Genomic DNA, 105,900 nt, shown 5'->3' on the forward strand with positions numbered 1-105,900 from the left:
TTTATGATGGTAGGTCATATTCCTAACCACCAATAAATATTGTAAAGTACTTTCGCTGCAGCCGTGCTAACCCGGGGCATCTGTCATTCCGGTTGCTGCTATTAGGAATTATTGGACTGAACCACTGGTGGAGACAGCACAGGGGGGTGAGTATGGCGGTTGTGACGCTCTCTGCCCTTTTGTGTGTTTTGCATTAAAAAACCCCAATCATGCGGCATATTAATTATGATTCAGCGTGGGCAAACGCAGGCACCCTCTGTTGGCTGATGCTTGGGGCAGGAGAGAGGGTCTCTGCCGGCCTGGGCACCTCTCACTTCCCAAGTCAGCAGATCCATCTTTCTGATGCTATACTGTAAATTTATTTCACCTCGGAGAGTAAACAGATATATTGGAGCCCCAAGGGTTCATGGGTAGCGTATTTACAAAGGAGCCTCTCCGCCAGCCCGTGCCACCGCTGCTAATGAGAGCGGTCATTAAGTAAATGAGACGTCGCCTTTAGCTGGCTTAGGAGTCGCACACTAAAGGGAGAAGATATTTAATTGAAACCCGCACACAGGCTTCCCCACATGTGACCGCGGTGAGGGAGGCAGCTGCCTCCCCTCCCCCGTCCACCCTGCACCCCCCATGTAAATTTCATGATTGCTTTCCGTGATGTCATTTTGAAGGAGGACAGACAATAGCTGTGGGGAAAGGTAAGTCCGTGTTCTGCTCTCTCGCTGACAAAGGCAGATCTCCAAGTGCTTCCCCTTGGACCGAGGCAGGGAGAGGGCGCGCGAGCAGAGTGCATTTCTAAGATGAAGGCTTTCTTTGCAGGAAAAGCAGGTCGGGGGATGGCTTTTTAAAGCTGCTCTGTTGGACCGAGGCTGCCTCCTCCTGCCGGGTCTGCCCGTGGCTGTTTTCCTTCTCTTTTTCTGTCCCTCCCCGGCTTGTTCACGCGCCCGGCCTCTCTGAGAGCCCAGTAGACAGGTAGTGCGTCTGACGGAAAAGACATTGGGGGGACCCTGTACCCGGGCACGAAACTTTATGTGCATTTCTGGAAGAGGAACACGGACACCGCTGCGGCCGCGGGACCCCGCAGCGATGTGGGGGGGAGGACACCGCCTCCTTAAGTGGAAGACCGCCCTGGAGCGGGGATCTCAGAGTCAGTGCCGCGCGTGAGCCCCCCGTCCAAGACACGGAGGAGAGATGGTCATGTGAGCATTTTGTCTTTGCGTGGCACGTATTTCTAAACTTAAGGAGCAGCATTTAGGGTGCATGTGTCTGTGGGATAGGCGCGCAGAACTAGACGCCGGCTGCCGCTCTCAGCTGCTTTTCCTGCTGTGATGGGGTCACAAGCGTGGGGGTTTATAATATTAGTGTAACTGCGTTTGTGTATTTGAAACTAAAAATCAGGCCGGCCGGGAACATGGCATGAGCCTTGCACAACACAATGCCGCTGCCTGCGGGGCGATGCGTTCTGGGGCCGGGGACTTTGTTCCGTCCTGTGGATTCACTTCCTTCTTTGTGAATCAGGAAATAAATAAGCCTGCGGTGGCCCTCGCGTTGTGCTGGTGGGTCCTCGCCGCGAGGGTCCGACTTACTGTCTCTGAGTCGCTGAGGGCTGCTCTGGTCTCAGGGCCAGCTTTGCGTCAGCGGACATCATTCCCGGTCCGGCTGGGTATGTAATTTCTGAAACAAAACAACAGAGAGGTGTGTCTGGCCGTGTCACACTGTGTCACTCTCACGGTGCTAATGACAGTGATGATGATTATTATTATCCTTTTGGGAGAGGGAAGTGAGGAATTTCGCCCCAGTGGTCTAAACAACCACAACCAGACATTACAGAAACCCGGGGACATCTCTGCGGCTCGTGGCTGAGCGAACAAAAGGCAGGAGGAGTGTTGGGACAAACCTGGGCGAGGTGAGCCTCGGTCTTGGCGAGAGGCTGGACCCTGCCCCTTCGATGATGCCGGCAGGGCCTGTCCTGGCCTCACCCCAGCCCGGGGAGAGGGGTGTCCTCGCCTGGGGCTGGGCGGGCGCTGGGGAGAGGCCCAGGCTCCCGGCCACCGGGGCTCCCTTCCCATTGGTCCTGGCTGTGATTATCACCTCCTTCCATATGGCCCTTTAATTAATGGTAAACAAAAGAGTGGGAGAGCGGAGATTGGAGTTTGTGGTGCCAGCGGGGAGGGTGTCACCAACAGGCAGGACTCAGCCTGTCTCCCCAGAGTCGTTCGCCCTGCGGAGGGGGCCGGTCGGGGTTTAGAGGCAGGCGGCTCCGTCCTGACCCCTTGTGTGCCCTGGAGCTGGAGACTGAGGCCTCTGTAAGTGCCCCCGCCCCCCGCCCCTGGGTACTCCCCCACCGCACAGGCGCTTACGGACCCCGGGGGGGGGGGGGGCTCAGCAGGGACTGTGAAGAGTCTGACACGGAGGCCTTTCCATCCTGGAAGCACCTGGGCTCTGGCGTCCTTGGGCCTGGGAGCTCACCACCTCAGGGGAGCTGCTCGTCCAACATGCAGCCCAGGGGGCCTGCGTGACCCCCAGGCACCGTCCGCAGGTTGGGCAGCCCCAGTGTTCAGAGCCGATTCTCTGGGCGCTCTTGGAAGACTCTGGTAAGGGCAGCTGTCACACGTCGGCCGGAGTGCTCCAAGGAGAAGCTGCGGGCAGAGCCCTCGGGGCTGCAAAGTTGCTCTGCCCTCTGGCTGAGAGCACTTGCTGGGCATCAGACCTGCCCGGGAGCAGGGACGGGCAGCTGAGCAACAGCAGGGCAGGTTCTCGCTGGAGGTTGGCCTGTTGCCTGGCCCTGGCCGTGGGGGACACTCCCGCTGGTGCTGCCTAGAGCCCAGGCCCCTCCTCTCTGGGTCCCATGTCCTCTGGCCTGGGGTCACCGAAGGGGTCCTGGAGGACATGGGTGGCTCTGTGTGAGCAGGGGGGGAGGCAGGGAGGACCTGTGCTAACTCTGGTTGGGGAATGGAGCTGGGCCAACCACCCGCCTGGGCAATGACAGCAGGACAAGGTTCCTCAGACTGACAACGTGCCCCCTGATGGCTGGTGGGGGGAGGGGGCTGGGGGCGCTGAGCTCCTCCTGGATGGACTCCCTGAAAGAGGCATGTCTGCTGGGTGAAGAGTGAGCAAGGCCTGGGAGCCGCCCGGACACCTTGGCCAGCCCGGGCCTGGAGCGCACTGGGAGGCAGGGCCGAGGTGTGTCTGCTAGGCAGGCGGGGATGTCGTTGTCACCTGATCCGGGGCAGGCAGGACACTGGGCAGCCAGTCAGACTTGCACGTTACTCCGGCATATTGGAAAGACAAGCCCCGTGCCTGCGTTGGCCTGGAAGGCTCATCCCAGATCCCGCTGCGGTTGGCTTCAGACGGGGGCCTGGCTCGGGCCCCTCCCTCCACCCCCCAGCTTCTAGACCCTCCCTCTCTGCTCTTTCCTTGCAAACTCACTCATGAATAAACCAGAATTTGGATGTAATTTTAACGGGAATTCTGTGATGTTGAGTTTACAGGAAAACCAGCTTTGGGAGATTAGTCAGCCGGAAAAGTGCTGCTTCCCAGGAGGGCTGAGCAGAGCCCCGGGTCCTGCCCCCCGGAGGGCTTGTGCCTCCCGGAGACCCCAGGGCCCGTCCTCTCCCCGCCGCACCTCAGCCCCAGGTCTTTTATGAACGGCTGGATTCTCCCGAATGTCCCTGAAGAAAACACTCCAAACAGAACGAGAGGGATGTTTTCCACCTGACTTGAAATGCTTTTTAAGTCTCAGACTTCCATCGAGCTCACTTCACAGAGAAGAGACTGATCCTTGCAATTGGTGTCCTTTTTATCAAGTTTCACGCCTTTCCCGTCACTGGCTCACGCAGTCGGGAGCAAAGGCGCTTTCCTTGCAAGAGTAGGGGCTTCACCCATTGTTTCATCCCTCTTTCCTTTCAAAATTCGCACTTAAAAAAAATGCAGTGTTATTTCAATCAAACGGAATGAAAAGAACTCAGTTCCAATCCTCGGTCGTTGGCCCAGGGCTTGGAGAGGTCGCCAAGCAGTGACGGGTGTCCCAGGCCCTCCGGTCGCCTTCAGAGGAGCCCTGGGAATGGGAAGGGGGCGGTTTGCCGCTGGGGTCGCTTGGAGTTGGTGACCCGGGGGTCGTGGCCGGGAGCAGGGCCAGCGCGGCGGGTGTGCACGGCGCAGGCCCTCCAAGGGCTGGCTGCCCGGTCTTCCCGGGTCCCTCAGGGTGGTGGGCAAGGTGCGAAAGTGTGCGTGTGATCTGGATGGTGGGAGGAAACGCGGACGTGCCATATGGTCGGAGTTGCTGACAGATTAGCCTGCCGGGCTCCCACCTCGCCCTCACGCCTGGCTTCACACCTTGATCATGTTCGACATCGGTCTGAGGGCGCCGCCAGAAGCCATCTGCGGCCTCTCCCTTTTTCCCATTTTGTTGCCTAAAAACTACACATTAGGGGGTTAGCACCAGGGAGAGGGTCCCCGGAGCGCGGGGGCCGCTCTGCGCCTGCCTGGGAGGGAGCGGATCTCGGGAGGGCCCCGGACGCCTCTGGTGCCTCTTCGGAGGGTCCTACGGGCGTTGGCGGGGCGCCCAGTCCCGGACTGGCAGCAGCTGACGCCTGGGTGTCAGGCCCTGGGTCGCGGTGCCCGAGACCCGCAGCTCTGCGGCCTGCCGGGGTGCACCCCTGATGTCCGGACGCTTCCGTCTCTGCACCCGCGGGGCTTGCTGCGTTCTGACCGTGCCGTGCCTTCGGCCGTCGACCCGCGTGAGCCCAGGTGAGGCCGCCCGTTCTCCACGGGCCTTCCGTCAACCCAGAGCGTCGCCTGGGACGTAAACAGGAGCTTGGGGACGCGGGTCCTCGTGGCCCTGGGCTTCCTGGGGCAGGGACCGCCCTAGGATCTCCCAGGCTGGGTGGTTCAAAGCCACCCGCTCAGTCACGGGAACTGCTAACTGAACAGTTAATTGGCGTGTTACTCATTGTTTTGCACGTGGAGCTGTGCACAGTCAGGCTGGTATCCAAACTAAAGAGTGCCTCTTGCTGGTTCTTCTTTAATGGTCTGACTTTGTTCTGGCGAGATGGCTTAGGTTTCCGTGTGATCTAGTTTATGGATGTGAAGCCCAGGCCCCAACTCCAGCCTCTGGGGCTGCTTGGGCCTCTCGTGCACCGAAGCAGGTTAACGGGGAGGGTTCTCCTCCCCACAGCACACACCCGCCGGCTATTTCCACCATCCATGAAGGGCCGTCCGCCTGACGTGTTCTCTCGTCCAGCGGTTCTGAGGCCGCTGGAGGCCCCGAGGTACCGAAGTCAACTCAGCCCAAAGGGAGAAGAAAGGTGGATTTGTTACTGGAACTGCACCTGGACAAGCTTTGCAAGCCTCGGGAGGGGCCCCGGCTTTGCCCGCCTGGCCGCTAATCACAGGTTTGGCTCCGGGTTCGGGACCTGCTGCTGTGTGGCCCTCCCGTCACGGCCCGCGTCTGGGCTCCCGCGCTTGGCTTGCAGGCTGCGCCTCCGGGCTCTGGAGCACCCCAAACGACCCTGGGGATGCGGGGTGCGTCCTGGAGCACACTCGGATGAGCTGCGTGTTGGCCCGGGGGCTGGCGCTTCCCACCCCCAAGTGCTCTGTGCCCTCCCTGCGATGGTCTCCTCTTGCCCGAGTCACTTGCAGGCCACACTGGTGCCTGCAGGAGGCATTTGTTTCCTCCAGGGCCTGTTGAGCGCCGGGCTCCGTGCACCGAGCGCCGTACACCCGGGCTGGGAAATCAGCACGCGCAGCACCCCAGTATTTCTAAGCTAAGGCCGGGGCGGGGGGTGGTGGCTGTTGCTGGGCAGCGCTGCGAGGATGACAGCGGGCTCCCCCCACACCCGAAAATTGGGGGCGACTCTGAGCCCTGGAGCTGGGGCTACAATTAAACTCACCAGGGAACAGCTGCCTCCCGTCAGCCGCCTGGGGCTCGCCCATCTCCCCCTAAACAGGGATGCTTCCATTTCCTGCAGGGGGACCGGGTGGGATGTCAGAACCGTCCCCGCCCCCAGGGCCGGAGCCCCAGAGCTGCCTGGGCCCCGCAGGGCGTCCTTCGCCTGCTCTCCTGCCTGGTTCCCAGGGTGGAGGCCTGAGCGCCTGCTCCCTCCTGGGCGTGTGGACAGACCCTGGAGGGCCCTTTAAGCAGATTAGTTCCATTCTGTTTGTGCAAGAGAGCCCATTCCAGGGGGTCACCCTCAAGAGCCGGGTAAGCGTGGCTGCAGAGGAGATGGAAGTGGTCCCTTCTCCTCTCCCCGGGCTGGACAGTTCTTGCTTTCTTTTCTTTTCTTTTAAAGATTTATTTATTTATTTATGATAGACAGAGAGAGAGAGAGAGAGAGAGAGAGAGAGAGGCAGAGACACAGGCAGAGGGAGAAGCAGGCTCCATGCACCGGGAGCCCGACGTGGGACTCGATCCCGGGTCTCCAGGATCAGGCCCTGCGCTGAAGGCGGTGCTAAACCCCTGAGCCACCTGGGCTGCCCCCCTCTTGTTTTCTTTTAAAGATTTTATTTCTTGGAGCGAGCAAGGAGAGAGAAAGAGAGAGAGAGAGAGCCTGTGCATGAGTGAGGGGAGGAGCAGACACAGAGCAGACTCCCCGCGGGGAGCCCGATGGGGACCTGACCCCAGGACCCCGAGACCATGACCTGAGCCCCAGGCAGATGCTTCACGCCAGGTGCCCATGGGCAGGACAGTTCTGACTCAGAAGGGAGTTTCGAGACTCAGGGACGATAGGATTCCAGAGAAGGCCCCTCCCGACCTGGGGAGACCCCAGAGCCTACAAGGAGGGGCCCGGAGACTGGCCCCCTGGTTCCCAGCCTGCTGACTGAGGCCCGAGCCGTCCGGTCCCTCCCACCACCCTCGTTTTTCTCTGCGTGCTCCTTGCGCCCAGGAGTGAGGCAGGCCGTCCGGGTGCAGCTGGTCTGAAGGTGTCTGTGCTTCTGGCTCAGAGGCAGGCCATCGGGTCAGACCCACACCCTCCTTTCCTGAGCTCTGGGCCTCGGAGAGCAGCAGGTGTGGATGCGGCGATGGGTGCTGGGGTCCTGCGGTGGGGACCGCAGGCGCCTGGGAGCCGTGAGTGGTGTGGGTGGTAAAGTGGGCCCCTGCCCCCGCGCCTCCCCTGGCCCGCAGCCCGCGTGGTCAGTGGGTGGTTCAGGGCGGACACGGGAGCTCCACCCATTTCCCCGGGTGCCCTCTGTGCTTCTCCTAGCCTCCTGCTATCTCTGCTTTGCTCAGTCGTTCCTGGTGGCCTGTCCTCCTGGGGGGGCACCTGCAGGCCCCTGGAAGCCCTTGGCTCCTCTGGGGACAGAGCCTGTGAGCCCAGCCTCTGGGGCCTGGGTTTGTTGTCCGTCTTGCCAGCCCGGACGGAGGCGGGGGCTGAGGTCCCTGTTGAACCCCACTTGGGGCGGAAGCTTCGTGATAGGATCCTGTGAGCACCCGCGTGCCGCAACCCGGTGCCTCGTTCCTGGCTCCCGCCTGGGTGCCACCTATTGTGCCTCTCCCGGGACACCCGGCCCCCCCGGGGCTGAGATCCTTGCCTCCTGGCAGGCTCACTGACAGGCCGCCCGGAGAGCCGTCCTGTGATTTGGCTTGGAAAGTCATTATTACCGCCGAGCAGTTTAGCTGTTGTTTTTACAGTGTTGGTAAGGTTAAAAGAAATAATAATAATAATATAAGAAAGACTCAGCCACAGTTACTGCCTGCAACATGCTATTTGCATTTTTAAGGAAACACTTCTTTGAGACAGCCTGGGTGAAAGGTCACTATTTGCATATAAATGGAAAAGAAAGTGTATGAAGCTGGAAGTTACATCTGTATTATTTTCTCAGCAGTGAGCTGCTGTTGGAGAGATTAAGGGACATGGCTTGGATTTGGCTTTTATAGAATAGAGAAAGTACCAGCGAGGCTGATTTAGAAGCAAAATAATGAGAGAAATGTGCAAAGCTATAGAATTGCCAACCCCCCTGCCCCCACCTCTCCCTTCTCTCATTTTCACCTAAACTCAGCAAAAGCAGGTCTGCTTTGCTCCACTCAGCAAGTCTCCATTTTAGTTCTCTTTGAATTCCAGCTAAACAAAAAAAAAAAAAAAAAAAAAGAAAGAAAAAGAGGAAAACTTGCTCCCATTTCCCCTGGGCCCTGGTGACGTTCCCTGCAGAAGGTGGCCGGGTGGGTGGGATGCCGATGGTGCAGGGAGACTCCCCAGACCCAGGACGCAAACTGCCAGCCAGAGGGGCCCCCGGGGCACGTGTCTCGCCCCTGAGAGGTGGGGGCTGAGGAGAGGTGCTCAGGTCTGGGAGCTTCCGGGGGCTGAGGGGGTCTCGAGGGTGCCCCACCTTTCCTGCAGCCCCTCCCTGACGTGTTATGGGCACAGGTGCCACTTCCTTTTGGATTTTCAGGGCTGTCGGAGTCTCCTGAGGGCCCGTCCTGCCCCACTGTCCCCAGGCTCTGCAGGCGGAAGCCAGGCAGGCCGGGGCCTTGGCCCAGGACATTTCAGCCACTGCAGGGTTCGAGGAGCAGGGCCGGCCGTTGCTGGAGGGACCTGAGCCCCCCCCCCCCCCCCCGCCCTGGGTCCTGGCTCCAGCCCCTCCTCACAGAGGCCTCCACTGACCACCTGTTCCCTGAAATCACACCCCACACCCCATTACTTTAAAAATATATTTTGGCACTCGAGACTACGTTGGCCAAGTCCACGCCCACTGCCCAGAACCCTGGTCCGGGCGTTTCCAACAAAGAGGAGCTTCTGCAGAATCTTTGTCACCTGAGCGGACATGCGGTCCCCAGACTCCTCCAGCCGTCCCAGAGGATGGGCTCCGCGTCACGCTGTGTGTTTGGTCTTCATTCCGCCATTCACGCTTTGGAAGAAGCTCATCGGCTTTTTAAAGAACATCCCTCAGTTTGGGTCTGTTGGCTGTTTCCCGTGGCGGGACTTGGCCTCGGTGCAGACGCGCAGGAGCAAGGCTCACCTGCCTGCGTGTCCTGGCGCTGATACTTGGGTCACGGCTCAGACGATGTTGTGCGCCATCTGTTGTGCAACCACACTCTCTTTCCCTTGGCAATTAACGAATATTGGGGAAGGTGCTTGGAAGCCAGGGAAACACCTCATTCCTCATCAAACTGCCAATTCACTTATTTTTATCGATACCCGTGTTAACTCATGATTTATAATGGTTATCTCGATGCTTGCCCCTGCGGGCCCGTGAGGCCATCCAGTAGGGGTTTACGCCCTGACGCATCCCCAGTGCATCTTGCATGCATCCTTGCTCACCCGGGCTCCTGGCTGGAGCCTCGCGTGCACCCGCCTCCCAGCGGACCCGTGCGTCCGCACACACGCAGTCACACGCATGCCCACTTGCACCTGGTCCGTATTTATTTCTCCATTTCCTCTGGATATAGGCAGCCACAGGTGGCACAGGTACCTGCAATACCCGTCCCCCAGGGCGCGCGTGCTAGGCCTCTGCCTTTCTCCGTGTGCGCCCCTTCCCCGCAGCGGGAGGCTTGGTTTCCATCACCCCCCAGAGGCACAGTGGGTGGCTGGAGCCCCCCGCGCCCCCGCCGGGTGCTGCCCCAGGCCCGAGCGCCCCCCTCACCCCCTGCTCCTGGCACAGCCCCGCAGGGCACTTCAGGCCTTCGCCCCTGCTTGGCCCCGCGTGCCCAGGACTGGGGCTCCGTGCGCGGGCTCCAGGGCCAGCCTGGCGTGATGAGAGCCATGGGACCGGGCTCTTCTGCCGCCGTCCCTCGGAGCAGCCTCCTCATGTCGCACGGGGTCTTTATTCACTTGTTTCACCACTGGGCCAAGCGGTGTGTGCAGATCATTTCTCATACCAGTTTTTGTCTTTCTTGTAGGTAATCATCCCACCCCACTGCCCCAGCTACTCGGTCCAGGGGGTGGCATGGCCCGCTCCGGGGGCTGCGTGGCTCTGGGGGTGTTTTCATTCTGCCGCTTCCCTTGCTTGAGACGGTGCCTGGGCCCAGACAGCACACAGGCCGATTTTCAACCTTATAGTTTTGAAGTTCTTGCTTCGCTGTCGAGAAACCCGATGCCATCCCGATGATATCTTTTGCTTGTGACCTTTCCCCAGTGGAAGCCCGGAGGATCCTCTTGGTACTCCTGGTATTTTAGAATTTTATTGTGCTCAGCTTGGTTGGAGCAGGTCTTTGTTTTGTTAGGTACGTAATGGGTCTTTTAATCTAGAAATATAATTTCCTTTAGTTCTGGGAAATCATTTTTTTATTAATTAATTCATACTTTTCCCTCCCATTTTTTGGTTCTCCTTTTCTAGAACTCTGGAGGTGGGTGTTCGGTCTCACCTGGCTCCTTCCTTACTCCCATCTCCTTGCTAACCTTTCCAGCACACACCTTCCACTCTACCTTCCAGACCTTGTGCTGGATTCTTCATGCGGATTTTACATTTTATTTCCAAATTGGGAAAGACGGACACAGCGGTGCAGAGCCTCCCCAAAAAACTCCCACATGAGTCTTCAGCTCCCACCTCTGGTGGGCTAGGCCGTGTCTGCTCCGTCTGGCTGCCCTGGGTTCCGGCCCAGCTCCTGCCCTGTTGTCCACCCCGTGGAGGAGAGAGCTTCCTCACACGTGGACTTGTTCATCTGGCACAGGCTCCGAGGTGCATATCCGCCCCGAGGTTCTAGATGCAGGGAAGGCCCTGGGAACAGGAATCTGGGATGGGGATCTTACTGGGAATTTGGTGAGGTGCTAGACTGCCTTCTGCAGGCCCTGGGAGCCATGTGACGTGGGTCTTCATGCCCCCGAGGACCTCGACTTCTTGTCTCTGGAGGCACAGTCTGGACCTGGGCTCTGGGTTCAGAGATTCTCTGGGTCTAGAGGGTGAAATTCTGGGCTGTGATCCCCCCAGGTACCTACTGTGACAGGTGGTTAGTGTGTGCACCTTAAATTATTTCTACACTTTTTAAAAAGATTTATTTATTTATTTATTATAGACACACACAGAGAGAGGCAGAGACACAGGCAGAGGGAGAAGCAGGCTCCATGCTGGGAGCCCGATGTGGGACTCGATCCTGGGTCTCCAGGATCGTGCCCTGGCCAAAGGCAGGCGCCAAACCGCTGAGCCACCCAGGGATCCCCTATTTCTACATTTTTATTCCAACTGTTTTGTTCTTGACTTTCTGGGCTTTGCTTTAAGTCTGAGTGACAGGGAGAAGGCGTGGGAGCTGAGGGGATGGATGAAGATTGAGATAAAAAAACAGAAAAGAAATGTTTTTCCTTTTATTTATTTTTATTTTTTTAAAGATTTATTTATTTATTCATGAGAGACACAGAAAGAGAGAGAGAGGCAGAGACACAGGCAGAGGGAGAAGCAGGCTCCATGCTGGGAGCCTGATATGGGACTCGATCCTTGGTCTCCAGGATCAGGCCCTGGGTTGAAGGCGGCGCTAAACTGCTGAGCCACCCGGGCTACCCTGTTTTTCCTTTTAAATGGCAAAATGTGTTTGTACTCAATGCCAGGGCCCAGCTTTCTAATGGAGAGACTCAGTTCACGGCTTTGAGGTGATGTGGGATGGGTGGGAGCAGGACCAGGCACTGCCAAAGCTTCCCTGTGCACAAGGACGCAGGGAGGCTGAGGATACCCGCCCTCTGCGCTGAGGATACCCGGCCCCAGGCAGGGGTGGCTGGAGCTGGCCACTCGCTCGGTGGCCCCGGTGACACACAGGAAGCTGCAGTTGGTTAGTCGCGGTCGGGGCAGGGGGGAGAGCGACGGAGCCATACAGCTGCCCCTGCATCCTGCTGTATCTGCTCCCTGGCTCACGATGCCTCCTGGCTGCACTGAGGTGCCCGTGGTGTTGGCAGAGCTGCTGTGGGGTGCATCTCGTGCATCACCGGCCAGGACACAGGCTCACAGAGCCCAGGCTGGGAGAGTCAAAGACAAGAGTAAGAGTCACTGACCGGCCACGGCTCCAGGCCAGTGGCTCACGCGTCACAGGGGGAGGCAATTCAACTCTTGTAGGGCAGCTCCTGTCAGGAAATTATTTTCTGAGCTGAGCACCCACTTGATGGTCCTCCTCAAGCTAACCCAGAACACACGGAGTCCTGTGTGCACGGCCCGCACTGTGCGAGGCAGCCCTCACCCTCTTGAGCCTCAGTTTCCTCCAGGACCCAGTGCTGGGCAGGAGCATGCGCTCTCCCTTGACATCCTCCGGGCTCACCGCCTGGGGCTGAGCAGGGCGCTGCAGAGGGCACCTGACCTGTGCGGGGGTCTCCCCTCCGTAGACTTGGTCGTCGTAGGCCGGCGGTGAGCCCTGGGCCTGCGAGACGCCCAGTGAGGCTCCTTCGTGTAAGCGTTATTGAGATACAATTTGCACGCCGTGTAACCCACGTTTACAGGTGCACAGTTCAGGGGGCGTAGCATATGGGCAGCTGCGCACCCGTCACCGCAGCTGGTTCCAGGACGTTGTCGTTAGCCCAGAACGAAACCCTGCGGCCTTCACAGCCTCTCTCCGCCTGCACCCCTCCCCTGCCCAGCCGTCCCGGGATCTCCTAACCTGCTCTTGGCCTCTGTGGATTTCCCGTTTCTGGGAATTCTGCAAATTCCACTCCGTAAATATGAAATTGTACAATACGTGGTCCTTGTGTCTGACTTGAGGTTTGCTACACTGTACAACGTACGAGAACTTGGACCCTTTTTGTTGCCAAATGCTAGTCAGTGGCATTTTGTGTCATCTCTTCAGCAGGTGATGGGCACGTGTGGGCTTTTTCCACTTTTGGGAAAAATATGAATAAAGCTACAGCAAAGAGCTGTGTACAGACTCGGTGTGAACGTACATTTTCATTTCTCTTGGCTCCGTACCTCGGAGTCATATGCTGGGTTACACGGTAACTCTGTTTAATATTTTGCCAGACTGTTTTCCAAAGTAGTTGTGCTGCTTTATGCTCCCACTGGCAATGTAGAAGGGTTTCAGTTTCTCCATATTCTCTTCAGCACTTGTTATTGTCTGTTTTCTTTTTTTCTTTAATTACAGCCATTTCAGTGGGCGTGAAGTAGTATCTCATTGTGGTTTTGATTAGCATTTCCCTAATGACTACATGTTGAGGAGCATCTTTTCATGTGCATATTGGCCATTTATATGTTGTGTTTGGAGAAATGTATATTCAAATATTTTATCCATTTTTAAAGTGGGTTATTTGTCTTATTATGAAGTTTTAAGAGTTCTTTATGTATTTGGAATGAAGTCTCTTATTAGATATATGATTTGCAAATACTTTCTCCCAGTCTATGGGTTATATTTTCACTTTATCAATGACGTTGTTTGTCATGCAAAAGTTTTAAACTTTGATGAAATCCAATTTATCCATTTGTTCTTTTATTGCTTATGCTTTTGGCATTGCACCTAAGAAACCACTGCCTAACCCAAAGTCAGGAAGATTTACTCCAATGTTACATATGAGTTTTAGCTTTTATGTTTAGATTTGGGACTCATTGTGTGTTAATTTTTGTGCATGGTGTGAGGGGTCCAACTTCATTGTTTTGGTTATTCTAAGTTCCTTTAATTGCCAAATGGATTTTAGAGTCAGTGTGTCAATCTCTGAAAACAAAACAACAGCTGGAGAGGACAGAAGTGGTCAGATTCTGGTAAGATGCAGCAAATAGCAATGGCAGGATTTGGGACCCAAGGCAGTCCCCATTGTTGATGCTTGAGGAACTGACTGATGGCTGAGCCTGGGGAAGGAAAAGCTTGAGTCCTGTGAGAAGCTGGTGTTATGAGCAGAGATGGAGCTCCTCCGTGGAAGAGGAGGCCGTGGGATGGCAGATGGGAGAAGGAGTGGAGCAGAAAGAGCCTGCATGGTGTCGGAGGAGAGGCTCGGGTGCAGGGGGACGTAGGGAGCATCCACCAGACAAGGAGGGAGTGAGTGTGCAGTGGTGCACAATGACGATGTGACATAGACGTTAGTGGTGATCTTCCACCCCCTGTTTTGGTGGAGGGCTCTAGTGGAGACAATTGGAGTGGGGCGTAAGGAATAAAGTCAAATAAATCTGAGTTCCTTAAGAAGCTTGGATATGCAGGGGGTGGAGATGGAATAGTAGCAGGTGTGGAGTCCAGATGGGTTGTGTTCTTTAAACACGGAGTCCTCAAGCTTGTTGAAGAGTTGAAAAGCCCCAGGAAGGTTCAGTGTAGAAGGAGTGATCAAATATTCTAGAAGAATATGGTTGATACTCTAGGTGCCTTTTAATCAGTAGTGGGAAGAGGGAGATACCAAGCCCAGATGGAGAAGTCAGCTCAGCTGGGATGCAAGATCTCCCTCCCTTATTGGGGACAGAACAGGGACAGAGGAGGGCTGGGGCTGATGGGCTGACATTTCCTACCAAGTGATGAGAACCTCTGACAGGTGTGTGTCGGTGCGGGGCAGCCCACTTTGGGCTCTCTCTGCGTGAAGACCATTTCTCCTTTGCATGCTGGGCGAGGGGCAGGTGGTAACTGCCTCTGGCTCCAAAGGCAGCCCATGGTCACCAGAGACACAAAACCTAGTGAAGACTCTGAGAACATTTTGACCTTTTGCAATCACCACCTGACCCCTTGCTCAGGCTTCTTGTCATCTTATTGTTGGGAGGGGGAGGGAGGTTTCGAACTGAGGAAGGTGTTGGACTGTCAGTGCTGAGGCAGGGCTGGAGGGACAGTGGTCTAGCAACCTGCTAGGAGGACGTATCACTCTGTGTGGGGCTCTCCAGAAGCCTGTGGCGTTGGACCTGGGCATGAACACCAGTGTCTGGAAGGAGAAATGGATGTCACCTGTGGTCCAAGGGTTCCCAGATGGGGCACCTCGGGGTCCCCCCGGGCATGGGAAGGAGAAAGTGCTCCAGTCCTAGGGCTTTATGCTGCCTTCTCAGGGGCCTGGCTGGGCTGGCTGCAGGTCTGCAGGGTTCTGGGTTGGGGTGGGTGTTGGCATTAGGACAGATCTGGCTCTAGCCTGGGTCATGGCTCTGACCCCAGTGGAGGGAGATGCTAATTGATCTCTCAGGAGATTCTCCTCGCCGAGGACCCGTATGTATCTGCTAACAACCCTTGGTTGCCTTTCTGACCTTATCTGTCCACTGGCGTCCTGTAAAAGTGAGTTTGGGGCTTCTGTGGGGACAGACCCTGGGCAGTATGGAACAGGCAGGGTGCACAGTGCCTGGTCCCAAAGAGAGATCATGGCTTGTTTGCTGTTTGTGTCTATGAGCAGGGTTTCAGAAGAACTCATTGGAGACTAAGAACCCAAAGAAGGCAGCCTGTCTTGAGGAAAACATCCTCCTCACTTGCAAGTCCTGATGATAAAGGAGGTGATATTCTCGTGCATTCGCTATGCACTAGGCACAGAGGCCACTTGCCACACATGCTCTAAATCCCCAAAAGGTTCTTTTTTTCCCACTTTATGTGTGGATGAAGAAGATGACTTGCAGGTCAGGTGTGGGACCCAGAGCGAGACCTACATTCCCCCCTGCATCCCTGCCCCCCTCCGGGTGTTGGCTGGCAGCACGACTTCTAGAAGGGGCATCTTGATGGCATCTCTGCACAGGGCCTTCCTCAGGCCTGGGGACTCTGCAGTGTCCATGAGCTGCCTCTGTGCTCAGTTCATTCAGACAGGAGGGGTCTTGCCTGTGGCGGAGCCTGGCCACGTGCACTCCCCAGAGGGGGAGACAAAGAGGACCCCAAGGTGCTTTCCCAGCAAAAAGAAGCATGGCCACACTTTGCTGGGTTTCTAGTAGTGACTGTACTTTGCTGCCAAAAATTTCCCAGGAAAAGGAAAGAGTTGCATCAAGGTAGAGCTGGGTCATCATAAATGAGGTTCTGACCTGGGGAGGGGGGTGCTTTGTTTACCTTGGCTCCCGTCCCCGGGGCATGGCAACAAACGCATCACTACGGTGCTGTTCAGCATCTTTGCCCAGAGGAGGCAGGAGCAGCTCTTTAGAGTTGGCGGTGCTGGAGCAGAGGTTCCGAAGGCTCCAGTGCTTTGCAGGAGCTGATGCAGGGCTACGGGCATCCCACGGGCTCTCCTTCCAGACCCCCCAGGCAGGTGAGAGTATCACACAGAAAACCAGAGGCCCCTTCACAGAGGCGGCTCACAGCGCTTGGCTTCCCTGGGAAGCGCAGGGAGGAGAGCAGGAAGGGCCTGTGCACCCTGCTGGGTGTGAGGACGGGACAGTCCCGCTCCTGCCAGATCCGAGGGGCTCCGTGCTCCCCTCCAGCTGTCAGGGGGACGTACTCCAGTTCCCTCGTGTGTTCACGTTCATTGCCGTGACAGACGCGGCCTGGGCCTTGCGGATCCGCGCTGCGTGTGGGATGTGCAAGGTCTCCTCTCCCGGGAGCTGTGTGTAGAAAGTGCCCCCCATGTACTTTGTGGCCTGGGGCCTCCCAGCTTCTACTGTCACCAGAGTTGCAAGGGGATCTCCCATCCCCCGTCAAGTGTGTGACAGGTGATCCTTGCTGACGCACCTCCTGAATTTCCTCCCTTCCATCCCCCTGGGCTGCTTCCTCGTCCAGCCTCGTGCCATTTGCAGCATTCTCCTTGTTAGTTCAGGGCGATCCCTCACATTCGCAGTGGAGGTTGGGGAATGTGAATACCCGCTGGGTAGCCTGGCCCCATGTGACTGCTGGGCACCTTCCTGGCTCCAGGAAGAGCCACACGGCTCACACTTCCCTGGCGGAGGCTGGTCCTCACAGGGTCCCCTGAAGGTGACCCTTAGCTCAGTGAGAGGGAGGCGCACAGTAGGTGTACACAGTAGGTGTCAAGTCCCAGTGGTTTTACTCATTCCTTTGAAGACCTTGCATTAGGCCATCTCCTTGACAACCACTCTGCTTCCCTGTGTTGTGCTCCTTGAGGTCACAGGAGGCGCTTTAATGGGATGGAGACATTTTCAGACAAGAGGATGCTCTGGCCGGAGCCATGGGCCGCCTGGGGCAGGAGTGCTGGAATTTTAGAAAAATAGCGTTTGGAGTACATGTCAGGAGCATGAGGGGAAGAAAGATAATGGGTATGACAGCCCTGTGCTGACCTGCCTTCAGCTGAATCGAAGCTCACTTCTAAAGGGAAGCGGAGAGCAGAATGCAGGAATACTCATTTCCTGTTTTTATTGTTGGTTACTTAATGACCTTCCTTTGAAACGCTGCAGTTGTAGAAAGCTCGTTGTCATGGAAACAGGGAGTGCCACGCAGGGAATAGGCATTTCTTTGTCATGTCCAGCTGATGCCTTCAGCCTGTGCTTAGACATGTGAATTTATGTGAGGAATTAAATATTTACTGGCGACATTGCCCTGGAGAGAGGCAGCAACGGGGAGAGGAATGATGGCGGGACCCAGGGCCGAGGGGACGCAAAGGGTCCCACCCCCCGGCCTACTGGACTTGCACTAGCCCCCTGGTAGGAGCTGGTGGTAGTGGAAACCGCACCCACCTGGAGGCAGGTGAAGATGGTGCATGGGTGCAGGGTGCTGGGAGCACCCCAGTCACAGGCTGTTTTCCTGAGAAAGCTCCTATCCCTCATCCCTGGGACAGCCACAGGGCCTCGACTTTGCCCATCGTTCTGGTGGATTCCAGAAAGGAGGGATTGCATCAACACTGTGGAAAAGAGCCGTCCAAGTTTCTCCGTTTCCCCCCTTGAGCTGCCTTCATTAGGTTTTCTTTCTCTGACCCCCAGAAAATGAGTTCCGGGGTGAGCTGCTGAGTCAGAGGTGGACACAAGGAGACAAAGCCAGCAACTGCAGGACCTCGAGGCTCCTCCTGGGCCGACGCGGCAAGGTGAGGCGCTTGGAGGGCAGCCCCTTCCCTGCCACCTGCCCCCCGCCCTGGGTCTGGGCAGGGCTCCTTCTCACTTCCAAGCATGGGGCACGGAGGTGACTTTTGTCTGGTCACCACGAGTCTAGGGTAGACAGAGGGTTACATGGGGGCTAGGACCATCAGTGATCTGGTCACTGTGAACCTTAAGGAAGAAAAATGACTCTGAATAGAGTGAAACTAAAATATGACAGCAGGGTGTTGCCTGGGCCAGGTGGGGGCTCTGGGTCTGGTCACACGGGGCTGTCCCCGTAGCTGCTCCCCAGGCAGGCCGAATGCTTGGTAGACTTTGCTGCGGGAGCTCACGGCATCCGTTGACCTTGTTTCTTTCCATCTTCCCAAGTGGGGGCAGATGGCACATGCCCTGCTCATGTCTGCCTGGAACTCACTGATTGGGTTGACTCATGCTCCCTGCCTAAGCATAGATGCTCCCAAACCCAGGGCATACCATGTGCTTACAGCCACACCAACTCTAGAACTTTCCATGATGCACTCTGGGTGAAGCCGGCTTCCCAGGGTCTGATGACCCTCAGCGATGGAAGTGGAAGGGACAACAGGCCTGTGGGCATTCCTTCCCAGACCTCAGGCTCCAGGTCTCTCAGTTTCTTCACAGGGTGATGATCTCCATCAAGGATCCAAGCCATGATGCACGGCATGGCCCAGGGTGCAGACGGGAAGGGCTAGAAAATTTTAGGCAACAAGTTCACTTCATGGTACTTGTACTTTACTCTCAAAACCTAACATCTTTCCTTTGAACCTGGTGACTAGAATATAGTCTTTAATGGGTCTCTTAGCATCCTGTTAAGCACCTCCACTCCCACTTAGATTCCTGTAGGCTTGTCGGTGCTCTGTCATGTTGGAGCTGGAGGCAAAGGGAAAGTCAGTAGTACCGATCCTGTATTATTTATTTATTTATTTAAAAATTTTTTTGATCCTATATTTAAATTTACATTTTATTCATCAAGGATTCTTGACATTAATTTCGATGTTTTAAAATGTTGCATTAAACTATTATCTTGATCACTAAGTTTTTGTTTCCTACCCTAAATTTGCACCTGGGCAAATGCCTCACTCATCTCTTGATGCTCAGTGTTGAGCATTCAAGCAGATTTTGTGACTGAAAGAGTTATTTGGTCTGAGGTCAGGGGCTCTGGACATGAATCGATAGCTGTTGGAGGTGTGTAAGGACACACAGAAGGCCTCTGTCTCCCTATGGCTCGGGTTGACAAGCTCAGAGGGTGCAAGAACCACTGTGAGCAGCCTGGTGGCCTATGCTCAGGCTTTCTTGGCAACATTGGCTCTTTCACAACCGCTCCATTAGTCTTTCCTCTAGTTTGGGCAAATAGGGCCCGAGTTACTGTTCTGAGCAGAGGAGCTAAGATGCCAGACAAGAGAGAGGATGTGCCTTTGACAGGATGGATTTCCAGAAGGACTGCAGGGCCGGCCCAGGTGGTAAGTGCTGACTGAGCAGGCTAGGGGAGGCTGAAGCAGGGGGCAGTGGTGGCCACGGGAGAGCAGCGCATCACCCAGCAAGGGTGGACGGACTTCCCATGCAGGTGGGTGAGGTGGACCTCAGTGCCTGGAGGGCGGTGGGAGCAGAGCCCGGTGTGGAGGGGAGCGGGAGGGGCCCCCCCTGCCGTGCACCTCTGGGTTCAGCACCGGGCGTGTGGACAGCTCAGCGAGGGGCCGAAGGGGCTGTTAGAGCTAGGGTCCGGGGTGGTGTGTTTGGGGAAAGTACTGGACACTGAGCTTTTTATTTTTATTTTTTCAACTTAAGGAGAATAGGAGTAGGTAGGCATTGACTGTAGGTCCTTAAACCACTGCGTGACCTTAAGAATGAAACATTGGAGGGGCGCCTGGGTGGTTCAGTCGGTGGAGCGTCTGCCTTTGACTCAGGTCATGATCCCAGGGCCTTGGGATCTAGTCCTGCGTCTGGCTCCCTGCTCAGAGAGGAGCCTGCTTCTCCCTTCTCCTCTGCCTCTACACCTGCTTGTGTTCTCTCTTTCTCTCAAATAAATAAATAAAAGCTAAAAAAAAAAAAAAGAATGAAACTTTTGGGCCTCAATCACATAATACCCAATGGAGGATTCTGGATATGAATCCAGGAGAAGGTTGATTGCATAGAGGTTTAGCCGTCCTTCCTGAAAGGGAGGGGGTACCACTGAGCCTGATCTTTTGACTCACTGGATGTGGCTAGATTTCTACCCTGAGGTAGATGGAAATTCTACTTATGTTGGAGTTTTAAACAGGCGGACCCATACGTAGCTGCTTCACTAGGGTGTCTACTGTACAGCTATAATTTATTTATTTGAAGGAAAGAGAGAGGGAGAGAGAGGGAGAGGGTGTACGTGAGCAGGGGGTGGGTCGGAGGGAGAGGGAGCAAAGGAATCCTCAAGCAGGCTCCCTGCTGAGCGTCAGGCCCAACTCAGGGCTCCATCCCAGGACACCGAGATCATGACCTGAGCTGAAACCAGGAGTCGGATGCTTAACAGACTGCAGCACCCAGGTACCCCTATAGCCATAATTTAAATTAACTAATTAATTATTAATTAATTAATTTTAAATTTCCAGTACCATTAACATACAGCGTTATATTAGTTTCAGATGTACAATAAATGATCCAACAGTGCTATGCATGATTTGGTGCCCATCACCTGTCTCACCCATCCTGCCACCTCTTCCCCTCTGGCAACCACCAGTTCTCTCTAGTTAAGATGCTGGGTTCTTTTGTTTGTTTGTTTGTCTCCATATAACTATAATTTTTAATTTGGGGGTTGGAGTGAGCCACAGTCCTCTGCTCAGAGATGTTAGGAGGATCCCTCCTAAGACATGTGTTAAGTAATGCTCCATGGGGTGTCCTTTTTACAAAGCAAGGAAAAGCCTGTCGCATTCAGCTGCCAGTAGGTCGAACAATGAATGGGTGGAATGTCAGGAGAGTTTCAGAGACACAGTGGGAAGCCCCCAAAGGGGGGACAGAACTATCATTTCAAGGAACCAGGGGTGCTGGGAGGGCCATGGTGAGGGAGGAGGTCAGGGCTGTGGGCATATGGTTTAGCCTCACAGGTCGGAGAGTGGAAAGCTGAATGTGTGCAGAGGGCTCCTGAGGTAGTAGGACTTGTACATCTTTGAAGAAGAAGCTGCTCTGCAGGCTGACCCTTGATCCGGCATGCAGGTACGTGCTCAGAAGAACGGGAAGCCAGGAGGGTTGTGCAGGCAGGCAGCAGCCTATGGGTCTGGGGATGGGGGGCTCTGAAGGATTCCATTGGAGTGCTTGGTGGGAAGGAGCACGGAACTCACTTCAATGCTGTTCCTAAATCCTTCAGTGAAGCTTCGTCCCAGGGGCGGGAACATGGATCTGCTGGAAGGGCTTCATGGTGGTGATGTGCGAGTTGGCTGTACACAAGCAAGAGAATGAAACAAGCCCAGATTGCTACCCCTCCCCACTCTTCCCTCCCCTGGAGAAAGGGGACACTGGCAGATGCAGTTGCAGCCAATAGGGTGGGTGACTGCCAGGTCCCGGCCACCTCCTGTTATGTTTCTCTGCCCTCCTCACCCTTTCCATGTCACCCCTTCCTTCTAGGCAGCTTTGTCTGTGGTCTCCTGAGGGTCAGTAGATGCCCCCTGCTCTTTGTCTAGTTCTTCCAGGAGGGAAAACACTGAAACCCTCCCACGGGGACACTATAATCCATATAATCTTGTGGATTTAAAAAATTGTGCTAAGTCCATTCTAATTTTCCAGCTTTGCTAGCTGTTGGAACACATTCTACATAAAATGGAACCGTAACCTGTCTCCTCCTCCCGCCCCAGGTGGGGATGAGTGCCCCCATGGCCTCAGGGGGTCTGGAACCCCCGCCTGCCTTCAGGCTCCGACTGCTCCTGCCCATATTCCCCGGTTCTAGGATCTCAGAGACATTCCCAACTCTTGGCCATTTGTCTATTTGTCTGCCTGTCGGCCCTTACATAATATGTGCCGAGCAGGGAATGAAGCCATGGCACCTCACTCTCTGTAGGAGAGGAAATGACCTTGAAAACACGAGTGAGTGAGCTTATTTCAGAGCAAGATGAGGACCATGAGGGGAATGAGCAGGCACAGAACAGAGAGAGTGGGAAAAGGAGGCACAGGCCTGACTTTTGAGAGGCCACCCAGGTGTGTTTCCTGCTTCCCAGGACTGGAGCATCTCTTACCCCAAGGCCACCCTCCCTAAGACCCTCGGGTCATCACTGCTTCACTGAGCCTCATCCCTCCCACCCAGGCTCCCAAGTCTGAGCAGCCCCCTCCACCCTGAGCTCTTTCCTGGAGTGAGGACCCTACCACCTGGGGCTGAGGCTGGCTCTCACTCCTCCTGCCAGGACACCTGCAGGGACTGGGGAGGCAGGACAGCCTCAGCATGAGTTCTGTTCTTTGTCCCACCCTTAGCCGTCCTTGTAAAAGAGCAGGGATGTGGCACAGCATGGAGAGGAGGGAAGCTCTTGGGCTGGAAGCCCTGGGAAGAGCCAAGAAGAAAGGAGAGAGTGGGGAGGGAGAGGGAGAATGTGAGTAAGAGAGAGAAGGGGGGGAGGAGGACCCCTCCAGAGACCGCGAAGGATGCCCCTGAACTTGGGGAGGGTGGGGGGTGCAGGGGGCAGACCTGGCCTCTGAGGGTAAAGGCGAAGCTTGGCACAAAGTCTGCTGGGCCTCGTTGCTCACCTCGTGAAAAATCTGTGACTGGACATTCAATGGACACTGAGGGCCTACGCTCTCTGCCTTCCTGCCGGCTCTGTGTCTGGGTTCCGACAATCACAGCCCAAGAGTCCGGACAAATCTATGGGTTTCGAGGCAGCATAATGACTGCATTTGCTTTGTTGGTCCCAAGTTTGTGAATGTCCAACTTAGGAGACTCCGTTTTGGCAAGGGTGCTGTGCAGATGGGTCTGAAACGGGGCTGGTCTCTGCAGCCTGACGCGGTAAGAACCATTTGTATTTAAAAAGAGCTTACGTGATTAATCTTGACTTTACAAAAAAAAAAAAAAGTACAAAACAGAACAAAATAGTAACACCTTCTTGAGTGCGACCCATTATATGGCACTAACAAAGCAAGTTAAAGGGAAGGATGAAGAGACAATTCTCTCTGGTTAATGGATGTGGCAAAACAGGATGTCTCTGCATTTATAAATTCTCTTCTGCACCGTTTCCTCTTGAAAACAGAACTGTTGAAATATTAATTAGAGCGGAGTGATGGTTTAAGGAGTGGAGGGAAGCTGTAAGACAGGCTCCTGGTGGCAGAAAGACGTTGGCCCACAGAAACAGAGCGCGACGCTGCTCTTGAGAGAGATCACCGCGCCCCATGGCGGGTGGGGACGGGGTCTGCCCGGCGCGAAAGGGGCCTTTTCGCCCTCGGGTGAGAGGCCATTCAGTAATCCCTGGGCCGGACAGAAATAGAGACTTGATTGGCCTGTGCTTGGAACAAGTGAAGGGTTCTTAAAAATAAATCAATGAAACATTGGAAAGTGTCTCATTGTCTCTGCGCCCGCGAGTGGCCTGTCTTTGTGGAGTGAGGGACAGAAGGCCCTTGGGGGCTGCCAGGAAGCCAAGCAGCCCGAGTCCAGGTGCTGTATGGGCGCCGGCTCTCCATCCATGACAAGCAGTGAGGCCGGCAGAGAACCCGCCCCTGGAGAACCTTCGGGTCTCGGGGAAGGAAGCAACGTAGGTGCCCGGAGGAGCTGGCTTCATCGCAGCTCTGCCCAGAGGCTTCCCAGGCGGCCGCCACCGCTCCTTTCAAACAGCTCAGGAATCAGGGAATCAAAGTCCCCTGCTTGGTCGTTGCTGTGCCACGTCACAGCTCTCCCGGCTTCATTCTCATATTAAAGAGCTAACTCGTTTTTCCTCCTGTGGCTGGAGTTTTCTTTCTTTCTTTCTTTTTTCTCTTTTAAAATCAAAGCTACATGCACTGAAGAGAACTTCTCACTTATTGACCATTTGATGCAGATAAATTGCAAATGGAAAGGTGCTCGGCAAACTGAATGTCACAGCTGTTAGCTTCATCAATGGGAGCTCGTAGTTTGCAAGCAGCGCCCATTACGCATCCCTGCAACTCTCTCTATTCTCTGCTCTTTGAATAATTTATCTGCAGGAAATCCAAATTGCCAAGGCACGCTTTAACCTAGCAGAATGATTGCCAATTTCCTTGGGAAAACTGACAAAAAAAAAAAAAAAAAAAAAAAAGCTGTAGATTGCATTTCAGCTGAAAGCAGGCGCCCGGCAATCAGACGCATTAGCTCCATTGTGCGGCCTACGTCGGAAGGCCCTGCGCTTGGGCTCAGTGCAGATGACATTTGAAGGCTCATAAATGTAATGAAGTCCCTTTGACACCTGCTCCTCTCTTCACTTTAAATGTGAGTCATTGGTCCACGGGGAACCTCTGCTTTAAAAATAGAGATTATAGTAATTGTCTTCCGTGCTATTGGAAGGCTGTAATAAACGCACAGCTCGTGACACTGTGGCTCTGCAGCCCGGGGTCGACAGGTTGCATAAATTACCCCAGGTTTTGATTTTTCTTCCTTAACAAATCACATAAATCACTGTAGGTTAGCGCGGCCCGTGTGGGAGGTTCACTCTGCAAATTCTGTCTTACTAATGGGGGGTGCCCTTCCTTTCCTCTGCGGGTCGGGGTGTCAGCTCAGACCGCAGACCCTTGTCTCTTGCGGGCCGTGGCCCTTGCTGTGGCCCTTCCTTCCTTTCTCTGCTCCTTCTTTCCTACTGTGTGGCTTTGGGCTACAGCCTGGGACGGCCAGAGTAGCTCCCTCCCCTTCCCGACCATAGGATGGGTGGCGAGCCTCGTGGGCCCTGGCTCTCCTGAGGCCTCCTAGGGCTCATGGGATGCATGGGTCAGACCTCACCCGGCCTTGGAGACAAGGAACGGCTCGGGGTCCCTCCTACCTTGTACCTCTTCATCACCTACCTGCCCAGATTTGACACACGCCCACGGTTCTATGCGGCAGCCTGCAGGCCCCGGGGACACCTCCACCCCGGGCTGTCTGCGACCCTTGTGCCCAGGCTTCACCCTCCTGAGGGCCCTCCCTTGACTCCCTACAGGACTGTATGGACAGTGTTCCCCATGGAAGTTGGTCAGAGGCAGGGAACGTGGGGGTTCCCTGATGGGCTCAGGTGGGGTGATCAGGGGATGAGAGGTGTCTGCACGGTGTGAGGTGCTCTGTCCCTCAAGAGGCCCCTCTCATCCTTTCCTTTGAGAAGCGACATCCCTGAGGGGTGGCCTGTGCGTCCCGTCCAGAAGGCCCCTTGGCCTGCATTCTTGCCCTCAGGGGGCTTTCACTTGACCCTGCTTCCCGCCTCTAGAAGCTCGCGGTATGGCATGCGGCCGCGGGCACCCGGCATGTGGCCAGCCAAACCCAGATGTGCTGAGAGTCCACGACCCATGCAGGCTTTTGAAGAGTTAGCCCGGAACAGAGTCCCGTCCACAATTTCTTATATCGATTACTGTCGAAGTCACAGTGTGTCGAGTAGATCGGGCTAAGCAAGGCCGTAGTATTAAAATCCATTTCACGTTTCCTTTTGCGCTTATTTTTAAATTTTTTTTAAAGATCTTATTTATTTATTCATGAGAGACACAGAAAGAGAGAGGCAGAGACACAGGCAGAGGGAGAAGCAGGCTCCATGCAGGGAGCCTGACGTGGGACTCCACCCTGGGTCTCCAGGATCACGCCCTGGGCTGAAGGCAGACGCTTAACTGCTGAGCCACCCGGGCAACCCTCCTTTTGCGTTTATAATGTGGCTACCAGCACACTTGAGGCCCGTCCCTGACCTACTCTCTATTTCTCGGGGTGGTAGGGCTCTGGAGGTCCCTAACTGCGAGGGACGCATGCTCCCCGGGCTCTCTCCGGGACGGCGCATGTAGAAATCGGAGGCGCTTGCTCTCTGGGCGCTCTGTGGCGGCCCAGTCCGTTCCCCTCCATCTGTTTCTAAGAGGATGATCCTGGCGTGTGAGGCACTTACTTGAATGGGAAGCCGGCTCTGGGGCCCTGTGGGTGACCTGCCGTGAGGCCTGAGCAGCTGGCACCCCCACGTGAGCAGTGGGTGGTGCTCCTCAGCCACACCAGGAGACCACGTGCCAGAAACCCTACCACCCCTGAGGATGGAGGGGGCGGGACGGGGCTCCTGCCTGGGTTCCTCGCCAGGTGGGAGGGCTGGGAGCAGGCGGCGGGAACACACGGGGCTGGGGGTCTCTGCTCTGGGCCTCAGGCCTTCCCCTCCGGGAGCCCACTCCCTGCGTCTCTGTCGCAGACTCACTGTCCCCAGCAGAGCTGGAGCCAGACAGTGGCTGGAGGTCCGGCGCAGCCCTGGAGGGGTGGCTCTGTGCTGGGTCTCCGTGAACATCGCAGTTGTTTTTGCTTGCAGATGAGCTTGGACAATGAGGATAAGCGGGCTCGCACGCGCTCCAAGGCCGTCAGAGGTGAGTGCCCCCTCCGTTGGCTCTGGCCCGGGGTCCCAGGCCTTAAAGCAGTCCACGCTACTTTGCTCAGGAGAACAGAACCGCTGATGAGCAGGCTGGGACGCTCCTCCCCGTGCGCTGGGCACTTGGGGTCCGTGGTGTCTGGTGGCCTCGGGCCTCTTCAGCCTCAGGTGCCTGAGGCGTCTGCTTTGGGGTCCCGACAAGCCTGCCTGGGGTGGCAACAGGAGACAGACGGCTCCACCGAGTGGGGAAGGCAAAGCTCAGTCGGGAGATCTTTCTATTTGGAGTCGGAATGCTGCGAGCCCTCTGCCCCCAGCCTCCTGCCCTCCCAGCACGCCGGTTGCAGTGGGGTGGGAGGCCAGGGAGCCAAGGCCCCCTGACCGCTTGGCCAGCCTCACCCCCTGGACCCCATGAACACATGCGGGACCGCAAGCCCTGAGCTTCTCAGCTGAGCTGCCCAGTCGGACCCCAGGGCATTGTGCCCCGTCACTAGGGCCCAGCTGAGTGGCCCATCTGTTCTCTCCTTCCAGCCTTATCTGCTGGGCTGAGTTTCCTGTTAGAAGCTGACTTCCAGCTGCAGTTAGAGAAGCAGATACTGTCCTGGCCCCGAAGCCCGGACAGCTCATATTAGTGGGCATGGGGCCCACTCTGCAGAACCACCAGCCTCTCACGGGGGCCTCTGGGGAACCCTGCAGGACATTCTAGGAGGCGGGGTTCAGTTTGCACTGGGATTGCCTCCACTTTTTATTCCATTTGTGCCGTGAGGGCAACGTGGCTTTTCTGTTCGGACTCCCACATGTGTTTCCCTGTTTCTCTTTCTCTCACTCAGTGCCCCCAGAGCCCACAGGTGCCGACCTCAGGTAAGAAAGGCTTTCTGCTAGCACCCGGCGTTGCGCATGCCTGAGACCCTGAGCACCCCCAGCGTCCCACACGGGGCGTTCCCGCTCTCCCGAGCTCTTGCCTCGAGCCCGGCGGTGTTCACCTGGCCTCTGCCCTCTCCCGTCTCTGCCCCGGCCGCACCGCGCAGCCAGCCTCGATCAGGGCCACAGGCGTTCTCGCGCCTGGTCACCACCAGGACCTGACTGTGTGCACGGTCCCCGGCCAGCCACGCGGTGCCGTGGAGTGGGCTCCCACAGAGGTTTGAGTCTGCTGGTTGGAGGCCCCATGTGGCCAGAGACGAGGGAACAGGCTGCCCAGGTCCCACGTCTCCCACTGACTCCAGACGCAGACAGAGGTTTGTGTGTTGGGGATCTTCAGTGGCTGAGCTCTAGATTCTGGGTCACAACTCGCCTGCCTCACCAGGACACGAGCATCCTGGGGAGGAAGGGAGGACAGCCCACCGCGGGGTTTGCCGGGTCAAGGCAGGAGGGGCCGGGCTCTTGTCCCCAGAGGTGCACTTGCCGTCACCTGCCGGCTTTTGTCCTGGGATTGGCCCCTGGGGTTGCAGCCGGGGGACGGCCCAGTGTCTGTGTGTCAGGGTCCCAGCACCACCCACACGACCTTTGCACTTCATACTCTGTGGGCCTGGGCCCTTCTGGTGCCAGGCTTGGTGCTTAGTGCTGATGACGCCCAGTAGCCGGCAAAGAAAACCGCCCCCCGGTCCCCCACCTGTGGGTCGAAGGGCTATGCCAATGTGTTCTGGCTCCAGCTTGAAAGGACAAAGGGAAGTGGTGCTCGTTGAGGGACCTGGCGAGTCAGGTGGGCCTCAGGGGCACCCTTTGATTTTCACCAACTCCCCACGAGAGGAAGCCAGGCTTGGCTGCAGCTGCGGTAACCTGCTGGGGACTTGTCCTTGGGGGACAGAAGGGCTCCAAGCCCACCGTCGTTCCCATAGCAGCTCTGGGGCTGAGCACAGCATTGAGCCCTCTGCCCCCCAGCCCCTGGCCCCCGGCAGCAAGGGTGACGACGACTCCCGGGGGCCTTCTGTGAGCTTCCAGACCCCCAGCTGGGATCTAACAGATCATTCAAGTTTCTGAGGTCAGTGCAGTTCCCTCCCTGCTCCGTCTGCCCCAGGCCTGGGCAGCCCTTCTCACATCGCTGTGCACATCCAGGGCTTCAGGGCTTCCTAATTCTCTGGAGGAAAGATTCTCACTAAACTGGACAGGTCTGGGGCCAGCACTGGAGTTATTGATGGGTGGCTTTTGCCAATCAGGAAAATGAGAGGACCCCAAAGTGTCCCCGTGTCCCTCTAACCTTTGAGGCTGTACATTGGGGACAAAGGGATGGGGCACAGAGGAGGCCAGATTCCCAGTCTTGTAGAAGGGCTTGGCAGTGGCTGCACAGCATGGTTTCGCTCTCAGGAGGCGCTGCCTGGTGCTGTTATTACCCCGTGTGTGAAGTGGGGAAACTGAGTCTCAGAGGGTTCACGTTTGACCAAGGAGCTGGGTCACACACTGTACTGCTCAGAGCCCAGCCTAAATCACAGGGTGCAGGGCAGCCAAACCAGGCCAGTGGAAGGCCCCCCAACAGGCTCCCTGGAGGGGAGGTGGCCGCTGACGCCAGCGGGCGCCCTCTGACCGGTGGACCAGTAGGTGCTCAAAGGGCCAGGGGCTTCCAGGAGGAGGTGCTTCTTCCCCTGGGCCACGTGTTCAGCAGGGAGGCGTCTTCAGGACAGTGGAGGGAGGGGCTGGGCGACAGGTGAAGCCACCCAGGAGCTTGCAGAGACAGATCCGAAGAGCGAGCTTCTCTCTTGTAATTTTGAAACAGCAGAAGCCAAAATGCCTCTGCAGACAGAACTGGTTTGGAGCAGTCTGCGGGGTCTGGGCTGCGGGGATTGCGTGCGCGCCTTTGTCCGCCGCGTGGTCTCAATCTGCGTACTTGGGAATAGACTGTTACGGTTTTTAAGGGGAAACTAGGGACAGACGCATCGATGTCTAATGTTTTAGCAACTATGTCTTCAGCCTTCCTCGTGTTTTGGGGAACGGCAGCTTGGCGTAAAGCGGAGAAGTCTACGCTCTGCCCGGATGGTCACTCCCGTGGCCACAGCCGCTTGCTGACCGTGAGCGACAGCGGAGACGTGGGCTGCGGCGCGCTGGCAGCTCTCGCCCTTCCTCCCTGTGCGTGTCAGCTGCAGCAGGTGCCGCGGGCCGGGCTCCTTCCCCACCCCAGCGCTGGGCTGCGGTCAGACGAGCAGCCGAGACCCCGGTCCCGGGGGGCTGATGGCCTGGGTGCCAGCACAGGGGACACATGCTGTGACCTGGTACAGCAACGTCCTGGCGTGAGTCGCCGGCAGGGAGGGCCGAGCTAGGGTGCAGCCCTCCTGGGGGGACCCGCTCCGTGGATGGGGGCCGATGCCTCGGGGTCCCGGAGTCAGGTGTGGCCCCCGCCTCGGGCGGCCTCCAGGAGGCTGTGCGCCCTCGGGGCAGTGGCACGGCCTCGGGCTGAGCTGAGCAGCAGGCCGACCAGGAGCAGGCCGGGCTCCCTTCCCTCTCCCCTCTGCAGACCACTTTGCCTCTCGGGCCCTGGATTTCTCTCGAAGCGCCCGCCAGAAAGCGAAGGGACCTGGCACTGTTTCCTTCGCATGAGGAAGAGCGGGTGGGCACCGCCATTTGTCCCTTACTCCATGCCACCTGCCGTCGTGCAGCCTTGCAGCGGCTCTGTCGGACGAGCAGGCTGGCGGGAAGGCGGGGCACCCGACCCCTGCCCCGGATGTCGGCTGCCCGACCCCTTCCTGCATCGTCGGGCTGCCCCTAAGTTTGAACAGTGTTGCCCGTGCAGGGCGCCTGCATCGGGCTCCCTCCCAGCCACGTGGCCTCAGCGGAGCGTCCCCTCTGCACCGGTGGCTCAGTGGCTGGCTCCTGCCTCGGGGACAGGACCCGGTGGGGGGGGAGGTTAGGGTTTGCTGGGCACGGGGCTTCCGCTGGGGATTTGGCCCCTCCTGGCCTCGGCCTGGACTTCCCTTCACGCCCGCTGTTTGTGCCTGGACCTGAGTGGTCCCCGGCTCCCAGCGACGCTGAGTGCGAGCAGGCCCTCGGCAAGCCGCCCTCCTGTTGGCCTGTCCCTGCCACACTCCGGGAGCCCCTGGGGAGTCCAGGGAGGGGTTTGGCCGAATGTGCCTCATCCGAGCGGGGAGAGGCTCCCGGGCCCGGAGCTGGTGCTGGTTCTGGCCCCGAGCCCCCGGGGGCACCAGGGCTGCCGCACTGGGGGGACTTGTAGGGGACACTGGGCCGTGAGGCAAGGGCTGCTGGTCGTGTGGCCGCCAGGCCTTGGCCAGGTCTCACGGGCCCTCCGTCGGACGTCCCCCCACTGCTGTGTGCAGAGCAGGGGTGCGGAGGTTCCGGCTTCTCCCAGAGGGGCCCTCACCTGCTCCTCGCCCGTGGGCTCCCAGCCTGTCCTGCTGCCCTCTGGGCTGGAGGCCAGAGCTCTTCTGAACTGGTGGGTGGAGGTGTGGCTTGGGGCTGGTGACGTGTTCCGGGGCAGTGCCAGTGGCCTACAGGACTCCACAGCAGCTGTCACATAATTGCCTGATTAACTCAGTGATTAATCGGCTAATTGGGACCTCGGCTTCAAATCCCCAGTAACAAGGACCTTTTGTGAAAAGTCTCAAAGCTAGCTCTTAAGAGAGAGAAAGCAAGCGTGGGGCAGAGATTTCAAAATAGACAGGCCGGGGGCAGCGGTAAGTCCTGTCTGTCTGGAAAGGAAACCCACAATAAAATGGGCACGTCTTCCCTCCCGCTCCTCCGTCCTCTCTCCCTCCTCGTCCTTTCCTCTCTTCCTCTTAAACACGTGGACACCAACCCTGAGATCGGCCTCGGTGGCCCAGCTGGGAGGGCTCCACGGAGGCCGCCGCTCCCCCGCAAGCCCCGCAAGCCGCCGTTGAGCTCGGGGTGGGTGGGGCTCTGCGTCCACAGACTACCCTGCTTCTCCCTGACGCGTCCGTGGGTGTGACCTGCGGGGCCAGATGAGCCCCTCAGTGCATTGCAGTCAGGCCCGTGATCAATCAACTTAGAGACCATCCGGCGTGTCTAGACAGAGGTCGGGGGCCATGCCCTTTCTGGGGCCTACCCTGTTCTTCCCTCACAGGATCTGGGAACACCCCAGCTGAAGTGGGGAGCTCAGGCTCCGCGACACCAAGCCTGTGAAAACCAAGGTCTTCCCATCTTGGGCACTGGGCATGGCTCTTCCGAGGAGGAGCTCAAGCATGGCCTCTGGGCGACCGCCCATGTGTTCTCCATCTCTCTGGGTGTCAGTTTGCCGCTCTGGAAATGAGGTGGTGTCCGCTTCTAGGGTCTGTGGTCTGTGAACGTGCTCAGCGGCCCCCAAGACCCTTGCCTCACATGGAGCTGACTCTAGGAGAAGTGGGTTGGGTGGCATGCCCTGTGCCCAAGATCAGAAGTTTCTAGAGTTTTCTGTGGTTTGGTTCGATGGGGAGACGGGTGATGGTGGAGGGTGAGGAATTCCCCGGGGCCTCACCTTCATCCCCTGGGCACTTGCTGGCTCCCAGGCTGTGTGAGGCCCAGCAGCACCTCCGCCCTTTTTAGGGGTAGCCCCTGGGTCCTCGGCCCTCCCGGCCTCACCTCCGTGCACCAGGGTGCAGGTTCTGCAGGAGGGTTGCAGCGGGGGCCTACAGCTTGGGCCAGGCCTGCATGTGTACTCGGAGCCGCTCCTGCCTGGATGCGCCTGGCAGGGCCCGAGAGCCTCAGAGCACAGCGACGGCCGTGAGAAGCCCAGGTTTCTGCTTTGCCCTTGGGCCAGCCTCAGGAGCTGGTTCTGGGGGCTCCACAGAGGGTCCTGTTTCCCAGCAGCTTGGAAGCCTGGTGGCAGTTTGCCTGCAGTGGGAAAGACTTATCCACAGAAAAAAGAAGCCGTCTAGGAGCCGCTGATGTTGGAAGTCTTGATCTCATACATACAGATCTTTAATTAAACACACTCATAAAATTGTAATGAGCCATTCGTTTATTTAAATGGGGTGAGTTATTTCATTAATTTTTAGCAAACTGCAAGCAGCCATTCTGAGATGCACTGTTTGGAGACAATCTCCTGCTCCCCAGGGTGAGGGTCTGGGGTGGGCGGGTCCTTCTCCCGAGTGACCCCTGCTGCTTGTCTCCCCCCCCAGCTGCCCCACCCCAGGGTGCACCGGCTCAGGACACATTCGGGGCAAGTACTCCAGGCACCGCAGGTAAGGAGGTTCCTGGGAGGGAGGCTGGGCTGCGGGGTGTTGGAGACCCTCTCCTTCTCCGGGCCCTACTGTAGCTCTAGAACCTTCCATCTCTGCCTGTGGCTGCTGAAGCTAACATGGCCCTGGCGTGTCATGCCGCGGTCTCTCTATTGGGGGCTTGAAGGCTGGATGAGTCCGTGGGGAGAGCTTAGAGCAGACCTGCCACACGTTGAGGTGACCCAGATGAGCTGCCACCTGGCTGTCACTGCTGTCATCCTGGGCGGGGGGCGGCCAGCTTGAGTGCAGGTGTGTGAGGGTGTGCAGGGCCTGGAGGTGCAGGAGGGAGGGCCGGGGCACACTGATGACCTGCTTGGCGGAGGCCGCAGGCTGCGGCTGACCCAGGGCCAGTCCCATCCTCTTCCCGACGGGGGAGCGTGTGGACAGGGCCACTGAGGTTGGGTCTTACGAGAGAGGAAGGAAATGCAATTTAAAGCACATCGCAAGTTTTTAATATGGACAATTCATGTAAAATTGTCACCACCTCGACCTGCCCCATGTGAGCTTGGGGCATCTAGTGCAGGGATGGTGGTGGGTGTACAGGCAAACTTTCAGAACCGGGTACTGGCTGCAGAGGGTGAAGAGTGGGCGGAGGCCCCCAGGGGGTGTTGACAGGGTGGCCCTGGCCCCCTTCCTCCCAGTTTGCAGAGCTGCCCTCTGGCCAAGAAGAGGAAGCTGGAGGGTGCCCAGGCCGAGCACCTGGTGTCCAAGCGGAAGTCCCACCCCCTGAAGCTGGCTCTGGACGAGGGCTACAGCGTGGACACCGACGGCAGCGAGGATGCCGAGGTGAAGGACGCCTCTGTTTCAGATGAATCGGAAGGAACTCTGGAGGAGGACGAGGCTGAAATGTCAGGACAGGAGGAGATTCATCGTCCTGAGCCAGCTGAAGGTGCTTTGTGGCTCTTTCTCCCCCGAAATAAAGGGTGCTTAGTGCGGCCCTGGAGAATTGCAGCCTGTGAGCGGGAGGGCCGCCCCAGTCAGTGAAAGGGCCGCGAGGAAGCCCTTCCCGAGAACAAGCGAGGGCTTGTCCTGACGCTCGGCGGTGCTTCCTGGAGAGGGGCCGGAGCGGGGCGCCTGAGGGCCTGGGGCCCCTCACTGTGCGCACAGAGACGCCGGACAGACGGACAGACGGCCGAGGGCTATGCATGTGCGCGGGGCCGGGCCTCAGCAGGCCCTGGGGGAGCTGGGGCAGGATGGGGCTGCAGGGTGCCTGGGACCCCGGCTTCCCTGTGGGGCACCCAGACGTTGGCAGAGGGAAGCGTGCATGTCCCCAAGCCTGGCAGATCGTGGAGCCCTGGGGGTGGTGCTGAGACCGAGGCCCGACCCCATGTGCCGTGTCCAAGCCAGGGGTGCCTTCTATGGTGGAGCCAATCCTCAGGGAGAGTCCTGACACTGGGCTCCCTCCTGGGGAGGTGGTGCTCGAAGGGCTGCGCGGTCCCTCGGGCTCTAGGTAGAAAGGACCAGCTTGCCTGCTTTCCTCCAGAGGAGGCAGTTTGGGGTTCGGGGTGCGGCCCTGGCTGGCCCTCTCCTGGAATGGGCGGCCGGCAGGGCTGGCTCCCGCCCCCTGGCCGTCCTTGTCCCCCATCCCACAGGGCCTGTGGGTCCTCAGCACCCGCAACGCCGTAGTCATGGCAGTTAAGAGCTCTACATGTGTGTCTTTTAAAAACACAAATTCGTGTTTTTAAACCCCCTTTGTATTTGCGAAACAGTCTTAAAAATCTGTCGTATTCTTTAAGTTCCATTTTGTGATTTGAGAAAGTAGACATAAGGGTAAGATGCTGACAAAAAATAGCAGAGTATTTCCCAGCTACAAAACCAGAAGCGACTAGTCCTGCTCTCTCCTAAAATGAGCTCACGGTGCGCCCATGTCCAGGCAGGGCACGGGCACCACCGGCCACGGTCCACTTCCGGGGCTTGCGTGTCCTCAGGCTGTGCGGGGTGTGGCCCCCCTGCGCCGCTCCCACATGTTTTTGATTTTGTGCAGGAAGGAGCCCTGTCAAGTCCCACTTTGCATCCAAGCCCATCGGCAGCTCCGCGGGCCCCGCCAAGGGCAGCTACAGCAGCTACCAGGAGATCATTGCCACTTCTCTCCTAAACTTGGGCCAGATCGCCGTAGAGACCCTCGTTGGGGAGGACCTGGGCCAGGTGGCCAAGCCCGGCCCCGCTGTGGTGCACCTGCTTCAGGAAGAGGCTGAGGAAGAGGCCACCAGTGACGAGGGGGAGAAGGACGTGTTCATCCGTCCAGACGACACAGAGGACGTCGTGGAAGTCAGCAGGGAGTGCTCCCAGGAGCCGGGTCCCCAGTCTGTGGAGGGTGTGGCCAGGGAGGAGTCCAGCAAGATGAAAGTCACCCTGGGTAATGAGGAGGAAGAAGAAGAGGAGGAGGAGGAGGAGGAGGAGGAAGAGGAGGAAGAGGAGGAGGAGGAGGAGGAAGAGGAGGAGGAGGAGGAGGAAGAGGAGGAGGAGGAAGAAGAGGAGGAAGAGGAGGAGGAGGAGGAGGTCCCTGCTCCTGACGTCATCTGCCAGGAGGATGCCCCCCATGCCCCCACCCAGAAGGCCCCTGAACTCCGGCACCCAGCGTCTCCCAGCCCCAAGCCCGAGTACTCCGTCATAGTAGAGGTGCGTTCTGACGACGGCAAGGACGAAGACTCACACTCCCAGAAGTCTGCGGTCACGGACGAGTCGGAGATGTATGACATGATGACGCGGGGGAACCTGGGTCTCCTAGAGCAGGCCATCGCCCTGAAGGCCGAGCAGGTGCAAGCCGTCTGTGAGCCGGGCTGCCCACCCACCGAGCAGGGCCAGCTGGGCCCTGGAGAAGCAGGGAAGGCGGCCAGGCCCCTGGATGCCTCACGGAAGAACTATTGCAGCAAAGGTAGGGCTGGTGGCCTGGCCCTGCGCACGGGCCCTCCTCCCCGCATCCTCCCTGCGCACCTGCCCCTCCTCCCCGCATCGGGTAGTGCCCCCCGCCCCCCAGGTATGGAGATGCAGGCTGCGGGAGAGGCGGGCCAGAGGCCCTCACAGGCTGGGGGGGGGCCAACAGGTGCAGAAAAGGACAGACACATAATCACAGGCTGGTTGTTGATACCGAGGAGAAGGACTGACGCTGTCCCCATAGGGTGGTCTAGAGAGAGGCACAGAGCTCCGGGTGGGAGGAGGAGGCCCTGAGGCTACGGTGAGCAGGCTCCAGCAGCTCGGCCACAGCCTGGGAGCCTGCCTTGGTCGTGGAGAGACGCACCTGGGGCATGGGGAGCCCCGGTGAGCTCTGGGGAAGCCCAGGTGGTAGGTAGGTAGGGACGCAGGGCACAGATTTTCTGTGAATACTCACATGAGTCAGGCTTGGGGCAGATACCGAGGGACACAGCCGAGGGGACACAGATGAGGACATTGTTTCAACCCGGAGGATAGCGACTAAGGGCACACACGTGGGGGACAGCGGCCTGAGAGCTCAGATTCAGACCAGCAAGGTCTTGAGGGGACGTGGACGCAAGCAGACCAGGCAAAGGTGACACAAATCTATGGACAGGTGTTGGGGCCTCTGTGGGGTGTCACTCTGGGGCTCCCAGATCAGGGCAGACGGTGGTGGGAGACTGTTGAGCGCACGGCTGGAGGACTCAGACCCGTGGAAATGGACATTGCGGGGCCCAGATGCAGGGTATCCTGCCTCCAGGGACAGAGTCGAGGGCATGGACCCAGGGGACAGAGCCTCGGGGTGAGGCAGTGGGAGAGGCTGGGCTGACACTGGGGCGCTGAGCCGGTGTGAGCCCCGGGGAGAGCCCGTGTGCGGCGGGCGGCGGGCGCTCAGGAAGGGGGGGCTCACGATGGCCAAAGTCCAGCTTCCTACCCCTTTGAACTTGGAGAGGCGGAGCCAGCGTCCTGCCCTTGGAGTCCCTAGGGGCTTACCTGGGGTGGGAGTGCAGAGTGTGGCCGGGGCCTCCACACTCTCCCAGAGGCCATGACCCCATCTAGGACTTTCTGTGGGACATCGGCCATGCTTTGGGGATCGTCACCCACACTCAGTGGCCCTCCTGGCCCACAGAAGCTACATGAGATCAGCAGCTGACATTTGAGTTTACATTCCTGCCCGTGCTTTTCATAGTCGTGCGGCTTCGGGCAAGTTAGCATCCGTTTTTGTCCTTGTTTTGTCAAATCCAAAGGACACGTCCCGGCAAGGAACGTGTCACATCTCTCACCTCTCTATGCAGAGGCTGGACCTCAAGGCATGGGGGCTCTCGGAGGCACGGTCCCCCCCGACGGAGCCAGTGAGACTCACACAATCTCCGCGGGAGCGGGGTGCGCGGGTGCCGGCTGCCCCCCAGGGCGTCTTCTTTAAAATGCTGCACATCCTGCCAGGGGGACACTTTGGACAGCCTCGGCTTCCATGAGGACCGCTGCCCAGAACTATCCAGCCCCCAGGCCCCCTCGGGCTCTTGGGCGGTCTGGCCATCTCCTCTCCGGACGCCTGGAGCGGAGGATCACGGCTGTCCCGATCTCCCCCCTCGGCCCCCGCCGTGCGGCCCTTGGCTCCTCTCTAAGCGATGCATCTTGTGTATTTAGATCCCTCAAGAGCCGAGAAGCGTGAGATCAAGTGTCCAACGCCAGGCTGTGACGGCACCGGCCACGTTACAGGGCTGTACCCTCACCACCGCAGCCTGTCTGGGTGCCCCCACAAGGACAGGATCCCCCCCGAGAGTGAGTAGCTGTGCACAGCGCAGCTGTCCCTGGGCTCGGCGGATGTTCACGCGGACACGTGGTCACTCAGGGTCCTGTCCCCTTGCACTGGCACAGTCCAGATGCCCAAGCTTGAGGCCTACCAGGCGGGGGACATGGTGTGTGTCCAGTTACGCACCCTGAGACAGCAGCCCACGCCGGGACCCAGGAGGCCTGCCACACACGCAGGCTCACAGAGGGGGAGGTCGGGGTCAGCAGGCTGGGGAGACCAGCCATCGGAGCCCTCAAGGCCGCGAGGAGACCTGTCCTCACTTCTGGGCTGGAGGCAGTAATTGCAGCACCAACTTCAAAGGGCGAATCCCGGGGCAAGCCGAGGGGTTTAAGCTAAGTTGGCTTCTGCCCGGGAGGCAGGGCTGCGGTGGGGGGACGTGACTTGGCGGGGCTGAGGCCTGCGGCTGTGCTCACCGTCACCGTCCCGCTGGTTCTCTTCCAGTCTTGGCCATGCACGAGAACGTGCTGAAGTGCCCTACTCCGGGCTGTACGGGCCAAGGCCACGTGAACAGCAACCGCAACACGCACAGAAGGTACCCTTGGGCGGAGCCGGGGTGGCAGGGGCTGTGGTGGGCGGGGCCTGGTGCCAGGTCAAGGCCTCCTGGTGGGGGTCAGGACGGTGCCCAGATGTGGTCACTGTGGTGGGGGTCCCGAGAGACCAGGGGGTGGCCCGAAGGATGGGTATGTGCCCTTCAGAGAGGCCTACTGCCCACGGGAACGCCGGGGGGAGGCTGAGCATCCTGCCGGTGTTGGGAAGCGTCTGCGCTGGCTCTTGCCCACGCTGGGCCTCTGCTGGCCAGGACCAAGGTCTGGGCGGTCCTGCGGGGGGCCATGGTCCAGGTAGAAGCGACACTGTCAGGGTGCACCCACCGTTTAGCGGCCTGCCGTCTTCCGCAGCAAGAGGCGACTGTATTTCCACGCTTGCCCCAAGCACCTCGGGGAGTGTGGCAGTGAAGGAATGTGGCCTCGCCAAGGCTGCTAGGGCTGCTGAGGTCACTTCATTGAGAAGAGGCCAAACTCCCGAGACTCCCGACCCTGTGACTGGTCACCTCCCCGGCAGCCAGGCAGCTTAATCCTGACAGACGGAGGTGCTCCTGGGATGTCTTAGGGGGGGTGCTTCCTGGGCAGGGCCTGGGCCTCCGCGTGCCCTGGTAGAGGCCACATGCCCAGCGTCAGCACCCAGGTTGTGTGGCCTGTGGGACCCCGGGCTTCCCCAAGTCGGCTGACGGAGCATGAGCTAGAGACAGGTCCCGAGTGTAGCCTGGTCGGCCGGGAGGGGCGGGCCGTGGCCCAGACCTGCCCAGCGGACGTGCCTTTGCCCAGGGCCGGGAGGGCACTGAGGATACACTTCGGCTTTGTGTCATTGCTTAGAGTTTCCCCAGACAGAAACGGATGGGGCCGCTGCTACTCTCGGGCTGGAGGCGAGCGAGAGAGCCGGGGTCTGCGGGGTTCCCGGCCTGGACTGCAATTATTGTCTGGGGGCACTGCTTAGCTGTCCTCTTTGCCTTCTCTCTAGTTTGTCTGGGTGTCCCATTGCTGCTGCTGAAAAATTAGCCAAATCTCATGAGAAGCAACAGCCGCAAACGGGAGATCCTTCCAAGAATAGCTCCAATTCAGATCGGATCCTCAGGTGAGCGAAAGGAGCCAGAGAACCAAAGGGGCCCGCCTCCCCAAATGCCTCTGGGGCTGCGTGTGCACGCGGGTGTGTGAGTGTTTGTGCATGCGTGTGCTCGTGTCCTGAGTGGGGGCCTCCCAGGGGCAGAGCCGGGAGGTCGTTTTTGGGCATGCAGGACAGAGTCTGATGTGTGCTGCTGTCACCAGCGCTCTGGCCGGGCTGCAGACACCCACAGGCTGCCCCTGCCTTGTCCTCCCCAAAGGCATCTGGCCCCACCCTTTGGGATTGCTCAGAGATTTGTCTGAGAGGTGCTGAGGGCTGCTGCTGCCCAAAAGCACCAGCAGCGGCTCCTTCCCAGCCGTCCTTGCCTACACCTCACCCCAAGAAGGGGCCCTAAACCAGGGGAGAAGAGTGGGTACGTGTGGTGCCCCTCAGAGCGTTGCCTGCTTGTGGCCCCAGCGGTCCCGAGGCAGCAGGAGGCACGCGTGTGCTTAGGTGCCGGTGCACGCGTCGTGTGTAGCCGTGTGTCAGCAGCAGAAGGGCTTCTGAACGGCCGTCCAGCACACATCTGCTTGGCACTGCCACCACCCGTATGACCTGTGAAGCGGGTGCCACAACTGAGGCCAGACCTCAGAACTCGCCTGGGGCCAGCCCGGCTTCAGAGTTTTCGTCTTGACCAGTGGGGTGATTCCCACCCATCGTCCCCGCTCAGTGGACCCTCTGCTTCCTGTTTCTCTGAGGGACTAGGGTTCATACCATCTTCCCCGTCCGCAGTTCCACGTCTGCCTCCCGCGGGGGAATGCGGGAGCCCGGGACCCTTGCTCCCTGCAGAGGCCTAGTGCTGGGCAGTGGCGTGGGTCCTGGGCTGGAGAGAGGCCCACCTCCTTTCAGGGCTCACCCAAGCCCACGCCCCTTCCCTGGAGTGTGCCCGCCGAGGCCCAACCAGAGGAACTTGCCCGCTCACCCGGCCCTGCTCTGCGGTGCCACGCGAGGGGTCTCTGGGCAGGCCTGGGGCTGGGACCTCACCCCTCTGCACTCCCGTCCAACGGGTGTCTTCAGCCTCACGTCCACTTGGCTTCTCCCCACCTGCTGGCTCTTAGGATGGCTGGAGGTTGCTCTTCCTGCCCTATAACTGTTCTCCCAGCTTCCTGCCAGTTAACTGCTCCTCTAGTTTTCTTCTTGCCTGGATAGAAGTCACTGGTAAAATGTCAAACCCGCAGGCAGGGTGAGGCCCAGCGAGCTCATGTTTCCGGGCGTCACACGCTGGGGTGTGGGGAGAACCTTTGTGCACTTCTGCTGGCGTCACAGGCACTAAGTCTGTGCTGCGGGACGGAGCCCTGGCCGAGGAAGCCAACCGAACATGGTTCCCATGTTAAGCTTAGGGTCCTTTTCTCCCCTGGGAACCAAGCACTCTCCAGAAACGTCTTCCAATGCTGCTAGGCCCTCCAGGCCTCCTTGGGGAAGGAGCATGTGCCCATGTTTGGGGGGATCTGCTTCTCCAAGATCCAGGCTCAGAGCTGATCTCCTCATGGTTGCAGGGTCTTTCTGTCACCGGGCTCCTGTTTTGGGGCCACACGCGAGATCTTATAGCACTCAGCACCTTGGAGACCTCACTGCCGACCCCTTCTTAATTCCAGGGACCCATTCTTTTTAGATTTCAGTCATTGCTGGGCTCAGAGTCAAGAGCAAGCAGAGCTGGGGTGCAGAGGGGCCTCCCAGCCTCTCTTTTCCCCTTCTCTCTGAGCTGACCAGCACACCTTGTGCGGCGGCCATTCCCCACCTGGCTGGTCTTCCTGCCCTGGCTCCTGTGCTGCCTGGGCTGCTGTCCTTCCGCTACCCTCTTGCGCATTTAAAACATGGAGCTCTTCTAAGGGCTTCCGCGACAGCGAACTGAATGCCTGTAGTGCCTTCAACCGTTTCGGCCCCTCCAGGGCTCCTCTCAATTGACCTCAAGCCGAGAAGAGCAGAGGGCTGAACCCCTGGCCAGGGAAGAGCTGAGTCGGGTCCTCCCGGAACCTGGTTCTCAGAAGCACACCCGTGTCCTCTCTGGATGCCCCACCTCCCTCCCCCCTGGGGAGTTGTGTCATTCCATCAGGAGAGTGCTGTCTGGGGCGGCTGGCCCCTGTCCCAGAGACGCTCCTGCAGGGTTGCCCGCCAAGGGCTCATTCTACTAGTAGCGGAGGTGTTGGGACCTGCTCTCCTAAGCTCTGGGGCAGAGTCTCAGGCCCTCCGTCCTCTGGCTAGTGCTGTCTGCAAGGACACAGGCCATCTTGTCCTCAGCGCTCCCGTTGCTCCCTCCCTGCAGCAGCTCTTCCTCCTGTGGATCAGGCCCCAGCTACCCTTCAGTGGTGGGTCCTGGGGGAGGGTCTCTGTGCATGTGGGGCTCCGAGGGGTTTCTGCCCAGGCTGTGGGATGGGCCGTGGGTCCCCGGGCCCTGTCCTCATGGTTCTGCACCTGTGTCCTCTACCTCAGGCCTATGTGCTTCGTGAAGCAGCTTGAGGTTCCTCCGTATGGAAGCTACCGGCCTAGTGTGGCCCCTGCCACACCCAGGGCCAACCTGGCCAAGGAGCTGGAGAAGTTCTCCAAGGTCACCTTTGACTACGCAAGTTTTGATGCTCAGGTTTTTGGCAAACGCATGCTTGCCCCAAAGATTCAGACCAGCGAAACCTCACCTAAAGCCTTTAAATGTAAGTTGGGGAGCTTCACTCCTGAAAGGTATAGGGTCTGAGAGACGGGGAGGAGGGACCCCCTCGCCAACAGTGTGCAGGTTATCTCTCCCCTGGGGGCACCTGGCCGTGCCAGTGTTTACTGTGGTGGCTTTCCCGGAGTTTGTGTCTTGCCCGTGTCACTGCCGTCATGCTCCCCATCAAGTCTGATGTGTCTGTGAAACAAAACCTAAGTCCTTTACGGTGTGCATGTCCAAAGGCTTAGGAATACCTCCCTCGATGTGGTCTGCCCTGCGGAGGCTTGGGCAGCCACGATGCTCAGCCTGGGTGCCCCGACAGGAGCTATTTGCCCTCCGGCAAGGGGACCGCATTGCTGGCTACAGAGTGTTGCGATAGTAACCACAAGTTTTCTGGGTGCTTGTACTAACAAAATGCATTCCTACAAATTTTGAGAATAACCCTTCCTGTCTTTTTTGGTCACTAATGTACCCGTCTGTGGGTTGCAAGCCCGTTAGCCTGGGAACACATATGAAATGGAAAAGCACCCCACTGTGCACATGAGGTTGGAACGGGCATCTCCCAGTGGGTGTTTGGCCCTGAAACGGCAGTGGGGAGTTCCTGTCTGTTAATAATAGGAACGCCGGGTGATGCAGCTGCCAGCTACGGCGTGGACATCTGTCCCGCTCGCTTGGGTGTCCTTACGCACGGGCACCACGTAGCACTCAGAAGGAGCCTTTGTAGATCTGGATTTCCTGGCGGGACCGTGATATCAGGAATGTCATCCCTGAGAGTTACTTCATGACCACAATAGAAGTACCAGAAAAGATAGCATTTTATGCCCTCTTGGTCATGTTTGTGTGAATAATAACAGCACCACACTGAAGTGGGATTATGGCGACACCAAGATGTTGTGGCAAAAATTTTCCTGCTTGAATGACATTCTGTCCATTCCTGTTTACAGAATTCTTTACTCCCAGTAAGCGTGCCCCGTAGCCAGTTTTTTTTTTAAATATTTTTTTTATTTATTCATGAGAGACACAGAGAGAGAGGCAGAGACATAGACACAGGCAGAGGGAGAAGCAGGCTCCATGCAGGGAGCCCGCTGCGGGACTCGATCCCGGGACTCCAGGATCACGCCCTGGGCTGAAGGCGGCGCTAAACCGCTGAGCCGCCCGGACGTCCCCGTAGCCAGTTTGCATTTATTGGTACGTCAGAGACACTGGCACGTCTTTGCAGGGTTTTGCTCTCTCTGCCCAAATTTTAGAAGAGCCGGAAATGGCCCCCCGAATGCCCTCCTAGAGGGTGGGTAGGCGTGTGCCGTGGGCACCTGGGACGCGGTGGACGGCCCCCCACGCCCGCCCCCGTGGCTGTGCCCGCGTACTCCCAGCCATCCCAGGGTTCGCCACTGGGTCTGTTGGCCACCTCCCATTCAAGTTGCATATCCGCCTGGTGTTGTTCCCTTTTTGCAGCCAAACCTTTCCCAAAGGCCTCTTCCCCCAGGCACAGCCCGTGCACTTCATCCTCTTCTGCAGGCTTTGACTACGCGCACGATGCCGAGGCCGCGCACATGGCCGCCACAGCCATCCTGAACCTCTCCACGCGCTGCTGGGAAATGCCTGAGAACCTCAGCACGAAGCCACAGGACCTGCCCAGCAAGGTTGGTGTGTCCCTGCAAGGAACCCCTCCGAGGTGGAGACGGGCTGGGGAGATTCCCAGTCAGGCCCACATGCCCCCACAGGAAAGTGCTTAGGGACACCCGGGTCCTCTTGATAGTGATCATCTCCGCTCCGAGAGCTGTGTGCTGTGGAGCACCAAGTGCCTGTGCACAGGCACCTTCCCTCCTGTTCCCTGGAGCCAGAGGGTCGTGCACACATGTGACCTTGTGTCCCTGTTAGAGGGTCACGCTCACACGTTCCCGTAAGTTCCCCTAAGTCTGAGGGTCACATACACACGTTCCCGTAAGTTCCCCTGAGTCTGAGGGTCACGCACACACGTTCCCGTAAGTTCCCCTAAGTCTGAGGGTCACATACACACGTTCCCGTATGTTCCCCTGAGTCTGAGGGTCACACACACACGTGTCCTTGTGTTCCCCTGAGTCTGTGGGTCGAGCACATGTCCCGTGTGATCACGGTCACTGCCTCTCAAGGGTCTGCTTTTGTGAGGTTGGCAAGACCCGCGAGAGGGTGGAGGTTCCTCCTCATGAATTTCGGGAAGTGGCAAGTCCAGATCCTTGCTTCTCAGAGCTCTCCTCTTCTTGTTTGGCTCTGCTTCCTTCCAAGGGAGACCGTTTCGGGCCTTCTGTAATGCTGATTTAGTACTGGAAGGCACACGTGAAGGGGTGAAATCACTCGCATGGATTTCACCCTCACAATTGCAGGCTGCGGACATAGAGGTGGATGAAAACGGAACCCTGGACTTGAGCATGCATAAACACCGCAAACGAGAAAGCGCTTTCCCCAGCAGCAGCAGCAGCAGCAGCAGCCCTGGCGTCAAGTCGCCCGAGGCCTCCCAGCGCCAGAGCAGCACCAGCGCCCCCAGCAGCTCCATGACCTCGCCCCAGTCCAGCCAGGCTTCCCGCCAGGATGAGTGGGATCGACCTCTGGACTATACCAAGCCCAGTCGCCAACGTGAAGAGGAACCCGAGGAGGTGGGTGTGGGGCCGGGGGCTGCTGTAGAAAGTACTCGCGTCTCCAGGAAGAACTTCCGGGGTCCTGTCCCTAGCCACACGGGGCCTCGCCGCCGCTAGGAAGCTAGGACCCGGCCTGCCCTCTTGGAGGATCTCCCACCTCTGGGCCATGCTGTGGTCTTGTCCCAACCGGGAGAGAGGTGGTCTCCTCACCTCGACGGGTGCACGCTCGGCACCACCGTGGGCCCTTGGAAAGCCTGGAGAGGAGGAGGGCTTCTTTCACATCCCAGGGGAGATACTTGGGAATGGCTCCCAATTCCTTGGTTTTGTGGCCTCCCCCCAACCTGCTGTGCAGATAGGGACACCCTGAGTTCTGGCAGCAGGCCCTCCTCACCATCCGCAGGACACCCTGGCCACCTGGCTCCTTGGACAGAGGCAGGGGGAATCTCCAGGGCTCGGGAGCCGCCGTGCTGGGCAGTGGCCTGGGTCCCAAGACCAGCGCCGCCTGGTGACGCGCAACAAGCCAGGCATCCGTGCTGGAGTCGCAGTCTAGGGACGGGGGACATCCCTTCCTAATCGTGTCCCTCTCTTGAGAGTGGAACTGATGGAAGGCTCTTCCCCAAAGAGGTGTGAGTCCTGAGTAGCAAAGCGCAGCTGTGGGAATGGCACAGACTCCAGGTAGCCACCCTGGAGTGGGCACCCAGGGCCACACTGGGGGCAGGCCTGCAGGTCCCCCCTTTCTCCCCGTCATCCCCGCCAGCACCCCCACCAACTCTTGAAGGGCAGGGGGCAGGCCCCGGGGAGGATTCCTGTCTGGGAGCCACTGCTCCTGCAGCTCAATCCTTCCTCTGTCCCCCAGGCTCCCTCTACACCACTCACAGGTGTCTCTGCTTCATGGAGGAGCAGACTGGGCCCCACGCTGGGGTCACTTGGCTCATTTATATGGCGGAGACTTGGTGTCAGACCCCAGAAGAGGGGCACCTGTCAGGTTCAGCCCTGAGGGGAGGGGGCTGGCCTGGGACATGCCCCTGGGGCTGTGTGGGTGGTCTTTCCGCCGGTCAGTGGGAGCCCAGGGTCAGGCCAGGTCGGGCCCTCCTATGTGGGGGCCACCGGGACAGTCTGCTCTTACTGTGTTCCGGTCCTGCCCTGGGTCAGAGCCCCCTTCCCGCTGTCTGCGGCCCCTCCCTGGCCCTTTCCATGACCCCTGGCTCAGGCTGGCATCCCCGGCTGCCTTGTCCGTCTCCCTCTCCCTTCACACACCCTCTGAGCACCCCAGAACTCATGTCATCAGTCTCAGAGGCCCTGAGGTCCTTGCCCACCAAAGGCTGCCCCCAGCCCCACCCCACAGTCGCTCCACATCCTGGAGCCTCAGCTCACTCCCAGACCCTTCCGCTCCTCCAGCCCCCTCTGGGCACGGGTGGGTCAGCTCAGACATGCTCCTGCCTCAGGCCTGCCTGGTCCCTCGACCACGGCCCTGGACTCCTGACTCAGACTCTCCAGCTCTGCGTGATCCATCCCGTGTGAGGCTGAGCCCCTGCCCTCAGCCTCACCTCCCGCCCCAGCTCTGGCGGCTGCCAGGACGGTGTCCGGGGCCTCTGGGATGCGTTCCCTCTCTGGGAAGCTGCCATCTGACCTGAAGACCCCGCTGAAGCCCATGTTGCTCAGGGGAACGAGCTACGTCCCCTGCGCCTTGGCCAGTAGTAGCGTCAGCGGCAGCCGGAGCGACGCCCGTGGCGTTGACAGGATTCCTGTGGGTCCTGAGAGCCCTCACCCCGCTGGGCTCTGTGCTTTGCCTTCCCAGAGAGCCTGAAAGGGGCTGCGATGACCTTAAGCTGGAAAGCGCACCGTCTGGGCCCCGAGGGGCTGGACACGCCCACGCCCACGGCAGGGGTTGGACTGGCATGTGGCTCAGCTGCCTCTGCTCCAGACCCACCTGCGGGTGCTGAGCTGCTGGGCCTTTGGGGGAACTGGGCTCCCCTCCACGGAGGGGACCGTCCCCGGGGCCCTGCTGTCTGGGGGCTGCCGATCCTCTCCCGACCTAGAACCGCAGCTTAGGAACTGCGTGCCTGGTCGGCGCGTGTCCCCGCTCGCGTTGTGCTCTCCCTGCCGTAGCTGCTCCACGAACAGCGGGCACTGGAGGGGCTGCACTTCGTGTGGCTTCCTGTGTGTAGGAGGTGGCCCCGGGGCGTCGGTGGAGGTGACCTGCACGCCCGGGGCCACGGGAGGCAGCGGCCTGGCCTCCTCCACCTGGGCCGAGGTCGGGGAGCACGCTAGCCCCGCGGGGGTGCTGTTCTCCTCCGTTTTCCCGGAGGCAGGACACTCCAGAAACCACCTCTGTGAACCCTGCTCTCAAGGGTCCCTCTCCCTCAGCCCCGGGTCGGGCACCCGGCCCCCCGCCAGCCGGTTAAAACGTCTCCCTGCTGGTTTTTTGCAGTCAGAGCCAGCAGCCCATTCTTTTGCTTCTTCTGAAGCAGATGACCAGGAAGTGTCGGAAGAGAGTTTTGAGGAGCGGAAGTACCCCGGGGAAGTTACCCTGACCAACTTTAAGATGAAGTTCCTCTCCAAGGACATAAAGAAGGAGCTGCTCACGTAAGTCCCCGCCGGGCCAGGAGAACCCTGGAGTCCGCCCGCTCTGAGCCTGGGGGCCGGGCCTGCTCCGTCCTGGGCCCTGTCCCCCCAGCCTGGCTCTGCCCCTTCTCCCGGCCGCACCGCTTGCCGGGCAGACGTCGGACGTCCTGTACCACAACCCCCTTGAGCCAGGCGACGGCTGACAGGGTTTGCGCCCGGAATCTGACCCAAGCTCCCGCTGCTCAGGGAGCGAGGGAAGCCCCTGCCCAGGCCCACGGGCGGGGTGGGCGCGGAGGGCAGCCGGCCTCTCCTAGCCTCAGCTCCGCCGTGGCTTTCAGAGCCCAGGCCTGACGGGTGCTCTGCTGGGACTCCATGCCCTCGACCCTGGCCCACCGGGCGGCAGGGTGGGCAAGCCGCTGGTGGCCGCGACTGGTCCCCGGGATGGAGGCCACCCCCACTGAGAGCACGGCGCCCGGGACGGTGGGGGCTATCCCTGCAGCGGTGCCGCCGGGGCCCAGGCCTCGCCCCCGCTCGGTCGGCCCCCGGGGTTCCTGCCTCCTTGCCGTGGACCAGGCTAGCTCCGTCCCCTTGCTGGCTCTGCCTGGGCCGTGTCCCGGCCGCGTCCTCAGGTCGGGTCGTGCCGCCGTGCTCATGGGTACGCCCCGAGTGCGTGCAGGCGCGTGCGCTCCAGGGCCATCGCGGCTTCAAGCTGAGCCGTACTCTGACTCCTTTCTCCTCCTTGAGTCCAGTTGCGTGGGAGAAGCTCACAGTCGAGTGGCGAGGGCTGCTCTGCGCTCTGAGGCGTGGGGGCGGGTGGCCCTCGGCTCCGGGAGAGCCGGAGCCAGAGTCGGCGCCCTCCGGGGGGGCAGGCCTGGCAGGTGCGCCCCGCTCTGTGTTCTGACGCTCTTTTTCCTCCGTTCAGCTGCCCCACCCCCGGCTGTGACGGCAGCGGCCACATCACCGGGAACTATGCCTCTCACCGCAGGTTTGTCCCTGCTCGGGTCCAGCTGGCCTGGGTGCTGTGTGGTGGGTCTTCCCTGTCCTCCTCTGCTCCCCCTCTGGCTCACCCCAATGTCCCATCTCTTCTCTTTCAGCCTCTCTGGTTGCCCTCTTGCTGACAAGAGCCTCAGAAACCTCATGGCTGCCCATTCTGCTGACCTCAAGTATGTCTGCCCTCCTGGCCTACCATCTCTTGGGCACCCCTTGCTCTGCTCTCCTGCCGGGAAGCTCCAGCCCCATCGGCCTTCTCAGGGCTCCGGCCCCGGGCAGCCCCTGCCAGCAGGATGGGGCCGAGAGACAGGCCACGGGGGCCGACTTGCTTGCCTGGGGCTGCTGCCGCCTCTCTCTGCTCTGAGTGCCGCTGTCTGCCTGTCCCTTGCTGCCAGCCTCTGGGGACCGAGGGCCGGGGGGCCTCCGGGGGGCATCCGGGGGCAGGGCCTGCCGCCTCTGGCTCCCGATGGCCCGGCCCATCTCTCTCTCTCCCGAGGACCCGGCACAGGGTCTGGGCCTGCTGGCACCTCTGCCCTGGAGATGTGCGAGCGGCCCGCGCTGGCCTTGGCTTCTACGTCTTGCTGCGGCTCGGGGGCTTCGGGCTGTGGGGCTCTGGCTAGGGCACCTGGGTGCTGGCGGTGAATGAGGAAACTCTCTGCCCTTCCCTCCTCCTGTGCCCTCCGCTGCTGCGTCTGTCTGGTCCCTGCGGGTCCCCCCGGAGCTGCCTGCCCATGCTCATCCCTCTCTTTGCTGAGCACCCCTCTTTCTGCTGCTCCTCCCTGTCCCTAACACACGGCAGCCCAGGCTCTGTGGGCACCAATTACCCTGCTCAACAGCCCTGCTCAAATGTGACGCGAGCGCCCAGCAGTTTCCCAGGGTATCAGTGTCCTCTCGGGGCGAGATCTGGGGACTGCCATTGCCTTTGGGTTTTGCGCCTTCAGTTGAGCTGTGACATCGCCGCCGTGCAGTGCTGCCCTGGGCTCGGGAAGGAGGTCTTCCTCTTGTCATCTCAGGTCACTCCCCCTCTGGGGGTGTTCATCTCGAACCTTGGGCCTCCATATTGGACGCCCCGAATCTAGGCTCATTCCGTTCTGGGGCCAGACGGGAGCCGAGGTCCTGGAGCCTCTAAGAGGAGCAGCTGTTGCTGCCAAAGGCTCCCAAGGGGCCTGAGCTGATTTAGAAAGAGAGAAGAAAGCTCTAGATGCCTGGAGTCCCCCCATCCTGCCAGCGTCCTCCTTGTCACTCTGGGGAGGCTGCTTTGGTCCCGGCAGCCAGAGGCATGTCATTGCCTGTTGTCACCAAGGGGGCCTTCCGTCTGGGCGGCTTCACCGCCAGAAATGTCTTTCTAAGACTCGGCATTTTCTGTGGCTCAGCTGACCACGGCGATGCGCACGTTGACTCATCCCCTCGCTGTGTCCAGCTGCAGAAATCTAGTTGGGACCATCCGTCCTGCAGGCTCAGGACCCCTCCCCGCACCTCCTCTCCCTCTCCTTCCTCTCTTCTCTTAACGTCTTTCCCATGTTCCTTTTCCCTATTTCCTTTTCCAGTTCCACTTGCGTTTCCACTATGCTTAGTTTTCACGGTTTTCCAGTTTGAGGGCCTGAATGATTTTGGAGCTGCGTGAGTGACCAGACGCGTGCAGTGGGCCTTTCTTCCTGCAGAGCAGGTGCTCGGGCCCTGTTGGAACGACGCCGTGGGCCTGGCCTGGGCCTGGAAACGCGGCTGTCGGGAGGGTTAGTGCTCGTCTAGGACTAAGAACCTGTGAGGAACTTTAACCCAAGCTTGTTTAGAAATAGCAACAGAAAGCCTTCCTGTGTGAAAACCAGTCACTCATCAGCTTCAGCCAGACCTGGGAAGGTGCCCCGGCTGCTCCCAGGCTCCCCTCTGGCCCCAGAGGTCTTTTTGTGGGAGTCAGCTCCTGGTTCTCTCGGGCACAGCGTGGGCTTGTGCTGGATGCGGGCCGGGCTCCACCAGGTTCCTGGTGTGTGGATGCTTCGCTCTCCTTTCTCTCCTCCTGTCCAGTGGGCCTCTCGTACAGGCTGCTCCCAACCCACCTGTGGCAGCAATAGGTGACCTGTCCCCAGAGAGGAAAAGGCACCTACATCACTGCTTTGCAAATGAGACTCTTCCGGTGGCCTCCCTACCAACACCTGGCTGCAGTGACAGTCTCAGATGATGTGCTTTCTGTGTTTTAATTGAATCCCAAGGACATCTGCTCTTCCCTGCCAAGTGTCCAGTGTGGTTGGGCTGGTGACGCAGCTGCCTTGGGCCGCTCAGCCCACTCTGTGTGTGGGGAGTTGAGGTGCAGCCACACACCCTGCAAGGCTGTGATGGGGGCTCGACAGGGTTGGAGATGCCTCCCCACCACGGGACAGGGATGGCGGGATGGGGCTTGGAGGTGAGACCTGGTGCGTGCCCTCAAGCTGTCGTGTGTCCCTCAGACACAAGATTCCCCCTCTTGCCCAGACAATGCACTCAGAAGCAGATGGTGGGAGGGTTCCTGCCACTGACCTGTGGGTGCTCAGGGGCACGAGAGTGGTGGCCAGTGCCAGCGCCCAGCATGAACACCTGCTTCTCCAGCCACATGAACATCATCCTCTATGGGATACGACTTTTAGGAAAAGCCATTGATTGGGCCTTGGCAAGGAGTGCAGGTGGCCCCACCTGCCTGGAGAAGCTGTGCCTCAGTGGGCCCCGTGGGGATGCCAGTCCCACTTGTGCTGGGGCCTGGCAGGACCATCCCCGTGTGCATGCACTCCCTGCCAGCCTTATTCACAGGTGCCACTGGGGTTGCACCAGACTCCAACTTGCGCTCGTGGGCAGCGAGGCCCGAGGCCACTGTGGGGCCATACTGCCCTGACCACCACCTACAGTGGTGGGCCTGGGTTCTGGCACATTTGCCCAAAGCTGAGAAGCAGTGGAGCCACAGGCAGCCACCCGAGCAGCTGCAAACCCTGGAAGGAGAAGCACTACCCTTACTCTTTGCACTTGGCCTCCCAAGAGAGCATGAAGGGGCTGCTGCGGGGATGGGCCGTGAGAGTGCCTGCAGGGCACTTGGAGCTGGGGGGCAGGCATGCCCCTCCTGCCTGCGGGACCCGGTGTCTGCAGCAGGCTTGCCCCTGGGGCCTTGGATGATGCAGAGACACGAAGTGTCCTGGCAGGAGCCTTGCCCTGGTTGGGTTTGTTTGAAAGGGTGAAGCCCATGTAGATGGAGGCGGTGTGTGGTTTCTACCGGGTGGAGGTAAAATGCAAAAACCTCCTTGCCCTGAATGTATGTGGGTTGAAATGTGACCACACATTCCCAGAGCAGGAGCCGTCATAACCTCGTAGGGTATGAGTTACCCCCAAATCCAACGGGAGGGTGAATTGCCCGGTGGGCCTGCCGGCAGACCCAGGAGGCATCCCCATGTGTGGCTCACAGGATGGGGATCAAGAAGGTGGTCGAGAAAGACCACGGGACTGGAGAAGGAGCTGGAGGGATGGGCGTTGACGCCTCCAGGTTGCCAGGCCAGCTTTATGCTTCCTTGGATGAGAAACAGGCAGTGTTGGCCTGCTGAGCTCTGGGGGGCGGCCTGAAAGATGTGGGGAGTCCTTTGGCTGCGCCAGCTTCCTCAGCCTTGCTCCAAACGCCAGAGGCTGCATTTGCCAGGGGACGAGGATGCTGAGGAAGGGCCTTGGGCACAGAGAACTCTGTTGATTGTGTCCTGTTGTAGCTGATGTGAGTCCCCTTGACCTTCCCGGGGCCACTTTTCTATTGAGAAACAGCCTCAGCTTCCACGGTTTCTTCTCTGTGAGAGGATGAAACCAGAAATGGCAGATAAATATTCTGTGAGATTCCAGATGTGAGCCCCAAGGTCCTGCCGGGTTGCACAGGGACCCACCTGCACATTCACGCACACCTCCCCACTCTGACACCAGCAGGAACTCACTCTCTCTTCCACCACGGACGTTCAGGAAGAGTAATTTAAGAAAACCCATACTTGTATATCAAAGTGTAGTTTTTACCTTCTACATGATGTTTGTCAAACATTTTGGACGCATCAAGCGGGCTTCTGGGTTTTGTGTCTCCCATCATAACCCTTGGCCAGGGCCCACCACCCCTGAGGAGCCTCTGGTTGTGCGAATTGCACCTCTAGGTGCCCAGCGCTGTGGATGGTGTGTCCCAGGCGCTCAGTAATCGTCTGTTCATTCCCTCAGATGACGGACCCCTCCCAGGAAACAGCGCTCTTCCTCCTGGTCATGTCAGGGAAAATGAACCCGTCTTAGGTGTTAGGCTTGCCTTTCTGAATGCTGTTTAAAGGCCCATATGTGTTCTGGAACCTTCTAGTCCAGTCTAGAACCTTGTAGAAGGCCAAAAATGGGAGCCCATCATTCCTGCACTGGAGATGTGCTCTTGTCTTGGCTTCTTGGACCCTGTAGGGAGACCGGGTGGCAGAGTTCTGAAGGCCCAGTGTCATGGAAGCAGGCTGACCAGACGTGCACGCCTTTGAGAGATCAGTGCTAGGGGGGCCGGTGGGCCCGCATGGGGGCTGGGCACAGAGGGGCTCCTGTGGTCAGGGGCTTCACTGGCTCTGGTTCCAGCTCCACTGTCTTCCACAGGTGCCCCACGCCCGGCTGTGACGGCTCTGGCCATATAACGGGGAACTACGCCTCCCACAGAAGGTGAGCCTGCGGCACCCCGAGGTGCCCGGCCGGGCGGGGGAGGGCGGGCCTCTTGCGCAGATGAAGCTGCAGTGCTCCAAGTCAGACATTGATGTTGGGGCAGCTAGAGCCTCTTTCATGTCTATAATCTGATTGGTGTCCCCGATGCCCGATCAGGTCGCCTTCTGCAGCCAGAACCAGGGGCTCATGGCAACACCTGCCCCCGAGGCCCCTCTGCCCCCACTCTGCTCGACGACAGAAGCTCCTTGGGACGCCCTGGGCGCTGCTGATCACACAGCTGGAGGGAGGGCTGGGGCAGAAGTGGGTAAGAAGTGGTCATTCTGGGACAGCCGTGGCTTTTCTTCTTTTTCAAAACTAGCTTGTCAGGCTGCCCTCGTGCCAAGAAAAGTGGAGCCAGGGTGACACCCACAAAGGATGATAAAGAAGATCCTGAGCTGATGAAGTAAGTTGATGTCTTGCTGACTCCCTTGGGGGTTTGCAGAATTGGGATTTTCCTGTATGTTATAATTTTTAAAAAGCTCCTAGACTCCTATTTCGTTAATACAGCTGGTCCATGGCAATGCCCATTTTTACAGAGGTTCTCCTGCTGTGCACGTGGACACCTATGAAGCTGTGAGCCGTGTGTGTTGTATTGAGGTCACGCCTGGGCACTGGCTTCTGTCTGGGCTTCTCAGGTCTGGTGGTGTTTGATGGGGCCAGGAGAGGCCAAGAGCCCTGCTGCCCGTGCTCCTGGGGGGCCACCTGGTGTGGGCTCGGGCCTGGAGCAGCCCCACGGGAAACCTGCACAGCTGTGGTCTGACGGGGAAGGTCAGGTGCCAGAGTCGAGGAGCACAGGATGGTTAGAAAGATGGCCAGTCTGAATTGTGTGTGTCTGCACACTCACATATGTCTGCAGGGAGCTGATATGGAAAGAGGGAGCTCCAGAGCGTTGCCCTGAACTGGGACCTCGACACTGCTGTGGGGAGGGGGCCTTACGGGATCTAAGTCCTTGAGACCCACTCCCAACCATCTCTCGGGGGTGCCTAGTGTGTCATCAGGGGGATTGTGTGTGAATGCTGACCCTGTGAATGCCCCACTTGCTACTGGGAGTGCCCTGAGTCCCCCGCTTGCCCGTAGGGGCGAGGCTGGGCCACAGGGGGAAACAGAGTGAACCACCATTCAACTTTCCCAGGACTTTCAGAGCTGACAGTGGACAAAGCAGCAGGTCCCCTTGCCAGTTGAGGACTGGAAGGAACAGTTCTGGCTGCGTCGTGGTGCAGGCCTTGAGGCTGGCGTGGTCAGGGCCAGGTCCCCAGAAGGCAGGTCTGCTCTGATTGGTTGCCGTGGGTCAAGAATAGCTGGATGCTCACCCAGCAGAGGGGATCAATCTGGACCAAGGGTCTATAGCTCCTTGGAGCTCACCCCAGCTGCATGCAAACATCTGCTTGGTCACAGAAGAGAGGCCTGATGGGCCAGCATCACATCCTTCAAGGGGCCAGCTCCACCAGCTGTTTGGTGTAAAAAGGCTGTGGCTCATTTATTAAATTTTTACAATAAAACTATAATGAGTGCTAAATCAAAACCCAAAATATATGGATGTTGGTGTCATGGATGCAGCCCAATAAATGCGAGGACAGATGAAGAGTATTTATCCTTCTGAGAAGCCAGGAATTTGCCTGTGATTGTATAAATGCAAGCTGCTATGGATTTAGCAAGGATCCTGCTGCAGGGATACGATAAGTGAATTGTGCTGCATTTGCAAATGATTAAAATCAAGATCAGCACTTTTTAAGTTAACTGGGAAGAACGGTTTTCCTCCTCCTAGTGTGCTGTCAACTTTGCTTTTTAAAAAATAAGATTTTGCAGCCAAGTGGAGAATATGACTTAGAAGCAGGTCAGCATTTACAGGATGGATGAAGTTCCTACTGGCTCCACGGCAAGCCGGCGGGCAGGCGGAGAGGCGGGGGGCATTCAGTGCCTCCGTTTTATAGGGCCTCCTCCGCCCCCATAAACTTTCACTGTATTGATAATTGCCTGTCATCTTGAAACAAGTGCAGACCGCAGCAGAAGCTTTAATCGGTGCACCAGGTCCTGTTGCGTGACGGGATTTCGTGAGCACGTGCTAGCTGGGATGTGGAGGGCTGGTGGCAGAAGAGATCCCTTTTAGGACATCTTGTGTCCGCGCCGTTTGAGATTAAGTCACGTCAGCACATTGTGGTAAATCCCTTCGGCCAAAACTGAATAACTGGCCATAAAATCCATGGATGTTCCAGCGTGAGGGTCAGGAGCTGCTCAAGGCCCATCGCCTGTGCAGGGTGCCCCACCCCCACTGCTGTCCCCACCACCCCGGAGTCCGACAGAAGAGACGCGCCTCTGCCCTTGGGGTCACCGGCCCCACCACCCGCTTACCTGGGCTGTACGGAAGCGGCCTGATCTGGCGCCCCACACACACCTTAACGTGAGGTCACCTGACAGCTCTGACGATTCGGACCCTGGAGGGATATGGAAGGAAAGAGAAGCAGTGTTACTGTCCACATGTCTGAAATACCCAGTATGAATAAATTCCCAGGAATCAATCCTAATGAGAAGAAGAGTTAGGGTTTTGCAAAGAACACGAGTAAAATGAATTCAGATTTAACTGTGTGTTTTAACCACGAAGAGCTGCCTCTCATTTGGTCTTTTGATCTTGTGATGCTGGGTGCTCAGAGGTGCTTCCGAGTACCCGGCCCCGGCGTTCCCTGGGCACCCACAGCTGAGAGGTGCCCAGGTGTGAGGGGCAGACAGAGAGTGGAACCTCCCCGAGCTCCTTGCAGGACCTGCCGCCCTGTCTCCACTCCAGACTGATTGCCAGGATGACCTTGGGCCGGCTCAGTGGCCGTCCTACAAGTCTGAGGCCCACATGGAGGGATGAAGAAGAGAGGGGATGGGTATAAGAGGGGTCCAGGCCAAGGAGGATGGGAAGAGTCTGCATTGGCCACCCTGGACGTGCGGCTGGTGTGGGGGCCTCTCTGGGCGGGGAGGCCCTGTCTCCTCACCTGCTGGGGAGCAGCAGTGGCCCCAGCTGCCTCACACTGCCTGGCTCCGGGTGCCCTTGTGACCTTCTGTGACCCCAGGGCCCCCAGAGACTGTGCTTGGAGCAGTCTCCCAGGGAGTAGCCCCTGGGTGGTTTCACTCCTCGTCGTGGGGTGATGGAGAAGTGATGCGGCAGCAAGGTCCGGCTCTGTCTCCCAGGGACATAGCGGCTCCCGAGGGGAGGGGACAGACGGCAGCTGCTGACCTTCCTGCGGCGCAGGAGGCGCAAGGCTGAGGCGGGAGGCGCCGTGATCCCTGCTGCCCCCCTCGTGGTTGGGAAGGCTGCAGGTCTGCCCTGGGGCATCAGGAATCTCTGTGACAGCGGGCACGTCCGCGTCGGGGCTGCGGGTGTCTGCAGGCTTCAGTGCCCGTGCTCACCTCTGACCTCTGCGCCAGGTGCCCTGTTCCAGGCTGCGTGGGGCTCGGTCACATCAGCGGCAAATACGCCTCACACAGAAGCGCATCTGGCTGCCCACTGGCCGCTCGGAGGCAGAAAGAGGGCTCGCTTAACGGCTCACCCTTTTCCTGGAAATCGCTGAAGAATGAGGGGCCCACCTGTCCCACCCCGGGCTGTGACGGCTCCGGCCACGCCAACGGCAGCTTCCTCACCCACAGGAGGTAGGGGCCGCGCTGGTCAGGAAGGGCCGCGAGGGCTCTGCGGCAGCCGCTAGTTCTCCGGGGGAGAGGGGGCCCGGTCCAGGCAAGCCACAGACAACGGTGGGTCCCAGGTCCCGGTGTTTGCGACATGTGGCCCTGCAAGTGGCTGCTGTCGTGAGGCCCCCTCCACAGTGTAGTCCCTGCAGCAAGAGCCAGCGGAGCCCTGAGTGTGTTCTTGACACAGGCTGCAGGCTTCTCACGGAAAGCTTTGTCGTACCTCGTGCCCTGCCCCTCCCACCAGGGCGCTTGCTTGCCCCCGATACTTGGCCCAGGGCCGGGGGGCCCGTGGGCCCCCCGTTCTCCTCCTGAGGTGCAGGGAGTCACAACACAGCCCTTCAGAAACGTTCCTTGTCTTTCTTTTGTTCTGCCCTCGTCTCCACCTACAAGATTGATGAGCTAGTGATTCCACAAGCTTTTACTGAAAGGCCGCCACATACCAGGCTCAGGAGACAGAGCAGAGAATGAGAGTTGGTCTGGGCCTGGTGGCTGGGGCACAGACTATAAGCAAACACGTGAGGGAGGTACCTGGCATGGCCAAAGGGGCAGATGCTGTGGGGAGAGCAGTGAGGAAGGCCTGAGAACGAGCCTTTAGGGCAGTGTCCTGAGCTGGAAGGGCCTGGCTGCTGAGTAAGGGGGTGGACGGCTTGGGGGCCAGAGCCATCGAGTGGGAGGGCAAAAGGAGATGCATGAGAAAGTCCCAAACCAGGATCCTACCAGGCCGCAGGCCAGCAAGGATTGGCTTTTGCTGCGATGTATCATCGTGGATTGGCCCTGTGTGTGTGACCTTGAGCTGGTTTTTTGTGCATGACCTTTGCTTCCAGCTTATCTGGCTGTCCCAGAGCAACCTTTGCTGGAAAGAAGGGAAAAGTCTCAGGGGATGAGGTTCTCAGCACCAAGTTCAAGACAAGTGATGGTAAGGTGTCCCTCCTGCAGTTCCTCCAAGTGATCTCTGTGACCTGGGAGAGTGAGCTGTCCTGGTAGCAGGGGTGAGGGAGGCTGAGCCCCTCCTGGAGTGAGTCCTGGTGGAGACAGACCCCTGACCTGAGCCCACAGGTCTCCCAGCCTCAGCTCCAAACTCCTGGTTGCCTGGAGTCTGGCTCCTGGCCCTCACGTGCCACGCTGGCTCTAACCTGGGTATTGGTGCGTGTTGGCGTCAGAGAGCCCTGCTGGCAGCATCAGAAGCCATTCTCGGGGGTTGGTGGGGCTGTGAACTCAGTTTCAAGGAAGAGGGAAGCTGAGGAAATGCAGCATCACCTGGAAAGATTCCATCTTTACCTTAGTGATTAATCCCTGACAGAGAGATTTATACCTTTGTACCCATCACCCGGGGGCAGGAGGCAAACATAGACACATGGCTCCTAGTGTCTGAGGCTCACTTTTCCAGCATGACATGTGGGATATGAGCTGCCCACCATGCGAGGCCAGTTGCCTCTGCTTGGAAAGGGTCCCTAGTTGCATTTAGAAAACAGGCCTCCCCTGCACCCCTGCATGCAGGCCTAGGCGTAAAGCCAAGAGCCACAACCAAGGTTTCTCTCTGGAGCAGTGTTGGAGAACGATGAGGAGATCAAGCAGCTGAACCAGGAGATTCGCGACCTGAACGAGTCCAACTCTGAGATGGAGGCCGCCATGGTGCAGCTGCAGTCCCAGGTGGGTGGTGGTGTTCACCTGCCCCGCCCCCCCAGCCTCGGGGGTCCTCGTCCTCAGCCTCCTCTTCTGGGAGGCGGGAGAGCTGAGCTCCTTGTCAAGGGGCTGTCAGGCTGAGCTGATGGCTGCAGCTCTCGGGGACGCTCGGAACAGGTCACACCTGCCAGCTTGGGTAGTACTTCTGGCAGTGGGGGTCCTGAGGGGCTCACGCCGGGGCCCTGGCAGGCTTTCCTGCTAGCCCTGTCAGTAGGAGCAGCCCCACAGGGCAGGTTCTGAGGGCCTGGCCGGAGCCTGATTCAACCTCAGTGCTGCTGTAGAGCAGCCTGGTGGCCGGGCAAACCTGTGAGCAGTCTGTACCTTGAGGTCCTCACTGGTTAGAACGGGGCTGGTAATAGGAAGCAACTCCATGACATTGTTGCAGGATGAATGCATTTCTTTTTTTTTTTTTTTTTAAGATTTTATTTATTTATTCATGAGAGACAGAGAGAGAGAGAGAGAGACAGAGAGAGAAGGAGAAGCAGGCTCCCTGCGGGGAGCCCAATGTGGGACTCAATCCCGGGACCCCGGGGTCACGGCCTGGGCTGAAGGTAGATGCTCAACCGCTGAGCCACCCAGGCGTCCCTGATAAATGCATTTCTATGAAAAAGTGACCCAGAAAGAGCCACTCGCCATGGGATAGGGTTACGAATTACTTTAAGTGTTTGTGTCGTATCTCTCTGATTTCCCCCAAAATGAACATTTGTCATCAGAAAAAAAGAAATACAGTGAAGGTCTTATTTTGAAAAGAAGCGCTGTCCTGAGCTAGAGCCAGAGCAGAGCTGGGGGCACAGCTCTAGGGGCCAGAGCAGAGCTGGGGGCACAGAAGGAATGACCACACATAGCTGCGTCCCTTAGGGCTGGAGGGACAGAGAGGGTAAAGGAGGTGACCAGGCCTGCAGGATCTGAGGGCGGAAAGCACAGATGGGAAGGTGGTGAGGCCCCTTCCCAGAGGCTGCAGAGTGACATGTGGGAGCCCCACGTGCCTTGTTATGCTGTTCCTTCCTCCATTGGCCAAGAAGATTTTATGCTGACCTCCCGTGCTCTGGAAGCCGGTATAAAAATAACATCAGCCCGTAGGGATCAGGAAGGATTTTCATTCTGCCTCGCAGCAGCTTCCCCAGGTTCACGGGCAGTGGAAGCAGAGGAGTGTTGGGCACCTCAGGGTGCCGAGACACATCACTGTGTGACTGCCACCCTGTCTCTCCCTTCCCAAAGTAACCTTGGGGCAACACCTCTGATTTTTTTTTTTCCTGATTTCCACCTTTTTATTTACTAGCATCCTCTTGGACTGTCTCAGACCCTCCTCTAGAGGGAGTTTTGGGTCCTGTGCTCTGCAGAAAGGCTCCGCAAGAGTACGCAAGCCCCTAACTCCCACTCAAACTGTTTTAAGCCAAAGACTTCTTACCAAGTGAAGAAGTGCAATGCTTCCCAGCCACGTGGTTGGAGGAAAGCACTCTTTCCCATCCACCGCCTCCTCACCTTTCTGCACCTAGGGCATGGTTCAGCGTGCCACGCACATTGTGTGACTTGCCTCTGCCTCCAGCCTCCCCTGAGATGCGGTCAGATTGGGGCAGGGCCTCCCAAGCATGTCTTCTCCACACCAAGCCCCAGGGCAGGCTTCCCACCTGCCCCATGCTGGCTGCAAACCTCTGCGTAGTGTTGCTCTGACCCTGAGACTCACCTGCCTGCTGCCCCGAGCCGCTCAGGGCAGGCAGCACTGCCTGTGACCGTCAGCCCTGCTGTCGCTGTCACTGTCGCTGTCGGGATGTGCTGGGGGAGTCACCGGCCGGCTCCGCTCAGCTACGAGCTACAGAGGGAGAGGCAGTTGCTGGCTCTGCTTTGCCTTCCACAATTTTATTAGGGCACTTTGTTGGTCTTGCTGGTGCAGGGAAAACCCAAAGGTGGCCAGACACCCCACAAAGTGGATGCAGTGTTCCTACTACAGACAAGGACGATAAAATGTGGCAAACTTAAGTACACAGCTAGCAGTGGGCAAGGATTGGAGCCCCGGGCGCTTTCAGTCTGGGTGCCTTCCTGACCCGGCAGGGACAGTCATGGCCCCACACAGCCCCTGGCCCTGTCACTGCATACCCTCCTCCATCCAGGGGCCAGGGTCCCTGCCTGACAGAAGCCACAGAAATCCCAGAGAAACATGAGATGTGGCACAGTTAGCATGCCGGGTGTGTCCCAGGAGGATGTGAGGGATGTGGTCCATGGGAGGAGGAGGCATTTCCCATCTCGGTCTGGTGCAGATCTCCTCCATGGAGAAAAGCCTGAAGAATATCGAGGAGGAGAACAAGCTCATCGAGGAGCAGAATGAAGCCCTGTTTCTGGAGCTGTCGGGCCTCAGCCAAGCCCTCATCCAAAGTCTCGCCAACATCCGCCTTCCGCACATGGTAAGCAGTATGGGGCCCTGCGGGCAAGCCCCAGAGCTGGTGGCTGACCCCTAGGACTCTGGGGAGGGTGCTATGCCTGGCAGGCTGTTGGCCGTGGTGGTTCTGGCTCCCCTGAACAGCTTAGGAGTCCACAGCATGGCACTCATGGTTTTTTGGCCCAGCGATGCCAGCGTTGCCCCTGGTGGGTGTGGGCTTGTGTCAGGTGGCACAGGAAGAGATGGGCTTAATGTTCATCCGTAGATTTCTGTGGCTTCTGAAAATCATGGGACCCATTGCACGGATGGGCCTTGCTCACCTGCTTCTGTTCTCCAGGAGCCAATATGTGAGCAGAACTTCGATGCCTACGTGAGCACCCTCACCGACATGTACTCCAACCAGGAGTGCTACCAGAACCCCGAGAACAAGGACCTCCTGGAGAGCATCAAACGGGCTGTGAGGGGCATCCAGGTCTAGACCTCGTCACCCCCGAAGCCACCCCACCAACCGGGACATCTGGGGCACCCCAACGTGACTCCAGTGTTTACCTCCCTCGCCCTGCCCCCGCAGCGGAGATTCCCGACTCACAGTGACTTCTGGTTGGCAGCCCAGGGCAGCCTCAGGTGGGCTTATCCAAAGGGGTGCCTGGAAATCAGTGTCTTTCCCATTGTGCTTGCCAGGCTGGAGGCCTCGACCTCCCCACACGAGCGCAGGGCAAGGCAGGAAGTATTACAAAGTGATTTATTTTTGTTTTTTGAAAGAAATCTGAAGAGCAGCTCAAAGTCTCCAGTGGAAGCTCATGGACAAGGTTCTCAGGGAAGTTTTGGAGTTTGCAACCACAGTATTCCTTTGTCTGTCGAGGCTGGGAGGGTAGCCGTGGGCACGGGGCGGGTGGTGCGTGTGACAGTGTCAGCCTGGAGCACCTGCCCCAGGGTGCGCGTCTGCTCAGTGAGGTCAATGTGGCAAGTGTGTTTTCTGTTTTCATTTAATTCAGTTTTGTCTTAAGGATGGAGCAAAGCACCGTTCCAGAGGGTTAGAAATAGACCTGAAGCCCACGGCCAACTTGAGGACTCTAACCTGGGCTGCCCCTGGAAGTTCCACATTAGTGCACCTCACACATCTAGGGGTAGCTGGCACCCCAAGCCTGCAGAGACTTGTACAGCTTGGGGTCACGCCCCCTCTTCGGGGCTGCGGCCGTCAGATCCAGGTCTGGGTCAGGGCCAGGGTCTCTGGCTCTCTGCGTCCACCCCTGCCCATGACCCGTTACTGCCACATTACCCGGGTCACGGCCGAGCTTGACTGAGGTGGCGATGGTGTCAGCAAGGTCAGGGGATAAATTCCTAATTCGGAGACCACCAAGATTCACTTCTTTTTAGATCCATTCAAGATACGAAAAAAGAAATTTTAATAGAAAGTGTTAAACACAATGTTCCTAACATGTAAATAGAGTCCAAATCGATTGTGACTACAATTCCAAGTTAGTATTTAAACGTAGAGAAATTGCACTTCCTGAAAGAGATAAAAGAGTAGTTAGTTTAATTATTCTGTAAATTATTTAATTTTGTCAAGATGTAAGTATTTATATTCACAACCTCTTATGTTAACATTTGCTATTTATTTAACATTTTTATTTATTAATTTTGTACTATTTCAGCTAGACCCCACACCAGGACACCATGAGAGGTAAATCAATGAAATCAAAGCAAAATTAACTATTGGACTATGAGATAGGCCACAAAAAAAAAAAAAAAATCTTGCTGTGACTTCTATATGTAGAAGTCTTCTTATAATTTTGATGCAACCAAGTTATTTTTTATATATTTTGTTATTTATTCTTTTAATAATGGAATTTTTAAAAAAGTATTTTGTAACTGAGGACTTTTGATAATTTAGGGATATTTTTCCCTTGGTCCAATGGAAAGAAAGACTTTTTGGTTTTCTTTACCCCTTTGGTTCCTTTTGTTTCAGGCACGGACAACAGCAAATGGAATTCTGTATTTATTATTTATTTAAGTGTAGCGCAGATGTGTGTGCTCTGGCGTGTTTCTCGTGTTGCGTCTGTGTGCTGGTTCTTGATGGCTGAGTCACGCTGCTGTGAAGGAGTGCTAGCCACAGGCGGCACCGAGCAGTCCCCACTCACAGGCTCCCTGTTCCTCTGACAGCTCCGATACTGTGATCCCCTTCCTCAGGAAACGCGTGGAACCCACAGCACAGCACTTCTCGGTGTGTTTGCAGGGTGATTTCCTAATAAAAGTCCACTCTGACTGTGCACGGGAGCGTGTGTGCTGTGGCGACGGTCTCTGTCCCTGGGAGCCCCAACCCGTCACCTTCTGGGGGAGTGGTGGGTGGGTGGACCCTTCTACCTGGGCCTCTTCTTGATACCCCATGTGGAACCAACATCTTTCCCCCGAAGTGTGGTTCTAGGGGGTCTAAGTCCCAGTGCCCTGTCCCTGCCCACATAATGGGCATGTGCAATGCACAACTTTCTCTTGGGCTCAGAGAGAAGTCTTCCTGTTGGCAGGGGAGGGGGTGGGGGTGGGGCTGAGGGTGGGATGGGGGTTGCCACAGGCCATCTCTTCTGGCCACAAGGAGGAAGCCATCTCCAGTATGAGAGAGCTTAGACATTCCGGAAGGAGGCAGAGCTGAGAATTGGAGAGATTAAGGTTGGAGGTGGAAGGAAGAAGGTGAGAGAACGCTCATCTTTTCATCTCTTCAGAACTCCTGGATCCAGCCATACCTAAAGGTTGTCCACCCTTGCACTTCCTAGTTCTACAGGGCAATGAACTCCCCCTCCCTCCCTCCTCCTCTTCCTCCTTCCTTATGACTTAAGCTCTCAGGCTTGGTGTTTTGGCCTTGCAGTGGCACCTCACTATGTTCACACTTTAGGGTCAGGTGGAGCTCTAGCTCTCCCAGGGTGAGACTTAGGTTTTGGACATTCAACCTGAACTGTCAACCTTTGGACCTTCCTGGGAATCTGACCCTAAGGTCAACCTGGAGCTTCCATCTGACATGACAAAGGAAAGTTCTTAGAAATTCTTTTTTATTTTTATTTTTTTAAAGATTGTATTTATTTATTCATGAGAGACACCAGAGAGGGAGAGACACAGGCAGAGGGAGAAGCAGGCTCCCCTGCAGGGAGCCTGATGGGGGACTCGATCCCAGGACTGGGATCACACCCTGAGCCAAAAGCAGATGCCCAACCGCTGAGCCACTGGCATCCCAGTTCTCAGAAATTCTGATCCTTGTTTCCAAACCCTATCTGAGTGAGACGGGGTCCAGGACTCCTGGGGGCATTTGGTGTGTTTGGAGGGCAGCTGACCCTTGGGAGAGGGGCCTATGGGCCCTCACTGCACCCCAGATCACCTCCCCACCCCTGCTGCCCACCGCCTTTGCCTTTCTTTCCTCTCAGTGTCTACAGTATCAGACCTCTAAAGCCTGGCTTCTTCTCTTCTGGCAATTTCTATGGCTCCCTCCTCCCCTGCTGCCCTGGGCCCCCTTCTCATCCGGCTGTGGCCACCTGGCCTCTCCTGTAGCCCCTTCCTGGTTTCTGCCCCACCCTGCGCCTGCTCCTGTGGGTGCTGTCCCCTGTGTGCTCCTCAGGCTGCACCAGTCCACATCCTGGCCTCTCTCCTTCCCTAAATCAACTTCCCGACAGCACATGTCTGCCATGTGCAGAGGACTCCCACACTGTTTCCCAGGCCTGCTTTTCCCAGTTCTAGAACTTTCCGGGACTCCACCTGGATATTCCACAGGCCATAGGACATGTACCCAGTTGGCCATAATAGCCCACTGGCTGTTCCCAGCCTAACCCTCCCTGGGCTCAGCAAGATACCAACCCTCACCCAGCCGAAGAGATCATGGCTACACGCAAGCTACCAAGAGGGGCCACAGTGCTCGTGCTGTCACATGGGTGTGAATGTTCCCATGAACACCAATCTGGTCACGTTTGCCACCCAGACGGGGCCACCCATGGCAACTGTCCTAATGAGGACGGTGTATGGCTTGAGGAAAGACAGGCAGTTATTTGGGTTTCATGTCTAGCTGTGCAGGGATGCATGTATCATGGCCCCAGCCATGCCCTGCCTTCCGTAGGGGACAGTGGACACCGTGACTCCTGAACTCCAAGGAGCTCCTCCCACCAACTGAGAGGTCTGCCCGCTGGTCCTGGCTCCTGAGGGTTGGCCACAGCCCCAGCAGCTCCTTGAGCCAGTATAGGTCATAGGGGCACACCCGGAGCCCCACAGAATTAGAGGGACCGGTACAGTCTCAGCCCTGTGGGGCCATCCCCGAGCCTGCCACTTCCAGGATGCGGGGCTGAGGGGCAGGGGAGCAGGGAAGCCCACAGAGCAACACTGCTTCCCGCATGGGATCCGGGGAGTGGATGCTGAGGCAAGTACAGCTCCTCCCCAGCATCCTGCCAGCCAACACCCCCTCACTGGACCCCCCATCTCTGCTCACAGGGTACCTTCTGCCAAATTGGACACGTGTCTGCCCCTGTCTTTCACACACTGTCAAAAATGTTTTCCTCGTGTTTCATTCTGTCGTGGGTCTCTCTGTAGAAGTTGTCAAAACAGCAAAGGGGAAACCTGGTGCTGTTTAGGACTAAAGCCGGCAAGGAGTCCGCCCAGGCCCACCTGCTGTGCTGTGAAGACCCCGCAGAAGCGCTCTAAGTCCCACCTGCTGCCCCCCTGCTCTGCCCCCCCGCCCCCCTGCTGCCCGGGCCCTGAGCAGAGGATCTGAGACCCCAGGCGGCACAGCCTGTGACCACGTCCCTGCAGGGCCCTCTCCTCACCCCCTCGGCTGTGCTGGGCTCCCTGGCTCAGGCGCTGTCACTGAGCTGGCCTCCGTGGGCACCAGTGGGGCTTGGCCGCCGCCCCGCCCCAGACTCCGGAAGGCGGTTTCTTCCCACGCACACATTTTAGTCCGTAGGAAGGACTAGGAGGCTCTCGTACTGGGACTGCGGCCTCCCGAACGTTCCTGATGGCTCCCTGGCCATCACACACTTGTACCCCCCTGGAGGGCCTCCCTACCCTCCTGCTGTTCCCAGAGGGTGTGACAAGCCCAGGCCTCTGGTTTCTGCCAAGCTCAGTCTGGGATCACTGGGAGACACCCTCGGGCACATTTCCTTCCTGTAGTGCTGAATCTGTGGGACCTTTCTGGAGTTTGGGGCCCCTTGACATTGTCTGGAAAATTATGTGTGCCCGTGTGGTGGGCAGGAGGATCTTTCTGGACCCACAGCCCTTCCACGTTCTTGAGCAGGGGGAGACTTCCCAAAGTGTCCTGTGAACACGACACTCATAATGGCCACAGGCTAGGGACCACTGGCTGCCCCGACTAGCCCTGAGAGGTGGCCTCCCTGTACTGCAGTTCCCTTGGCAGTACGAAGAAGCGAGACGCGCACTACCACTGTGGGCATCAGGTTGTTCTGAAACCGCTGAACCCCCAGATGCCCCGATTCGCCGGCAGCTCAGGGTCCCTGGAGGGCTGCCTCCGAGGCATCCGTGGGGGGTGGCTTTGATGACGGTGGTTTGCTTCCGGCCTCTAGGCTCACTCCACGCCCACAGAACCCTGCCCTAGACACCACTCACTCCCTGTCAACCACGGGGGAGGTGCCACGGGGCGGCTTGCAGCAGTGTCAAGGCGCCCTCGTGTGGCCGGTGCTACGGAGGGAGGGCCGACGGGTCAGTACTGGTGACCTTTAGACGTTGTTCAAGCACTTACACCCTTTAAATGCCAGGCCACAGAGAGCCCCTGTGCTGTTCTGGCCAAGTTTGAGGGTCAGAAGTGGTGTGGCCTAAGGGAGATGCCCAGCACTTGTGGGCAGCCCCAGACAGGTGTCCCATCAGCGGGTCTCTAGCTACCTCCCTCAGCAGCCAAGTGCAGGGCCTAGGAGACCAAGTGGGGAGAATCAGCCAAGTACAGGGAGTGTGCTCTGTAGGGGAGCACAGGAAGAGTGTCTACACGAGGTGGCTACGAGTTAGGATACGAGTTAGGGGTGTTGGGCAGGTCCCCTTCCTGGGGGCTCCTGCGTTCTGACACAGTAGCATGGGCAGCAGCTCTGAGTCAGGAGCCATCTCACACCTGGGGACCTTGGGCAGGTCACTTTCAGCCTCTATGCTTTGGTGTCCTTCTCTGTAAAGGGGTCCACAGCATGTGCTACTGAAGGAGGGACGAGGAAGTGGAAGAGGGTTAGCCCAGGTCCCAGGTCATGCACCATTTGCTGACACTCTGAGGAGACCCTTGAATTCACCTCCCCTCCACTGCATCTCCCCATTTATACCAGCCACCACTCCTGACCCCAAGATCGGTCCCTGGTGGGTTGCCAAGCCCTCTGATGTGTGGCCACAGCCACCAGGTAAGGCCTGGGTTTGTAGGCACCACCCACGGCCCCTATTTGCACCCCCAAGAGTCTAGGTGCCACTCATGTGGCACTGGAGGAGTGAATATGTCTGCTGCCACCAACTCTGCTAGCAACTGGTCCGGAGTCTGGTCTTCCCAGACTGGCTTCCCTTCTCCAAAGCTGCTGTCCACTCATGCTCTCCCCTCAAGAGCTAACGAGGAGAGTCTGAGGGTCTGGCAAAGGGGAGGGGACCCTTGAACCCTAGGACTCACAGCTTAATAAATGTTGGGGTGGGGGCTCCCAGTTGAGTAAGCATCTGACTCTTGGTCTTGGCTCAGGTCATGATCTCAGGGTTGTGAGATGGAGCCCCGCATCCAGCCTGCTTAAGATGCTCTCTCTCCCTCTCCCTCTGCCCCTCCCCTGTCTCTGCATCTCTAAGAAAAAAGGAATGTGCACGGCAGCTCCTCAGGGTGCTTCCATCCCAGATGGAAGGCAGGTCTCTGGACGCCAGTCTGCGCACACACACACACACACACACACACAGAGGAAGTGGAGTGGAGAGGGGATTTAGTTTATGGAATTGGCTCTCTCAATTGTGGTGGCTAAATCTGAAATCTGCAGAGCAGGTGGAGGCGGGGAACCCAGGAAGAGCTGATGTTGCAGTCTGGTGTCCAAAGGCCGTCTGGAGGCAGGATTCCTCTTTCCCTGGGGAATGTCAGTCTTTGCTCTTAGGGCCTCAAGTGCTTGGATAAAACCGACCCCATTACGGAGGGTAATTTGCTTTACTCAATGTTTGCTGATTTAAATGTCAATCACATCTAAAAAATACCCTCAGAGTAACATCTAGACTGGTGTTTGACCAAACATCTGGGCACCATAGCCTTGCACATTGGACACATAAAATAAACCATCACAGACCTTTTCCCTGTGCCCATGCATTACTAGCTTCTCATTAAAGTGGTTTGTTTTAACACGAGAAATTATGTTTTCGCCTCCCTTCTCAATCATTTTACATATATGAATACACTGGAGTTCACCGATTCTTTCTGATAACATCAAACTGCACTCACCTGCATAGCAGGAGTAGCAGAGAAGCTCGAGGCCAGTCTGAAAACTGGCTCATTTCATTGCTGGCTACAGAATGCCTAGTCCTTGATGGCCCACCACGAGGAAGAACTATTTCTCCAGTTTCTGGAGGACCGAGTCCGGAGCCTCTCCACCCAACAGCTATGCAGGGGCGACGCCTGGTGGTCAATGCGCCGTCCCGTGGCCTGCCGTCATTCCGCTCCTGAGTCCTTTGTTTGTAACATGTCTTTGTTGTCTGAGTGTTTTAGATTCTTTCTCTTTATCATTGGTCTTGAGCAATTTGATTGTATTGCACCTTGGCACTTTTCTTCATGTTCCTGCACTTGGGGCTCAGTGAAGTTTAGGGTTTTCATTAAATTGGGAAAGGTTCCAGCATTTTCTCCACTATTTTCTTCTGTCCTAGCCTGTGTCCCTTCTTTCTGGGACAGTCACTACTTGTGTACTTGTGTGTAAGGCCACGTGAGGCTGTCCCACGGTTGCCTTGGATGCTGTTAATTTATTTTATTTTCTCTTCGTGTTTTATTTGGGGTAGTTCCTACTGCTGTGTCCTCAACCCTGTCTTTAGCAGCATCCAATCTGCTGCTAAGAGCATCCACTGTATTTTTCAACTCCAACATCGTAATTTTTATTTCTAGAAGTTATATTTGGTTATCTTTACATAAGCTCTATTTCTGCACTTAACTCCTTGCTACACCTCCTTCTTGATATTCCTGACAATTCTGGATTGGATGCCCGACATTGTGAACTCTACCTTGTTGAGTGTCGGATATTTTGTATGCTTGCAAGGCTTGAGCTTTGCTCCGGGACACAGTGGCCAGGAAACAATCTGATCCTTTTAGATCTTTCTCTGATAGGTTAGGTAGGGTCTGAGCAGTGATCAGTCTGGGGTGGGCTGTAACTCACTCACTCCTGAGGCAAGACCCTCCTGCGTACTCCTCCCGCTGTTCCCTGAACCTAGAGCTTTTCCAGTGTGGCTGCTGGTAACCCACGCCACTTTCTGCCTCGTGCAACCATGGGCAGTGTTAGCTCTAACAGACACGGTTCTTTCCCTGGCCTTCGGTAGTTTCCGCACACACATGTGCTGCTTAGTTCTCTACTGAACACTGCAGGGGAGCTGCTCTACATATCTTTCTCCCCACCTGGACTCTGCGCTGGGACCTCTAGCCACCTTGGTCTCCCTGCATTCTCCATTTTATCTCCTCAACTCAGGGAGCCCTCCAGGCTCTCCTTGGGATGCCCCTCCCTACTCTGTAGCCTGAAGACTTGCAGCAGTGAGTTGGGCAACTGTAAGGGCTCAGCCCATTGGTTTCTCACCTCTCAGGAGTCGCTGAGCTTTGTTGCACAATGTCCAGGTTCTGAGAACTGTTGCTTCACATATTAGCCCATTTCTTGGTTGTCTCAGGCATGACAGCAAGTCCAGTCCATCTTGGTCAGAGTTTCAGAGTTTCTTGGTACATTTCAGTTGGAGATGATGAAAAAATTCAGGAGTTGGATCGTGGGGACGGTTGCACAACAATGAGAAATGTACTAAATGCCACTGAACTGTACACTTAAAAATGGCGAAAATGGTAAATTTTATGTCTTAAGAATGGTTAAAATGCTAAATTTTGTTATCTATATATTACCACAATAAAAAAAAACCACATTTTTTTAAAGGGCTACCTTTAAAACCAAAGGAAGCCTTAATACTGTACTTTGACGATAACAGCATAACCTCCTGTCTGTGGCTCCAGCCACAGGTGTCCAGGTACCCCCTGGCATTCCCTGTGCCTGGAGACTCCTCCTCCAGATAGGTCAACCATAAGTGGCCCACAGATCACTCAACCCAAGCCCATACCCTTCAGTAAATCTTCCCAACACCTGTTTAGAAACACCCCACAGCTCCCCATGGTGTGCATCCCACACACTGGGACAAAAATTACAAGCACATCCAACTATTGGTGTGTCTGGTGGCCTTTGGCAGAGCACCGACACCTCCATTTTACAGATGGGGAAACTCTGAGTGGATTGGATGCTGCCAGGAAGCTAAGGCCTCTCAATAAGCCATAACCTCTAAGAGGGTAGGGCAGAAGGAGGCGCATCTATAACTGATGAAGGAGCAGGGGTTGCTGCTATTGACTGGGAGAGAGCACGTTTGAGATTCTGTGCATGACTCAGGGACCTCATTTTGGTCTGTGCTTGGGCATATTTAGGACACTTTGTCTCACTGTACCCAATGGAGTGCCTCTGCAAGATTGCTTATGTCCAACGGAATACATGGCCTTGTGGTGAGCGGCAGGCCAGCTCCCAATGTCAGAGGCAGCTCTTCTCATTCTCAGAGATCACGTTGGTATCTACTTCATGGAAATAACCCATGTAAAGAACTTAGTGTGACACTCTACAAAGATTAATAATGATGGTGGAACATGGATGGTGGAACTGATGTGGAGGGGGTGGGGGAAGGAACCCTGGGAGAGCCAAGCAGATGGGTCTTAAGGGAAGATCTAAACAGAAGACAGATGTGATCATACCGTGCTTTTAGGAAGACCACTGGCAGAGCCCAGGGAGGGGTAGTGAGAGGGTAGGCAGGAGGTCAGTTAAGACATTCTCCTAGCTAAAGGTGAGGGATACAGGGACAAGACAGGGTGGCGTATACGGAGGACATACCCCTGACAGTGGGGAGGGGGTCAAGGATGGCTTTAAGGCTCTGATTTGAAACAGTCACAGATGACCAAAGGTATGCAGGTAGGCAGGACTCTGAGTCAGGGTCAAGATCATGAGGTTGGTCAGGGTCAAGGTCATGAGATTGGTGGCAAGCCCTCTCCCCAACAGCAGCAGTGCTTGTAAACTGTTGTAGAGATGGGGTGACTTACAAAACTGTGTTCAAAGAAAAGGTTCTGTTGCTAAAAGCTCATGTGGAAAACCACATGTGAGGTTCGGCTGCAGTGAAAGGAAGAGTGGGGTGGGATTTCACAGAGTTTACTGGGTAGGCTACGCAAGCATTTTGGGAAGGGATGTGTGGCATCAGAGCAGCAGAAGAGGGCAGGGCCCAGGGAGGCCAGGGGTGGGGAGGGGAGGCAGCATCTAGCAAAGCCCTGCCAGTGGACCTGAACACAGAGCCAGGAGGCCATGCTGGGGATGCAGAACGATCTTAGATGCAGGATGTCCAGCAAAGGTATTTCAGACTCTTGTTACCTGGAGGGCAGCCTGGGCAGAGGCCACGTGTCTGGACAACATCTAAGGCATGAGGCTGCTGAAGGTGACTCCCCGCTCTGAGATCCGGTCAAACGTCTACCCTCGGGGCTCCGCCTCTTACGTGGTGTCCGACGAGCCGCCGGAAGCTCAAGCCGGCCTCACGGGGACCACCCTGACCGACCCTGAGACGCACCCCTCCTCTGCACCGTGTGGCCCACACCTGGGTGCACGCACACCCTGGCTCCCTAGGTCTGTGGGGTCTGCAGCCGCTCCTCGTGTCACCCAGCACATCACCCCAGGGCGCTCTTCTGGAGGCCCTTCCTTCCACGACTCACTAACTTCATAACTGAATAATGCTCCTTTCCGATTGTTCCCACTCGGATTGTGCAGAAACAGTTCTCTTTGCCTCATGGGACCCAAGGAAGTCGTACGAGGCTGCCCCTTGCCCAAGCTCCGTCGTCCTCTAGGAACCCAACCCTGTGAATCCACGACGCTAGGTGTGTGTCACCTGTCACATGGTGGGGCTGACTGTGGGCCGGCTCCACCGCAGGGGTGCATGGAGGCGGGGGTGCACGGGGGGGGGGGGGCAGGGGCGCACGGGGGCAGGGGCGCAGGGGGGGCAGGGGGCGCACGGGGTCGCGGGCATTCCGGGCGAGCTTGGCGGAGTCTCATCCAACCCCGCGCTTCCCTGCTGAGGCCCCGAGGGATTCGGGCCGCGGGGTGCGGGTGCGGGTGCGGCCGCGGCAGGAGGTCCCGCTCTGCGGCCCAGGGCCCTCTCCGGCGCAGGTGGGTTCCCCTCGTCCACTTTTGCTCCAACGTCCCCTCCGCGCCGCCCGCCAGGGCAGCCCCTGCCGTGACTCAGTGTCCATCACGCGGCCCTTCCGGCCCTTCCCCGCCTGGGCTCCGGGTGCTGCGGGGACAACGGTGCTCGGAGCGCCGCCCTCCACCCCGCCCCGCGGACCGCCCGCGAGGACCGCGCCGGGGCCCACCGGCCGTTGCCCCTTTAAGCGCCAGGCCGGGACGCACGCGCAGTCGGGCCGTTGCGCGCAGCTGCGCAGTGGGGCGGCGGATGTTTACGGCGGCGGCGGTCGGGGCGGCGGACGGGCGAGGGGCGCCGAGGAGCTGCAGGTCGCGGCCGGGCGGCCCGGTCTCGCGGCCCAGCCCGGAGGTAGAGCCGCCGCCGCCGGCCTCGGCCCGGCCTGCGGGGGCGGCGGCGTCTCCCGGACCCCTCCCTCCCGTGCGTCCTCCCCTCCCCCGGCCCCGCGCGCCCGCAGCCCCTCCGCGGGCGCCCTCGTCCCCTCCCCGCCCCTTCTCTCCCCTCCTCCCCCCTCCTCCCCCCTCCCCTCCCCCCCAGCGGCCCTTAGCCGTCGCCCCTCCTCCCCCCTCCTCCCCGGGCTCCCCGCGCGCCTTCCCCCCCGGGTCGGCGACCTCTCCCGTCCCTGAGCTCCCCTCCCCCTTCCCTTCCCTCTTCACCCCTTCCCCTCCCTCTCCTCTCCCCTCCTCCCCTAACCTTCTCCCCTTCTCCTCCTCCTCCTCTCCCTCAACCCTCCCCTCCTTTCCCCTCCTCCTCCTCCCCCTCCCGCACCCCCCCACTCCCCCACCCCCCAACGCCTCGAGGTGTCGCTGTCCTCTGCTCCGCCCCGGGGTTGTCCCCTGCGCCCCGGGGTTTGCCCAGCAGCGGCGGGGCCTCCCGGGGTCTGTGTCCTGGTGCCCGGGGCTTACGCGATCCCGATCCGATCCCGATCCCGTGCTTGACTGCGGACGTGCAGCCAGGCCCTAGCTCACGGAGCAGGAAGGTGCGGGTCCGGGGGCGCCCGGGGGCTCAGCGCGCGGCCTCCCGCCCTGGATCTTGCAGTTGTGAGTCCTGCCGCGTGTTGGGTGTAGAGATTACTTAAAATTAAATCTCTGGAAAAGAAAAAAAAAAGGAAAAACCAACCCGAAACCAAAACAAAGCCTTCCACGCCTCGGGGATGCCTGGGGAGGCGGGGCCGCGGCTGACCTCGGGCCGACCTCGGGCGCCCACGGCCCTGACCTCGGGCCGACCTCGCGGAGCCGGGAGGAGGCCGCCTGGGCTGGGCCCCCGTTTTTCCCCCGTGGGATGTGCCTCCCGAGTTTGTGCGTGCTCGGTCGGCCCTCGAAGGGGTCTCCGCCTCCCCTTTATTCATCACAGGCCTGTAATGGTTTTCTTTTCTTTTTGGCAGAAGAGTGGCTGAAGTAACCAACTCCACTTGGGTGTCGAGTACACTGTCATTCAAGAATTAGTGAAGTAAGGTTCCTATAAACTCAGACCTTGTGGCTGTGCTTGTGACTCCGCTTTACAGGTGGAGGAGGGCACCTGCGCGGCGGGTCGGTGCCGAGGCCCCTGGACCCACTTCAGCTTGTCCCTGGCCTGGGACGTCCCGGGGGCGGGGGTGCTCGAGGCCGGGCCTGAGAACAGTTCAGGCCTTGAGTTCTAGGTGTCAGGAAGCTTTTCTGTGTTACGTAGAACTACTCTCACCTACCGTGTCTCACCGACCCAGCTTTTATCAGGTCCGGGAATGGTGTATGTATAGGTGGCTGCCTTTCAAGTATTTGAAAAAAAATCCCTCTACATGTGTTCCTTGCAGAGTTCTGGTTTTCAAGATGAGTCTGTTTCTTCTATTATTTTGCCGGCAGGAGGTGTGGCTTGGGTTCTGTTTTCTCCGGGCCTCCATCAGTTACCGGTGTGGTTGGACCGGCCCCTATTGTTAGGGTGGAAAGACAACTTTCAGCGACAACCATCAGGAAACTAAAAATAAATTAATAAATAAACAAACAAATAAATAATTGTTTATTATTCACAGAACCTGGAAATTTTACGGCATATGTGGGCCCACCAGTGAGGTGGAGGGCTGTGAAGAGAGCGCTCAGGGGAGCACAGGCCTGGGGTTCTGCTTGTATTGGGGTTGAGGGTGGGAGCCTAGGGCTTCTCAGGCTTGCTCTTTATTGGGGACTTAAAAGCAGAAGAGGGGATTTAAAGCATGGGTAGAGAAAAGACAAGTGTCCCAAAAAGTCTCTCATGGAAATCCTCTAAGATCTGATCTCAAACAAAGGACGCTCCAAAGGGAGGTGGCCTGACTCTTCATGGCGTTGAGTGGCAGGACACAAAGTATTTATTCCTCACCAATCAAAACTTGAGTCAGGCATTCGTGTTACAGAAAAGAGAAACCTTTCATGGCTTACGCTACAAGATCCTATTCCCCAGCTCATTTTCCACATGAAATTCCCTTGTGCATATTTCCCTTAAGTGATACTCAGCTTGGAACATGGCACTCCATGTTTGTCTGACAAACCCAGCGTAGGCTGGGGTCGCAAACACCCATTACGGATTCAGGCTGTACTGGCCCAGCTATAGCCTCCTTGGTTGGGTTGTCAATCATGAGGCCTTCCCATGCCCGCTGCTGCCCCTCCCCCCACACTGTGCTTGGCAGTTGGTTTTGGAAGGAGCAGTACGATAGTAAGGTGTCCTGTGGGCCAGTTACCCAGAGTGGTGAATTACATTGAGGTTTACAAAGTATAATCAAGTACAGCATCCAAAAATTATTTCCCATTACTTGGGACAATTGGATTTGACTAGATTAGATCCAGATTTGTTTTGGCAAGGATATCTTTTTTTTTTTTTTTTTTTAATTTTTTTTTATTTATTTATGATAGGCACACAGTGAGAGAGAGAGAGGCAGAGACACAGGCAGAGGGAGAAGCAGGCTCCATGCACCGGGAGCCCGATGTGGGACTCGATCCCGGGTCTCCAGGATCGCGCCCTGGGCCAAAGGCAGGCGCCAAACCGCTGCGCCACCCAGGGATCCCTGGCAAGGATATCTTTGAACCTGGGTGGGTCAGTAACAAGTAGTGATGGTGTTCAGTGTGAGGGAGTGATAGATGACCTGGCAAAGTTAATATTCTCAGACCCCGTAGATGGTGACACATCCTACCAATGGCAACAGAGAGGGTGACCATGTTGTTAATTAGTCTGTCATGTGGGGCAAAGATTACCAACATGTTACGTGTTACAGAAGGTTTTTCCTTTGGGAATTTTTAAAAGCTGCATTTGGTGTGGGGTAAAGAATGGAGGCCTTTGGCTAGACAGTCCTGGGTTTGAATTCTGGCTTTCCCTTCGCACAGGTGTGTGATCATGAGCAAAATAACTGCTTGGTCCCAATTTACCTCCATGACCTCCTGTGACTGGGAGATTGTAGCTCTTTTTACTAAAGTTCTAGCTTTTGGATATGAATAAACTTTCAAAGTGAGGTGGAGTTGAAAATAAGTGATAGATGACTTAGTAGAAAATAAAATTTATCCAATCTATAGTTAGTGTTCGCTTTCCAAAGATGGAATGATGGTATTGAGATGGGATGGTAGAGCATTATGCACATGAGATCCACCATGGAAGCTGTATGATTTCCAGGCCTTTTTGTAAATAGACCTTTAGACAGCGAACGCAACTCCACTTTTAAATGGTCACCTAAATGTAAGGTGACTGTCGGAGACTAAGAATGTAGACTGTAGCCTCAGAACTAAGTGGCTTATTGAAGATTAAAGTTGACTTCATTAGCACTTTGTCCCATCGGCTAAGTTAACTGGCTGTGGACCATAACCTAACAAGGGCTCTGAAACAACTTGATGAGGTGAAAATCTAGTAATTAGACCATCCTGGTGATTTGGAAAGCATATTACTCATCTCTAAAATCTTGATGAGAATGAACTGTTCAACCATGAAGCAGAAGAGCATTTATACTAAGCCCCACGTTTCACATATTTGTTATGAGAAGCTGAAGATTATCATGTGTTTTTATTCCTGGGAAAACCTCTCCCATCACAGTTGCCAGTAGTGTGTGTGGGGTATGTATATGGAATCTATTCCCCCAGGATTTATGATTCTTGTTCTGCTGTTTGAAATCCAGAGGATTGTGAGGGGGAACACAATGATAGACTTTGTAATAATAAATTATAGTACGTTATTATGGAAGTTCTGAATCCGAAAATGTGTCTGTCTTTGTGAAGCCTGGTGTTTCCTGGTTTTCCCAGCAATTTATATCAAGTGTTTTGTAAAACATTACCATTTTGTGTGAAGTAAAATCATTCTTTTGGAAAGAGTTACATGGGGTATGTATAAAATTGGAGAAGATATTTTTATGGTTCATGAAGATGAGGTCCCTGTGAATTAGTTGGAGGCACATTGTATGTTAGCATGTGGCTCAGAGGGCATCACATTGTTGCTTTTTCTTCTTGAAAGCAGTTGGGAAGAAGGTAAGCAATGTACCTTTTATTGTTAAAGAGGCAGAAAGATTGCATGACGTATACTTCCAAAGTGGGCGTAGGATTCTTGTAGCAGCTATAGCCTGGAAACAGATTTCGTATTTGTTACAAATAAAATGTCACCATTGGTCCTTTTGGGTAAGAGTTTTGTTAGTGGTGTTTTTGCCAGAAATTTGTATATCCAAGTGAACAGATTGGATGGATTCCTTGACCTGGTATTTATGTGTCTGTGAGGGCATAGAGTTGTCAGGTAAAATTTAGGACACCAGGTAAATGTGAAAATTAAATAGCGAATAATTTTATTGTTTGTTGTTTATCTTTATTTCATATTATTTTTCTTTTAAAGATTATTTATCAAAACTCATCTGTAGCATTTGAAATATTCAAAGAGAAGTTACACCATATGTATATTCTTTTTATGCTTATATCCATTGACTTTGCCGTACATGAATATATCCCTGTTGAGGCAGATTTATATTCAAGATAATTTTAATTCTAAATACCTGACTTCGTAGATTGACAACTTGTAGTAAAATACTGAATTCATACTTTAATGATGTTTTCAGTTGTCGAATATGCATTAGCTACCTCAAGTTCATTTGAATTCATTTGATATTATAAATTACAAGCTTACTTCTGGATGGAAATAATAGAATTTCATATTTAACTTTTTCCTTCTGAATTTGGGCAGGTGGGTGCTGACAAAATACATCCCATCTGTGATATTTTCAGAATTCAGAATTTGAAATTGGCATGTTACTAGAACTTTAACTGTTGTGCTCTTACCGTCGATGTAAATAGCTTTTTAAAACATTTTTAATTACAGTATTGCCTAAGCGTGATCTTGAAGATGGGAGGTGCTGTGAGTGCTGGTGAAGACAACGATGAGCTGATAGACAATCTGAAGGAAGCACAGTACATCCGGACCGAGCTAGTAGAGCAAGCTTTCCGAGCTATCGACCGCGCAGATTATTATCTTGAAGAATTTAAGGAAAACGCTTATAAAGACTTGGCGTGGAAGCATGGAAACATCCACCTCTCTGCCCCTTGCATCTACTCAGAAGTGATGGAAGCCCTCGACCTGCAGCCGGGGCTCTCCTTCTTAAACCTGGGCAGTGGCACGGGCTACCTCAGCTCGATGGTGGGGCTCATTCTAGGTAAATCTGTGGGGAGTGTGGGAGAGACGAGTCTGCTGGCAGTGTTTCCTCTGTAGGGACCTTGTCTCATTGCCCTTGGCCTTCTGAGCCGTGGTCTGGGTCTGGTATCGTTTATATGGAGTCATCGGTGGGCTGGTGAAGGGAGGGCTTCAGGTTTAGGAGGAGGGATTCCTCCACTGCCTGTGCAGCACACCCTCCTTCTGGACAACAGAGCACCTCAAGAATTATGTAAATTGGGGCTTTCCAGTGATTTTTTTGTTTAATACAATCACCCAGCCTGCCTTGTCACTCTTTCTGTAAACTAAGTTTAAAGTTCCCTGGAACTTAAAGGTCTTCCAGGCAGTGTAAATAAATTCCAGGGATGGAAAGAATTTCACAGTTTTTGCCTCTTTTCCCAAATAAGTTGTAAGGCTGCACATGGGAATTGGCTTTTTTTTTTTTTTTTGGAAATTCGCATTTTTGTTATTGAAACAACAGTACCAGACAATTGAGGGTTTAGGTGTCTGCTTTTAGAGTAGAGGTAGAACGGTTTTGCCAGAGGAGTAACAGGGGCTCACCTGTGCTTTAAAAGATTTCTCTCAAGAGGAAGCAGGGCTGGGACTGCTGCAGCATCTGTGAGAGAGGGTGGCATCCAGACCGCAGGTGCAGGTGCTAGATGTCCTGTTTTTAGTCGTCACCATGGATGCCACCACTTCGTTTCTTTATGGTTGTTAGAGAAAATCTTAACTGTAACAGTTGATTTTTTTGAGTATGGAATCAAATTTTTGGTTCTTTATAAGTTTGAAGACTTTGGTGAAGTTTTTAGACTGATCATGACTTTAGGCTATAGATTGTTATCCTCAAATATATAGGTTTATTTGTGTTTTGTTTTTTTAAAGCTAAATACTTTTTGAACTTAATTTGTCTTGGATTGAGACTGCTTTGGGAATAGCTCAGGTTATGTATCATTGTGGACTTAGGGAAGGGTGATTCCCTCCAGTGGGGCAGAGAAATTGGGGGAGCTAAGGATGAGATGCTGTTTTGGGGAGACTAGGTTAGAAATGCTATTGAAAAGAACTGAGATGCTCAGTTCTTACAGTAAATGTGAGGTGACCTGTTGGCACTTGACATTCCCTAGGAATTAGAAAGAAATGGCTTCTCTTCTCTGAGTCCCCTGTTTGCTGGGAATGTAATTAGCTGTTGAGATGGGGAGAGATCTAAAGGAAGGAAGGAAAACTTTTTGGGGGTTGCAGTGAATACTCTGTAATGCTGTGATGTATTTTAAGGAGGTGACTGGAGTTTCCTTTCCCGGGTAGACTTCTTGCATTTGCAGGGAGGAGGCTGCACGCGCTGGACTGGCGTCTCTGTCTGGATACCACATATTCTGGGCCACCCTCCCCCGTTTATTCCGCCTTCAGCATTGCTTCATGCACGTCACTCCAGAGCTGATGTGAGGCCTGGAGTCTGACTCTTTTTTGAACCCACCTGCCTTTCTGCCTGGCCCTGAACTTTATCCCTTTTGTGCCGCACACGGCTGACCTGAGAGTGCTATGAGATTAGGGAGTGGAGTGCCCTCCCTGGAGGGTGGGGGGGCACGGGGGCTTGTGGTATGGCTTCAGTGCCATGGGCCTCCTGTGTCAGTTCTGACTCTTCCCATGTGCTCCCTCCCCTCATAGTCCTCTTTTTATTGAGGTGCGTTGGGGGCTATGTGTTTTGCTCTATTTGGTGTTAACGCTTTTTGGGGATAGGAGCTGTGTTCTCTATTATTAGAATTAACTGCTTAATAGGTGTTGATAAAGGGTGAGGGGCTAATGAAACTATGATGACTGAGAAAGTAAAGGTGCTGCTAGCTAGAGAGCAGTGGGGATGAAAGTCAGGGACTTGACAGAGGGTCTTGAAGTTGGATAATTTGGATTTGATGTTGTAAATAGTGAAAATGTGACTTCTCAGGTAGGGTGTGTTTTAATCAGAGAATGTTTTAGCAGCAGGTGTGCCTTTGACAGATGTTGAGGGAAGAGAGCCCCAGATGAGTTGTCCAGGTGGTGGAGAGGGAAGCCTTGGCCTGGGGTGGCTGCTGTGCTGTCAGGGGACCAGGTAAGCCCAAGTGGCAAAATGTAAAGATACAGAAGCACAGATGGTTGCTTATTTTCTAGTATTTCTGTTGGACTGTAGGGTTAGGTGCTGCACTGTGACTTCAGTGTATCTGTCTAGTAAATAAGTTTTACTTGCCCTGTTGATTTTTACATGGAGATATTTAAAAATGGCTGTGTAAGTTAATCTGCAGTAAATGAACAAGTGTGAGGTGTGGAGCTTGGTGAATTGTTCTGTAAGTATTCACCTTCATACAAGCACCACCCAGAACGAAGTATGGAGTAGAATCAGCATCCCAGAAGCTCTCATGCTGCCCTTCTGCCTCCAGGGAGGAGAGCGCTGCTTTGTCCTCCATCATCACAAATAGGCATTGCCTGTTTTTGACCTTCATATAAATGGATTCCCACAACAAAGTGACTCATCTAAGCTGTGTTAGTAGATCTCATCCAGAGGCAGTTTTATATGGAGGGAACACCTTTATTGTTAAATGGGCTTGTAACTTTTCTCATCAATTTATTGCCGATTATTGATAAATTTCCTTAGATATAAAAAATGTTTCATTGTAACTTGGCTATATTTTATTTCTTTTGTTTAAATTTTTTTGAAGACCTTATTTATTTAAGAGAGAGAAAGTGTGTGCATGAGTGGGAGGGGGGCAGAGGGAGAGCAGGAGAGAGAATCTGCAGCGGACTCCAAGCTGAGTCTGAGCCTGACATGCGGCTTGAACCTGCGACTTTGAGATCATGACTTGAGCTGAAATCAAGAGTCGGACATTCAGTTGACTGAGCCACTCAGGAACCCCAGTTACAGTTTTCTTTTAATGATTATCAAAATAATTGTGTCCCTATTTGACTGTTTTAGTGACCTTTTGTGGAACATAGTCCTGAGTACAGTTTCATTTGGAAATACATTTTTCTTCTTCAATTTATTAGTAAGATCTTGAATTATTGGTTGTAGATCTTGGCTTTTTTATGTCTTCAAATAATTCTTTAACAGTTTGAGAGCCGCGTGACCCAGGCTTAGGAAAGCTGTGGAGTTGGTAATTTCAAAGAAACCAGTATTTACAGTGTGATGAGCATTGTGTACCCTGCATATTTAAAGATTAGCTTGAGTGATTTAGGTCTGATAACGTGGTTAGACCTCAAAAACTCGCGAATTTCTTCATGTAATTATACATGCTGAATCTGGTGCATTGCAGCTGATAAAATAGAAATAAAGAGTAAAATTCTTGCCCTAGTTCTAAAAGTTTTCTTATTCTGAAACATTTTAGGTCCTTTTGGTGTGAACCACGGGGTTGAACTCCATTCAGATGTAATAGAATATGCAAGGCAGAAGCTGGACTTCTTTATTAGAACCAGCGACAGCTTTGACAAGTAAGATCAAATACTACCCTTGGATTGCTGTGTGAATTACAATTTAAAATTTTTATTAGATGGGAGAAATAAATTTATTAGTGTTCATATACTAGCAAGCATGATTCAGCTTTGGCAGGAGAACCAGGGGTATATGCATAGCTGTTCTAATTATTTTTTAAATATTTTGTGCTTTTGAGGGCTTCAGGTTCTTTTTAACTATGATACCAGGGGAAGGTGATTTTTCACCAACATAATAAGAGAAGGAAATAGAATGTTCATTTTACTCAATTTTCATGTTTCCAACACAGGAAACATTTTATCACCTAATAGTTTCAAAAACAGAATTGTTGGATTTGTCTTTAAACAGTATATATAACTACCTCTTGCCATTTTTATTTAAGGCATTAAAATTCTTATTTTGGAGTTTAACATTTTTTAGAAATACCAAGTGTAGTCTTCTTTGATTTTACTTGTTTTTATATTTTATTTTTTTAAAGATTCATGTATTTATTAGAGAGTGTACGTGCACACAAGTGCAGGAGTGGGACAGAGGGAGAGGGAGAGAGAGAATCTCGGGAACTTCCTGCTGAGTGTGGAGCCCGATACAACACTGGGCTCGGTCTCATGACCCTGAGATCATGACCTGAGCTGAAAGAGTTGGGTGCTTAACTGGCTGAGCCACCCGGGTGCCCCTCATTTTACTTGTTTTTGGTAGATCTTAAGTAAGGTAATGATTTATAAAAAGAGAGCAAAGACAGTGATGATTGGAGGGTAGATGATTTAAGCCTGGATCATGTTTATGATGTTCACTTTCATAATAGGAAGTCTGGCTCTGTCAGTTATATCACTATTGGATTGTTCAAGGAGAACATAACCTGTGGTTAGTATAGATTTACTGTATAGACTTGCTACAGGTGATCTATTCAGTTATGGAAAATATTTTTTTGCTTTTAGATTTGACTTCTGTGAACCTTCCTTTGTTACTGGCAATTGCCTAGAGATTTCTCCAGATTGTTCTCAGTATGATCGTGTGTACTGTGGGGCTGGTGTGCAGAAAGAGCATGAAGAGTACATGAAGAGTCTTCTCAAAGTAGGAGGCATCCTTGTCATGCCACTGGAAGAGAAGGTCAGACCCCTGTCATAACTGACGCGCTTAACTGTTGGCCAAGGTCTGTGCCAAGAAGTTGACATACATTTTTCCTTGCTTTCCTCATGACCATCCCTCCCCCTCACAGATGAGGACATGGGCAGGGACAGGTCACACAGATACCCTCACTTGGGCCAGGGCACCCTGGAGCCCGTGTTGTAAAACCTACCCCTCACCCCCCTTCTGGCTCCTTATCTCTCCCCCTCTCTCTCCCACCTCCCTCCCTTCCCCCACAGCTGTTCTAGTATGGTTCTTCTATTGTTAGAATTACATATAAAAATCATGAGAGTAACTCTATTCTAATTGTTAAATTCTGTGACAGTGAGTGTTACACAGAAGTCCCTTCCTTAGGAGGGATCTCATCTCAGTCTGTTTGGTCATGCATGTTTCTGTATGTTGTTGCTATTGTGCTTCCTTGAGAAACACACGTTGTAATCAATAAGAAGATGAATCAGACCCGAATTGGTCATCAGGAATAATGTCTCCATCACAAAGAACTAGGGAAAAATGGAAGTGATAAAAATTAGGAGACTGTACATTTTTGTGTGATTTTCTGCAATTTAAAAATGTTACCATTTAATTTATTTTGTATAAAAAGTAATCATTCATTGTAGAAAATCCAGAACATATAAAATTGTTCACAATCCCCACCTTAAGCCATATTAGCATATGATTCTTATAGTTTGTACCCTTTTCCAAGAAGGTTTAGAACTTATGATGTTTTACTAAATTCATGAGATAATTTTCAGCCATGTGACATTCCAGGTCATCATTTTGAGTGCTTATATAGTATCCTGTGGGTTTGTTGACCATAGTGTGTCCTCTGGCTCCTGGAATTGCACGTGAGGCTGCATGTGTCATGTTCTGTTACTTACTGTTACATGCAGGCAGTAGTGAATATCACTAAGGAAAGCAATATTTTTATCCATAAATATTTCAGTGTGTATCTATAAAAGATAAGGGCTCTATTTTTTAGATATCCCAAAACCATTATTAACCTAAAAAATTACCAGTCATTTCTTGGCTAGCTAGTGTTCAGATTTTCCTGATTGTCTCAAAATTTGTTTGAATAACTTATTTGAATGGGGCTCCATTTAAGATTGCAAGATGTCTTGCATTTCATTCATTGGTCCTTCTCTTTTTTTTTTTTTTAAAGATTTTATTATTATTTATTTTTTAAAGATTTTATTTATTTATTCACAAGAGATGCACAGAGGGAGAAAGAGAGGCAGAGACACAGGCAGAGGGAGAAGCAGGCTCCATGCAGGGAGCCCGACATGGGACTCTATCCGGGGTCTCCAAGGATCACGCCCTGGGCTGAAGGTGGCGCTAAACCGCTGAGCCCCCCCAGCTGCCCTAAAGATTTTATTTTTAAGTAATCTCTGCACCCAGCCTGGGGCTTGAACTCATGACCTGAAGAGCAACAGTTGCACACTTCACTCACTCACTGAGCCAGCCAGGAACCCTTGGCTTATATATCTCTTAAGTGTTTATAACTTCTCCTTTTTTTGTTCTTCACTTTTTCCTTACAATATACTTGTTGAAGAAATCAGGTCATTTGTCTTACAGAGTTTCCTATAGTCTGGATTTGGAGATTACACAGCCCTGTGGTGATGTTTTACATATTCTTTCTGTTCCCTATTTTCACTATAAATTGTTAGTTGGATCTAAAGACTTGCTTAGTTTCCAGTTTGACTTAATTTTGGGGGGGAGGAGGGGTGCAAGAATACTTACTTACCAGGTGTTACACCTCCATAAGAGGCATATCATGTCTGTTGTTTCTCTTTTCCCGACGCTGTCGGTGCTCTTGTGGTCCTGATCCATTATCTCATTAAGGGATGCAGAATAATACATTCTGATTCCGTCACTTCTCTTCATTTAGTACTTCAAATTATTTTTTCTTTTAATTTTAATTCCAGTATAGTTAACGTACAGTATTATATTTTAAATGTATAATACGCTGATTTAACACTTGGATATGTCACTCAGTGCTCATCAACATCCGTGTCCTCTGAACCCCCTTTACCTCTTTCCCTATCCCCCCCCCCACTCACTTCCTCTCTGGTGACTATGGGTTTGTTCTCTGTAGGTATATTTTTTTTGGTTTGTCTCTGTCTCTCTTTTTTTCCTTTGTTCATTTGTTGTGTTTTTAAAATTCCACATGTGAGTGAAACTAGTGCTATTTGTTTTTCTCTGACTGGCTTATTTTGCTTAACCTTATACCCTCTAGCTCCGTCCATGTTGTTGCAAGTGGCCAGATTTCATTCTTCTTTATGGCCAAATAATATTTCATTGTGTGTATACCCACACAGACACACACAGACACATACACACACGTCTTCTTTATCCATTTGTCGATCCTTGGACACTTGGGCTGCTTCCATATCATGGCTACTGTAGATAATGCTGTGATAAACATCAGGGTACACATATCCCTTTGAATTAGTGTTTTCATATTCTTTGGGTAAATACCTAGTGTAATTGCTGGGTCGCAGGGTAGCTCTATTTTTAACTTTTTGAGGAACCTCCACACTGTTTTCCAGAGTTTGCATTCCCACCAATGGTGCAGGAGAGTTCTTTTTTCTCTGCACCCTCACCAACATTTCTTTCCTGTGTTGTTGATTTTAGTCATTCCGACAGGTGTGAGGTGGATATCTCTGTGGGTTTTTTTGTTCTGTTTTGTTTAAGATTTATTTATTTTAGAGAGAGAGAGCATGAGAAGGAGGGGCAGAGGAGAGGAAGAGAGAATCTCACACAGACTCCGTGCTGAGTGAGGGCTCGATCTCATGACTCTGAGGCTATGACCTGAGTTGAAACCAAGAGTTGGATGCTCAACCGACTGAGCCACCCAGGCACCCCTCATTGTGCTTTTGATTCGCCTTTCTTTGATGATGAGTGATATTGAGCATCTTTTCACGTGAGTGTGGGCCATCTGGATTCTTCTTTGGAGAAATGTGTATACATGTCTTCTGCCCATTTTTAAATTGGATTGTTTAGTTTTTGGGTGTTGAGTTGTATAAGTTCTTCATATAATTTAGATACTAATCTTTTATAAGATATGTCATTTGTAATATCTTCCCCCACTCAGTAGGTTGTCTTTTAGCTTTGTTGGTTGTTTGCTGTGTAGACACTTTCTATTTTGATGTGATCTCAATAGTTTATTTTTGCTTCTGTTTCCCTTGCCTCAGGGGACCTATCCAGAAAAATGTTGATACAACTGTTGTCAGAGACATTACTGCCTGTACTCTCTTCTAGGATTTTTATGGTTTCAGGTATCATGTTTAGGTCCTTAATCTATTTCTTGTCTTTGTGTCATCTTCCCTTTCTTTCATCAGTATTTTATAATTTTCAAAGTAGAGGTGTTTCACCTCCTTTTTAAGTTTATGTCTAGATATTTCATTATTTTTGGTGCAATTGTAAATGGGATTGTTAATTTCTGTTTCTGCTGCATCATTATTAGTGTATAGAAATACAGTGGATTTCTGCACAATGATTTTGTATCCTGCCACTTTATATAGTACCTGGAATACTTAATGTAAAGAGAAACACTCGCATCAATTATTTGGTTACCCTAGGTATACTTTATAAGGAGAGGCTGGATAAATTCTGATTCTTAAGCTCTGTTTATCAGTTTCCTCAATAATCTGGTTCTCTAGCATCAGTTAAAGGTGGTGGATAGGAAGATTTTGTTTGATTTCTACTGGCGGTGTGAATTCACGGATATAGATTAATATTTTAATCATTGTATGATTCTTAATGAAGCTTAAGATTTCCTATCTTGGTCAGTAGGGCTCTTGGGCTCTGATATAACCTCAGTAGTTTTGTTACTTGCTGGTAAGAAAAGATGTTCCGCACTCATTTTGTGTATTTTGTACCACAAAATTATAATTAACCATTTTTGAGGATCCTTGTTAATTTTAAGTTCAGTGGGAAATAGTGTTTTTAGAGGGCAAAAGTGGGGCCTTTGTGGGAATCTGAGGCTGGGTTAGTCGGGTTAGTTTTTTCAGTGGAACTCTGGAGCTGGGAAGTCCACCCCCATATACACGCACACACACACATGTTTTTGTTGGTTTGGTTTTTGGACATGAAACACACCATGGGTTTATGTTGGTACTTGAGCTCAGATGCAGGACCAGAGGGTTTTTCTGACTTCTTCTGTCTTACAACAGCATCACTTTTGTCCCATACTGGAAGGCTGGGTCTCTCACTGCCCTCAGATTGCCCGGATATTCTCCTGGGGATGTACAAATTCATATGTTTTATTTATTTATTTTTAAAATATTTTATTTTATTTATTCATGAGAGACACAGAGAGAGAGGCAGAGACATAGGCAGAGAGAGAAGCAGGCTCCCTGCAGGGAGCCTGATGTGGGACTTGATCCCGGGACCCCGGGATCACACCCTGGGCCGAAGGCAGACGCACAGCCACTGAGCTACCCAGGCGTCCCAAATTTGTATGGTTTAAAGTCACTGGAAATAATGCTTCCCTGTGAGGTTACACTGCCAGCCTGACTTATAGCTTATTTGTTTTCAATGTTTAGGGACTTCCATTTTAGGTTTTATAACTTTGTGAGATATTTACAAAATTTCAAAATCTAAATAATGAATACTCACAGAATTTTTAGATGTATGTACCCTCCACTTTACCTGTAGGTAACCACTTTGTTTTTGGTCTGTCTGTTTGTTCAAATAATATATAAGCAAACACACTTTTTTTTTTTCAAACTTTACTTAAGTGGGGCTGCCTGGGTGTCTCAGCGGTTTAGTGCGGCCTTCAGCCCAGGGCGTGACCCTGGAGACCCAGGATCCAGTCCCACGTCAGGCTCCCTGCATGGAGCCTGCTTCTCCCTCTGCCTGTGTGTCTCTGCCTCTCTCTCTCCCTGTGTCTTTCGTGAATAAATAAAGTCTTAAAAAGAAACCCCAAAAACTTAAGTGAAGATATGCACGTTTTTTCCCATTCCGTGTATTCATCCAAACATACGAAGTAAAAACTGATAGTTTTATATGTCATTTATTGTTCATTTTAAGTATTTGATGTTTGGCATAAATAGAAATTCTTTTTTATGTCTATATTTTATTTATTTAAAAATGTTCTTTGTTGGTATATGAGAATGTGATTTTTTTGATGAGTATGTGGGTTCTTTCTACTCTTTTGCTGTTTATAAGTAGTGCTGCTTTGAAGAGGCTGTGCATAGACATGTTTGTGGATATTCTTAATCTTTGTCTACACCCATGACCTCTTTCAGGTGCAGTCCCAGAAGCAAAAGTGCTTGATTAGACTCTGTATTTTAACTTTCGCCTACTGCCTTTCCAGAGGCTTTGCTCTCAGCAGCACAGGACAGGAGTCATCCATACCCTTGCCGACAGCCAACAGCTTCTTGCTATCATTGTTGTAGATGGCAAGGCTAGATGTCCCCCTGTTTGCTCTTCTTTCTCAGAATATTGTTTTAAATATGTCTTTATTTAAATTGTTATTATTAGTTTTTAAAAGATTTATTTATTTGATACATATAGAAAGAGTCCCGGAGCAGACTCCCCACTGAGCGCAGAGCATGGAGCCAGATGCGGGGCATGATCCCACCACCTTGAGATCATGACCTGATCCGCAGTCAAGAGTTGGCCACTTAACCGACTGAGCCACCCAGGTGCCCCTTTACTTAACTTATTTTAGAAATCTTTGTTGTATCAGAAAAATAAGTCAGACACTTTATTGGAATTGTGTCATGTGTACATTAATTTGAGGATCATAGACATATTTTCAGTATCCATCTCCTTGTCTGGAACATGGAATATGGATTTATAGTTTTCCTTTAGGGTTCACACATTATTTATTGATGGTTTTTAAATATTTGATGTTTATTATAATTAGAACTTCAGCTTTAAAAAGATGTTTTTTAAAAAGAAGTTTTTGGGAGGGGGGTGCCTGGATGACTTAGTTGGTTAAGCATCTGCCTTCGGCTTCAGGTCATGATCTCAGAGTCCTGGACTTGAGCTCTGCTCCGTGGGGAGTCTGCTTCTCCCTCTCCTTCTCCCCCCACCACCCCACTCCCTCCCCCTGCCCGCTTGTACTTTCTTTTTCTGAAATGAATAAATAAAATCTTAAAAAAATGAATTAAAAAAATAGTTTTGCTGGTACACAAGAATGTGAGTGACTTACTGATGTTTATCTAGTATGTGGCTACTTTAATGCTTTCAGTTCTAAGATTCATGACATAGAATCATAGTTTTTAGAGGATTTGCTGGCTTAGGTATTTTTAGACAAGAATGTATAATCTTAACATGTCAAAGCCAAGCAAAAATAACACCGTGACCTGCTTGGGCCTTTCAGAAGCTGGCACCATCACACAGAACATATAAGAGGGCCATGTTGTCTGTCTAGGTTCTTTGGTACCCCTAATACTGTGACTTGTAAGAAATGTTTTGATGACCTTCACTGCCAGTCTTTGTGTTGTGGTGATGTCACATAGAAACTCACCCTCAAGGAAGTCACTGTGAAACTGCAGCAGTAGCTGCTGTTGGCTATGTGGTCACCTTGTTGCAAGAAGATTTTTTTGTTTCTGTCCTCCAGAAACAATAGCCTTGAGGTCCTTGCAGGTGATCCTGAATGTGAATGTCTTTAATGACTTTGACTTTAGAACACCTGCCAGCCCCTTACTGTTGGCACTGACTCTTGAGGAGAGCCCAGGGAAGTTGTCTCCTCTGATTGTCTCTTCTTATCCTTTGACTTCTTTTCTTTAACATACGCATTTCTTGTAAACAAATTAGGTCTGGAGGCTTTGAGCATATTCAGGCAAAATGTACTTGCAATAATATTAATACGTTATGTGTACTTCATGTCACATCACATGTGGGGCCACTTTTGTCAGGTTATTTCATAATTAGCGTATCTGTGTTTTTTTAGTTTGTATGTAGGAATGATTAAATATAAAGTAACAGTAGCCAGATCTTTGAATATTCTCATTTTCTCTCTGGGGCAGTTGACTAAGATAACACGAACCGGTCCTTCTGCTTGGGAAACCAAAAAGATTCTGGCTGTTTCTTTTGCTCCTCTAATCCAGCCTTGTCACTCAGAGTCTGGAAAATCAAGACTTGTCCAGTTACGTAAGTACAAAGACCCTTACTTATCTTTCAGATCTTTTAAAAAATCGCATTAGATTTGAAGAGAATGAAAAATTATAAGGAGCTGTAATGGGTTTTCAGCCTGTTTTAGGTTATTTTTGCCTTTTAAATCTGCAGGAATTATTGCTGGTCATGCCATTGAAAGCAGAAGACTCCCATGAGAGGGAGTTAATTCTGCTGTGTGGGGAGGTGTCACAGAGAGAGTGTGGTTCCAGCACCACTCAGCCAGAGGACTCAGAGTCATGGGAACCCTTTTCTCCTTGGGGCTGCCTTGTGGGGTACATGTTTCAGCGGGTCTGCAGTATGTGGTAGGAGGCTTACCCTGGAGCCTTACCTGGCTAGGCCGTGCCTTCAGCTCCTTCCAGATGTGGGCCCAGAAAGAGCGAAGAGCAGGGCCAGCATTTATCCAGATACTGTTTTGTAATTTAAATAGAAATTTACGCGGCAATGAGAATTGCAAATGATTTTATTTAAGGTAAAGCTGTTCAGCATGGATTCTGCATTCTAATCATTTAGAAAATTTGTAAAATGCATGAAAAGGGAAAAAAAATCACCACGATCTTACCACCCAAAGATAATACATGTTGGCAAATTCCTTCCAGTATTTTTTTTTTTTAATTTGTGAGGAATCATTTATTAGATAGTAATGCTCTGCCTTGGTCTCTGCTAAGTGGAGGTCACATGCTATATAGATGCGGTCTGTGAAATGTGGTAATGAGCAGCAGTGGAATACCGAAAGGGGCTGAGTGGGGCCAGGGAGCGTTTGACAGAGGATGGGACATTTTGGGTGAAAATGAAGTCTCTGAAGAGAGAAGAAAGGGAGAAAAGGCATGAGCAGAGGCTGATGGGGACTTTGCACATGCGCGCTCCATGGTGTGGTCCGGGTGGGGGTGTACAGGAGAAACTAGCCCACTATGTAGGTTAGACTTGAGTTTATCATGGAGGCTGTGGAAAGCCGCCAGATGTGTGGTGCTTCTGTCTTCTGGATGACCCTGGTGGCTGATTGGAGGGTGAATTTGTTGTGTTCCCTGGGAATCTCCCCAGGAGAAGCTAACATAGCTCGCAATCAGCCAGGGCGTGGCCTTGCAGAACACGGCCTGAGTGTCAGGAGGTGAGGCCATAGTCGGTGCATCCATGAGGCTTCTTGGGTGTTTGGTTGAAGACAAGCCTCTTGGTGTGAGCGCTTGATTGGGTCTGGGTGAGAGTTATGACAGCTCAGAGGGTAGTACCCCGAGATGCCAGCTTTGAGGCCAGAACTGTAGAGCAAATGCTGAATGATAAATAATCGTGATGTTGTTTATGGTTCCTGAGGTGAACAGTCCAGTTATTTGTAACTTTGTCTTCCTGGGCCAGAGTTTTCTAAAGTAGCAAAGTTGTGTCCGTGGAGGCAGTGGCAACTACGGGTGGAAGGGATTTTGGAGCAGGCACATAGGGTCTTTCTGAGGAAGGGTGTAGACCTAGGTAGATTTGGGTCCCAGGGACTAGATCAGAGCCTTGGGGGCCGCTTCCGAGTGTCTGTTACTAGAACCACAGCCTAGATGTCAAAGCAAGGATTGATAGGCACACAGTAGGGGAAATAGAATCAGCCCCTGAGGGAACATTATAGCTGAGGTGGAGGGAGAGCTGGCAGGAGAGAATTGGGCCAAGTCCGTTCCCTTCCAGCGGCACCTGGGGGAGAGCCAGAGAGGCCAGCATTTGGTGGCCGGAGGTCTGGCCACCCGTGAAGGAGTCGGTTCAACAGACTGAGGGGTGAGCAAGGAAAGGTGGGTGTAGTGAGCGGAGAGTCATGGTTGTGGTGTTGCGTCATGGGGCAAGTGCTGGAGCCTGTTTTGGACAACAAGGAGGAGATGGTTGAGCAGGAGAGGAGGCCTGGTGTGGACACAGGGAGAAGGTGCTGAGAGCCTGGGGCCCCGGTGCTTCCCAGGGCTCCTGTGGAACAGGGAGCATTGCACAGGATTCTGTGTAGGCCTCTCTGATATGTATTAACTGTTACAGTCAACCTACGAGTCCTCCCTGTATTGTACATGGTCTTCTTTTTGGGGAGAAGTTAGGTACTGGAGGGAAAAAAAGTGATGGTGGCTTTGAGTATACTGTATTTAACACACAACTCCTAATCCCTCCGCATTCAAGACAAAGCTCTTGTTGTCATGTGTGTACCACCTGCATTAAATTGAGCTGGACTTTAATCACCAGATTTTATTTTTCCTTAGTAGGCTTTGGAGTTTTTGTACTTATTAAAAATGTTTTGGATTTGCTTTTCTCTAATAAGAAAAAGGAACAAATACTCAATTTGTAAAGTACTGTGAAAATGTAAAGATAGATAAAAGAATTCTGGAGGCCTACGTTCTCTGTGTTCCCATTGGATGAGCTTGAACCCAGAATCGAGTACAGTAAACAGAGTCATGAACCTGGCTGTCCAGGAAGCAAAGTGCTGCAACCCATGGTTTTCTTCTGCTTCTGACTGATGAGACAAACGGCCTTTCTTCCTTTCCTCATTTAAGTTTGGGGTTAGTCTGTTTGAAAATCCCTTTTGAGAAGGACCACGTGCATACACGTTACAGCTGTGATTGACATTAGCCAGATGCTCCCCTGTGCCGGCGCTGTAAATAGCCCCGCGAATGGCAGTGACCGGTGGGCTCTCCAGAGTCAGGGCCCTGTCCTGTGTGGGTCGCTCACACATGAGGTTGACACTCTCCTCCTTTGCTCCACAGCGCCGCTGGCCGTGCGAAGCCTCCAGGACCTGGCTCGCATCGCCATCCGGGCCACCATTAAAAAGGTCATCCGTCAGGAGACCGTGAGCAGCGGCGGGAACGGACTGAAGAACACTCCCAGGGCCAAGCGCAGGAGAGTGCGCCGCCGCCGCATGGAGACCATCGTCTTTTTGGACAAAGAGGTATTTGCCAGTCGGATCTCCAGCCCCTCTGATGACAACAGCTGTGAGGACTTGGAAGAGGAACAGCGGGAGGAGGACAAGGCCCCGCCGGAAACGAAGCCAGCCCCGCCAGTGAACTTCCTGCGCGAGAAGGTCCTGAGCCTCCCCCTGCCCGATCCCCTAAAATACTACCTGCTGTACTACCGAGAGAAGTAAGTCTGCGGGCACCGATTGGAGGCAGAACCGAAGGCTGTGCCCCTCGCCCTCGCCGGGCCACGTGGGCACATGCTGTGGGGAAGGAGGTGCGGTCCTCTCCACCTTTCTGTTTTCAGTTTGTTCTTGGTTTTCCTCTAGAATTCCCACTCATTGGTATCATTTCAGCTAACATAATCTGACAAACACAAGGTGCATAGGAGAATGTTTTCTCAAAAGGGAGAGAATCTCCTGGAGAAGGGTGTTTGCTTTTTGCTCTGGTGAAACTCTGACCTCTGCGCGCAGAGACCGCTTTGGTGACCGTCTCCCACCCAAGACACACATGTCTGCGTTACTCATGAAGCAGTGAAGTTGAAAGTAACCTGTGTTGCTCATAAAATGTGAAAGAAAGCACAAGTTTGCAAGTGTGTAAAGTCTTTCCTGGGTGTGACACACCTGTGTCCAAGTTAGAACTTTATAGTACCAACCTCATAATTACTGGCGCTGAGCCCCACTCACCCTTTTAGTTCTCTGGAGCGGGGAAGATTATTGAAAAGCTCTCCTTTATTTTAAATGAATGTGATTAAATCTTAATGTGAGTTGTCGATTGTAATTTTAAAAGAAGGAAATTGTGATGGGGAGGAGGAATAAAAGTATCAAACTGCCAGATGTCTCTCTCGAATTCTGAAATAATCCAAGGAATATTTTCCTGACACCTTTTCTTACCTTTAGAAGAACGAGTGGCAGATAATTCCTTAGAATAGACTCAACAATGAAACAGGTGTTGTGTGTAATAAACTTTTACCCCAAGGGTAGGTAGGGATGACTGGTTGACCCAAGCTTGAATATGCTAATGGACACCTAAGGCATCTATGTGCTCCTTCCTCAAAACAGGTGGAAAGTATTCATTAAAAATGCAGGAACTGCATTGGGGACAATGTTACAGACAGCCTGTGCTTTTTTTAAACTTCAGTTGGCTATTTTTCTGTAATCACATTAGAGTACTGATTAATAGATTTTATCTTTTATAATTCTGGAGAAAAAGACGTGTTTTCTAATTTTTCTTAATAACAAATATGTGTATTTTAGTAGCTCCATTGCGTCAGAATAACGGTGACTTGTGAAGCCTACCTTCTCCAGGCCCTTCGGGTGGAGCACGGTCTGTGTTGACCAAGTTCTGGGTTAGAAGAGGAGGCCGCCTGTCAGTTAGATGGCAGGATGTTTTCAAGTTACATTGGTCATTCCAAAACATTGGTTCTTTTCAAACTCACATTTTGTACCCAAAGAAAAGAATGGTGTAAGACGTTAACAGGAAACTCAAACTCCGAGTGCTGATGTAGGGTCAGTCATGACTAGTTTTATCCCTTAGCCTCTTGGATGTTGCTGAGCTTGAGTGTCTCTCTGGTTTCACCAGCTGAACCGAGTTCTGGTTGTTTATTTATTTATTTAAAAAATTTTTAAACCTTTTCTTCTTTCTTAAGTAAGTGAATCATTTTTTTCCACAGGATACTGTGTGCATGCGTAGCTGGGAAAACATGTCTGCTGCCCTAGATTTGAAAATGTAATCCTTTGTAAAGACAGTTACCTCGTGGTCGTTTTTAACCTGGCTTTTAATTGAAGGTCAAGCATCCTTGTCTCAGAAGCGCATGGTTTATGTTTACTTGCGGTCACTTCTAGTGTGCACATCTTTGCTGACATCATTCTAATTGATATGTAGCAATCTCTGCAATACGTGGACATTTGGAGCATAATGTTAAATACATGATATTTGTGAAATCTGTTACACCAGGTGAGGTGGCTTGACTAAGTTTTTTAACTGTATATGGATTTTATTTTTTTTAAACCACATTTGCTTTTATGCTAGACTGTAAAAACTCTTCATAATGCATAAGACATGTTTTTCCCTGTATATGTCAAACCTTTCCTAACATTTGTGTTTGTATTTACATGTTGTCATTTTGTGATGTTTAAACCAGAATTTGGTTAAAAGTTTATATAGATATAATATATGTGAAATAGTTTGGTGTTTATCTTATACATGTAGAGAAGAATTATAAATGGGTTTTCCTGGGCTGAAGGGCCCCTCACCAGAGTCCAGTATGATGCACTACTACTACTATCTGTTTCCTGACAGATGTGTCGTCTGTAACCCCTATATTGTAAACCACATTCTAGACAACTGTTGACTTTTATGTTTTGAGAAGTATGTATTTCTGTATGTGATTTTTGTCTTGAAAGTAGTAAAGCCATAGACGTGCAAAGGAAATATCAAATGTATAAATATCAAAGTATGTAACGTAAAAATCAGCTGTGTATGTAAAAATGCTTTTGCCAGTCTGGGCCTTTTCAGGGAATTAATGCCAGAAATTTCAAACAAAGATTTCAGTGAGCAGATATACATTGGATAAATAGAAAGGGTATCAATAAACATAGTTACGGCACTTCAGCCTTCTTGGCATGGCTTGTGTTTCCTGTGTGGGATTGAAATTCTTGACTACATATTTTCCAAAAATCTTTAAAAATAAACTTTTTCTTTATTACAAGCTTGTGTTTTCTATCACTGTGTTATTGCCTCCTTCTGTACCATGCTGATATACTTAGGGAAGACACTTATTTTTTTTAAAGATTTATTTATTTATTTGAGAGAGAGAGGGCATGTACAAATGGGGGGAGGGGCGGAGGGAAGAGGGAAAGAATCCCATGAAGACTCCGTGCTGAGCATGGAGCCCGATGCGGGGCTCTGTCCCATGACCATGAGATCATGACCTGAGCTGAAATCAAGAGTCGGATGTTCAACCAGCTGTGTCACCCAGACGACATTATTTTTTAACTAACGCTTAGTTTGAACGGCAAAATGGAAAAGCGGTAGCTTGGACTCCATGAGACTACGTGTCTCAAGGATGTTTGTGGTTAGCTTTTGGCCACAATTTTCCTATTTTGTAAAAATGTTGAAAGATAATTGGGTAAATGGTAACATATCTTCCATGGTAGCAAGGGATGAGGGTTAGGGTGCTGGTGAGAATTTAGGTTTAGGGCTGGATTTAGGGGGTCAGGGACCAGGTGCCAGGGCCATGTGTTAGCCAGGATTTGGGGACAGAGTAAGGGGTAGTGTTGAGGATCAGACTGCTTGCTGATTGTTTTAATCCATTTGGACTGCTAAAACAACTTTTATTTTGGGTGGCAAAATAAAAAATACTGTTTATTAACAGTATAAATTCATTTCTCATAGCTGCTGAGGCGGGAAGTCTGAGATCAGAGTGCTGACGTGGTTGAGTGAGGGCCCTCTTCGTAGAGGCACATTTCCTTGTATCTTCACATGTAGGGAATGGCTTAGGGTCTCTTTAAATAGGGGGAAAATCCCATTCATGAGGACTCTACCCTCATCTCCTAATCACCTCCCAAAGGCATCCTGTTGTAACATCATATCAGGCATTAGGATTCCAACATGTGAATTTTGGGGGAACAAACATTCAGACCATAGCACTGGACCTTTTATATTGACCTTTACTCTTTTAAAAAAAGCTGTATTTTCCCAATCAAGGTACTGGAATGATGGGCTCTATTTCAGTTGGAGTTTACAAATTCTGACCCTAAATAAGCAGAACACTAAATTTCAGAGACTCCTTGGATTTGCCCTGAGGGGCTACACTGTGAGTGGGGTGTGTCCTGTGCTGCAGCCTAGCGGGGAGCAGGGTGCCCTGACCCTGGCTCTGACCCGAGGGAGAGCACGCATACCCCGGCCTCAGACTCAGTCCCACATCTCCATGAGGACCCGAGTGGGCCCAGGATATACCTGGAGCTTTGGGACAATTTGAGGCAGTGAGGACAAAGCTAGGAGAGGGCTCATGCTGGCATCTCCAGTGAACTTCAGAACAGCCCTCCCCAGTGTCCTCCTAAAACCTAGTAAAAGCTGACCTCCACTTTGTCTCTTTGAGTGTTCCTATGATTCACCATAGCTCACTTGTCCCAGATTGCAATTCTTCTGCTATTCCCAAATACACTTATTTTACTGCTAACATGACTGGTATTTTACTGTTACATTGATAGTTTTTCTGTGGAACCACCTGTATCCATATTAAGCTAAAGAGGAGTTTTTTTTTAATTTTTTAAAAAGATTTTATTTATTTACTCATAGAGACACACAGAGAGAGAGACAGAGGCACAGGCAGAGGGAGAAGAAGGCTCCATGCAGGGAGCCTGACGTGGGACTCGATCCAGGGTCCCCAGGATCAAACCCCGGGCTGCAGGCGGCACTAAACCGCTGTGCCACTGGGGCTGCCCTAAAGAGGAGTTTAATACTGGGGTCTCTAAAACCTGATCCATTGTCACATGGATATTGTAATCTCCCTTTGCTCATCTCTAACTCACCGCTCTAACAGTGCTGAACTGGGCTCCTGCCACTTATTTAATTCATTGCCGGGGATCCCTGGGTGGCACAGCGGTTTGGCGCCTGCCTTTGGCCCAGGGCGCGATCCTGGAGACCCGGGATCGAATCCCACATAGGGCTCCCAGTGCATGGAGCCTGCTTCTGCCTCTGCCTGTATCTCTGCTTCTCTCTCTCTCTCTGTGTGTGACTATCATAAATAAATAAAAATTTAAAAAAAAGCCTCAAAATAAAATTAATTCATTGCCGGATTTCCTATGACAGATATAACTGCTTCAGCATCCTTGGCTACCATCTTGGGAAAGAACCTTATAAAATAGAGTCCACTGTTTATGTGCCCTCAATCTACACATTCTGTTGATTTCTGAAGTTGCTTAGGTCAGCACCTGGTGCCCCACCACCTACAGTGAGTTTTTCCATACATTTCTAATACAGTTAGCTTATTTGTCACATGCTGTATTCTGTCCTGTGACAATCCCACATCCTAAATAATTTAATTTGAATAATTATGATGTATGCTTCAGGTTATAAAAAAATCTGTGAGTTTTGGCTAATGCATAGTGGTAGACATCCATCACTAAAGTATCATACGGAATACCTCAGACCCTAACCCCATGATCCATTTACCACCTCTGTAGTTTTGTCTTATATACGGGGCCATACAGTGTGTAGCCTCTTCAGACTGGATTCTGTTGCTGAGCAACATACCTGTACGACTCCTCCATGTCCCCGAAGGGGGGTGAAGGCTCATTCCTCTCTGCTGCTGAACAGCATTGCATTGCAAGCATCGGTGACTCAAACGAATTTGTCCCTTCCTCTTCTAGGGTCTTGGCTGAGACCGCTTCTGCAATAAAAGATGAACAGGAGAAAAACATGTTTATAACATGTATACATCCTTTGTACGTGGGAGGTGCTCAGGAAGACTGCTCAGCTCCCTGAAATGGCCCGAATAATCCTTTTATTATTTTTTTTTAATTTTTATTTCTTTATGATAGTCACACAGAGAGAGAGAGAGAGGCACAGACACAGGCAGAGGTGCAGGCTCCATGCACCGGGAGCCTGATGTGGGATTCGGTCCCGGGTCTCCAGGATCGCGCCCTGGGCCAAAGGCAGCGCTAAACCGCTGAGCCACCCAGGGATCCCCCCGAACAATCCCTTTAAATACCGTCTTCAGCTAAAGACAAAGGCTTTGGGTGGGGAGAAGGCCTGTCGGGGAGGCTGTTGGACCAAGGACAGCGCGCAGGGGTGAGGTCGCTGCGCAGGTTTCCGCTCAGGCCTGCGGCACCCCTGAGAGGTCCCGGGGATTGTCCTCCTGTCCCCCTGGGGCCGGGAGGGGGCTGCTCCCACACAGGGAGGTTTCCTTTATAAGTGTGACGGCCGCTCACTACAGGACAGCTTCCACTCCGTTTTCAGAGTCTCCGTTATCTGCTGTTTCTGAAAATTAATTAGCCCCAAATAATCCTTGGCATAGTGTGAGGTGCACCACAGTGTGCTCATGGATTCACTTGCTGAGGACATTCTGAGTTCTTTAGCATTTTAGCCATCTGTAAGGGCATCTCCTTGTCATCAGGGAGCTCGGCCCCCTCAGGACCCGCCGCGGAGGAGGTGGGTGCGCGTCCACGCTGACAGGAGCCTCCTCAGGACCCGCCGCGGAGCAGGTGGGGGCACGTCCACGCTGACAGGAGCCTCCTCAGGACCCGCCGCGGAGCAGGTGGGGGCGCGTCCACGCTGACAGGAGCCTCCTCAGGACCCGCCGCGGAGCAGGTGGGGGCGCGTCCACGCTGACAGGAGCCTCCTCAGGACCCGCCGCGGAGCAGGTGAGGAGACGCCGCGCTCACAGGACCCGCGGAGGATGCCGCGCTGCACCGACACGGGGTTTCCGGGCCGTGTTTGCGGTGACCTGGGGTCCCGCGCGGGGCCGTGCCAGGGCTAGGGTGTCCCCCTTTCTGGGCTCGGGATCCCGTGGGAAGCTGCGCTCAGCCTTGTTATGCGCCACACGGATCCGGGTCCTGCGCCCCCTCAGGCCGTCTGCAGTCGTGGAGCTCCCGCCACCGCCGCCTCCGCCTGCAGGGTCCTCCCGCGTCTACACTGCTTCGGGGCTGTTGGCTCTGTGCGCGTGACCACGCCGGTGAGAGGTTCGAAGGACTGCGCTGACCCCGTAGACGGCCTCGGGGAGCGGTATTTTCACAGCATCGGGTCTTCCGGTCCCCGAGCTCGGAGGGTCCCCGTGGCCGCGTGTCGCCCTGGGTGTCCCCGGGGGTGCGGGTCGGGGAGCAGGCCTGTCACCTGTTCATTATTCCCTGCGGAGGGAGGCAGCTGGGCGGCTGTGTCGGAGGAGCGGCCTGGGAGCAGCAGGTTGAGTCATGGAGGCTCCTCAGGGCCGGGCTGCAGGGTCAGGGTCTCCCGAGGGACCCCGGCTTCCCCTGCTGGGGCCTGTCGCCGGCGACTCTCCTGAGGGGTCCTCCTGCTGGGGCCTGTCCTGGACATGGGGCGGGCTCCCCCCCCAGCCTCCCTCCAGTCCTCCCCCAGCCTCCCCTCCAGCCTCCCCTCCAGCCTCCCCCCAGCCTCCCCCCAGCCCCCCCTCCAGCTCCCTTCCAGCCTCCCCTCCAGCCTCCCTCCAGCCTCCCCTCCAGTCCTCCCCCCAGCCTCCCCTCCAGTCCTCCCCCCAGCCTCCCCTCCAGCCTCCCCCCCAGCCTCCCCCCAGCCCCCCCTCCAGCTCCCTTCCAGCCTCCCCCACAGCCTCCCTCCAGGCTCCCCTCTAACTCCCCTCCAGCCTCCCTCCAGCCTCCCCCCAGCCTCCCCCCCAGCCCCCCCTCCAGCTCCCTTCCAGCCTCCCCCACAGCCTCCCTCCAGGCTCCCCTCCAGCCTCCCCTCCAGCCTCCCCTCCAGCCTCCCTCCAGCCTCCCCTCCAGTCCTCCCCCCAGCCTCCCCGCCAGCCCCCCCTCCAGCTCCCCTCCAGCCTCCCCCCCAGCCTCCCTCCAGTCCTCCCCCAGTCTCCCCTCCAGCCTCCCCTCCAGCCTCCCCGCCTAGACACCCCAGTGCACCTACTGTGGGTTCCCCTCATTCACTGTCACACTTGTCACCAGGTTTTGCTGGAGGGCTGTGGAGAATTGGAAATCCGAGTCCCCTGCCTCCTCTGCACTGCAGACACAGGGGCCTCCGGGGCGACCCTCGCGCAGGCCTCTGGGTGACAGGCGGCCTCCCGCTGCGGCTGAGCTGGGCCCAGGTGGCACTTGGCCTCCATCATGGAGCTGGACGTCCTCTGCTCCTGGCGAGGTGCTGACGTGGGTGCGGGAGTCACCGACTCTGCGGAGATTTCAGACCTGCAGGAAACCTGTCCGCGCAGCACAGACACTCTGCACCCCTGCCCCTAGATGCCCCGGCCGTCGTCCCCTCACCTCGGCTGCCCCTTCACAGGCAGCGTCTCAGCCAAACCCGGGACGCCCTCCCCAGGATGCAGCACACAGCCCTGTGGGAGGAGATGGCACAGATGACGCATCGTAACCCGAGCACAGCTCTCACCTGTGTCCACCTGCCCACTGTCTAAAACGTCTTTACCATTCGGATCCAGTATCCTAATTCAGGTGAGGGTTAGGCTTTAGGATTAGGGTTCAGGGTTACAGTTGGGTGACAGAGGGAGGCGCAGGCTCAGGGTTTGTGCTGTGAGGGGCCCTGGAGGTGTGTGTGGCCTTAGGTTTTCTATCAGATTACTCTGGTTCTAGCTCCTTTCTGGGTTTCCAGATGTTACCAGTTGCTTCTGTGTTACTCCCGTGCTTTGGCGCTGCTCTGGCGGCCCTGGTCCCTTGGGGTTCTGAGCCCGGCTTTGGGCTGGGTTTTGTCAGAAGAATATCTCCGGTTAGGATTGGGGCCCGGGACCGTGGGGGGTCGTATCTGTTGGGTGGGTGGAGACCTTCCCAGGGGGCTGAGTTGAGGGTGAGGCTCAGGCTTGGGTTGGTGCTCAGGGCGCCGCTGAACGGGGGCTCGGCTCAGGTCAATCTTTGGATTTCCCTGGTGGAGGCTACTTGCCGGCCTTCCAAACCGGAGGATTTCCTGCTGTGTTGCTAGCTGAGTCTTCTGGTGTCCTTAGGTACCCCAAATCCCCCAGGGTTCAGAGCCAGGCTTTGGGTCTGGGTCGGGTCAGAACCCAATCCAGGGTTAGGGTTAGGGCCCAGGAACCTGATAGGCCCCGTCAGCCGTGTGTCAGAGGGACTCTGAACGAGGGTCTTGGCTCGGGGAATCCTTTGGATTTACTCCTTTGAGCTGTTTTCCTTTACTCCACATGGCACGATTCCCTCCTGCGTTGCTGGTCGAGTTGTGTGCTGTCGCCCGTGTTCGAAGCCAGGCTCTGGGGAGTGGTCCTGTCAGAAGCCAACCTAGGGGTAGGGTTAGGGCCCAGGAGCTTGGAAGGATCCTATGTGGGGGTGCTTTTGAGATCTGCCTGGAGGGGCAGCCCTGGTGGCTTAGTGGTTTAGCACCTGCCTTTAGCCCAGGGGCTGATCCTGGAGACCAGGGATCAAGTCCCACGTCAGACTCATGGAGCCTGCTTCTCCCTCTGCCTCTCTTTCTGTATCTCTCATTAATGAATAAATAAAAAAATAATAATTAAAAAAAAATGAGATCTGCCCGGATAGTTGAGTAGAGGGCAAAGGTGAGAATGAGGCTCAGGCTCAGGGTTCGTGTTCAGTGGGACGCTGAATGTGGGGCTTCGCTCAGTGGGTTAGGGTTAGGGTTACAGGTTAGAGTTTAGGATTACTGGTTATAGTTAGGGTTAGGGTTGGATTTAGGGTTAGTTTTTATGGATTAGGGACTTGGGCTTAGTGTTTGGTTTTTGGCTAGTGATAGGTCTAGTGTTAGGCTTAGGTTAAGATTAGGATTAGGATTAGAGTTAGGGTTAGGGTGATTATCTGTTTACAGGTAGAGATTGGATCTGGTCATGTGCCTGGCACTGGGACTCCCAGTATCTTCAGTGGGTTAGTTTTAAATGTTTTGTTTAGGTTTTGGGTTACAGTATGTGCCTGGCATCAGAGGCATTCAGAGGCCTCTCCAGAGAATCTAACTCCAGGCCTCTGCTGAGGTGAGAATAGACCTGGTAGGCATCTCCTGAGCTGGGATAAGGAGGGCATTTGTGGCTCTAAATACTCTTTATTTGGATTTTCAGTTTGCCTTCTGTTTTTATCTCTTGTGCTCACCCATTTCCTCAATACTAACAATTGTTATTATAAAGTTTAACTTGAATTCCCATTTGTTAACACGGTATAATATAGTTTCGGGTGTCCGACATAGTGATTTAACCACTGGTTACAACTCCTGGTACTCGTCACAGGTGCCCTCCGTCATCCCCATCCCCCATTTCCCTATCCACCCCCCCCATTCCTCTGGTATTTATTACTTTATTCTCTATGGTTAAGAGTGTGTTTCTTGGTTTGCTTCTCTCATCTCCCCCCCACACCGTCCCTTTGCCAGTTTGATTGGTTTCTTAAAATCCACACGTGAACACAATCGTATGGTATTTGTCTTTCTCTGACTGACTTAGTTCATTTAGCGTCAGTCCTTTCTGGTTCTCCCACGTCGTTGTCAATGGCTTCATTCTATCCCTTCTGATGACCGAGTGACATCGCAGTGACTGTATTTCCCCCATCGTCTGTGCCCACTCATCTGTCGGTGGACGCCTGGGCCGGGTCTGCCGTTCGGCTGCTGTTGATGACGCTGCTACAGACACTGGGATGTGCGTCCCCCTTCGAATCTGTATGTCTGTATCCTCGGGGCAAGTACCTCGCTGCGCAATTCCGGCATCGTAGGGTCGCTCTACTTTTAACTTCTTGAGGCTCCTCCACACCATTCTCCACAGTGGCCATACCTGGTCGCATTCCCACCAGGAGTGTAAGGGGCTCCCCCTTTTCCCCAGCCTCACCAACACCTGTTGTTTCTCGTGTTGTGAATTTTAGCCATTCTGACGGCTGTCAGGTGACATTTCATCGTGGTTTGGGTCTGCATTTCCCTGGTGATGGGTGATGCTGAGTGACTTTCCGTGTGTCTGGTGGCCATCGGGATGTCCTGTTAGAGACAATGTCCATTCATGTTTTCTGCCCATTGTCAGTTGGTAATTTGTGTTTAGGATGCTGAGATTTATATTTGCTTTATCTGTTTTGGACACTAACTCTTTATCGGATGCGTCGTTTACAACTATCTCCTCTCATTTTGTACGTTGCCTTTTAGCTACGTACGTAGCTTTTAGGCTGTAGTTGCTTTTAGGTTGTTTCCTCCACTGTGCGGAACCTTTTCAACTTGATGAAGTCCCAATAGTTTATTTTTGCTTTTGTTTCCCTCGCCTCAGAGGCGTATCTAGAAAGAAGATCCAGTGGCCAATGTCAAAGACATTGCTGCCTATCTTTTCTTCTTTTTATGGTTTTAGGTCTCACATTTAGGTCCCTAATCCATTTTGAATTTATTTTTTACATACATGGTGTAAGAAAGTGGTCCTGTTTCATTCTCCTGCACGTGGCTGCCTGGTTTTCCCAACACCGTTTGTTGAAGAGACTGTCTTTTTGCCGTTGGATATTCTTTCCTGCTTTGTTGAAGATTAATTTTTTTTATTTTTATTTATTTATGATAGGCACACAGTGAGAGAGAGAGAGAGGCAGAGACACAGGCAGAGGGAGAAGCAGGCTCCATGCACCGGGAGCCGGACATGGGATTCGATCCCGCATCTCCAGGATCACGCCCTGGGCCAAAGGCAGGCGCTAAACCGCTGCGCCACCCAGGGATCCCTGTTGAAGATTAATTGATCATAGAGTTACAGGTGTGTGTCTTGTTCCGGTTTTCCGTTCTGTTCTATTGATCTAAGGCTCTCCTTCTTGTGCCCGCACCATACTCTTTGGATCACTAGAGCTCTGTAATATAACTTGAAATCTGAAACCCCAGCTTTGGTTTTTTTTCAACACTGCTTTGGCTATTTTCAATCTTCCGTGGTTTGTTGTTGTTTTGTTAAAGATTTTATTTATTTATTCATGAGAATACACAGAGAAGGGAGAGAGAGAGAGAGAGGCAGAGACACAGGCAGAGGGAGAAGCAGGCTCCACGCGGGGAGCCCAACATGGGACTTGACCCCGGGTCTCCAGGATCACGCCCTGGGCCGAAGGCGGCGCTAAACCGCTGAGCCCCTGGGCAGCCCATCTTCCGTGGTTCTATACAAATTTTAGGATCATTTGTTCCAGTTCTGTGAAAAATACCATTGCTATGTTGATGGGGATCGCATTAAATGTGTAGATTGCTTTGAGCATAATTTGAGAAGAATGGATATTAACTCTTCTTTATTTTTTTTTATTTTTATTTTTTTAAATTTTTTTATTTATTTATGATAGTCACACACACACAGAGAAAGAGAGAGAGAGAGGCAGAGACACAGGCAGAGGGAGAAGCAGGCTCCATGCACCGGGAGCCCGACGTGGGATTCGATCCTGGGTCTCCAGGATCACGCCCCGGGCCAAAGGCAGGTGCTAAACCGCTGCGCCACCCAGGGATCCCTAACTCTTCTTTAGATGTCCGGTGGAATTGCCCCGGAAAGGCCATCTAGTCCTGGACTTTGTTTGTTGGGAGATTTTTGATTGCTGATTCAATTTCTTTGCTGGTTATCTGTCTGTTCCAGTTTCTTATTTCTTCCTTTTTCATTTCTGCTATGTTATCTATTTCTAGGAACTGATCTATTTCTTCCAGGTTCTAAGTTGTTGGCATATAATTTTTCATAATGTTCTCTTATAATCGTTGGTATTTCTGTGGTGTTTGTTGTTATTTCTCTTCTCTTATTTTATTTGGGTGATTTTATTTGGGTCCTGTCTCATCTTTCCTTTTTTTAAAAAAGATTTTATTTATTTATTCATGAAAGACACACAGAGAGAGGCAGAGACACAGGCAGAGAGAAAATCAGGCTCCATGCGGGGAGCCTGATGTGGGACTCAATCCCCCAGGACCCTGGGATCCTGACTGGAGCCAAAGCAGATGCTCAACCACTGAGGCACCCAGGTGCCTTGCTGATTCAATTCCTTTGCTAGTTATGGGCCTGTTCACATTTTCTATTTCTTCCTATTTCAGTTCTGCTCGTTTGCACATTTCTAGGGATTTGTCCATTTCTTCCAGGTCTCCCAGTTTGTTAGCGTATAATCTTTCATACTATTCCCTTATAATTGTCTTATTTTTCTGGTGTTGATTGTGATCTCTCCTCTCTCATTTGTGATTTTATTTAGAGAATAAATCTCTTTTAATAAATCTCTTCTCTTTTCTTGTTGATGAGGCTGGCTAGGGCTTGATCCATTTTATTAAGTATTTTGAAGAACCGGCTCTTAGTTTCGCTATTCCATTCTACTGTTTTGTTGTTTCTGTATTGTCTATTTCTGCTCTCATCTTTATTATTTCCCTTCTGCTGCAGGCTTTAGGCTTTGTTGCTGTCCTTTTTCAGCTCAAAGTACAATGAAAGTAAACAAAAATAAGTAATATATAAGTTATATACGTAAAAATTAAAATCAAGCAATTAATAAAAAAGAATCGAAGAAAAGAAATGAAAATAAAGCAAGCACAAAGTACAGAGGAAGCTCGACCCTGCTCTCCCCGCGGAGCTGGAGCTCTGCTGCCCCTGCGGTCCGGTCCGTCCACCTGGCGGCAGCGAGGGGTCGGGACGGGGTCTTGGGGCGGGGCCGCGGCGCTGACGTCAGGTGCGCACCTGCGTCGGGGGCGATGCACCTGCCTCGGAGCGGAGCGATGCACCTCCCGCGGGCGGCGCTGTGCTGCCCCAGAGCCTCGGCGCTGAGGGCGGGATGCGGGCGGGGGCGGCGGGTCCCCTGGGACTGGGGCTGAGCATCCTGCCCCCCCCCCCCCCCCCCCCCCGTCTGCAGGGGCCTCCGCTGCTTCTGCAGACCCTGCGTTCACCCTGCCTGCGACCCAGCTTCTGTTTGTTTTTTGATCTCGGACAAGTGACTGAGTTTCAAACCTCCAAGTTTTAGGGGCTGCCCTGGGGGAGACCTATGCTCCTCCCGCCCGGGAGGGTCTCCTCCCACTTCTGGCCTTTGCTGGCCCGGCCCAGGGACGCGGCCCCGTGACTGCACAGGGGTTTGCAGTTTGTGGCCACACAGGGCAGACAGCTGGCCCTAGTCCCGCGGCTCTCGGCCGGGGTCCCCGCTCCTGGGCCTGGGGACCGTTGGCGCCCCCGTCCTTGGGACCCCGGGGACCCTGAGCCCACCCTGTCGCTCCAGGGGCCGCCCCCCAGTTCGCCTCCCGAGCACCGTCAAGGCCGGCGTGTCCCCCGCTCTAGCAGACTTCTGGAAGTTCTGACTTTGTGCTCTGCTGCTTCTAATACTGTGCGTAGACCCGTCAGCTGGCTCCCTGCCCCTGTGGGATCCCGGGCTGTGTCTCCCCCAGACCAACTGATTGATTTTCTTTTTAAGATTTTATTTTTCTGTCATCTCTACACTCACATGGGGCTTGAACTCTCCGCCCCAAGAACAAGAGTCGCGTGTTCTTACGAACCACACCGAGCGGCCAGCCTCCCTTTGATTGATTGATAGGTAGTAATTGAAGCCGACGTGCTGCCTGTGTCAGGGCAGAAACTGAGCCCCCGCGTCGAGGTGCGGTGGAGTCATTGGGACTTTGATCGATGTTAAAGAAAGCAGAGCCTCCCCGGGAGCCCAGGGAGTGGGGCCCACACACGTGACAAGTTGGCCATTTCCTTGACCAGGAGTCATTTGGCTGCCGATTTATTTAAAT

General features: G+C 54.1%; 2 protein-coding genes across 11 annotated transcripts; both read left to right on the top strand.

The window, feature by feature from the left end:
• The first annotated feature begins 375 nt into the window (after positions 1–375).
• On the top strand, positions 376–62,246 carry MYT1 (myelin transcription factor 1). 5 transcript variants are annotated; one of them, XM_072801850.1, is made up of 23 exons: positions 376–692; positions 17,629–17,729; positions 26,157–26,211; positions 27,041–27,071; positions 32,267–32,329; positions 33,007–33,254; positions 34,350–35,240; positions 36,923–37,057; positions 37,530–37,620; positions 38,604–38,712; positions 41,170–41,389; positions 42,838–43,025; positions 43,746–44,015; positions 46,429–46,583; positions 47,485–47,547; positions 47,657–47,725; positions 52,152–52,214; positions 52,573–52,656; positions 55,662–55,883; positions 56,744–56,835; positions 57,466–57,569; positions 59,858–60,001; positions 60,314–62,246. In XM_072801850.1, the coding sequence occupies exons 3-23, from the start codon at positions 26,157–26,159 to the stop codon at positions 60,452–60,454; spliced, it is 3,438 nt and encodes a 1,145-aa protein (XP_072657951.1). In that variant the 5' UTR covers positions 376–692; positions 17,629–17,729; the 3' UTR covers positions 60,455–62,246. The 5 variants fall into 5 exon arrangements, with proteins under 5 accessions (XP_072657951.1, XP_072657954.1, XP_072657955.1 ...); XM_072801853.1 differs by having other exon boundaries at positions 42,901–43,025; XM_072801852.1 differs by lacking the exon at positions 376–692 and adding an exon at positions 708–1,193.
• A 9,386-nt stretch (positions 62,247–71,632) lies between these two features.
• Positions 71,633–94,306, top strand: PCMTD2 (protein-L-isoaspartate (D-aspartate) O-methyltransferase domain containing 2). Of its 6 annotated transcripts, none has more exons than XM_072801855.1 (8): positions 71,633–71,745; positions 72,779–72,843; positions 76,678–77,008; positions 80,349–80,451; positions 81,388–81,559; positions 88,558–88,681; positions 91,411–91,783; positions 93,269–94,306. In XM_072801855.1, the coding sequence occupies exons 3-8, from the start codon at positions 76,702–76,704 to the stop codon at positions 93,312–93,314; spliced, it is 1,125 nt and encodes a 374-aa protein (XP_072657956.1). In that variant the 5' UTR covers positions 71,633–71,745; positions 72,779–72,843; positions 76,678–76,701; the 3' UTR covers positions 93,315–94,306. The 6 variants fall into 6 exon arrangements, with proteins under 6 accessions (XP_072657956.1, XP_072657962.1, XP_072657959.1 ...); XM_072801858.1 differs by having other exon boundaries at positions 71,722–71,814; XM_072801856.1 differs by lacking the exon at positions 71,633–71,745 and adding an exon at positions 72,163–72,434.
• The last annotated feature ends 11,594 nt before the right edge of the window (positions 94,307–105,900 follow it).

This window comes from Canis lupus, chromosome 26 (assembly GCF_048164855.1).
Source record: "Canis lupus baileyi chromosome 26, mCanLup2.hap1, whole genome shotgun sequence".
Classification (NCBI taxonomy): domain Eukaryota; kingdom Metazoa; phylum Chordata; class Mammalia; order Carnivora; family Canidae; genus Canis; species Canis lupus.

Coding starts and splice junctions, on each gene's coding strand:
- PCMTD2 (XM_072801855.1), top strand. CDS start 76,702: ATGGGAGGTGCTGTGAGTGCTGGTGAAGACAACGATGAGCTGATAGAC. Junction 77,009..80,348: donor GATGGTGGGGCTCATTCTAG/GTAAATCTGTGG, acceptor GAAACATTTTAG/GTCCTTTTGGTGTGAACCAC. Junction 88,682..91,410: donor ATCAAGACTTGTCCAGTTAC/GTAAGTACAAAG, acceptor TTTGCTCCACAG/CGCCGCTGGCCGTGCGAAGC.
- MYT1 (XM_072801850.1), top strand. CDS start 26,157: ATGAGCTTGGACAATGAGGATAAGCGGGCTCGCACGCGCTCCAAGGCC. Junction 47,548..47,656: donor AACTATGCCTCTCACCGCAG/GTTTGTCCCTGC, acceptor CTTCTCTTTCAG/CCTCTCTGGTTGCCCTCTTG. Junction 55,884..56,743: donor AGCTTCCTCACCCACAGGAG/GTAGGGGCCGCG, acceptor CTTTGCTTCCAG/CTTATCTGGCTGTCCCAGAG.